Source organism: Sus scrofa, chromosome 15 (genome assembly GCF_000003025.6).
Source record: "Sus scrofa isolate TJ Tabasco breed Duroc chromosome 15, Sscrofa11.1, whole genome shotgun sequence".
NCBI classification, from domain to species: domain Eukaryota; kingdom Metazoa; phylum Chordata; class Mammalia; order Artiodactyla; family Suidae; genus Sus; species Sus scrofa.
Genome location: NC_010457.5, coordinates 128,892,460 through 129,036,638, shown reverse-complemented (window position 1 = coordinate 129,036,638; position 144,179 = coordinate 128,892,460). Strand labels below are relative to the sequence as shown.

Genomic DNA, 144,179 nt, shown 5'->3' with positions numbered 1-144,179 from the left:
TGTACACACCCGCCTTATCAGTTTCTCACAGAAACTGACTGACCACAGCGGTCAGACAGTGGTCAGACTCCATCGGTCCTTTCCCCTTGCTCGTCCAGCTTCTCCTCCAAAGATCCTTCCTACTTCTGCTTGCCCAGTAGCAAAGAATTACCTTCTAAAAGAAAATCCTTTTTCTGCTGGATTTTAAAATACTTGCAGATTTGAGCAATCTCAGCATTCTCCCAATTCCCACGGTCTTTCTACCCACAAGCCTCTCCCTGTCAAAGTCTGGATTTGCTTTTGTTGACACCAGGTTTCTGAACCTGAGTTTTAGCTTCTGCAAAGGGAAGAGGAAAGGGGGAAAAAATGGCCTCTTTATAGTCCCATCTATGATTTATGGAAACTCAAAGGTAGTTGGTCTATTTCCAAGCTTTCAAGAAAAAAAAAGATATTCACAGACCTGGATCAAGAGATTTTTTTTCATTCAGTCAAAGTTCACAGTAAGTCGTCCTTATTTCCCAGAACCTGGAAATGCTTCGGTGCTTATACAAAGTGGGTGTTAGCCAAACGGTGCCCTACTTTATTATGCATAGAATAACAGGATGGTGGTGTCCTCTCCTTTCAGGGACGAATGGCAGGGGGCCATGAGTACCTCAACAGGAATCTTCTGGGAGAGCTGACTTTGGGAACCCTCCAGTAGCCGGTGTGGATTCCCTATTTCTCATGCATTCTGCACCTCATATTTGGGTGTGCTCTGCTGGTCTCTGATATTCAAGTTACATGCTTCTTATAACTAGAGCAGCTTACACAATTATCACTTCTTTCTTTAACTATCTAAATCTGAAGCAACAAAATACGACTACGTTTCTTTCTTTGTTCTTCCAGTTCCTCTGAAGAGCATGTTGTAGCCTTATATTTAACGCTTCACATAAGAGACAATGGAACTACATTCCTATTTTAACCAACTTTCTCTTAGGACTTAAGAGTATTAATCAGGCAAAAAAAAAAATCAGAGTTCTCACAATTAATAAACAGTGACATTTTTCAAGTTTTGATGTTTTAATCTTTGCTATTCCATTTATTTATTTAACAGAATCATTTTATCATTTTTTTCTTTCATAGTTCCCCACACACACTCTTTTTTTTTTTCCTGTTATGAACACTTAACGTGAGCTCTATCCTCGTAATTGATTTTTAAGTGTAAAATACAGTATGATTACCTATAGGCAATGTTGTACATCCAATCTCTGGAACTTACTCGTGTTGCATAACTGAAATATATATGTTTATAGACATTGATTAGCAACACCTCAGTTTCTCCTCCACTCAGCCTCTGGAACCCACCATTCTGTTCTTTCCTTCTATGAATTTGATTATTGTAGATCAATCATATAAATGGAATCAGGCAGTATTTGTCCTTCTGCCACTGGCTTATTTTGCTTAATGTTCTCAGAGTTCATTCGTGTTGTCCCATATTGCAGAATGTCTTTCTTTTTAACGGCTGAATAATATTCCATTGTATGTATACACACATTTGCTTTGTCCACTAATTCATCAGTGGACAATTAGGTTGTTCCCAAATCTTGGCTATTGTGAAAAGTGTTATAATGAACCTAGGAGTGCCAGTATCACTTCAAGATCTTGATTTCAGTTATTTTGGAGAAAAACTCAAGAATGAGAATTTCTGGATCCTACAGCAATTCCATTTTTAAATTCTGGAGGAAACACTATATTGTTTTTCACAGTGGCTGTGCCATTTTTCATTCCCCCCAACAGTGTACTAGCACTACAATTTCTCCACATCAATTGTGTTTTATGTAACGACATAATATAAGACACGCTTATATCTAACTTTGATGGTTTAGTTTTCACTCTCAATTTTCTCTACCGGCTTGAATAATCATAGCACGTCTATTTCTTTTTGCAACACCTTATCAAATATTCTCAGAGCAGTTATAGAAGTGAAGCAGTTCTATAAAAGTACTTATAACGATAGTGAATGCTAAATTATGCAGTAGCTTAAACATATGAAATGTTTGATCTGGATTAATTGAAAAGGAAAGAGAATGAGCTAAGGAAGTGGTGGAAGTTGCTTGGAGAACACTTGACGGGATTAAGTAGGTGTTGCTTCTCATTTCCTCTGTGGCAGTTTGTTTAATTTTAATTAGGAAATTGACCAGAATAAAGCAATCACTGGAAAATATTTTCCTTGACCTAACATCATTAGCTGCATAATTTTTGACATGCTCTTTGGCCTTAAAGTTTTCTCGAAGACCTGTGTACCAACATGAAGTCCCAGAAGAAAAGGAGATAAAAAAGGGGGAAGAAAGAATATTTGAGCTCTGTGAGGGTAGGCTCAAGCTTGTTCATAATTTCACGCCTGCTTCTTACCCTGGTTCTCCTCCATGGTGAACACTGGGCTTCAGCATTACTACAGGAAAAAAAAAAAAAAAAAAAAGAACAAGTAAAACATAAAAAACTTCGGGCTTTTGAATTTTTTAATTTAACCTCTGTTTTTATAGAAACTCAGAAAGTGTTCCTGTTTCTTTCTTCTAAGTTACTTCTAAGGGTAGGAGTTCCTGTCGTGGCTCAGTGGTTAATGAATCCGACTAGCAACCACGAGGTTGCGGGTTCAATCCCTGGCCTTGCTCAGTGGGTTAAGGATCCAGCATTGCCGTGAGCTGTGGTGTAGGTTGCAGACGCAGCTCGAATCCTGCATTGCTGTGGCTCTGGCATAGGCTGGCAGCTGTGTCTCCAATTTGACCCCTAGCCTGGGAACCTCCATATGCCACAGGAGCGGCCCAAGAAATGGCAAAAAAAAAAAGACAAAAAGAAAAAAAGGTTACAGGGTAAACTGGTAAATGCCAATCCCATAATAATACATCTATGTTTTCAATTATAGACTATCCCAAGGCTCACCTGTATTTACTTAATGCTAAATGCCTAATAAGAATGTGAATATAGTTCTTTTCCAAGAACTTACTGGCCTGGGCCATGTACTCCTCATGGCAGATTCCTGGCTCCAGAGTGAACAAGCAGGTGCCATGGAGAAATGACCCAGCAGGAATTTTGAAATAAGGTTTTATGTAGTATGATTACATGTAACTTCAGGTATCTGGGAAAGCAATTTCTAGATTTAGACTGAGAAATCTTAGGATTCACTGCCATTCCCAGCCTGCCCATCAGAATCGTTTTCATCTGAATCCATCATGTGCATAGGTCTTATCCAAAACTGACAAGCTGTTTAAGCATCTGTACAAATTAAATCAAGATTCCAGCCTGGAATAATTTTCATACTAAAAGGGAATCTGCCGTTTGATTTAATCTAGATTTCAAAAGTATCAACCTAGTATAACATTTGTTCAAGGGAAAAATTTTTGGCTTAACAAGAAACACTAAAATCTTTTTTTTGGTTATCTTTTTGTCTTTTTAGGGTTGCAACCACGGCATATGGAGGTTCCCAGACTAGGGGTTAAATCAAAGCTGTTGCTGCCGGCCTACACCAGAACCATAGCAGTATCTGAGCCACGTCTGCAACCCACAGCACAGCTCAAGGCTCAATGCACTGAGCAAGGCCAGGGATTGAACCCACAACCTCATGGTTCCTAGTCAGATTTGTTAACCACTGAGCCACAACAAGAGCTCCAAAATACCTAAAATTTTAAGGCCCTTCTAGACTACCTGCTCTGTTCAGTTTGGGGGATCTATGATTATTTATGGGTTTTGTTAGGCTTAGTTGGTAATTCTTTGCACTGAGGTAATGCATTTTCATTGAATCACATAATTTTAACTGCTGGTGTTTTTTTTTTTTTAGTGTGAAGATTTTTGGAGGGAATATAAAAATAATTAAAACTTTTCACTTAGTTTTATATTTTTAAATAGATTCAAGTTACAAATGTGTGAGCTAAATTACGTGGAAGAATTCTAATGCATATATGTTGGTTTTGCCTGAGTAAATTAAAAAACCCAGTACGATTATTTAAAATTAATTAATTGCCAGATTATTTCAACCATGAAAGGAAATAATTTGTGAGTTTTCCAGAGAAAAAATTCACCCGCTAGACTCTGAATCTGTTAATTTAGACACTCAGTGATCCAGTGAACAATATCCAAATAGGTAAAAGTTTATCAAATTGACCCGATAATGACTTATTTAAAAAAATGACAGTTGGGAATTACTGTCGTGGTACAGCAGAAATGAATCCGACTAGGAACAATGAGATTGCAAGTTCGATCCGTGGCATTGCTCAGTGGGTTGAGGATCTGGCGTTGCCGTGAGCTGTGGTGTAGGTCGAGGACACGCTCGGATCTAGCGTTGCTGTGGCTGTGGTGTAGGCTGGCAGCTGTGTCTCCAATTTGGCCCCGAGCCTGGGAACCTCCATATGCCTAGGGTGTGGCCCTAAAAAGATAAAAAAAGCATGGCTGTTTATAATGACTTATTTAAAAAGTGACTGTTGAACTGCATCTTCATCACATAATATTCACTGTTCTCTGGTTGCAAAGTAGTTGGAATATTTGGCTTAATTTTAGAAAAGGTTAACTTGTTTTAAATTCTCGTCATAAGTTATACAGTGCTATATATCAATTATATCTCAATAAAACTGGAAGAAAAATAATAAATTCTTGTCCTAATTTATCACATCCCATGGAATGTTAAAATACATTCCTATTCCATTTATCCTTCTTTCCTTCTTCTCTTCTAGAAGAGCTTTTAGCCAGAAACTGGATGGAACTAGAGACTCTCACACTAAGTGAAGTAAGTCAGAAAGAGAAAGACAAATACCATATGATATCACTCATATCTGGAATCTAGCATACAACACAAATGAACCTTTCCACAGAAAAGAAACTCATGGACTTGGAGAACAGACTTGTGGTTTCCAAGGGGAAGGGGGAGGGAGCCGGATGGATTGGGAATCTGGGGTTAACAGATGCAAACTATTGCCTTTGGAATGCATAAGCAATGAGACCCTGCTGTATAGCACTGGGAACTATATCTGGTCACTTATGATGGAAGATGATGGAGGATAATGTGAGAACAAGAGTGTATATGTGTACGTGTGACTGGGTCACTTTGCTGTACAGTAGAAAATTGAAAGAACACTGTAAACCAACTATAATGGAAAAAATAAAAATCATTTAAAAAAATAACAAAGTAGAAAAATCAAAAGCAAACAAAACACAACACTGTCAACAATAGCCTGGGCTTCCTGAGCAATGCAATTTACTGCTCTGTATTTAAAAGCCCACATATGTGCTCTTTCAAAACCTTCCATTTGCACAACGTTAGATTTCAGATTGCTGTTAATCTCAGCATGGAATGCTGCACCCTGGTGTTGGGAGTCAGCACCTTCCTTGCTGATCCAGACCATCCTGACTCTGGCTGTGGCCGACAGACAACAAGGGACCTGGGCTTCCAGTCCTCACTCAGGTAAGTGACTTGCTTCTGTGCCTGCATTGACACGGATGCATATCTTTACATATAAAGGTATGTAATTAGATTTATAAGACATCCTTTACACACAATCCATTACACAGAAATTTATGTACAGTTCTATTCATTTGAGCCGAGATACAGCTGTGCAGCCACCATCACAATGAAAATCAAGAACAATTCCTTCACCCCCAAAAGTGCCCCAAGCCTCTGTTTCATAGCGCCCCTCTTTCCACCCCCACTCCCCAGCAACTACTGATCAATTTTCTATCCATATGGCTTTGTCTTTTTAGAGAGTCATAGAAATGGAATCGTATGTATATGTATCATGTGTACAGCCTTTTATTTCTGGCTTCTTTCATTTCTCCTAGTGTCTTTGGAAGGAATAATTCTGTATAGAGAAATAGAAATATAATATAGTTAGGACACATTCTATTTCTTAAGAAACGTTTTCACTAAGCAGGTGACCTTTTTATCATACAGATGACAGAATGAAAGAACTACCTAAAACAGAGCCAAAAAGTCATTCCAGTTTAAGTAGTTCTCATTACCTACAGCTAAAAGTTTTTCCTTGCATTGGCTAAAGTTCATTCTTTTTTTTTTAATTACTCAATGAATTTATTACATTAATAGTTGTACAATGATCATCACAATCCAGTTTTATAGGATTTCCATCCCACAACCCCAGTGCATCCCCCCACTCCCCGAACTGTCTCCTTTGGAGACCAACCATAAATTTTTCAAAGTCTGTGAGTCAGTATCTGTTCTGCAAAGAAGTTCATTCTGTCCTTTTTTCAGATTCCAATGTCAGTGAAAGCATTTGATGCTGGTGTCTCATTGTATGACTGACTTCACTTAGCATGATAATTTCTAGGTCCATCCATGTTGCTAAAAATGCCAGTATTTCATTCCTTTTAATGGCCGAGTAATATTCCATTGTGCATATGTAACATGTCTCTTTGATCCACTCCTCTGTCGATGGACCTTTAGGTTGTTTCTATGTCTTGGCTATTGAAAATAGTGCTGCAGTGAACATTGGAGTACATGTGTCTTTTCGAGTCATGGTTTTCTCTGGGTAGATGTCCAGGAGTGGGATAAAGTTCATTCTTATTAAAGCTTAGTTCACAAATTTCATAAGCTGCTCAGTCTCATGAACAAAATGGTCAACCTCACATATCTCTATAAATACTCAATATAAAACATTTAGTATATTGACACCTTCTTTTTTTAAAAAATAAATCATTTCACAAAATGCAATCAAATAAAAATACTACTAGAGTACTTTAAACACCTGTTTTAATCTCCCCCTTTTTCAATAGAAGGAAAGACACTTTCATTTAGTAATTGTTAAAACTAAAATTTCCATAGATTCCATACTTTTTGAGATCATAAAGCAAGCAGCTGTTACTTTCTAAAATAAAATTTGAATTCCTGACATCCTATGTGGCTTGCCATTTGCTTCCCTCTTTTAAGTGTGTGATGGAGAGAGTGCAAGCTCGAGATTAGAAAAATAAACACTTGAGTCTTCAAGTTTATTAGTAACTTTTTAAAAAACTTCTTGAAATTTTTAAATGCATTTTAAAAAATAAAATAGTGTAGTGAAACCTCACCCAACTTTAACAATGACCATTTTGTGACCAATCTTGTTTCATCTATTTTCCCCACACAATTCACAATTCCTTACCTTTCTTTTTTTTCTTTTTCTTTTTCTCTCTTTTTTTTTTTTTTTTTTTTTTTGTCTTTTTAGGGCCACACCCGCGGCATGTGGAAGTTCCCAGGCAGGCTAGGGGCTGAATCAGAACTGCAGCTGCCGGCCTACACCATAGCCACAGCAATGCCTGGTCCTTTACCCACTGAGCAGGGCCAGGGATCGAACCTGAGTCCTCATGGTTACTAGTTGGGCTCATTACCGCTGAGCCACGATGGTCATTCCCTTATCTTTTTTAGTGTCTCAGTTTTCTCATCAGTAAAAGGGAGGCTATAATACTTACTTCATGAAATTTTACACAAAGTAAATTCCAGCCTGTTAAATCCATGACTCCTGGCCCATTGCTGTATTCCATACATGGCTGTGTTTCTCTCTTTTCCTAATTGAATAAATATTCCCATTAGTCACATTGTTAGGATGCACTTATCTTTTCTAAGAACACTTATGTTAATCATCTTGAGATAATTCCTTTATTTTTCCACAAACTCATGTGTCAATATTAAATTAATGCATTCCTATAACTGAAGTAGGCAAAATAGAACATGAGATGAAAATTACCCATCAATCTGTCTATCCTCCTTCTGTCACTATTTCATATAACCTGATTTAAATGTCTGTTTTGCTGGCAATGTTTAAAATTTATTTATTTATGTATTTGTTGCTTTTTTAGGGCCGCGATTCGGCATATGGAGTTTCCCAGGCTAGGAGTCAAAGCGAAGTTACAGCTGCTGGCCTACACCACAGCCACGCAGGATCTGAGTGGTGTCTGTGACCTACACTGCAGCTCATGGCAATGCCAGATCCTTAACCTGCTGGGCGAGGCCTGGGATCAAACCCCCAACCTCATGGTTCCTAATGGATTTGTTTCCCCTGCGCCACGATGGGAACTCCTTTGTTAGTAAATACTTTTGATCTTTCTAGGGAGTTCACAAAAATATTGACTAGTAGAAAAAAAATTAAATTTGGCAGAAAAAAAAAATCAAGCTTCACCTTGTTTCCCCTGACTTTTAATCTTTCTATCTTTTCAACCAAGGGAAATCTAGACTTGAACTTTTCTAAAATCTTTCTTTGTAAATCTTCTTTTTTAGTGTCTGCCAACATCCTCAGAACAACTTTTGCAGAGGTTTTTCCTTGGAAAATTATTTTCAAACTCAGCTTCCACAGAAAGGACTAGTTCACCCAGGTACCAAAACAGACTAAGCAAAAAACACACAATCCAAAGGCATAAGAGAAGACAAAGTCTATTTCAATAAAATATTTCCCTGGACAAAAATATATTATGGCCAATCCCTGGTTTTAAAATGCAAACTTCTTCAAAATTGATTTTTGGTAGCAGTCTAATTAAATATGCTCCAATTAAACTTCTAAGTGCCAAGGCTATGGAGACATATTGATGAATAACCCAAATCTCCATCATAAACGATCATTCATCATTGACTATGCACTTATGATATCCCAGGAGCTCTTTAATGGAATGCTGTTTTAAAAGACTGAAATCTAAAAAAATAGAAACTACAACTTAAGTCAGCATTTTCACACAAAGACATTCGCCAGAGAGAGGATTGTATTGAAAATCCTAAGTAATTCTTCTGTTTTCTCAGCATTTCGCAAACTGTTATCCCCACATAGGATGTTTATTAACTTCCCAACTTAAAAATGTCATAATAGGGAGTTCCCATCGTGGCGCAGTGGTTAACGGATCTGACTAGGAACCATGAGGTTGCGGGTTCGGTCCCTGCCCTTGCTCAGTGGGTTAAGGATCTGGTGTTGCCGTGAGCTGTGGTGTTAGGTTGCAGACGAGACTTGGATCCCACGTTGCTGTGGCTCTGGCGTAGGCCGGTGGCTACAGCTCCGATTCAACTCCTAGCCTGGGAACCTCCATATGCCGTGGGAGCGGCCCAAGAAATAGCAAAAAGACAAAAAATTAAAAATTAAAAAAAAAATGTCATAATAGCTCTACCCAGTATTCTGTGACAATCTGTGTGGGGAAGAACCTGAAAGACAATGGATATGTGTCTGCAGGATGAATCGCTTTCTCTGGACTGATTACAACCTTATAAATCAACTCTGCTTCAATAAAACTTTTTTCAAAATGCCGTAAAGAGCTTAAAGAGAGGTTTCAAGCCCATCTTCCAAGAGTACTGAAAGTCTTGGGCACGAGTTTCGGGGATGGGGCAGGGAAGCCAGGGAAGGTCCATGAGAAAAGCCAGAAGAATCTTTTTACCTCATCTAGAAAAAGCTAATGAGTAATTTAGTAATAATCTTTAAATATACAGCTAGTTAGGCAAGCAGTGGTAACTAGAAAGTCTCTATCATTACTGGAAGCATAAAAATATATTATGGAATATAGATAATACAGAATAATTTCCTAGGGGAATCTTATTATTAAAATGTGATGATATTCCTAAGTCTAAAATAGAGGTGGGGGCAGTGGTTGGAGGGGGTGGGAGAACAACCACACGGCCTCTCAAGAGACGTTAATTTCTTTAAAAAAAATCATTTAGGGAGTTCCTGTCGTAGCTCAGCAGTAACAAACCCGACTAGTATTCATGAGGATGCAGGTTCAATTCCTGGCCTCACTCAGTGGGTTAAGGATCTGGCGTTGCCGTGAGCTATGGTGTAGGTCACAGACATGGCTCAGATCCCACGTTGCTGTGGCTATGGTGTAGGCCAGCGGCTACAGCTCCAATTCAACATCTAGCCTGGAAACTTCCATATGCCATGGGCAAGGCCCTAAAAAGAGCAATAGTAATAATAATAATCCTTTAGTTAGGTAAATGAAGTACTACTAGTTTCACAGCAAAGAGCCAACCATTGACAAATTTATTGTGTGTTACTATATCTCTCCATCTCTCTCTCTCTCTCTTTCACACACAAAACACACACACACACACACACACACACACCCTTCCATCATCCTACTTGCAAAGACGCTCTTTTGAATGGGGAACATTTGGGTGAACATCCATTTCTCCTTGATTAAGGGAGTTGACTGTAGGAACCCCTCCCATTCCTGAATCTCAGTGCCTTCCCCCTTCTCCTCCGTGGACGTTCTGGAGACTTCAGACATGAAAAGCAACTCTGCAGCTTTAGAAAAATATTTTTCTCACCTACCTGTTTGGTTCTCAGCGGGTAACAAAAGACAGATTAACAGGAGAGAAGTATACAAGTTTATTTACATTTCATGTGGCACAGAAGCCTTCATAAGGAAATGAAGACCCAGAGAAATAGTTAAACCTGTGTGTTTTTATCCTAGAATTATGAAGAGTGGATAGTCATGAAAAAATATGAGAGGACAAAAAGGATATGAACTAAAAATAGTAAACTGAGGGATCCTAAGCATGGCTCGTTCATTCGGGTCCCTCCCTGTGTCCCTTTGTCTTTGGAGCTAAGGATGTTCCTGTCCTCTGGATACAAGGAGGGCATCTCTCACATGAGGATCTTATGACCTGCTTCAGAGGAAGGTCAGGAAGTCCTTCCTGCACCTGCAGTGTCTCAGACTCCTTCGGTTAAAAATATTTTGTATGCCATCTATCTGGAAACAACCATAACTCAAAAAGATACATGCACTCCAATGTTCATAGCAGCGCTATTTACAATAGCCAAGACATGGAAGCAACTTAAATGTCCATTGACAGAGGAATGCATAAAGAAGATGTGGTGCATATGTACAATGGAATATTACTCAGCCATAAAAAATGAAATAGTGTCATTTTCAGCAACCTGGATGGACCTGGAGATTAATATACCAAGGGAAGTTAGTGAAAGACAAATATCATATGATATCGTGTATATGGAATCTTAAAAAAAGGAGACAAATGAACTTATTCGCAGAATAGAAGCAGACTCACGGACTTTGAAAACAAACTTATGGTTACCCAAGGGGACAGGTGGTGGGGAGTGGACTAGGGTTTTGGGATTGGCATCTGCACACTGTGGTACATGGGATGACTGGCCCAAGGGGAGCTGCTATATAGCACAGCAAACTCTATCCCATATTCTGTGATAAACTATTTGGGAAAAGAAGCCGAAAAAATATGGAGTGTTTCCATATAAAATTGAACCATTTTTGTACAGCAGAAATGATCAGAACATTGTAAATCAACTACACGTTGATAAAACTTTAAAAAATGAAAAAAATTTAGTATATAAAGATGCAGGTGGCATGTCCTGAACCCCATCAGCACCAAGTTTGGGAAGTACACATGAAAAAGGAAAGGGAGTGACCAGTGGCGCAGAGGGCCCCTTTGGTGTCGTGAAAATCACAGCTGCTGTGCTGCCCTCTTTCTCGTCCTCACTGGGCACACAGAGGGATCCGCTCTAGCTCTCTGGCAGGATGCCAATGCACTCAGCCCCTCTAGGACCAGCCAGATGGGCCCTGATTACACACTCCATTAGGTTATCTAGCTAGGATAACTGGTGCTTTCTTCAACCCTAAATTAAATAAAAAATTAGAATCAAGAAATTAGTTCTTACTTGTAACCCCCAAGGGCTTAGTAAGGGAAGAGCACTCTAAACAGAAAGATTACCTCACAACAAGTAGAACAGTGATGCTGTTTCTTTAAAGTGCAAGAAACGGGGATGCATTCAAGTTTGGGACAGCCTCACATATATCAAAACTGAAAATTTCCAGACGTATTTAAATCAGGTAGTATCTGCCAGCCCAGATAGCTCAGATGAGTGTTTTTACCATTCATTCAAACCTGTGATGGGTGTGGTTGGTCAGCCTTGGGCTTCATTATTTCATTAGCTGTTTTAGAGTCTTAACACAAATAGCAGATGAAGTTGGAAGCCAGATTTTCAATATCAAACAAAAGAACTACTACTTATATGGATTTTTATTGAGTTTGGGTCCTGATCCTTCAGACAATTTTTTTTCTTACTTTTTAATTTTCAGGGAGATGGCCTCAACACAGTTACCTTCAGGGGAATAAGACTAAGGGATTGAACTTGAAAAAGGAGAAGAGTGATGTTTGAAATTTAAACACATTTCAATAAGTTGTTTTTAAGAATATTAAAATAAGAAAGGCTTACTTCCATCAAAGCAATGGAAGACTAGATATCAAAACTCCTTACACTATGAAATACCTAAATGTTTTCGATATAAATTTAACTTCTTATAAAGAAGATTAAACAGCTGCGGCCAACACCCCAGCTACAGCAACACCAGATCCGAGCCATATCTCTGAGCTATTCCGCAGCTTGCAGCAACGCTGGATCTTCGACCTACTAAGCGGGAGCAGATCGAACCTATATCCTCACATAGACAACAGCGAGTCTTTAACCTGCTGAACCACAACAGGAACTCCATTGTGCGGGTCTTCAAGGCTTTGTTCAAAGATAAATTCTCTCGAATTTCAGAACAGACACACCAGGATTCAACACACTCAAACAAAACAAACACGAAAAGAATCATTTTTATGGGCATCTAGTTTTTATTTGATTAGGAAATTGGGACAACATTATGTGATATTTTAAGAACACAAAAGGGAAAAAGAAGAGAAAAGAAAACCATGCATGTGGATGGAGGGAAATGGAAGATGCAGCTGAACGGCAGTGAGTTGGATGTACTGATCACCATGAAATCAAACATTAGGAATTATGATTTCGTTCAGCTGAGTTTACGGATTTGCATAATGACTCTGGTGCTGGGCTGCATACACACTTTTTCCCATTAGATGTTTCATATTAGTTTGGAAATTTTTCAGTTGGAAAGACTTGAGGTATCCAAGAAAGCCAGGAAGACAGTCCAGGACCACAGAGTTGGAACAGGGATTGGGGCGGAGAGAACAGGAAGAACAGAAAGAAGGGAAGTCTTACCAACAGAATGGGTACCAGCAGCACCTGCAGACCAGCTGCCTAGCAACAGCACTGCTTCTTGCAACAGCTTTTCTGCTGGCAGCAGCTCTTCTGTTGGCAACAGCCCTTCCCACAGCCACAGCCACACGAGTTGCAGCTGCAGGTGCGGCGGTAGCAGCAGACCACGGGGGTGCTGCAGCAGCCCCCACAGCAGCCACAGCAGCAGGGGCAGCAGCCGGAGCAGCAGCCCACCCGGTAGCATCTGCAGCTGGTACAGCTGTTGCAGCTGCCACAGCCACCACTGCAGCCACCACAGCCACCGCAGCCACTGCTGCAGCCGCCACAGCCGCCGCTGCAGCCACCGCAACCACCACAACTTCCACAGCCACAGCAGCCCATGGTGTCGTTAGAGAGGACTCAGGAGAGGTGAGGAGGAGACTCAGGAAGTGAGGGTGTCTGATGTCGCCTCCTGCTGGGCAGGCCCTTATATACCATCTTGAAAAGGATAGTGATGGAGTGACCCAGGACACATGACAGCAGCTACTTCCTCATCGTTGCCACTGCAGTGTTTACTGCAGTGTTCAAATAGGGTTGCGTAGGGTTATTCCTCGTTTACATTCTTAAAGACTATATTTGATCCCATACATTTGCTAATTTTAGCTTTTCTCCTGAACGTTATTTTAGAAACAAACCAGGAGATCCTAACATGTTGGAGGGGAATCTTCATTTTCATAGAAACACAGTTGAAGCTTTGAGGTTTTGGATTAAGAAGGCCCTGGATTGCTGGCAGCTCCTATTCCATTTCTCCTCTATGTGTTTGTTTGTTTGTTTTCCAAATAGCCAGTTGAAATCACCCTGCTTTCACAGACACTTCAAGATGCAGACCAGTAAATATAAATGTACTAATTGAACATCAAGCCATTCTCTTTCAAAATGTTCCCACTTGTTACTAGTATGTATCTTCCATCTCATTAAGTTGGCCATTTTAATTCTTGTGAAGTTACATGTTCACAGCTATATTCTCAAAAACTGTTTTCAAATGAAATGGCCTTCTTTTTTTTTTTTTAAACCTCAAAACCTGTCTATTAAAAGTCTCCATCCAATGCCCTCCTCTTTCAATCTATGCTCACATCCACACCCCTGGTTTCAATTTCCACATGGATATGTCTGGATTCCTTCTTGAATATGCATGTCCAGCTTAGAATTTTCTCCAGACTCCAAATTCATATGCAGCCAACTCATACTTCATCTTCTCCTTGCAGAGATCTCAGAGGCACCTCCAGTGTCACTTGCCCCAGACTCAGTCCTAATCTTCCCTGTCCATTCAATCACCCCAGCAAAAAAAAAAAGGTAAATTTCCCCACTGTTCCGCCCCATCAAGTTGGAAATCCACTTTTTTTTAAAGTCATTGGTGGAGAAACAAATCAAACTAGTATTCATAAGGATGCGAGTTCAATCCCTGGCCTCACTCAGTGAGTTGGGGAACCTGCATTGCCATGAGCTGTGGTGTAGGTCACAGACGCAGCTTGGATCCCTCATTGCTGAGGCTGTGGCTGTGGCCAGCAGCTGCAGCTCTGATGCAGCCCCTGGCCTGTGAACTTCCATATGCCATGGGTGCAGCCATAAAAAGAAAAAAAAAGTCATCTTTGAATCCTGCCTTTCTCTTATCCTATATCCAGTCTTTCACCAAATTCTGTTGGTTCTGGGAGTTCCTGTTGTGGTGCAGTGGGTTAAGAACCCAACTGCAGCAGCTCAGGTTGCTGCAGAGGTGAGGGTTTGATCCCCCACCCAGTGCAGTGGGTTAAAGGATCTGGTATTGCCACAGTTGTGGTGTAGGTCTGATTCAATCCCTGGCCCAGGAACATCCATTTGCTGCATGTGTGGTCATTAAAAAAAAAAAAAATTCTCTGTATTCTGCCTCTTTAAAAACCCCTCACACCAATTCACCCACCTCTGCTCCACTGCACCCCTTCCCCGGTTAAGCACCCCCTGAACAGCTGAAATGCTCTTTAGTCCACATACCAAGGAATGTTTTGGGATCATGGATGATACCAACTTAGGGCTATCACAGCACTTCCTCTCACTCAAATTCCTGAAGAACAATCTTACCAGATCAGGAAAATGGGCTCTGAACAGCAAGTCTGGTCCACACGAAACCTGCGGGAAAAGTCAGCCAGCAAACACCGTCACCCAAATCTCTGAACTCTCAGTGATGGCCAGAGATGAACAGCCCGCCTGCACTCTCATTTTTCCTGCCTTATATTTTTACAGCTTTCATGTTTGTCACCAATCCCACCAGGATCCACAGCTACACGCTTCACCTCATAGCCACAGACTCCTTTCCCCCCACTTCCCTTGTTTCTCTCGCCTCGGTACCTGCTCTCCTCAGGGTACCCACCCTGCACTGGAATCATCTAATTCAGACTACTTAGCATGGGGTGTGGCTCTCAGACATCAACCAATGTCATATAATCAAATACAAAAATTAGCTCCTCATCCACAGCTAAACATACCAAGAACTACATCATCAAAATGCAGACTCTGCAGAGGATTTATTTCTGGTATTAAAACAGTCATTACAGCCCGGGTGTGAGAAGACAAACGACAATGTATGCTTCAAATGAAGACCTGGGGAGTAAGAGTTTTCAGCCTCTAGTTCTCCCTGGTACAAAGCACAGTCACAGCACCTGGCCTTGGCAGTGGACTTTGAATCTGTTTCCATTTTCATTTTCCTAGCACCCAATGACACTTTATTGTACTCTTTGAGGTCAGGGATGATACCTTAAACGTCATTGTTCTGACCCCCTTGGAAGCTCGCAGGTCACCTGGCATAGGGGCTTTAAAGATGGGTAGGGTCTGCGACACCCCCTATCACCGCCCCCCCACCGTAATGTTCCCTGAGCATCACCAGGTGATGAAGTCCACCCATTCCTGTTGGCAGCCTGGTTCCCAGAATACTTTCCTAGAACTCTTAGGCCTTTTCAAACGGCATTGGAATATAATTTTATAAAAGGATAAACAAAACTGAAAATGTAGTGAAGACAAACTATCAAAAGGGGAAGTAACTAAAATAGGAGGGCTTCTTCCATGTAAAACAAGCCAAATAGCAACAGGAAAATGGTCATGTGTCTTCCCTCTCCTGTCCTGAGAGGTAGTATATAAGGGCCTGGCCAGCAGAGGGCAGCATCACACCTTTCTCACCTCTTGAGTCTCCTCCTCACCTCTCCTGAGTCCTCTCTAACGACACCATGGGCTGCTGTGGCTGTGGAAGTTGTGGTGGCTGCGGAGGCTGCGGCGGTGGCTGTGGTGGCTACAGCGGTGGCTGCGGTGGCTGCAGTGGTGGCTGTGGTGGCTGCAACAGCTGCACCAGCTGCAGATGCTACCGGGTGGGCTGCTGCTCCGGCTGCTGCCCCTGCTGCTGTGGCTGCTGTGGGGGCTGCTGCAGCACCCCCGTGGTCTGCTGCTACCGCCGCACCTGCAGGTGCAACTCGTGTGGCTGTGGCTGTGGGAAGGGCTGTTGCCAGCAGAAGAGCTGTTGCCAGCAGAAGAGCTGCTGCAAGAAGCAGTGCTGCTGCTAGATGGGCCAGCCCAAACTCTGGGCAGTGCTGCAGGTAACTGTGCTGTAGGTAAGACTTTGCCCTTCCCTTTCTGTCTGCTCCTCTTTGACTTGTAAGTCACAAGCGTGACCAGATCCCTGTCTCCAGACCACTGGGATCTCATATTCCTGTGATCCTGCCTGCATTTAATAAACACCAACCAAAATAATAAATGCGCAATCTCTCTGTTCTTTCCTGTTCAGATCAAGTTGTCTACAAAATTGAGTCAAGAAAGTTGATGTTCTACATTCTTAAAATGCTTCTACCTTTGTGCTTGTGTCCTATTTATACCATTGCATTGGCGTCTCTGTAGACACAAAGCAACTGTTATTTCTTTGGGGGGGTGGGGGGCAGGCGGATGCTCTCCCATGGCATTTGGAAGTTCCTGGGCCAGGGATTGAAACCAAGTCACCACCGTGACCCAAGCTGCGGCAGTGGCAATCCTGGATCCTTAACCCATTGAGCCACAAAATAACTCCACAATAAATCACATTACATCAACCTCCAAGAGCCACTGCTTTTCTCTTTCCAGCCTCTAAACAGTCTTTCTATCAGGAAAAATGTGTTTTGATCCCAACAGATAAGGCAGATGTTGTATGTGTAAAGGCAGTAACGAATCAAAACCAAAATAAATTGTTGCCAGAGATGTGGATAGACGTGAATGATGATTAATCCATGTGGGCTTATCCAGAAATGAGGGACCTAAAGACACATCCTCAGTCTTAGCCCTTCGAGGTAATAAACTACACTCTTCTGAAATCTCTCCCTTGATAGAGTCTCAGGAGCAGAATTCTGATTGCGAGAATATTTGGACATGAGCTGTACCGTCATGTGGTCACTTTAGGCTCATCGTTTATGAGGGTCACTTTCCGTCTCCTATAGAGTGTCCTTCTACTGCACGTTGATCGTGATCACTGGGGCCTCTTTGCTGAGAATTACTCCAAAAGGCAACATAAATGGCGGCCTTGGGTCCCATGGATTCCTTTGCCCACAGACTCTGTGGTTCACACGAGCTGTCCATCCAGCCATCACCCTAAGCCTCTCTATCCTCCAGCTCAGATCTTCCAGAGCCAGATCACAAAGTTCATCTCTAGCCATGACCACCCCAGACGGCAAGATCAGCCTTCAGTTGTGACACAAGACTTAGCATCAGAATCCAGATAATCAACATGGGAAAGTTTCATATCACCCCCTTAGTATTCTCTGAAGGAGTCCACAGATGTGAAAATGTGTCCCCAAACACCCCTTCTGTTCATCTCCCATGGCTCTTCCAGGCCCTTTGCTGTGGATTCTAGCTTCTGGACCCATCCCAGTTGCTTTCACAACAGAAAAGGACATGGGGGACTCCCAGCAGGACTGAGCCTGAGGGAAGCTGAGCCCTTGTGACTGTCTTTCAAGAGAAGGACATTCTTACACCATCCCCGCAAGGACCACTTGGGGCGGTTTCTTGTCACTCTACGCAGAGCCTAACACAAGATAGATGCTTAAACAAGTCGAACACCCAGTGTTCACAGGTGACATTGATTTGTTTGAAAAGGACCTGGGTAGCAGGTAAACCACTGACGGTTACTGAATGTTATTTGCCAGGCATCCTGATGGTCTCATAGGGGGACGCCAGGACATCATTCCTTCAGTTTGGTGAATGACGATTTGATATAGAAAAGAAGATGAGAGTAAATCCATAAATGCTACTGAAAAGGAAAAAAAAAGAAAGCAAAGGGCACATTGCATTCAATATAGATCACCAAAAATATCCCATACATGAAGGACAAAGGATATGACAGTTCTATGTCCTGTTATTCTTTTGTTATGAGTTGACTGTGTCCCTCTAAAACTCCTAGGTCCCAGTACCTTGGAATGTGACTATATGTGGAGATAGATCTTAAAGAGGTAATCAAGTTAAAAGAAGGTCATTAAGGTGGGTCCTGAACAAATATGACTGGTGTCCTTTTAAAAAGAGGAGATTAGGACACAGATGTGCACAGAGGGAAGATCATGTGAGGACACAGTCAGAAGACTGCCATCTGCACGCCAAGGAGAAGGGCGGCAGAAGAAACCTAACTGGCTGGCATCTGGCTCTTGGGTTTCCGGCCAAGGAACCTGGACTTGCTCTTGGACTTGCAGCCTCCCTAATTGTGAGGAAATACATTCCTATTGTTTCAGCCACCGAGTCTGTGCCACTTTGTTATGGGAGCCCTTGAAAACAAATACACTCTTTTGGTCACACGTGATGAATGTCAACTGTACAAGTGTTCTTGTGAGTTCTGAGTTGGGGACCTAAAGAGATGCTGGGACTTCAGCGAGTCTGTGTGATGAATCACTCTTGATGTTTTTGGGGTTTTGTTGCTGTTGTTGTTTTGGCTGCACCCAGAGCACGAGGAAGTTCTGGGGCCAGGGGTGAAACCCACCGCACAGCAGTGATGCAAGCCATAGCAGTGACAATGGCAGATCTTTAACCTCTGGGCCACCAGGGGACTCTTGATGTTTAAATGAAAGAAACAGGCTGCTGTTGTATCCAGAGTGTGGCCCATGTAGGCAGCGTGGCTCCTGGCTTTCCTGGACACACTAGGCTCTCTCCTTCCCCTGAGCTTGGTCCACACTAATTCCCACCCCATGAAGCTACCACAAAATTCACAAGGAAATCAGACAGGCTCTGAACGTGTGATGGGAGCTGGAGAGTATGGGGTGTGCACACATCCTGCATCACGCCTGTGTTGGTGAATGGTTGTAGGTTCCTCTGTGATCCTACTGCAAATTTGGGTCTTCATTCGATTTTCTGAATAATTGGCATAAACGTGGTCCATGGGCCAGCCTGTGGGAAGTATACAGACAAGGCCTACAAGAATTTGAAAACCGAGTGAGAATACTATCAGACTGAAAGATGGAAAGACTTGCGGAGCTCAACGGAATGATAGAAATATTTTCTTTACACCCCACTTTGTCTTTTCAGTACTTAGTCCACCTGAGAAACTCACACCTGTGGCAAAGGGATAAGGAAACTTACTGCAAAAACAAGGATACTGACCTTCCCATCACAGCAACAACAGCCTCTGCCAGTCTCTGGCTCTGGTCCAAAATAGACCACACACGATGGAGAGAACACACACTGGAAAGTCCACAAGGACCAAGGAGACACAAGATGCAGTGCTGTGAAGTTATTCTGCATGTTTTCAAGAACTCTCTTCCCATCTATGATGGAAACACTCACAGCAAATATTACCCTTGGCCTTGGATTATAATTTTGTGTGTATGGTTCATCCCAGCCAAACACTCCGAGGCGGGATCTGCTCGGTCTGGCCCTAGTCGTGTCTTTGCATCCAGCAGGTTCTCAATGAACATTTGTCAACAGAAAGCAAATGCTTCTAAAATATTTAAATCCTTCTAGATACTAATCATGGTCTGAAGTCATAAAATATCATTTGTCTTTCAATTTGTATCTTCAAACCGAATGAGGGTGATTGACCATCAACTAAGAGTCTCTTCTAAGTAGGAAAAACATAGATCCTACTCATATAATGGTTTTCCCTTAGAAGGACTTCCACAGCCTGGCAAAGGGACACAGATTAGGTGATTTCTCAAAGCCCCTCTAGGCTTATGCGTCTAAAAAATGGAAATAAATAAACAAAAACATAAGTCATGATTTGAGTTATTCAGATCTGAATTCCAAAGAAACCCTAAGTCATGGAGTTCCCATCATGGCTCAGTGGTTAATCTAACCGGGAACCATGAGGTTATGGGTTCGATTCCTGGCCTTGCTCAGTGGGTTGGTTATCTGGTGTTGCCATGAGCTGTGGTGTAGGTTGCAGAGGCATCTCGGATCCCGTGTTGCTGTGGCTATGGCTGTGGCCGGCAGCTATGGCTCCGATTCGACCCCTAGCCTGGGAACCTCCATATGCCGCAGGAGCGGCCCAAGAAATGGCGAAAAAAGAAAAAAAAGAAAGAAAGAAACCCTAAGTCTTAACAATATACCCCCATCGACGTCAAAGTAATAGACAGAGAAAAGCAAACAGAAATCTTGAACAGAACCACTGAGGCCTAAGGCAGGTGCAAAAGAAGGAAGTCCCATGTCCTCCAAATGCCGAGTCATTTAGCAGAACCTGATGGCATTGATTTTTGTTATCGGGGAGAAGGAAAAGTTAAAATGATGATGGCAAATTTCTAAATGTGCACTGCTGGCTGAACTTATAGGGGGCAAAATGAGAGGGCCTGCATGGCAGGGGTGGAACTCTGCCCTTCAAACAAAGAGTAAAATGGCCCCCCAGGTAGAAATCTAAAGCACGTTAGCGCTCGCTGCAGCAGCACATGTACTAAAACGGGTATGATGCGGAGTTTAACGTGGTCCCTGCACAAGGATGACAAGCAAATTAGTGAAGTGTTCTATACTCTTTAAAACATTTAAAAACTAAAAAATAGGAGTGATGCGTTGAGTTAAGGATCCAGCTTTGTCACAGCTGTGGCACAATTTCAATCCCTAGCCTGAAAACTTCTACATGCTATGGGTGTGGCCAAAAAAATTTAAAGATAACAAATATAAAATAAAATGTTGTTTGGGAGTTCCCTTGTGGCACAGTGGGTTAAGGATCCACCATGATCACTGCAGCAGCTCAGGTTGCTGCTATGGCTTGGGTTCATCCCCAGCCCAGGAACTTCTGCATACCATGGGGGTGGCCCAAAAAAATTTTTAATAAAGCAAATCCAGTCACCCATATTTCCTTAGTAGATGTGTTTCTGAAAATGTGTTTGAACTGGTTCTTTGTGAGTACAACAGGATTGTTAATGAGTTAGAGGAAGTTGTCTATCTATACATGAAGCTGTCAGCTCAAAACAGAATTCAAATTGCAAATAGAGCCAAGCTTTCAATTATGTTTGGTCTGTTTGCATTGGTAACTGGAGTTCATGGACAGCAGAGTCAGGAAAGCTGATCTTATGGTCTTTCCTAGCTCCACTGTCACTGCCCTTCCATCAAGTGCCTTTTAAAATATTGGGATCTTCCAAGAGGTGGAATGTGGTCAAACCGTAATAAAGGCAAAGAGAAACTTTTACATGATTAACTTATTTTATTAGGAACTTTAGAAAATAGCTATTGACAAATAGGAATATGGGACAAAAAAGAGGCAAAGGTAACAGCACATAAGTGGAAAGGAAGTAATTATATCAAAAGGATTTGGGGAATCATGACCGTATCTGGTGGGGGCTCAGGGATGTCAGTACTTCTTTAAGAGCCAAGCTGTATTCCTATCTCTGTTTTGGAGGTTGGCTAATTGAATGGTCACTTTTCAGAGAGGAAAACTGAAAACACCCACAGAAGAAAAGACAGAAACCCAAATCCAGGATCAAAGTAACAGCCTCACCCAGAAGTTAAGTCGCAGAGCAGTAGATGACGTCAGGGAGGGCAGGTGAACGGAGGGGAGAAAGGTCTGGGGACAGAGACCAGGCTGGCCGCCTAGCAGCAGCACTGCTTCTTGCAGCAGCTATTCTGCTGGCAACAGCTCTTCTGCTGGCAACAGCCCTTCCCACAGCCACAACCACACGAGTTGCACCTGCAGGTGCGGCGGTAGCAGCAGACCACGGGGGTGCTGCAGCAGCCCCCACAGCAGCCACAGCAGCAGGGGCAGCAGCCGGAGCAGCAGCCCACCCGGTAGCATCTGCAGCTGGTGCAGCTGTTGCAGCCACCACAGCCACCACTGCAGCCACCACAGCCACTGCTGCAGCCACCACAGCCACCGCTGCAGCCACCGCAGCCACCACAACTTCCACAGCCACAGCAGCCCATGGTGTCGTTAGAGAGGACTCAGGAGAGGTGAGGAGGAGACTCAGGAGGTGAGGAGGTCTGATGCTTGTCTCTGCCAAGGGGTCCTTATATACTCCATCTGGGGGAGGGTATTGACCCAGGACTCAAGGCCACTTCCCTATTGCTGATGCAAATATCCACAGAAGAATCTCACATGGTTTTGTGCACTTCCTTAACGGAGCTTGCTCACTTAAAACTTTGCTAAATTTAGCTTTCCGTTGTCTTTTTTAAAGCCGTCTTTAAAATAGAACAGGAAACAACTATTAACCCCCTTTTCTTTTTCTGTGTTTGTGCAGGTCTGAGCTAATCAAAATTTCCCTTGGTGACTTTTATATCTCTCAGTGATGTCAGCCAGGAACAAAGATGGTTCGTTCCTACACTATGTATAACTATTTGCTAAGTGGTAAAACTTGGCTGGAAAGGGAGGAGAAAATGTTGAAAACTGAAAGGGAATGTACGATGCCGGGTCACACTATTTCATCCTCAGGTCTTTCCTCATCCTGTAACAGAGGTCAGGACTCTGATTCAGAGGAGAGATGAGCCTATGTTATCTGGGGTTGCTCCAGGGCATCCACTGCGTTGTGCCAGATGATAGAAGCACATCCTGAACAGAACATTCCCAAGTCACCTGCCAAATGCAAGGAGACTTCTGCTATCAACAGCCTGTTTAAAAAAAAAAAAAAAAAAAAAAAAAAAAGGGACAGGAGTTCCCATGGTGGCTCAGCGGTAAGGAGCCCAACTAAGATCCATTTGGATGCAGGTTTGCTCTCTGGCCTTGCTCAGTGGGTTAGGGATCTGGTGTTGCCAAGAGCTGTGGTGTAGGCCAGCAGGAAGCTACAGCTCCATTTCGACCCCTGGCCTAGGAACTTCTATATGACAAGGGTGTGACTATAAAAAAAAATAAATAAGACAGAATCAAAGGCATATGTCTAACAGTTGTGTGTAGTGCTGGGGTGGTCAGACCCCAGTCCCTGTGGAAGGCGAACTTGAAACAGTTCCTTGCACAGACCATCCTTTCTTGTTAGAGGTAAACAGTGGAGGCAATTGGCGGCACCTGCAGATCAGGATCTGTTGGCTTTTCTCAGCCCTTCAGGGTCACCCTGAGCCTGTCCAAGCAGCACACAGCTGAGGCAAGACCAGGAGACCCTCAGCCTTCTGCAGGACTCAGAGCTGGGGAAACTTGCAGTTCCCCTGGAATAATGTTATGATCTGAGTCTTTAACACCAGGCTCTCTTCAAGTTAGTTTTTAATTACTGCTAAAGAAGTCTTAAAAATGACTTCTATGTACTGAAAACATAAGACTAATCCATAAGAACATAATCGGGTTAGAAATGCATGTAAAGAAATTCAAACACGATGAGACAAGAACCAGAATAACCCTATACATTGACTTTTTAGAGGTATGGGGAAAAAGTTGATTCTGAGTGTATGTGAGAGAAGGAGAACGGGGAACACAAGGACAGGGACTCTGTCACATGAAAGGCCACCCCATAAGAGGTTCAGGAAAGACTGGAGCTAGAAAAATGTGAGGGGTGGTCAGGCAGCACCTGCTATAGGCCAATAGGTGGGACTTACAGGATGGGACTGGGGGAGGCATAGGAGGTAAGAGCAGTGAGAGCAGAGCCTGAGAACACAGGTAGAGTCCAAAGGTAGAAATCCTTGGGTACCACACTGAAGATGAATTGGAAATCAGTGGGAATGTTGCCAAGGCTGTTGCCCCAGAACCATACAGCTGTCCTTCCCTTGAATGGAAACGAATTGCTCTTATCTGGGTTTCAGGCTCACTTATCAAAGAAGGAAGCTGCCAAGAGAAAAACAAGAACTGGTTAGAACCAACTAAGCCCAAGATGGTGGAAGGCTTGATTTCCAATGGACCTTGAGGCTCATTATATGCTGACTATAATGTATTAGCTCACTAAGTGGCACAGCCACCTGTGCCATGACCATTGACAGCTGCCATGACAACAACCTATGCAAGAGCCTATGCAAGAACTGAAAAGGACCATACCTGTGTTCTCAGAGAAGTTGTGAATATTCCTCCCTCTCTACTGGATTCCCTCCCTTTTACCTCCGCCCTCCTATGTATACAGAGCCTCAGCCAGAATCGGTCTGAGAAGTTGATTTGCAAACTAAGTTCCCACTTCTCCATTCTTTGGTCATTAAGTAAAACTTATGCAGTTCCAGTCTCAGCATTGGTTTTTATTATGGGTTGTGCAAATCCAAGCAGCAAAAGAACACCCGAGCTGAGAGAAGGGGTTTCAGCCTGGGTTAGGACCTCAGCTCGGGTCCAAGCAACCAATTTGGTAACAGGAACTGGAACGCATGTTTCAAGAAGGTGACTGACAAAAGAACCTAGACTTGGGAAGATGAAACTGAAAATGGGGATGAGTTAAAAGGTGTTGGCCACTGTCTTGGCCCCAGAGAGTATGAATCTCAATAGGCAAAAGCCAGGGAAGTGAGTGGGAGAAAAAGTGTTAAGTTGGGCATAGAACGTTCCCCCCAAGAGAGCATCACCACAAGAAAGAAAGCATCCCTTTAAGAGTAGCAGTGTTTTACTAGATCTGCTATTTAGTCACTTAGTAAGTGATTGATAAATACTTGCTGAATGTGTCAGTCAATTGGTTGACTGATTAAATGAAGCCACCATTACATGTAAAGTCCTCCTGCCCCAACAACTATTGTTCTGGAAGTCCTCCATCGGTTCAGCTCCACTCCGTGGGGATGGACAATCTTAAACCCCAATCAGCAAGCCTGTACAATGGAGGTCATTGAAAACCATAGCGCAGTCACATGTGCCAACCATTAGCCAGCAGCATAAATTCCTACATCAAGCATGGCTCCCATGGATAAGCATGCCAGTTAAAAATAACTGGGTGTTGCTGACCTAAATATAGGAGACTGAGTATCATATCCATCAATTAACTTCCTGCTTACAGTCCTATTTCAAAAGATAAAACACTTGAGCAAAAGCAAACCAAAGCAACAAATATTTGTTGAACCCATGTTATGTGCCAATCAACCCGGGTGATAACACAGAAATGTACTTCTGAATAATTCCAAACTAATAAGAGAGATGAGTAAAAAAAATAACAATTGGATAAATTAGGAAGAAAGACTATTTAACTGATAGTCCAGTAAAAGAAGAGTGGACTCAAAGTATTGGCTAATTATGTTCCAAGTGAATACTGAGTTCCCAGAGTGCCACCCGACTTCCACTACGGCTTTGTGCAGGAGGCAGAGCTTGTGCTGGATCTTGAGGAAACTGGATGTGAATCGGTGAAGAGGAGGGAGGAGGAGTGGAAGATGCTGTCTGGGATCATCCTGCAGGAGATATCCCCCCCCCATCTCTGGGCGTGTGACCTGCTCCTTCTCTACCTTAGTTTCCTGTTGACAGTAATAATACCCTAACACCCAGACACCCTAAATCATAGGGTTATGGTGAAATGTAAATATGATAACACATATAAAACACTTAGAATAGAGCTTGGGACATAACAGGTGTTCAATAAATGTAAGCCATCATTAGTATTTCAAGGCAGGCTACAGATTGTCAGGGAACATACCAGAAGGAAAGCATCTTTGCATAGTGTAGAAAGTTTATTCAAGGGAATTAGTAGACATTTAAGCTGGAAATAAAAGTTGAGACTAGTTACGAATTTTGGAGCATGAAGACTTTGATTTTTTTTTCCCCTCTGGCGTGTCAAGTGTATAACTTGGTAAAAATGGTCTTTCAGGAAGATGGAGCTGCCAGCATTTCATTGGATAAATTAAAGATGAAAACTTGTGCCTCGATTGCCTCACAAGTTCAGGGGAACTTGGCCAGTGCTCTTAGTCCAAGGTCAAAGCGTTTTGTTAGAGACAAACACTCTATGTGAGAGGCCTTGGATCTCAGAGGAGAGCAGTGACAGGACCCAGTGTCTGGAGGAAGAGGAGACCTGAGTTAAACCCTTAGGAATGAAGACAGAGCCCACTCCCTGAAGGAGCACAGATTTCCTGCGTGGTCCTGCCAAGACCACGCCCCGCCAGCACATTCCAGCACAAAGAATGTGCTTTTCCCAACTGCAGAAAAAGTCAAATCCCTATTACAAGCACTTATTCCATAATGCTTAACCCTTTTTTTTTGGTTCTCTGTACCAACATGTTTGAGCTCTTAAATGTTCCGGATACAATTCTAAGTATTTTACATGTATCATTTGATTCAACTTTTGCAATAACCTTCCAAATTATATACTGTTAACACGCCCATTGCACAGATAAAGAAAAAGTAATATACTGGAATATTTAGTTGTCTAGGGTCCCAAAGAAATTTTAGAATCGGGAAACAAGCCCAGCAGCTGGATCTCAGCGCTGACCCTTTTAACCCCTAGGCAACCTTGCACTTCACTGCACTTCATGTCTTCAAAGTTCAAGGTCTAGATCAGGGATCAACAAACTAAAGCCCACGTTTGACCTGCCACCTGTTTTTGTAAATAAGGATTTAGTGGCATAAAGCCACTCATACATTTAAATGTTGTCTATATACCACATCTTCATCCATTCATCTGTCAATGGACACTTGGGTCGCTTCCAAAATAAGTCAGACAGAGAAAGACAAACACTATACGATATCACTTATATATGGAATCTAAAAGTTATAACGAACTGGAGAAAATAACGAAACTGAAGCATACTCACAGATAGAATAACCCAGTGGTTACTAATGGGGACAGGAAAGGGGAGGGGCAAAATAGGGGGAGGGGATTAGGAGGTACAAACTACTACATAAAAATAAGCTACAAAAATATATATGCAACACAGGGAACATAGCCAATATTTTTCAATAAGATGTAAATGAAGGCGTAACTTTTTAAAAATGTGATCACTGTATAGTATACCTGTAACATATATAATATCGTACAGAACTATACCTCAATAAAAACTAATTTTAAAAGTTAATGAGTAAGTAAAACCATCGTTCTACAGAGATAAACATGGCTCTACTTCCCATCTATTAAAGACTCTGGCAGGAGGGAAGATACAGGTGGTTTGCCAGAATCCAAAGCATTCTAGGTCCCATTTCCCATGGAGCAGATTTTCAATTATAACTGCAGTCACACCAAAAATATTTGGGGAAGGCCTCCACCATGAATACGCACCAGGTTCTAAAAGGCCACAAAGACAAGGTTCACTGCCAACCCCACACCTCCCCTGAAGACACAGGACTGGGTGTGAAGAAAGTGGGCTTTGGTGTCCAGAAGACTGGATTTGAATCCTGGGGCCACCATGCTATGTCCAAGAGACATCTTCTCAAAAGATTGATCTCCTAAAGTCAACAGTAAGAAAATAGTAGTACAACCCTTAAATTGTTAAGGACCAAATGATGGCACAGTCAGCCGCTGTTCTCATCACCATCTGGGTGGGTGACCAAGTGATCCATTTGTCCTGTCCCCACCACCTGTCCAAGTCAGATCACCCACCATCTGTCATTCACCCACATGTCCAAGCTGGAAGTGTCATTCCTGAGTTCTGCTCAAGTCCACTTGCTTAGTAATAAGTTCCCACTCTATTTTTAAACATTTCTTGCATCTCTCCACTGCACTGCTGTTCAAGCCCCTGTCATCAGAGCCCAGATCTGCCCTGGCAGATTCTTGGCTGTTTTTCTGCCTCTGGACTCATACTTTCTACAAAGTATGTCCAAGAGTTCTCACCATGTGGAGTTCAATGTCCAAACACCGGAGCTGGAGGGGGCTCTTTCCTGACCTGGAGTTTGCTCTCCTCTCCAGTTTCATCTCTCACCACGCTACCTGCTCACACTCCACTCTCCAGCCACTCTGAACCCGGCTATCCCCCCACTGGTCATGCTGCCTCTCACCTCTGCCCTTTGCACACATAGCTGCCTCTGCCTGAAATTGATCCCCCAGCCACGGCCCCTGACACACCCCCGCCCCAGCATGTCTTCATCCTTCCTGACGCAATCCAAGTGTCGCCACTTCCATGAGCCTTCGATGACCCTCTCTCCCCACCCAAAGCCCGGTTTAGGTACCTTGCTATATGTACATAGACCCGCACTGCTGGCAGCCATAGCACAGATCACATTACGTAGAATGTATCACTCTCTTGTGTGTCCCTATCAATAGACCATGAGCACCACAGGGCCAGGAGCCAATATTTCTCGTCTCTCACCCTGTGTCCAGCACAGTAAGAGCACAGTGAAACGAGATTCATTCTAGAGACTGAACAGACCTTGGATCAGGAAAAAATATATATACATATATAAATTTATATATATAATAAATATGATAAAATATATTTATATATTATATATAAAATATATATCTATAAAGAGATATACATACCTATATAAAAGATATATATCATATATAAAGATATGTAATCTTATATAAAAAGATATATATAAAGATATATCATATATATTGTATATGAGGATATATGTCATATATAATATACATCATATATGTGAATCACTATATTTCACATGTATCATATATGTGATTATATAGCATATATAAATATTTTATATATCAAGTGTAATGTATAAAAATTCATATGTATGAATATATTTTTATATAAATATTATATATAAATGCACACACATTTTTATGAAGAGCGTCTCTATCTATAATCTGCTGTTCATAAATAATAATAGTAAAATGGAAAATGTATTACCTGACCCTAAAGAAGCAAATGGAAGCTCAGCGAGAGATAACTTTCCTGGGGTAGAGGTGGGAGGCACTTAATGATGGGCTTTAAGCTGATGGATCAAGGGGCCTGAAAAACAAAAAAAATTAGCCAAAGTCCCCCCCACCCCACCCAGGGCCCCTCTCTCCCAGGTATGGACGGTAGAGGTACACCTCCTACACCATTCGTCATGGGACCCAGAATGAATTTCGCAAGTCCAAGGCCCCTTCGGGAAACTGGTAAGAGATTCATCTTCCTTCTGATGAGAAGCATGAGTAGACAGTCACATCCCATGGGTCATGAGTTGGTATGGGAGTTCCCGTCGTGACACAGCGTAAGTGAATCCGACTAGGAACCATGAGGTTGCAGGTTCGATCCTTGGCCTCCCTCAGTGGGTTAAGGATCTGGCATTGCCATCAGCTGTGGTGTAGGCTGCAGACATGGCTCGGATCTGATGTTGCTGTGGCTGTGGCATAGACCAGCAGCTACAGCTCCGATTGGACCCCTAGCCTGGGAACCTTCATAGGCCATGGGTGGGGCCCTAAAAAGAAAAAAAGAAAAGTTGAAATGAGTTGGTACAGTAGCCATCCACAGGGTAAGTACAGAGCAGCCCTTGCACAGCCCAGAAGCATCCCCAAGGATGGCGGAAAAGAAACTAGCTGGAAAGGCTCTCATCCTGGAAGTGGGATTCAAGGACAGCTTGGCATTGTGACAGTCAGATAGCAGCATGTGCATGCATGAACTTAGGGAGATAAAAAAGGGAAAAGAAGAAATGAATAAGGAAACAGGTCCAAACTTCTAGAATCAAGATGGTATAGAAAAAGGATTGTCAGGTTTGGTGTCAGAGAAACCTGGTATTAAATCAGGATTTAATTAGTTGGATCTCTTTGGATGAGTTTCTTTTTTTTTTGCTTTCTTTTTTTTTTTTTTTTTTTTTTTTAGGGCTACACCTGCAGTATATGGAAGTTCCCAGGCTAGGGGTCAAATTGGAGTTGTAGCTGCCAGCGTATATCACAGCCACAGCACCACGGGATCCAAGCCAGGTCTATGACCTACACCACAGCTCACAGCAATGACAGGTGCTTAATCCACTAAGCGAGGCCAAGGATCAAACCTGCATCCTCATGGATACTAGTCAGGTTCACAACCAGCTGAGCCAAAACAGGAACTCTCTGGGTGAGTTTCTTAATTGTTCTCCCCCTACGCAACCCGGCTGCCTCAGTCTCTTTACCTGTAAAATGGATTGAATACAACCCCCACAGAAAGGTTGGAACAGAAGTAGCCAAGTGTATAGAGAAGGGTCCAGGCGAGCTCACTCCATCCCTTCTTTTCTGAATGGACCTGGGAGCGGAGCAGCATGCAAATGAGAGGAGGAGAGGAGCCCCCTGTTGCACTGCTGGGGGACTGGGCTGGAAACTAGGGCTTGGTCGCTGTGGTGCAACCACTCCTGCCTAATGAGGCGAGGGAACCCACTCAGTCAGCAGCTGGGGAGTTTACCGCACAAAATCAAGAGAAAAACACAGCCATGGGAGGCAAGGCCAAGGACACCAGCAAGAACAAGAGCCTTGCAGGACCAACCATGGCATTCAAGCTCGCTGCCCTAGCCAGTGCCTCCCAGGCTCTTCAGAAACCACTGGGCACCAGAGCGTAGTGACCGCGCATGTCCTGCCTTCCTTTAGGGTCCATTTTTCATTGCTTAGATTTTGCAAAAGTTACAAAGACCCCCACCCACCACCCACCACCTATCCCCACCCTGGAAGATCCTTGGGTGAGTCTGAGTACAGACACCCCCGCAGATGACGTCATTAGAGATCAGCAGAAATGGGGGACTATGCATGTCTCTGATAAAAGGCTCCAGGAGCAGGGTCCCATCCCAGGGCCACCCCGGGATAGGGGGTGGGGATGCAGAAGCATGGGAGCCAGCATCGCACTTACGGCACAGGAGGTGAGGACACTAACAAAGAACTGACAAAACATGTGGCAAGTGAAGCAATTTCTTTGTGCATTAAGCCATTTTATTAAGCAATTTAAAAGAGCAAATACAGAGAAGACTGCACAGAGGCAGAAAGCTCCAAAATGACCCAAATTCATGCCTGAATATTTATAAAACGTTAAACAACACAGATGAACAAACTAGGGTTTGTTCATAAATTAGGGTTTTCAGCAATATTACGTTTTCGGCTTTGCCCAGCAATCTTATCATCGGTTCTCTGTCGCATATTTGTTTCATGTTGTTTCATGCAGTACTGTGCATTTGCAGTAAATTTGGCCAAGTGTGAGCAAAGAAAGATCTCAGAAGGACAAAGCATGAGGTACAGGAAGCACGAGAAGAAGAGCTGGTGACAGAGGCTTAGGAGGAAGAAGTGGACCAAAGCAGTGAAGCAGTCTTACCAGCAGGAGAATGGGTAGCCTCCCACAGCTCCAGGGCAGGGTAGGAACCAGACTCACCACCTAGCAGCAGCACTGCTTCTGGCAGCAGCTTTTCTGCTGGCAACAGCCCTTCCCACAGCCGCAACCACACGAGTTGCACCTGCAGGTGCGGCGGTAGCAGCAGACCACGGGGGTGCTGCAGCAGCCCCCACAGCAGCCACAGCAGCAGGGGCAGCAGCCAGAACAGCAGCCCACCCGGTAGCATCTGCAGCTGGTGCAGCTGTTGCAGCCACCACAGCCACCACTGCAGCCACCACAGCCACCACTGCAGCCACCACAGCCACCGCTGCAGCCACCGCAACCACCGCAGCCTCCGCAGCCACCACAACTTCCACAGCCACAGCAGCCCATGGTGTCGTTAGAGAGGACTCAGGAGAGGTGAGGAGGAGACTCAGGAGGTGAGGGAGGTGTGATGCCACCTTCTACTGGGCAGGCCCTTATATACCAACACTGGGGACAGGAGAGGGAAGACACATGACCACTTCCCTGTAATTGTTTATTTCAGTTTTCTGTTGGAAAACCTCAGCCTCCTCCTCCTGCTCATTTCCCTACTAGACATTTTTAGTCTCACCAAGTCATGTCTTTTCAGTCAAGCTAAATTTACCTTTGGAATATTTAGCAAAAGACCTATCCCTATTTTCAAATACGACCAGTCTTGGAATAGACGAACTGGGGGTACCCACCTGCCTGTTGATGTTTGCCTTTGCTCACTCATATTTCCCCAGGGGAATCATGTAGCCTTCATAGCTCTCCAGCAAAAATTCCTAGGGGTCCTTTCAGTGGGAGAAAGAGAATAAAGAACATTAAAAAAAGAAAGTAACTTTCAAAATCACTGTTGCCATCATTGGTCTGAATATCAACAAATCAAAGAGGCCACATATACAAAAACTATCAGATAGGTCTGCTTCTCTTGCCAGAGATAGGAGCCCTGAGTGCAAGCAGTGAACTCACTAAGCAAATGATAAAAAAATCACCCTCACTGGGGGATCCCAGAGTCTCCAGGTCCATCTTCAGGATCTCCGCATCCTCAGATTTCTGCCTTGTAATTAATTCTTCTTGTATGAGTCATGTTTGTACGTCCAGTCTTAATCATAGAGCAGGTGACAAGGCAGCAGAGAAGTAAGGTTTCAGAATTTCTAGGAAGACCCTCTGTTCCCCCAAAAGCCCCCCTCCTCAGACATCTGGCTGACTTCCACAGCATCAGCTCGGGACTCACATTAGATCCTTGGCTGCAGAAGGGCTATGTTGGCTTCTGCAGGTGTGTTTGGTAGAACACTAATTCCATAGGATGGTAAAGGCTACAGTACAAAAGATATTCAAACATGTTTAAAAAGTAATACATGTAAGCAAAGCTGGCTTTTTGACTGTAGAGCTTCTTAGAGCTTCAACTGGTCATGTGACTCGCAAAGGTGCAAACCTACTAGACCGTTGAGCCAACTTTCACTCAAGACAACACCGCTTTCCTTTACTCCAAAGGTGAGCGCTCCCAGTACTAACCCAAGTTCAGATCCTGATGGTGGATTTAGAAAAGCATCCTGATGGCAGAGAAGAGAAAGGGTGCAGCAGCGGTTCTCACACTGTTCAGTCTCAGGAGCCCTTCTGCAGTTAAAAACGCATGAAGGACCCCAAAGCATTGTTGTGTGCCTTGTATTTATTGCTATTTGTGTTAGAAATTAACACTAAGACATCTTTTAAAATATGCATTTATGAATTCATTTAAAAATAGCAAAGAGCTCCTGCTGTGGCTCAGTGGTAATGAACCTGACTAGCGTCCATGAGGATGCAGGTTGGATCCCTGGCCGTGCACAGTGGGTTAAGGATCTGGCATTGCCGTGAGCGGTGGTTTAGGGTCACAGACGCAGCTCAGATCTGGCATCGCTGTGGCTGTGGCGTAGACCAGCAACTGCAGCTCTGATTTGCCCCCTAGCCTGAATATTTCCATATACCTCGGGTGTGGCCCTAAAATGAAAAACAACAACAACCAAAAAAACCCCCAAAGTGTTCACATAAATAACACATTTGGGGGACAAATACATTTTCCAAAAAAGAAATATTCAGTGAGCCCAGTGACATTGTTTTACATTTTTGCACATCTCTTGTGTGTCTGATTTAATGTCCAGTTTAAAAGATGGCTTAGAGGAGTTCCCATATGGGGCAGTGGGTTAAGAATCCAACTACAGCAGCTCAAGTCACTGCAGAGGTGTGGGTTCCATCCCTGGCCTGCAGTGGGTTAAAGGATCCAGTGTTGCTACAGCTCAGTGTAGGTCACAGCAGCTGTTTGGATTCAAGCCCTGGCTCAGGAACTTCCATGTGCTGTGGGTGTGGCCATTAAGGGGGAAGAAAAAAAGGTGGCTTAGAGACAGTTGGATGTTCACATCCAAGGTTTGTGAACCTTCTCATCAGCATCCCAAACCTTGAAGATGGCATTTCTCCCACCTTCTGCTGGATCCAGGCTGCCTCCCCATCTTGCTGCTCTCTTCTATTTCTCCTCCCCTGGACAGAGACACTTGGAAAAAGTGTGGTCCCAAAACAAGCTCCCTCTAGATGACACTCCCTCACAATGCACGGGTAGTGGATCATCATGAGGTATCCTTCAATATCTTACAGTTTAAGCTGTCAATCATACCTTGGTAAAGCTGGGGAAACATACCATAAAGTAGGGGTTGAGTGGGAGGATCACGAATGAGGGAAAGATCAGTCAGCAAAGAAGGTGCAAGAGGATATACGGCCAATCTTTTAATATCCAGAACAAATAGGAGAAAACAAAATACTACCACAAATTTCACTATTGAATTACTGATAACTGGAGAGCACGTTATCCGTATTTAATATAGCTTTTGCTTTTTCTGACAATGAAAGCCACACACATGCATGGTAGACAAGTTGACAAGTACATAGAAAACAAAGAAAATACATATTCCACCTCCCATCACACTTTCCTGAAATAACTTCTGTTCCCTTTGTAATTATCTTCCAGAATTTTGTGTAGACACAGATGCATTGTTTTAAAAACAAAATTAGACATTATAGTGAATATCCTGGGTGTCATTGTTTTATTCACTTACTGTAATTCCTAAAAATCTTCACCCAAAACCCCCCAAACTATTTCACTCAAACCCCCAAACAACCACTTTACCTAAACCACTCGAATTCCAGTCCTTAATGGCCCCCAGGAGGCTAAATCCAGCACACGCTCTTTGGACAACTTTGATTTCCAAGACCTACACAGTTGACACATCTCTTTCTTGACACATTCCTACCGCTTGGCTTTGATTCCTTCGTTGAATACTGTAGACTTTATTACATGGATTTACCGCCTTTGAAAATATTATTTTTCTGAAGAAGACTTTCATCAGTCTCAAATGTTTTCAATGATCTTTTCCCAGCGTGGGATTTTTTTTTCTCTTTTGTGAGGAGGTGAGAGGAAGGTCTTCTGAGACTGATATGGATAATGAGGAGCTATAACTTTTTACCCACTGGAGTCTAGACCGGTACTACCACCAGAACTCAGTACTATTCTGAGCTGGCCACTGTGGCTGCCACTTACAACATGTGGCTATGGAGTACTGAAAATGTAACTAATGGGGCTGAAGGACCACATTTTTTACTTATATAATTTTGATTAATTTACTTTTAAATAGCCATGTATGGTGAGTGGCTTCCATGTAGGACAGCACAGCTCCAGAATCACAGCACCTTAAAAGGAGGCAGCACGGCTCATCCTTCTTTGTGAATTCATCAAAATTTAATAATCGTCTACCACATTCCCAACTCTGTGCAGCACTTGGAAAAAAAAGATGAATGAGAGGTGAAACTGGCCTTAAAGAGGCATAAAAAGCATATGAAAAAGGACACGGAAGCAAGGACAATAATGTAACATGAACAATCCTACAAGGAAAGGGACAAGTGGAAACCATACAGAGGTCAGATCAGTTAATTAAATTCCTAGCATCTCACATGTTTTCTGATAATACAGTCCGCTCTTCTCTAACACTTGTTTCGAAAACTCAAATTTGTTCCAAAGAGGACATTATGCTAAGTCAGTAAGCCAGACCCAGAATGCCAATTTTGCATGTTCTCACTTATAGGTAGAATCTTAAAAAGTCAAACTCTTAGAACCAGAGTAGAATGTTGGCTGCCCTGGGGCTGGAGGATTGGGAGAAACGGGCAGATGATGGTCAAAGGGCACAAAGTTGCTGTTATAACAGGAATAAGTTCTAGGGATCTAATTACACCGTGGTGACTCCCGTTTACAACAATGCATCAAATACTTGAACTCTGCTCCAGAGAGTGGCTCCTCACTGTGCACACACGCACACACTAACTATGTGAGGTGATGGATGTGTCAATTAACATCATTATGGTAAATCATTTCACAATAGAGACGTATCTCAAGGCATCGCATTGCACACCTTAAACAGATAAAATTTTCATTTTTTAATGGTACCTCAGTAAAGCTGGAAAAAAAATGGGTTCGAGAAGACTGATATGTTAGGGAATGATTTGAGCATAAAGCAAATTTTGTGTTTGCTGGTGTGGGATTCTGTGCACGAGACACACCAAGTAAATGCAGATAGCCTCACCCAGCTAACACACACACACACACACTTCAAACAACTGCCAGCTACCTGTGTGATGAGCTTCACTCATCACACCTGTAAGTACAAATTTCCCCCCATTTCACACATGCCCCTTTCACAGCTTGACAATAGCACAACTGCAACCTTTCTCAGGCCCACTTCCACAAGCAAACTCCAAGTCTCTTTCAAGGTAAAGTATCGCATTTATCATAGGACTTACATATTTTAAAACACATAACGTGTAAAATTGTGCATAATTTTTACTACATTTCTATTTTTTACCAAGTCATTGATGAAGTTTTGAGTGCTCTTTCCCAACTCCCTAACGCTGTCTGTTTTTGTTTTGTTTTTAGGGCTGCACCTGCAGGATAAAGAGGTTCCCAGGCTAGGAGTCGAATAAGAGCCATAGCTGCTGGCCTATGCCATGGCTGCAGCAACTCCAGATCCAAGCCACGTCTGCACCTCCACCACAGCTCACAGAAACACTGGATCCTTAACCCAATGAGTGAGGCCAGGGATCGAACCTGTGTCTGACACTAGTCAGATTGTTTCCGCTGAGCCACGACGGGAACTCCAACCCTGTGGTTTTATTGCCCAAGTCTGTAGAGTGCCACAATGTTTAAAAACTCCTGTGTTGTGTTATAGCTGCACTGACTGTTGGTATAGAAAATAACCTCAGCCCTAAGAGCATCTAGCATCTAGATCTTGGATTCTAAATACTTGCCTTTCACTGGTAAAAGAACCAGACTCCTTAGAGAAAAGGCTGATTCCAGATCTGGGGCTGGGCAAAGATGATAAAAGCTTTGAACACCTTGTGCCAAGACGATAATTGAGTCCTCAACAAATGATGGAGACTTTTGGTTTTTTTTTTCTTTTTAGGGCTGTACCAGCAGCATACGGAGGTTTCCAGGATAGGGGTCGAATCAGAGCTGCAGCTTCCGGCCTATGCCACAGCCACAGAAATACAAGATCTGAGCAGTGTCTGTGACCTACACCACAGCTCATGGCAATGCCCGATACTTAACCCACTGATCGAGGCCAGGGCTTAAACCCGCATCCCCATAAATACCAGTCAGGTTTGCTACCGTTGAGCAACTACGGGAACTCCTGGAGATAGTTTTAAAAACTACGGAAGCCAGCTTGCAGGTGTGGCCCCAGACAAAATCTTGTCCTGCTTGAGTATCAAAATAATGACAGCAACAGATTGTAACTCATCAAATAGATTGGGATCATTCTCTGCATTAACATGCCCTGATATAAAAGAATAAATGGGAGAATATGCACCCTCCACTTGACCAGATGAGGTTGAATTGCTCTGCAAAGTGGTCGTAGCAATTGACACTCCCACCCAACAGGGCATGAAAAGTCCAGTCATCAACACTCTTACCAATATTTGGTATCATCAGTCTTGAACATTTTGATAATCAGGTGGGTATACATTTTATACCCACCAGGTTGGGTACCACATTGTGGTTTTAATTTGCATGTTTCTAATTACAGTTATCACATGTCAAGTTTTACTCTCTGGGACTCCTCAGTTTATATCCTACTTCTATCTATCCATTTACCTATCTATCTATGTATCCATCTCTCCCATCCCTGCCCCCCCGCACCCTGTATATATGTTGGATTGGATCTTCTTTCCTCAGTCGACTGCTCATCCTCTCTGGAAATATCCTCACAGACACACCCAGAAATAATGTTTTACCAGATATCTGGATATGTGCCTTAGCCACTCAAGATGCTTACATCTTTTAGATATTGAGAATTCCTATTCAGAAACTAATAGAGTTCACTTGTTCTCTTTCTTTAATGTCCTTCAACAAAACTTAATAATTTTCTCCTTAAAGAACTGCATGTCATTAGATTTATTCACTGCTTTATGAGAATTTTTCCGGCTCTTTTGAAAGTGTTCTTTTTTAAATTACATTTTCTATTTGATGGGTAAGAAATTTCTTTGTTGCTGAATACTGATGTTTTTGAGTGTTTTTTTTTTTCTCTCCTTCGGGACTTCTTATCACTTCTAGTATGTTAATGTCAATTTCCCAAATGGAGACATATTATGAGGCATTTCCTAGGCTTCTTTGACTATGAAATCCATTTTTTTTTTTTTTTTTTGGTCTCTTTAGGACCGCACCCATGGCATATGGCGGTTCCCAGGCAAGGAGGTCTAATCAGAGCTACAGCTGCCGGCCTGCATCACAGCCACAGTAATGCCAGATCCAAGCCGCATCTGCGACCTACACCACAGCTCAATGCAACACCGGGTCCTTAACCCACTGAGGGAAGCCAGGATCGAACCTGAAACGTCATGGTTCCTAGTCCGATTCGTTTGCCACTGCGCCATAGTGGGAACTCCCTGAAATCCATTTTTAATAGTAAAGACTCTATACATCTAATCTGTTGCTTGGTAAGGGTGATTAGATAAGATGTCGAATAAAAGGCATCTAAGTAGACTAAAGGATGGAGACAGTTAGCCTCTGATCTCTTTCTTCTGCAGGCTGTTGCTGATCAGCAAGAGCAGAGGGAAAGCTGTCTGTCCTCAGCTTAGACCGTGCAGAAGAGTCCAGAGAAGTGCACTCACACAGGCAGACAAATTGGAAAAATACAGTGTTTCATTAAATATTTCAGTAGTTCTGATTTCCTGTTTAAGACAAGTGAATTTTACAAAAATTTTAAAAAATCAAGGTGTGTGCATCCGTGAGGTATTAACAAACAGGAAATAAGCGGCTGCCACAGAAACTGGTCCAAACAGCAACGAGGAAACAAATTGCACGTCATGTGTCAGGCCCCCAGATGGAGTATATAAGGGCCCCTTGGCAGAGGCAAGCATCAGACCTTCTCACCTCCTGAGTCTCCTCCTCACCTCTCCTGAGTCCTCTCTAACGACACCATGGGCTGCTGTGGCTGTGGAAGTTGTGGTGGCTGTGGAGGCTGCGGTGGTTGCGGTGGCTGCAGCGGTGGCTGCAGCGGTGGCTGCGGTGGCTGCAGTGGTGGCTGTGGTGGCTGCAACAGCTGCACCAGCTGCAGATGCTACCGAGTGGGCTGCTGTTCTGGCTGCTGCCCCTGCTGCTGTGGCTGCTGTGGGGGCTGCTGCAGCACCCCCGTGGTCTGCTGCTACCGCCGCACCTGCAGCTGCAACTCGTGTGGTTGTGGCTGTGGGAAGGGCTGTTGCCAGCAGAAGTGCTGTTGCCAGCAGAATAGCTGCTGCAAGAAGCAGTGCTGCTGCTAGGCGGCTGCGGCCTCCAGTTAAGTTGGCTGGGAGCAAGCTCATCTGTTGGGAAGGCTTTGCTCCAACTCTCCCCATCTCTCTCTGTGACCCGGAAGTCACTCGGGCACACTCAAGAGCAATCATTGGCTATTTTCTTCTCTGTCGTATCACAAACTGATCCTTTCAAAAGACCCTGCTACTGAGGTGAACAAGAACTATGAAAACAAGACAGCCCGGCTTCTGGAGATGGATTCACTTATTGAACAAACTGAAAATTGAATCACAGTCACTAACTTCTTTGCTTTTCGTAAATTCTTTCCCACAAGGTCAGTGCCTGCTCTTCTTTTCATGATGCCATTACATGGCATTTCGTCTGTTTCTTTCTGCCCAGCAGTTCTGTACTGCTGAAAATTAAATCATAAAGAGAAGAATGCATACATTGATGGCCAAAGATCTCTCTTTTTAACTCTATTTCTTGTCTTGCTATGAAAGGAACTTCTGTGGTCTCTAAATTCAGGCAAGATAAATAAAGAAACCCTTGTTGGGAAGAATCTCCCCAGTTGTCCATTCCTTTCTTTTACAATCACAGATGCATTAGGGGACGATCACAAGCTGGTCTCAGAGCAGCCTTATGAACCCAAGTTCCATTTCCTCGTCTCACTGTTTGTGACACTCATTTCTTTGCAGTCAGTGGAAATGTTATCACTCGTTCCGAAAATGCCTACCTCTCACCTTGCTTTGAAACCAGTTTGGGTTGTTGCCACTCCGGAGGAATAGCAGGTGTTTTACCCCAAATTTAGCCTATTCCCATCCCTGGAAAGGCTATTCTTAGGATGAACATAATACATTTCAAACCTTCCACCCAAAATGCTTATCACAGAGAGGGATGTTTGGACAAGGTCGTGACCAGGTCAGACAAGCAGGCATCTGGCTCTTAGGTATCGACGGCTCTGTGCCAGGCTGTGCTGAGATGGACTGGGAGCTGGGGGTACCCAGGAGCCATCAAAATTCACTGACCCCAGTTTAAGCCTACACCTGAAGATTTAGATCCCAACCTCTTTGTTCTTACTCTTCTTGGAAATGCTGAGAATGTTTTAATTTTGTATTTGCCACTTTCTGAGAGTAATTCTCTACCTCATTCTTATGAAAAGAACAAATAAGGAGGCAAAATGGATGTTGATCAAGGACCCCCCCACACACACACTATTTATGCACATAAATGGGCAGGATGATGAAGACTTACAAGGACTTGTGAAATCTCTGCGTGACATGGGGATAAGGATGACAAGGACTCTTAGCCAAGCCACAGTGAGAATACACCATGAGTACCTGACTGTCATGACAGAGGAAAAATCCTTGTGTGTAGCTAAGTGAATGCAAATCTAACATAGAGGAAAAGACATCTATAAAACTGAAGAATGCAATGTCTACACGTAGTAGGTTTAGACATTAGGAAAAATGAATCTATACTGACTTTGTGCCATATCCTACATTTTTAGAAACTTAAACATTTACCATGAGACAGGAGACATTCTAAACAATTCAGCACAAAGGATGACCTGTGTTTTTAGAAGACTCTAGGTATAGAAATCCATGCTTTCCGTGGTCCCCCGAACCTCTACCCCAGAACTTACCATTGTCCAGATGTACAACTCGAGGCTTCCTGCCTTCATGATTCCCCTCATCCACTGCACACTTAGAGGTAACACCTAGGAGTCTGCTCATCAAAAGTCTTTACAGACCTAAGGACAGTTTTGGTCTCTCTCTCTCCTTTTTAAATATCCCACAGCCTTAATTTCTTAGCCTCAGTAGAGTTAAAAACAGAACAGACAACCTCAAAGTGTAGCCTCCAGAGCCAGCAGCAATTGGTAACATTTGGGAACTCATTACAAATTCACATTCTCAAGGAGTCTGGGGTGTGGCCAGTAACCTGTGTTCTAACAAGTCCTCCAGGTGATTCTGAAATGTGCTCAAGTTTGAGATCTTTGGAATCTATCAATATCAAGGAAGGTTTTTTTTCCCATATAAATTTGGAATACCATCTCATAATAAGTTCCTAGTTAACTATTTCTATCTTTTTCCAGTGAAGATCTTTTTAATAGATAATCCTTATAGCATATGGCATATGGAGGCTCCCAGGCTAGGAGTCGAATCGGAGCTGTAGCCACTGGCCTACACCACAGCCACAGCAATGCCAGATCCAAGCCACATCTGCGACCTACACCGCAGTTCAGAGCAACACCGGATCCTTAACCTACTGAGCGAGGCCAGGGATCGAACCTGCGTCCTCATGGATACTACCAGTCAGATTCATTTCCACTGAGCCACAATGGGAACTCCAGATGAAGAGTTCTTAGACTTGACACCAAAAACACAAATGAAAGAAGAAAAAAATTCACAAATTGGACCTCATCGAATTTAAAAATGTTTGCTCTGTTACAGACCTTGTTGAGAGGAGGAACAGACAAGCTATAGACTTGGAGAAAATATTTATAAACCACATATCCAGCAAAGGACATGTATCTAGACTACAATAAAGAACTCTCAAAACTCCATAGTAAGAAAAAAAGCAACAAGTTAGAAAATGGTCAAAAGCCATGAATAGACAATTCACTGAAGAGGATATACAGATGACAATACACACATGGAAAGGTGTTCCACGTCATTAACCATTAGAAAAGTGCAAATTAAAACCATAGTGAGGAGTTCCCGTCGTGGCAAAGCGGAAATGAATCCAACTAGGAACCATGAGGTTACAGGTTCGATCCCTCGCCTCACTCAGTGGGTTAAGGATCCAGGTTACCGTGAGCTGTGGTGTGGATCACAGATGTGGCTGGGATCCAGTGTTGCTGTGGCTGTGGCGTTGGCTGGCAGCAACAGTTCTGATTAGACCTCTAGCCTGGGAACATCCATATGCAGTAGGTGTGGCCCTAAAAAAAGACAAAAGGCAAACAAATAAAACAAACAAAACAATAACAAAAAAAAAAAAAAAAAAAAAAAAAAAAAAAAAAAAAAAAACTCTTTAAAAAAAAAAAAAAATTAAAAAAAAAAAAAAAAAAAAAAAAAAAAAAAATTTAAAAAAATAAAACCGTAGTGAGATATCACTACATACCCAACAGCATGGCCAAAATAAAAAATAGTGACAACCCAAAGCTGGCAAGGATGCAAAGAAACTGAGTCACCCAAACACTGTTAGCAAGAAGGGAAAACGGTACAGCCCTTCTGGGAAAGTAGATGGCAGTGTCTTACAAAACCACATACATGTTTATACCGTACGATTCAGCAGTCGTACACTCAGACATCTATCCTGGTGAAATGGAAACTTAATGCTTGCCAAAAAACCTATACATAAGTGTTTATAGCAGCTTGATTCATAATAACCCCAAACTGGAAACGGCTCTGAAGTGCTTCAACAGGTGCAGAGTCAAACAAGCTTTGACTGCTCCATCCCCGGATTATCACAGACTGATACATGCAAAACTTGGATGATTTCAGTTGAAAGGATCCGAGGGGAAAAGGCCAGATCAAAAGGACACATACTGTATAATTCTGTTTATATAACATCCTTGAGATAACAAAAGTGCAGAGATGGAGAACAGAGGAGTGCTTATTAGTGGTTAGAGAGAAAGGAGGGGAGAGAGTGAATGTGACAATAACAGGGTGACGTGAGGGGTCCTGGTGATGGGACTGCTGTGTCTTCACTGCGGTGGTCACACACATCCACACATGCAATAAAATTGCATAGACATAAGTACACACATAGAAGTAAGGACACACAACTGAGTGCCCTGTAAAACTGGTGAAACCTCACACTGTCAAAGTAACATCAGTTTCTTGGCTGTGATTTTGCACTGTGGTTATGCAAGATGTTACTATTGGGGGAAACTGGGGAAATGGTGTGTGTAGGTCTTCTTTGCATTATTTCTTTTTTAATTGAAGTACAGTCCATCTATAATGTTGTCTTAGTTTCATATGTATAGCAAAGTAATTCAGTGATACGCATATATGTATCTTTTTTTTAGATTCTTTTCCCTTATAGGTTATTATAAAATATTGAAAATAGTTCCTGGGAGTGCCCCTTGTGGCTCAGAGGAAACAAATTTGACTATTATCCATGAGGATTTGATCCCTGGCCTTGCCCAGTGGATTAAGGATCTGGTGTTGCCGTGAGCTGTGGTGTAGGTCAAAGATGTGGCTTGGATCTGGTGCCACTGTGCCTGTGGTGTAGGCTGACAGCTACAGCTCTGATTCAACCCCTAGCCTGGGAACTTCCACATGCCACAGGCGGGGCCCTAAAAAAGCCAAAAAAAAAAAAAAAAAAAAAAAAAAGTTCCCTGTGCTATACAGTAAGTCCTTATTGGTTCTCTTTTTTTTTTTTTTTTTTTTTGGCATTGTCTGTTTTAAGGCTGGAGGTTCCCAGGCTAGGGATCCAAGCAGAGCTACAGCTGCTGGCATACGCCACAGCCACAGCAATGAGAGAGCTGAACCAGGTCTGAGACTTAAACTGCAGCTCACAGCAATTCCAGATCCTTAACCCACTGGGCAAAACCAGGAACTGAACCTGTGTCCTCATGGATACTAGTCAGGTTTGTTAACCTCTGAGCCATGACGGGACTCCCATGCTATCTATTTTATATTTAGTAGTGTGTATATGTTAGTCTCAAACTCCTAATTTACCTCCTTCTTTTCCCCTTTGGTAACTGTGAGTTTTTCTATGTCTGTCGGTCTCTTTCTGTTTTGTATATAAGTTCATTTGTATCATTTTTTAGATTCCACATATTTGTATTTCTCTGTTGCACTTATTTCACTTAGTATGATAATCTCTAGGTGTATCCATGTTTCTGCAAATGGCATTATTTCATTTTTTTTTTATGGCTGAGTGGTATCCCATTGTACGTAGGTACCGCATCTTCTTTATCCATTCATCTGCTGATGGACATTTAGGTTGCTTCCTTGTCTTGGCTATTGCAAATAGTGATGCCATGAACGCTGGGGTGCGTGCATCTTTTCAAATTATAGTTTTCTTATATTTCTTATAAGTGCCTGTAAATATACACCCATCTCCAAATAAAAAGTTTTAAAGCTAAGTAAAAATTAAGCTGCAAAGAACTTGTCTAGATCAATATGGCACCTGGGCTGACCGAGACCCCAAAGCCCTCCTTTCCAGCCCCTCTCTGGCAGCTCCCTTTTCTTGCTCTCAGCCTGATTGTCCTACCTTCACTATGTATACTTGGTGAATTTCTTCCTTCCTTCAAAAACCTCCAATTCTTTCTCCAGTACTATCAACCCCAGTACGAGCCACTGCCTCTTTACTGAAATCCCAATGCAACCTCTCCACTCTTCTCCATGCTTCACTCTTATCCCAACTAAATTCCATTTTCCCCATGGCAGCTGGGGTTTGGACCACACCACACTCGAGCTGACAATACACCAATGCTTCCCTTCACAGTCTGGGTTTGTTTTAACCCATTACCCAGCCCGCAAGGCTCTACAGGGTCTGACCCCTGCCCACCACCCCTGTGCATCAGCCTCACCCGCCAGCCACACCTGCCTTGCAACCATTTCTCAAACACATAAAGCGTGTGCCAACTTGCACACTTTTGCCCTAGCTGTTGTCTATGCCTGGGACAACGCTTTCCAAATCTTTGCACAAATGATTCCTGCTTAATTTTTCAGGTCTAAAATTAAATCTCATCTCCTTAGAGTGTTCCTTTCTGATCACTCGACCTGAAGTAGCCCTTAAATTGCCATGTTCTAAACACTGAATTTCTGCTTCTCCGTTGGCCCTTATGTATTGTTTCTTTCGATCTCTCCGTGACAGCGGAGTCCTGTCTGCCTGTCTACTCAGTGCTGTGTGCTGGTGCCTGCAACAGTGCCAGGCACACACATGGGAAACACCCACTTTAAAAAAAAAAAACAAGCTCTCCAGCTGTCCTCCCTCCCCCATCATTCACAGACTCAGTTACTCCCTAACCTGTGTGAACAGCTGCCTTTTACACGATCTTACTGGTTCATCAACACAACCACGCCTGCGCTTGTTTACAAGACCTTGAGCTTCTAGGGGGCTGGAGCGACGTGTTTTGGTTTTGAATTCCCAGGTCCTTTCACAGTAAAGGCATCAATTAATATTTGATGAATGGATGACTTCTCTCTCTTTCCAGAGGATAGCAGGTGGCCACATCACCAGGAATCCATTTAAAGCCATTTACAAGGCCAGTGACGAGGGGTACAGAGCAGTGTCGCACGTGAGGCATACGAGGGTCAGACACAGAAGAGCAGACCCTTCCCTGCTCACCGAAGTACGCAGTTCAGCAGCCGTGTCCTTAAGCGTCTGGCCAAAGACATTCTTCACAGAAAACTCGCAAAATAAAGGAGCAAAGCTGAAAACCAAAAGCACAATTGCGTCTGCTGGAAAGAGTTAAATTGGACTGCTTTTTAAAAAGGCGCATCATCTAAAACAGCAGGGAAAGGAAAGCCTGATAATAACCACAACAAAAAAATCCATTCAAAATCAAATCAGTGGTTTTCATAAGGGATGCCCAAGTGACATTTCTTCCTGGAGGTCACCAGAGCAGGTGATGGAAACTCAGAAAATCAAGTTATCCTAAAAGCGAACATTCCCCCCCCTACCAGCCCGTTTTTGTTTTGTTTTGTTTTGTTTTGTTTTTTTCTTGGCTGACCTATAGCATATGGTGTTCCCAGGCCAGGTATCAGATCCAAGCCACAGTTGTGGCAACACAGGATCCTTTTAACTCACTGTGCCGGCTGTCGATCGAACTTGCATCCCAGCACTTCAGAGACGCCACTGATCCCATTGTGTCACAGCAGGAACTCCCAATATTCCTTTTTTTAAAAAATCCATGCTAATGTAAGATCACACTGATGCCATTTAAAAACAAGACATTAAGGGAGTCCCCTGGTGGCCTAGCTGTTGAAGATTTGACATAGTCACTGCTATGGCTCAGGTTACTGCTATGGCTAGGGTTTGAGTCCTGGCCTGGAAACTTCTGCATACTGTGGACATAGCCCCAAATAAGTAATTAAATAAATTTTTAAAAGAAGACATTAAAATGATCTCCCAACTTTTTTTTTTTTTTTTTTTTTTTTTTTTTTGGTCTTTTTCCAGGGCTGCACCTGCAGCATATGGAGATTCCCAGGCTAGGGGTCTAATCGGAGCTGTAGCCACCGCCCTATGCCAGGGCCACAGCAATGCAGGATCCGAGCCACATCTGCACCTACACCACAGCTCACAGCAATGCCAGATCCTTAACCCACTGAGTGAGGACAGGGATCGAACCCGCAACCTCATGGTTCCTAGTCAGATTTATTAAACACTGAGTCACGACAGGAACTCCTGATCTCCCAATTTAATCTAGAGTTTTTGTGGTGGTGTTTTTCATTGCTTGTTACAAAAAAATGTAGTAATTGGATACAAGCAAAATTGAGCTGCCAAAAAAAAAAAAAAAAAAAAAAAATACGGGCCCAATAGTTGGAGAAGAAAAAGAAAACCTTTGAAATGAGAAACTTAAAATGTCTAATCTATGTGGATACTTGTTAACACTCTACATATAAGGGTCCCACCAGGTTTTCAACAGGCCAGAAACTCGGCTTCCAGAGAGAAGACTGACCCCAGCTACCTCCCACCAACCCCACACTTGCAAAACTTGCTGTACCAGCCCCACCTGCCCCGAGGGCAAGGCCTTTCCTCAGCTCAATCACCAGCCTCTTCATCCTGGGGTAGAAAGACCTGCCAGCAGCACCAAGGCAAGAACAAAGAGATACGCCCAATTCTCTGGGACTCAAGGTCTGCAAAACAGCTTTTGACTATTTTTCAAGGAGGGTGTTCATGGGTATTCTTTTCTCTTTGAGCTATATGTCACAGGATGGAGCAATGAATTAGAAACCAAGAACCACTAAAGGCAACATAAAAAAGGTGTCTGGGACACTCTGCTCCCCCACCAGGAGCCGGCAGGTAGGACCAGCATCTTCCTTAAGCCCTTTTCAACGAGAGCTGAGTGTTTTTGCCCAGAAATAACCAGCTCTATAATTGCTCCTAAGACTCTGAGAATCCAGCGGGAGAGGCTATAATTACCACTGGCAGCTCTACGAAGCCCATTAAACTTGAGGTCAGAAAAGAGCCTGAGTGTTTTAAGGTGGATCGGCTAGGATGGGTCGGGAGGATGTGGCAGATGGAAGACGTACACTGACTGGGGAGTTCGAACAGCTAATGGGAGGGAGAACATGAAGTAAGACCTTAAGAGCAAGAGACCAGTATTACTATTTGTCTTTTTCTTAGTTCAGGGATTGGTGCCTTGGAACAAACATTGATTAGGAAGGGGGGAAGTGGCATCATTTTGTCCATGTCACAGTATAGCTGTCCTCCTGTCGATAAGGCACTAAACCTAAAAAGCCCTTTCCTCTTTTGTAAACCCTGGGGCTCAAACTCTCCCAAGGGTCCCTCTAGGTGTTAAAGTCTTCAGTGAATTCAGTGATAACTCATATAATGACCCACGTTAACTAAAAAGTATTCCTTAGATATAGGCTTATTAAAGGAATTACTGGTTTATCCACAGAGGGCAGGAGTTATTTTTATTTGATCTCGATGGAAGATTTCATTTTTATTAACTCGATGTATACAACTAATGGGTGAAATTTACTTCTCACATTTATTTTCATGGATGAAGGGTTAAGCAGATAATGCTAGAATTATAAATTAATATAAGCATATAGACCCCAATTTTCTTCTTAAAAATTAGGCCACTTCTAGAAGAAATGTAGACTCTGAAGAAGTAAAACCTTGAGGAGACCCCCGCTGGCTCAGAGGGTTAAGAATCTGGCATTGTCACTGCCGTGACTCGGGTCACTGCTCTGGCACAGGTTCAACCCCTGGCCCAGGAACTTCCATATGCCACCAGCATAGCAACAACCAACCCATCCCCGCCCCCCAAAATATTAAAATTAAAAATTTCAAAGTAAAACTTGAAAGTAAAATCCACCACGATAATAATTAAGATACAATAATAGTCACCACATACGTACATCGTACATCGATCTAATTGAATTCTGATGGTAATCCAGAAAGATCAGTATCATGACATTTTACAAAGGGAAAAACTACTGTTGAGGGAAATTAAACGAGCTGCCAAAGGTGCAATGCTTTCTGAGGTGAGGAGCTGGAATTTGAACCCAGATTTGAAAGATTCTACAGCCCAAGTTCTTAATTACTGCACTGCCAACGCCAGCGGGGCCACAGAAACTCTGGGTTGCTGGGTAAACTAGGGCAGCAGGTGGGGTGGGGATGACCAGATGCCTCGGTATGTTTTAGCAGTAACTACAAGCACTGTTCATTCTCTCTGGATAAGGACAATCAATTTATTGGGAAATATTTGATGACAAATAAATTATTTCCTGATTTGCGCTGTATCCCTTTCAAAGCAGTAGAGAAACACAGAGAGCAGGTGTTTTCTAAGCTGGGGACAGAATGATTTTCCATTTGGACTTTGGCTAGTCCACTGCCAGCTGTATCTTCTCTTCCACCTTCCATGTCGCCTCAACCCACACACGATGCAGTAAGTCATCACATTTTCTCATCCCAGACACAGCCTGTCTGGTTTCCTTATCCCAGAATCTAAGGTAGTAGCATCTCAGATGAAATTTTAGAATACTCATCCATAAAGTGCTAAAACCTAATCGATTATGACTAGACTGCTCATCACATCACTTGAGCAAATGGATAATATTTGGTAAGTGGCTGATGGCAAAAGCCATTCCAGGAAGGGAAGCAGTGGAACCACCAGACACATCGTCATCAGGAAATGAGTCACAGGGACCCATTTCATCGCCCCTGGGAAATGAGTCAAAGGAATTCAATTTAGGATGATGTATGTATTTAGTTCACTTGTTTAACTGCTCAAAAAAAAAAAAAAAAAAAAAAAAAAAAAAAAAAAAAGAGAAGTGAGAGAGAGAGCGAGCCTCCCACTTGCTAGCATTGGTTTGGTGCTAGAGATTCAGATGAAGTCCCCGCAGTCTGGTTAGGGGAAGTTAAATAGCTGAATGACTTACCTATGCATACAGTTTTTATTTTACTTCGGCATCTTTAATTGAGGTATCATTCATGCACTATAAATTTCTGCTTTTTAAAGTGTATAACTCAACGGTTTTGAGTATATTCACAAAATTCACTATTTAATTTAGGATCATTTTTTATCACCGTCCCAAGAAGCACTTTACCCATTAGCAGTCATTTCTTATTCCTCCATTCCCACAAGCCCTGGAAAAATCACTATTCTACTTTTTGTCTCAATGGATTTGCCTATTTTGAACATTCCATGTAAGTGGAATCACAAGTATGTGGCTTTTTGTAGCTGGCTTATTTCACTTAGCAGGTTTTCAAGGCTCATCCATGTCACAGAATGAATCAGTACTTAAATTATTCCATTGTATGGTTGTGCTACATTTTATTTGTCCATTTACCAGTTGATGGGCATTTGGGTTGTTTCCATTTTTTGTCTATTATAAATAATGTTGCAATGAACGTTCAATGTACAAGCTTTTCTGTGGACATATGTTTTTATTTCCCTGGGGTATATACATCGAAGTGGAATTGCTGAGACATACGGTAACTTTACGTTGAACTTTTTGAAGAACTGCCAAACTGTTTTCCAAAGTAACTGTATCAAATGATATTTAAAATTAAATTCACACCAGCACTGTATGAGGGGTGCCATTTCTCTGCATTCTTCTTTTTTTTTTTTTTTTTTTTGCTTTTGCTTTTTAGGGCCGAACCCGCGGCACATGGAGGTTCCCAGCCTAGGGGTTGAATCAGAGCTACAGCTGCTGGCCTACACCACAGCCACAGCAACAGAGGATCCAAGCCGTGTCTGCGACCCACACCACAGCTCATGGCAACGCCAAATCCTTAACCCACTGAGTGAGGCCAGGGATTGAACCCTGAAACCTCGTGGTGCCTTGTTGGATCTGTTTGCAGTGTGCCACACGGGAACTCCCATTTCTCTGCATTCTTGCTAACACTTGTTAGTCTTTTTTATTATAGCCATCACAGTAGGTGTAAAGTGATATTTCACTGTAGTTTGCATATCCTTAATGACTAATGTATTGAACATTTTTTTTTAATGTTCTTACTGGCCATTTGCATATCTTCTTTGGAAAAATGTCAATCCAGATCCTTTGCACATTTTTTAGTTAGGTCATTTGCCTTTTTATTGTTTAGTTTAAAAAGTGCTCCAAACAGTTAAAACTACAAAAAGTAATGTATTACACATATCAGTTTGAAATATGTTTAAAACTCATATATAAGCATAATATTTTGTCTTACAATTTCAATATTTTATGAGTTGATATTTCAAAAAATTAAGTTCTATACAGTCATTAAAAAGGAAAACATACGTTTAAGAAGTGTTAAGAGCTCTACCAAGTCTTACACAGACAGTAAAAAACAGTGCCAAATAAGTTCAGATTTTATTACAGGAAAAAAATAATTTCTCTACTGCATATACTAAATAGGTGCTTTTTGTCACCTATTATGCTTCTCATTTGTATAGTGGCCACATGACTTTTTTCAATGATAAGGAAAATTACCAATGGTTGCTAGATATCCACCAATAATTGATGAGTCTTCATATAATCTGAACCACAAACTATTGTTCAAACTCAGTAACACTTTCTTTTCTAAAGATGCCAAGACAAATGTCATGTGTATTTATTATATTTCACGCCATTAAAATGTCTCTTCAGGGATGTGACAATTCCATTTCTAAGAAGATGGAACCATCTTTTTCTCATATAATTTTCAATCTTCTAATACCTATGATATTGCCCTATTTTGAAATCTTAGCCAAAATAATTTCAAAGTTTTAAAATGGTGGTTTTTTTTTTCCAATCACCTCAAATGGGTCTATTTTTTAAAATATATGTTTTAGTCTATATTTTTTTTTCCCCCCGCACCAGAGCATGTGGAAATTCCCAGGCCAGGGATAGAATCCACATCACAGTAGTAACCTGAGCCACAGCACTGACAATGCCAGGTTCTTAACCTGCTGAGCCACTAGGGAACTCCCTAAAAAATTCTTAATTACCCAAAATGGTTGAGTTTTTCTGCATTATAACTACTACCCAAGTCTTAGTTCCCAAGTAAGTCCAGACAAGCTATAAGGTAGGGGCTGCCCATTGAGGTGAACAGAGAGATCTCTAAATCAGCAAATGTCACTCCCATTTATCCAATGGCCTGAGCCAGATGTCTGGGAGTCATGTGATTATTCTCTTCCTCTTACTCCTAAAATTTACACCATCTCCCCATTATGGTGGTTCAAGTCACTATCATTTTTCACATAAATGACTAAAAACACAATCAGTTAAAATTTTGCACACTTTTTGGCTCAGATATATCCATTCCAGGGATTAAGTGATGGAACTGTGATTATGCAAAGATGCTGAAAGCATGGTTCCTGATTACAGAGAATGCAAACAACCTAAAGTTTCAACTAGATGGGCAAACTCTAGCCTGCAGATCTGGTTTTGTAGATTCACTGGAACAGGGTGGAGTCAACTCATTACGCATTGCTTAGGGCCACTCTGGCTCTACTCAGGACAGAGGCCATGTGGCTTGCAAAGTCTTAAATAACTACCTGACATTTAAAGAAAAAGCCTACAAATGCCTATTCTATAGGACTAGTGAAGAAATATATGGTCTGACCAAAAAGACATATAAATTACAGCCATTAAAAATGACTTCAGGAGTTCCCATCATGGCTCAGGGGTTAATGAATCTGACTAGGAACCAAGAGGTTGTAGGTTCGATCCCTGGCCTTGTTCAGTGGGTTAAGGATCCGGCGTTGCCATGAGCTGTGGTGTAGGCTGCAGATGTGGCTCGGATCCCGGGTTGCTGTGGCTGTGGCTGTGGCCAGCAGCTACAGCTCTGATTATTCCCCTAGCCTGGGAACCTCCATATGCCACAGATGCAGCCCTGGAAAAGGCAAAAAGCCAAAAAAAAAAAAAAAAAAAAAGACTTTATACACCATTTAAAAGGTACTTGTCATGTTAAAATTTAAATGTTGATGGAGTTCCTGATGTGGCATGGTAAGTTAAGGATCCAGTGATGTTTCTGTGGTGGCTCAGAAGGCTGCTGAGGCATGGGTTTGATCTCTGGCCAGGCACAGTGGGCTATGGATCTGGCGTTGCCACAGCTGTGGCGTAGGTTGCAGGTGCGGCCAAAAAAAGGAAGAAAAGAAATCAGATGATATAATACTTACATAAATTGTATACAATAAACCAGTTATAGTTTGGAAGAATTCTACACCAAAATTTTGATATTGGTGATCTGAGATCATTTTTTTCAGGTAACTCTCTTTTAAGTTTCCTTCAGTTGGGGGAAAATGAAGTTTTCTTCAGGATTACATTTTCTGCAAAAATGCCAGACAATGAACTGAAGGAACTGCTTTTAAAATGGTTAGGGTAGGAGTGCCCATTGTGGTGCAGTGGAAACAAATCCGACTAGTAACCATGAAGTTTCAGGTTCGATCCCTAGCCTCGCTCAGTGGGTTAAGGATAAGGATCCAGCAGTTGCCGTGAGCTGTGGTGTAGGTCACAAACCAGGCTCGGATCCCGTGTTGCTGTGGCTGTGGTGTAGGCCAACGGCTACAACTCCGATTCAGCCCCTGGCCTGGGAACCTCCATATGCCATGGGTGCGACCCTAAAAATCAAACAAATAAAAAAAATTAAAAAATAAATAAAATGGGTAGAGTATGAGAAAAACAACTTTAAACACCATTTCTTTAAAATCATCAGAGGAACCACTGGCCCCCTTCAGTTCCCTGGGCCATACCTTGGTCAAGATTCATGTACCCTCATCCTTAAAGCCACCACTCTTGAGCCAACCACTCCACGGTGGACTGGTGTGGTTCAACTGTCACCAAGAGCTCCCTCGGGAGTTCTGGGGGGGCTTCTGTTCCGTCCGCAGAGCCCTACCCTTTTCCCAGTGACGGGCTTCGTGGTGATGGTGAAACCTGTGCTCCTTGACACGACGCTTCACACAAATCTTCATCCGACAGCATCGCCCAATGCCTTTAGCTACGATGTGGTCAATTCTGGCCTATTTCTTTACTAATCCTTTTGAATATATAGCTTCACATTGATTCCTCATTCTTAAAAACATTTAAAACAGGACTTCCTTAGAAGGGAACTTAGTTCAAATGTGCTTTCACATTTTATTTTTTTGTCTTTGTCTTTTCAGGGCCGCACCTGCAGCATAGAGGTTCCGAGGCTAGGAGACCAATTGGAGCTGTAGCCATTGGCCTATGTCACAGGCACAGCAACACAGGATCTGAGCCACACCACTGAGAGAGGCTAGGGATAGAACCTACCTCATGATTGCTGGTCGGATTCGTTTCCACTGGGCCATGACGGGAATTCGCAAACAAAATGGACACAGCAATGCCAAATCCGAGCCGCATCTGTGACCTACACCATAGCTCATGGCAACACTGGATCCTTAACCCACTAAGGATGGAACCCGCATCCTCATGAATGCTAGTCGGATTTGTTTCCATTGCACCACTCCAGTGCTGCAATTTCCAAAAAAAAAAAAAATCCCATTTAGGATGTTAGACATCTTATCTAGAAAGCCTGGTAATCCCCTCCTTCTCTCTCTGAGGAAGTTACCCAAATATATTTAGTAACTGAAAAGAGCAATAAGGCTTGAAAGGAACTGTACTGTCCTAAATTTATAACTAATGTATTCTATAAATACTACAATATTATGTGATAACTTTATGAAAATTTAGTCTGAAATGCTATTTATAACCATAAACTTTTAAATGTTCAAAATTCAGATTCCACAAAATTTTATTCAGTTCCCTCATCCAAACTTTTCTCTTAACCTTAAAGGCTGCTGTGGAAGAGCACACTGCAGAGAGCTATCATCTGAAGACCAAACAGTCAAGAAACTTGCAGAACTGGTAAAAAGAGCAATTCAGACTCAAGAAGCCCATCATATTCCAAGGACAAAATAAAAATACACACCCACACCCAGATACTTTGTAGTGAAACTAATACTCGCCCCCACAGTCAGCCATTCCTATGTAGTGAAACAAGGTAGGGAGCTTATGAGCCTGAACAATGACCGGGTTCAACTAGTGGATGTGAATACATAATCCTTCTCTGAATTTAGGGGCAAAAAAAGTATGGAACACTAAAAGGAAATTTCTAGATTTGAAAGTCCATTGCAGATGAAGTTATTCAGCTTTAGTATTGTGAATTATGTTCAACCTAACAGCTATTATTCTGAAATGTCTGATTCTAATTTCCAAAGCTAGTTATTCCCTAAATACGTATTCCAAATGGCTGATGGGAATCATGATGTACCACTCAGAAAAGATCTCACTTTAAAGCTGGGGAACCAGAAGCTAAATTACCTCCCTGAATGCCAGTTAATGGCAGGACCTGAGATGAAACATAAAAAACCTGAGTCTGGGTCAGTACTTTTCAGAGCTCCAATTCTCAAGTTCAGTTTTTTTTTTAAAAAAAAACTAACATACAACTTAAGAAGAAAATAATAACTTTCCTCATTAAATAAGTGAGACTAAAATAAATAATAGTTTTCCTCCAGGGGAGAGGAGTGGCCAGTGCTGGTGGCAGTGGTGGAAATACAGCTTCTAAGGAAAGTAAATTTTCTTCTGGGATCTGATTATTAATGAAAATAATTTAGACAACAAAAATATATAGACTAATTCGGAAGGATACACAAAAAATAATAGTGACTACTACAAGGAAATAAGATAAGGATGTAAAGAACTAGATAGAGGTAGTTTGCTATTTGTCTTTCAAATTTCAATAGGTAGTAAAGTAACAAAAATCCAGTTATAAAAAATACTGTCTTAAAACCAAACTAGACCAATATGTATTTCAAGAAAAAATGTCATACTCTGGGGGAAGGGGGAGCCAATATTAGAAGTTCAGTAATAAACATGTGCTTTTTTTGGTAATTTAAAAAGCAAACAGGAGTTCCCGTCCAGGCGCAGTGGTTAATGAATCCGACTAGGAACCATGAGGTTGCAGGTTTGATCCCTGGCCTTGCTCAGTGGATTAACGATCCGGCGTTGCCGTGAGCTGTGGTGTAGGTTTCAGACATGGCTCTGGTGTAGGCCGGTAGCTGCAGCTCCAATTCAACCCCTAGCCTGGGAACCTCCATATGCCACGGGAGTGGCCCAAGAAATAGCAAAAAGACAAAAAAATAAAATAAAATAAAATAAAATAAAATAAATAAAAAGCAAACAAAAAAGAGTTAAGTTGCTGTTACGTTGTATGTATAACTAATGGAACAGAAAGTCAGGCTGGAAGGAAATGCACAAGCTGTTTGGCAAGAGTAATGTGCGTGACAAAAGGGGGAGAAAAAGTTGCTCCCGCAATGCTCCACACTATGCGACAATTAAAGAGGCTACTATTTTCAAATGGTACACAAATTCAGGAGTCTTTATTTTGAAACAATTCTTCCAACGATATTTCACAATGAACAAGAACTTAACCAAAAATTTATTTAGCATAAATTTAAGATGAAAATTGAAATCAACCTGTTTTTGTCCAATACCTAAATCCATCTTGGTCTTCATAAATCTTGGCATATTAACACATCTTCCAAGACATACCCTGCTGACTAAAAGGGGCTTGCTTTCTTTTTTTTTTTTTTTCCTTCAGATTTCAAATTCTCTTCTCACTATTTCCAGCCCTAAGTGCTAAGGTACTTTCTCTAGCAGCTATTAGGGCTGAGATTAATTTCTCATAAACTATTCCTGAAAGCAAGTCCTGTCCTTGACTAATGGTAAATACATGTTAAATTCTCTGGACCCTGATCTTGTGATAACTTTCAGTTATTACCTAAATATTTTCTAAGGCAAAAGTAACTACTTTTGAAGAAATAATGAACCATGTACTTGTGCCAAAATAGATTTTGCCAAATTAAAATTTACGTTCTCATTCTCGAAAATAAGGTACATTCTAAGTTAATATGGATAAGGAAAGGCACAATCTCAATGAGTAGTAAGTCTCAAACTGCACTTTCAGAAACTCTAAGGGTCACGGAAAATTAAGGTACCAACTGGATGTGAACTTCACACTCTTTCAATGAACTAATAGAATGCCTTCACAGTTCAATTAAAACGCACAGGCCTTTCCAAATATCCTATTTTGAGAGAGTCAATTTCAGGGATATTTTTCCTTCCTTAAATGGAAGAATTTCCTAATGGAAGCATAAGCTCATCATCAATCAGCAGGTGAGACTCAAAATTGAATGATGTCTACTTTATTGACTTAAGGGTCAGGAAGAATCAAGACTAACCTTCATATATGCCTAAGGATATTCTCATTGTATCACTGTTTTTAGCAGAAAAACTATATAAACAAATATTCTTCAAAAAGGGGCATCCATATATTGGTATCTTGGCTTCATTAGGAGATAATGAGTTAGAGCTGGATGTGGTAATATGGAAAGATAATCAAGTTAAAACAAAGAGAACCAAGTTTTATAAAACCATACATTTAAAATAAGGGAGGACAGTGAGAGGCATACACACACACACATACACACACACATATAAAGAGGTATATAAAATAAACGTTAACATTTCTGACAGCCTATACAAGAACACAAGAAACGGTATTTCCTTGGAATGTGGGAATCAAGTCACAGGAAGGCGACAAGCTTCTTCACTTTACATCCTTTGTACAATGCATAATTTTTAAACATCATAAACATGTACTATTTATGGTAACATATTAAAAACCTTTAAAGTCTTTAAAAAACCTGATTGTATCCATAGCATTCTATGAAACACTAACATCAAGTCACAATCCTTTGATGCCTTTTATTTAATGGTTGTTTAGTCAAAATTAGAAGGCTTCCTGGCGTATTTGCTTCCTCTGTCCCTCCACTTGAGACTGAGGGAAAATGTTGAGAATTTAGTTGAAGTTGTAACGCTCACTGTTTGCACTGTAACTTGGATAACATCTTCTCAAGATTTCAGAGAACAAATTAAAACATTACTCAATGGGCATTTAAATCACCACTTATATCCAGGATCACTTTTCCTTGTCCCAAAAGCCTGAATCACGGCACTCTGTTTTCATTAAATTCCACAGACCTGTGAGTTGGACAAGCACAGATTTCAAAAATATACTGATGTATACGCTGAATTCTTATCCACTGGCATAAAATAAGCAGAATACATAGAAGCAAGCAGGTCTGAAAAGAAATACATTTTTGGTGTAAGTCTTCACCAGAAAATGACAATATAAATTCAAATCCTCTAAGACCCCAAAACCAGAAGAGTTAAGAGGTGACATAAGAAACGCCCTTTTCTGGAGTTCCCGTCGTGGCGCAGTGGTTAAGGAATCAGACTAGGAACCATGAGGTTGCGGGTTTGGTCCCTGCCCTTGCTCAGTGGGTTAACGATCCGGCGTTGCTGTGAGCCGTGCAGTAGGTTGCAGACGCGGCTCGGATCCGAGTTGCTGTGGCTCTGGCGTAGGCCAGTGGCTACAGCTCTGATTCGACCCCTAGCCTGGGAACCTCCATACGCCGTGGGAGCGGCCCAAAGAAATAGCAAAAAGACAAAAAAAAAAAAAAAGGAAAAAAAAATAAAATAAAATAAAAAAAATAAAAGAAACGCCCTTTTCTGTCTACAAAGGCTATGTCAATTCAGAGGCCTTAAAATGCATCTGAATGCCCGAGGCTTCAAAAAACTGGTAGTGGTAGGCTAGTGGCCACCTTGAATGTGAATACTCTTCGAGCTGTACAAAATCCAAGTTTTCAAAACACTGCAAGGGTCAAACACAACACAACTGCAGAGAGAATTCAGAGTATTTGCCATGAATGTGCAACCTTTACATTCGCACAGTAACTCAACTTTTTAAAACCAGATTTCACAACACTTGCTTGGGTCTTTCCAGATTAAAAACCCTAGTGCCCAGGTACGCTTCTAGAAATAAACTAGTGTCCATATGCTTGCTAAATTAACATAAAACAGAAGGCTCTTCAAAGATCGGATATAATCACCAAACAATAAATTTAAGGAAGTGAGTTGTGGAATGACACATCAGGGCTGTGTTGGAGCTGGCACTCCAGCCAGCTCTCTAATTGCACGTTTAATGACATCAGATGGGTAGGTGAACTCAGCCATGGTGAGAGTATTTATACCACAAATGTCAATAAACACTAAAGAACAGCAGTTCCTCATGAGAGAAAAACACCCACCAGCACAGCACTGGATTACATCATGGTCATATATTCACCTGTTCAAATCTACCACATAAAAATTTTAGTGAAAGACATGTTTTAAAATATACAAAGAAAAATTTAACTAATGAAGACAAATTTAATACACTAGGTCAGTACAAACTTTAGTAACAACATCCCTATAAAAGTAAATTTTACTACTGTCAAGGGCACAAACTTTATCAAAGTTGGGATGTTTCACAAAATAGGAGTCATTGTGATACTTCAGATGTCTCCGGTTTAAAACCTGACCTGCTTATCACCCCATTAATTTATTTGTAGAGTTAAAATAAACTATTGATTTCATCAAATTATACATAGAACCCAAATTTAAAATGATTAGGTTTTATTGGGTATATATAGAATATAGAAAGTAACTCTTAGAATTTCCTAAGATTTAAAAAAAAATACCTACTTACACATAAATGTGACAGCACTTTAATCTGACAATAAAATATTTGCTCCCTAGGGCAAAAGCTCTGTTGTTAGCCTATGCTTTGCTTCTTTCACCCTTAAGTATGAGTCCACTTTAGGGACTATATGAGAGAACAAAAGAAAAGCATTTAGCAAGTTTCTGATACACTGAAAGAGCTTGTTAGGTCACACCCCATAAAGGCCGCCATTCATTTTATTTTGAAGTCATGACTTTTTAAAAAAATGTATCTTCATAAGGTCCCCTAGAGATTAGTTTTCTGATGTAAGTCTGAGACTGCAAGTGGAGGCCAAAAATGAGGCAAGCCACTCTGAACACGGAGTTCAGGACAGGAGGACAAACACAGGGACAAAGAGGCCCAAGAAGCAGAGCACAGGCGTGCCTGGGGACGGCAAAGTGTTTTGCAGTATTGCCAACAATAGCAACACAGCCAGCGCTTGTGGTGATTACGTATTGTAAACTACCTTTTATAAAGTCACTATGTCTTCAAAAGAATTTAAAAATATTTTGTTAAATAAGCAACAAGTGCTCTCTCTAAAGATGGACAAGGTATAAAAAGCTTGGGGGTGGGGGGAGCAGCAAACATCATCTTCCTTAAGAAGTAAACACATTCCTTTAGTTGTAGCTGACTACTTGGAGGGAAGCAGTGTTTGTTAATAAAATTCAGTTTTCATTTAAAAAAATTACACACACACTCACACACACACACAACAAAACTGAAATTCCTTATTACCTACAAACATAAAAGAAATAAGAAACTATTCTTCATTTTGAATTTTTCCTCAGCAAGTTTATTGATGGCACCCCCAAACCAATTATGCAATTTTAAAGTGGTCAGAATAGTAAATAACTCCAAAATAAACACCAATAACTACGAGTCAGGACTTGTAATATCCTTTTCAAAAAAAAGGAGATATTCACCACTTTTATCATTACTGAAATATATTCAAATAAAAATAGAAGAAAACTCAGAAAACGATGTTGTAAAAGTTTGCAATTTCAACAGAAATTTTGATTTTTCCCACCAAGCCAACAAAAACACTTAGAAGTTGAGGGCGTAGTACATTTACCCTACAACTAAACACTGTTGCTCCAGAAACACACAAATTTAAAGTATAGTGCAACGGTTCTCAGTGTGGTCTGAGGACCCTTGAGGGTCCCCCAAACCCAAGGTCAAAGCTATTTTCATAATACTACAATGTTGTATGTCTGTTCCATTCGTGGTTTCGCAAGTGCATGATGGAATTTTCCAGTGCCCACATGCCATGTCATATGAAAAGAATTGCAATGTGACAGTATGAGAATCCCACTGCTTCTATTAAGCCAGATATTAAAGAGATGCACAAAGGCAAAACAATGGTCTTCTGACTGTTTTTGGAAAACAGTTCTGTCATCAAAATGTATTTATGTTAACATGTAACGGGGCTTATTACTGTTATCTTTAAATGACATGTTTTTTAAATATCTCAGTGTTAATTTCTAATATAGCAAATTCTGACAGACACAAGCCACATACACAAAAGCTCTCTGGGGATCTTCAATAATTTAGAAGTCCTGAGACCAAAGTGTTTCAGAACTGCTGGTGGTACTGTGATATGAAAGCAGCCAATGAGTCTATGGCCATACCACCCTCAACACGCCTGATCTCATCTGAAAGCAGCCAGTTAGTTACCCTCTTCATTTTACTAACTTACAAGAACCGTACACCAAAGATGAGGTATGCTAGGAGCAGGGGCAACTCTCGAGTAAAGAAAGCACTGATAGGCTTTTCCAAATTTACAGAAGGAATCATTTTATGGAAGAAAATGATTACCTAATCTCTACTTTCACAAAAATGAGAATAAAAATATGACTTTAAAGTTACCAATAAAATTTGCCACCCTAAAAGAAAAGAACATTTTCTTTCCTGAGCAAACGCAGGAGAGATCTGATTCAACTAGAAAGTTGGGAAGCTTGTGTCTTCATCCTTGCCACCTCTGAGTATTTTCTCCTCAGTACTCAACACGAGTCTGACGGTCATATAAAACCAGAAGCAGCTATGAATGTGAAAGCCTAACTGAAGAGATAAATTCATATGAAAGCTGGCTCACTTCCTATACTAGACACCTCCATTTTACAAACACTCATTTAAAGTCAACGAGAGTTCCCACTCCATTACGAACCTCTATATTCACCCAGAAAAAATAGTCTTTGAAATTATTTTAATAAGTGTTTAATGTACTTATTTCTTAGATGGAAAGCCTGGTGGATTAACTGAGTAACGACCTACAATTGTATAGCACGACTTTGTACATGAGTTGATTGGGACCCAATACAATCTAAAGATAGGAATTCCAAGACATTTTGTGTATTCCCTCCATGAGAAGGGGGCTGGAGGGTGACTCCAAAAATGTAGAGACATTTCAAGTATACACCAACACACACCCAGACCTTTGCAGCATTCATTTAATTCTAAAAGAGGCATTCCGCTCCGAAAAGGGGCAGAGATTTCCCAGTCTCCTTGCTTATCATAGTTCAGATACCACACATTCAGCTAGATACACAATGGACAGCAATGTTTCAACAAGTCTAAAAATCTACACGGATTTTAATATAGTATGAAAACAACTCCTGTAGTCACCATTGGAAAAGGTATTCAACATGAATAAATAATATTTGAGGAAGCTGATGTTCACCTCTTTTAATACCAAAACTTAAAAACAATCTTAATCAGTATAAGAAAGCTTTTCAAACATGTATCACATATTTATATATGTAAGTTCACCTTTTCTTGTGACACAGAGTCACAGTAACAGACAATTAACAAAAGATGATGCAATGTAGTAATGTCCTCTAAGTGGGGCTGGCTGTCGCTACACTAACAGGTCTTCAACAGTGTTTGCTCTTAATGGTTTTTCCTGTCTCCTTCCTTTCAAGCCATCACTCCTGAACTGCTAGTATGCTATGGGCTGGGAAATATATTAATCAAAATCTCACATAAGAACAAACACATGAGCTCTAACATATAGATTTTGTGACTTATGTGGGCTACTCAAAGGCATTTTTTAAAAAACTATTACAGGTTTCTCAGTTGTGTTCTGTTTTGATTGAGATTGCTATATTATCACTGGATGAATGAGGCATTATATAAATATTTAAACAAATTCATTTGAATATTAACATAAAGATATAACTAAACATTAGTATCCTTGCCTTTTTAAACAAAGTTTTCTATAACTTCAAGGTAACACTGGGTTCCAGTTTCTTTCCCACTAGAAATGAACATAAACAAATGTCCTATTAATATCATTCTGTCCAAACAAAGGAAAAAAAAAAAAATGAGGTGCAATCATGTCACAGTTAATGCATGTCTGCTTCCAATACATTCAAAGACAATTTTTTTTAAAAAAATCAATAGTTAAAATAAGCCTTTTGCAGTCTGAGAATTCAAGATACTTAAAAAAATTTGTAAATACACATACATGCAAATTCTTTATATATACAAATTTTCACAAAATTAAGGAGTTGCAAAGAAATTAGAAGAATTATGGTGAATCTAACAAGCTACATTTAAATGCTTTACCACTGACATACTCCTGAATATAGCAGTCATAGTTTTAAATAAAATTTTCTACATGGCCTTTTTATAAAATTTTCTCTTTAGACATAAAAGTTAGTCACTAGAAGTCTTCTGAAATTTTAATTTAAGAATTCAAGATGTTCTCAATTCACTACTCATATTTAAGGCCACTTTGGTAAAGGCATTGCAGCAAGAACACAAAAACAATAGCATATTTTCTAATATTTATTTTTTTTCACCTGCAAACTGTAGCAAAACATGATCAGCTTTATTATGCAGACAGGTATCCCTCTACATTTTTAAAGATTTAGGCATGTATAAATAGAAGAGCTCTTTAGAAAGGAAAAATTCAAGAATGAATAAAACCTTCCAATTTTGACTTTGTAACTTTCCAGTAGCAATGGTTAAAGTGATTTTAGGTCATTCATTCCAAGATATATGACAGCACCTCAAAAGTGGCTGATCTATTTCCCCAGTAACATTTCTCACATAACAATGTGTTAAAGTTACAAATACTGATATGCACAAATAGCTAATTTCTAAGAAAAATATGTACAGTACTGCAGCATAATGAATGTGGTATCTGCAATAACTTAATATTAGCCAATTTTTAATATACATGATACGGCTACTTTTTTTTGCCAATTCACAGGTTAAAAGTTGTTACTGGAGCCCTCTGTTTTGCACATATTACCTGGTATTTAATACACAATGCAGGCTTTTTAAAGACTTCTCTTGTGTTTAAAGCTAAGATCAGTGAAACAAGACAACAGTGCAAGAGGCGGAGAGATGTACTGTGACCACGTAAAAGTTCGTTCCAGTAAAGTGTCTATATAAGGCTATAAGAAAGGATTGGTTGATGAGCTTCCTGTTGGAAATTGTCCTGTCGGTGCACCAGTCTAAAGGAAAACATAAGACAAATAAGCAGACAAATAAGAGTGGTGTGTCGGCAAAATACAAAAATATTACGTTATTTAATTAAATCATATTTAATCACATGTTACTTAGATTAGGAATTATTTTATAATTATTGGCAGTCATGTTTATTCATTATTGTTATTAGCAGCATACTGTAATAAAATTACAGGTATCACGCACTGTGCTGTGCCTTTTATATCCATGATTTCATATAAGTCTCATAACCGATTCTAAGAAGGGACTTGCCCTAAAAAGAAATTACATTTATGATTCAAACCAAATTTCTGACTCCAAGACCCACTGATCACATTGTTTACTAAATCTACAGCCTTGCAGAAAATACTATTTGGACAAGAAAGCAGGTGAGTTTCACAAATAAAATACCTTACTGTCAATGCTTTGCAATCAAATGAGTGCTTTCTTAAGTCAAAAAAGGGTTTGTGCACAATGGCTGCCTCAATTTGTACAAAGTTGTGACATCACATCGCTATAAGACCAAAGAGCATCTAGGAGGAATCACATCCTGATTTTCCCAAAGTGAAAACAATGCAACAACTTTTAAAGTGCTTAAAATTGCACCTCACTTACCATAAAAGGATTACTAGATACTCCAGCAGCTGCAACTTGACCAAAAGGAGTTACCACTGGCTTTGTTTGTCCAAATGCTGCAAAACCTGCACCTTATTAAAACAGAATCTCCAATTATAAACATACCTTTGAGAGACAATCTGGTGCTCATAAAGCTTCATAAAGAGAAAAATACCTACCAGAGCAACAATAAAAACATAAATTAATTAAAAATTAAAAAAAAAAACAAAACCAATGTTAGGAGTCCCCACTGTGGCACAGTGTGTTAAGAATCCAACTGTAGCAGCCTGGGTCGCTGCAGAGAAGCGGGTTCAATCCCCGGCCCTGTGTAGAGAGTTAAAGGATCTGGTGTTGCTGCAGCTGCAGTGAAGGTTGCAGCTGAGTCTCAGATTCATTCCCTGGCTGGGAACTTCCCTATGCCTTGGGTGTGGCCATAAATAAATAAATAATCAATCAATGTTACTATCACCTTGTTGAGTCTCACGTTCTTTCAACTACCAGTCAAATTTCCAATGATATGTCTTAAAGAGCTTACACTGACTCTCCAGAGTCAATGACAAACTCTAATTTGCCTCAACTATGTAAATTGCTGACAAAAGATCTGAGAGATGGATGAGCCTGTGACTTGAGAGGAACTGTGAAGACAATACAGTGTTTTCCATGTGACTATCACAGTATTCCTTAGGAAATATTTCACCTGTATGGCTCTGCCATGGATCATATCTCCAAATTTTTATCTAACCACTCTTTAAAAAAGAAAATATGTAATTGTAACTCAAGAATAATCTTCAAAACTAGGGACTTTAGACTTCGGCAAATCAGCGAAATGAGCAAAAACAACAACAAAAACTGGTCTCAAGTGAATCTTTCTGAAAACATGTAACAAACTCTAAACACAATACAGTTACCTATTTGGAAAATTAATCTATTTCACTCGCAAAAAAACAAAAACAAAAATGTATACAAGATGGAGCGGAAATAACAGTTCTCCAATGCAAAACAAGCAAAAACATTCTAGGTCTATAAAGCATCCTTCTAAAATCAAGAGGCATGCTACAATTCAGAAGTCAAATTAATAAGAAAGACCCTGGAGATTCTGAGAAAGAAGAAGTACTCTTTAGTCTCTGGTTTCTCCTAAATCTGTAATCTGGTTACAAAAACTTACAAAATCACTTAATTTTCTGAGGCCCAAATTACCAATGGCTTTTATATTTCAGCAGTCAACATTCAGTAGATAATGCTATCGCATTCTTTCGGTAAGTCTTTTGGTCCAAACACGTAACATTACGATATATAAGGATACCAAAAGCGGGCTTTCGGCTAGCCAAAGGTTGGATCTTACCATTGGGCTGTTGAGAAAAAGCCGTCTGCTGAGGGAAAGCTGCTTGGGCTGGGAAGGCAGGCTGCTGGAAGCTGCCGCTAAAGCTGGTGGGAAGACTGTAGGGAGCAGGAGTCCCAAACCCTGCAGGCATGCTCATTGATGCAGTGCCAAAGGTCGCTGCTGAGAGGAGGAAGGACAGCTTATCACTTACACACGAAAGAGTAGGTTTTGGTGCTCACACTCAACATTATAGGAATGGATACTTAGAGGAATAGATATTTACCCTAAAAATAATAAGATATATTTTAAATTCCAAAACTAACAAACTTAGTACTAAGTTTTAGTGCCACAGAGTTTAACATAATAAGCTATAAAATTCTGTTCTCCTGAAATCAATAACCAGAATGAAACTAATAAAGATACCGTTTGAAATCATAAGAAAGTTTCTCAAATTACATAAAGTTTGACTCTAAACAGTAGTCTACTTTTAAAGCCAACCACCATGCAATTCATATGTATACTAGTGCATACATTTTTGTTTTAAGTTTCGTTTTGCTATACACAATAACAGTCAAATATTTAATTGTATCTAGTGAATTGTCTGCTATAATGTAATTTAATATATGTATTCCTAGAAGAAATATTTAAAATCTCTGCAAAATAGCTCACGAAAATTAATAGGAGAAATAGGGTTGGAGGGAGGCCCTATGCAGCTTTGTAACCAAAGTCAAGAAAAGGGATTGGGAAGTGGTCCTAATAAAAACACTAACACAACTAAAATGAAAATATATGGACTCCCATTCCTTTTCTGGAAAGTAAATGAAGAGTGCTTTGGATAAGGAGTGTAAGGAAAGTTAGGATTGATGAGTAACAGAAATCAAGGCAAAGCACATAAAAATTAAAAAGAAAGTGAAATAAGCATTCTTAAAAGAGACAATGCAGGGGAATGACACTGTCCAAGGTGGTACTGCTCCACTGCCACATCTAGCCACTATTACTTGAACACAGAATAAAGGCATTCATTCACAGGCTGCGGAAATTCTTGTGTGAACCACAGCTACATATGTGGTTTACTGCCATCACTTCCTCATTTATGAATTACACATTCACATTAAATACATACAGGAGAAGAATATATTGCTTATTGCTAGTGAAGTTTCAAAACAGAACCTTCAACTATATGGTGTAGGAAAGTTCTCAGTGAACTAAGAGCCAATAATGTTGCTTTTAATACAGAATACCAGTAATTACATGTTGAAATATTTTCAGTATGATGCTATAAAAAACCATAATTCCCTGATTTAAAAAAAATACCAACTTGATTGCTGATTAAAGTCACAGAAATTAACACTAAAATTGCTACACAGAATTATCTTTCAATTAAAAAACCTAAAAATCATGTCATAGATGTTGCCCAAAGTTAATTCTCATAATGCTAAATTTAATAACTGTAATTTTCCTCAATGAACCTAATTAGACTATCAAATTTTAAATATTATATTTTATTACTGATAAGAAAAAAGGGGAAATAAGCCACTGGAAAGCAAGAGAATTAAAGAAGAATAAGCACACTGCAAGGGAAACAGGAGGGCTTCAGAACAGACATCAATGCACTGACATAACTTTGACAAATCACTTTTTAAGAAAGCACTAAAAAGCAAAAGTTAAGCAAAACCAAACTCCATGGAAGAATGTGGTAAAATGGTTTGGTACATCGAAAAGGTATATCATTCAAAGTATTATGAATTCAAACTTAAGAAAAATAATTGAAAAAGCTGTTAACATCTACTGTGACCATGGAGGTAAGCAATATGCTTTTCAATATTAAAACACAGATCACTACAAAGGATTTTCATGGAACTTTAAATGTAATGTATTCTCAATGCCACACATCCATGCCCACTCCATTTTAAAAACATGGAAAAAAAACTAATTCCACATGCAGGGATCCAGAACACTAGCAGAAGCTTCCACAAGCAGGTAGACAAATTGCCACACAAATCTAGGTATTAGTTGTGGCCACCTACCAAAATGAGCGTGAGGAAACACTTGAGAATGCATTGCTCCAGAAAGGCCTTATGGAAAGCCATAAAGAGACCAATGTCAATTAACTTATGAGTAACTACTGTCAAAATCAAAGTTAATTTGTTTCATTAAAAAGTTCTGAAATTAGAAAAACTGTTACAAAGTAAGTAGCATAAGAGTACATAATAAAAACACATCCACAAAGACTCTTTATTTCAACTACATTTATGATACTAATCTTTACATTGTTTGAAATAAAGGGAAGGTTAGAGTAATACCAGATAAACAAATATCATATGAAGAAACATTTATGAAATCCATCTTTTAAATAAATTGCTAACTTTTTTATGTGAAGATACAGCTATATCCATAAAAAGACATTCTAGGCCTCATCAGTTATACCCCAAAATGCCATTCATAGGATCATCTATAATGAGCTAGCATCTAAAAAGTCAAATCTCAGGGAAAACATCTGAATAATGTTCAACTGTTTTATTACAATTCCATACTTTAACTAGAAATACGTAAGGATAACTCAAGTGAACTAAAGAATATTACAAGGGGACAATTACTCAAGGCAGTTCATTAGAAAGGTGAGCAGCACATTCAGTTAAAATACGATGGCTAAAAAAGAGAAAGAAAAGGAAAAATACATCTCGTGCAGATCTTACCTGGCATTACTGAGGTCAGAAAGGTTATATACAAATAAATATAATTAGCAGAAAACAAATTTTAGGTTGTTAAGTACTAGAATCACTTTATGTCTGTTTATGTCCCACCTGGAATGGGACTGTTTCTAAAATCCACGTTCATGCACTTTAAATTAGTATCCTTAACCAAATGAATTTGGGGAAACAAGGCAGCTGAGGGATTAGAGGGGTTCTGAGTCTTGGTTCTGTCATTGTTGTGATTACAGGATATCATTTAACTTCTATAAGCCTCAGTTTCCTCATGTGCAAACAGGGGGTGGAAGGGCAGGGATAATAATATCCACTTTACAAAGCTGCTGTGATTAAAAGTGCTACAGAGTAAACCCAACATTTTTTTCCTTGTTAACCTAAAGAAATATTTTTTAGTGTGTCTATATTCAACAAAAGGTTGATTGAGGGGGCAGGGATATGGGATAGACAAGTTTGGCCACTTTGTTGTTTATCTCCTTTCTAAGGGCAAGTCAAAGGCTCTGAGAAATCCTGCATTAATACTGGTTAAACTGTGTCTAACTCAGCATTTACCATATGTATTTGGACACAGAACCTCTTTCCATGAAGTACTGGTAACATGTCAGGAGATAGATTTCACAAAATACACTGGCAAAAACTGACTTTTAGTTAACAGTGATGGTTAACCAACATCTGCAACAATGATGCCTAGTCCTGAGCTGCCATAAAAGTATTTTAGACTTGTTTTAACAGGCTTTTTGAGATATAATTCACATATCATACAATTTGTCCACTGTAGAATTCAGTGTTTTTTAAAAATACTTACCGAGTATACAACCATCATTCAGAATCTAATTTTAGGAGTTCCCATTATGGCTCAGCAGGTTAAGAACCCAACTAGTATCCATGAGGACATGGGTTTGATCCCTGGCCTCGCTCAGTGGGTTACTGATCCGGCACTGCCGTAAGCTGTGGTATAGGTCGTAGACGTCACTTGGATCCTGCAGTGCTGTTGCTGTGGCAGTTCCAATTCAACCCCTAGCCTAGGAAGTTCCAGATGCTGCACACATGGCCCTAAAACAAAACAAAAATAAATCTAATTTTAAGAGTTCTCTTGTGGTGTAGGGGGTTAAGGATCCAGCATTGCCGATGCAGCCACTGGGTTGCTGCTGTGGCACAGGTTCAACCCCTGTCCCAGAAACTTCCGTGTGCCGTGGGCGTGCCCAAAACAAACAAAAAAAATCAATCTAATTTTAGAACATTTTCATTCCCCTGTAACTAAAGGAAATTTCATACCCATCATCAGCTATGTCTCTCCATCTTGCGCCCCTCACTTTTTTGCCTCTATGGATTTGCCCATTCTTTTTTTTTTTTGTCTTTTGAGGGCCATACCCGTGGCATACGGAGGTTCCCAGGCTAGCGGTCGAATTGCAGCTGTAGCCACCAGCCTGCACCACAGCCACAGCAATGCGGGATCTGAGCTGCGTCTGCAACCCACACCAGAGCTCACAGCAACGCCAGACCCTTAACCCACGGGATCAAACCCGTACCCTCCTGGTTACTAGTCAAGTTCATTAACCACTGAGCCATGATGGGAACTCCTGGATTTGCCCATTCTTGATAGATCATGTAAATGGAATCATATATGGCATTCTTCCTTTATTTAGCCTAATTGTTTCCAAGGTTCATCCATGTTGTACCATGTATTAGTACATTATTACTTTTACTTCAAACTAATTCCACTGTATGACTATACCACATTTGGTCTAACCATTCATTAACAGATGAACATCTGCGTTGTTTCTGCTCTTTGACTATTAGGAATAATGCTGCTGTGAACATCTGTGTACAAGTTTTTGTGTGGATATATGTTTTCATTTACTTTCCAATGTGTGGAACCAGTGGTAATAGTGCTGCTTTAGAAGCATCAGGGGGTACCAGTCTTAGATTAGTCATTGCTATGTGGGACCCCTAAGCCAAATGCATCACCTAAGCGGATCCACCACCTAAGTAAAAAAACAAAAAGGCTTGGCTAGATGTTACAGTGATTCTTTCGGCTCTACATTCTACAAGTTTATCTCCTTGGGGGGAGGGGGGAATGACTTTAAAAAGTCATCCATTTACTCACTAAATGAATGTTAAAAAAATAAAGGCTACTCATTCAGAGGCAAAGGAGATTTAAGAGTTAAATTGAAAATTAAATTAACTCTTAATTAGATTTAAGGGATTGAAGGCTCTGGAAAAATAGAATGCTAAATATTATCGAATCCTAAAACAAAAAGTCTTAGGCCATATTGGCAACTCTACTGAAGGTTTCTACATAACACGGTAAAGGAAAGCCCCAAAGCTTTGCAAATGCAGAAAAAAAATTATTTAAAATGTGTATTTTAAGAATAAAATATATCAGTAAAACTTAAAATAGTTCACACAGAATTATTATGCAACGCCCTTTTTCAAAAACTACCTCAAATGGAACTTAACACTAACATAAATGAGAAGAAAAAATATTTCCTAAAGAATATTAATTTTGATGGTAAAAAACATTAGAAAAACCTAAGTATAGTGTATTTGTCAAGGTACTATTTATATTTCAGCTCGACAGAAACATGTTATGTGGTTAACTTTTAATTTGGCTTAGTCAATTCAATAACAACCTGGTAAAGATGATCAATGCGATAAATAAAAATGGTTTATTATGGAAAAAGTATTTTTTCTTGAAATAAAAATCTGTGGACAGAGTAGATTTACCTTTCAATACATTTTGCTTAGGCTAATGTTAAAATTACTCTATATCATCTGAACATAAAATGTACATTTTATACTATTTCATATCCCATGTAGAACCTTAACTTTAAAAGGACTTTCACATTCTAAATAAGCAAAAACAAAAACAAAAACAAAAGAAACACAAAGAAACAAAAGAAACACAACCAGTTTGGAAGTACAGTCATGAAAGGAAAATAACAGGAATGATTTACCAAGTACATACATTAATTCAAAGACCATACATGGTGATTTGCATCATCTAATTCTCAAAACATCTCTGCCAGAGAATATTCACATTCTACAGAAAAGTGCAACTGCAACAATAAGGTTCAGAGAAGTTACATCAACATAACCTTGGTTCAAGTATAATTTCAGTTTCCTTCCTCAGGCCATTATAATAGCTATAAACATCTCAAAATTATCTTGCAAATAATGTATCTTCCCATCACCTTTACTCTATTCATTAGAAAAATAATATACAAAAAGCATTTTCAGGATTACCTAGCAAGTAAATACTAAATCAGGATTTGAACACAAACCTGGCTATATGCAAAACACATGCACTTAACTTTTCTGAGCCTCAGTTCCTTCAGCTCTCAAAAAGTGATTAAAGCATTTATTTGATGAGAGTAAGTTAAGAAGGACTGAAATGACACAATACACAAAGCCCTGTGACATTTTACAAATTCATCCCAAGTCAAAATAATATGCTAAGAAATAAATACATTACATATATCATAAATAATGAATAGTATAAATACTGTCCAAAACACAATGGAAATTTGAAACATTGAAACAATCACAGATTAGGTAAATCTGAATTAAACCATTTTTTAAAAATCAAATCGTTGTGAAATTCACATACTTATTAAACATCCATTATGTGAGATATAGATAATTTATGACTAAAGACATTTTACATGAAAAGGAAAGTTATGGCTCAAACTCCTAATATCACGATTCTTAATCTTGCCAATGACAAAAAGATCTGTCAGTAATTACTAATTCTTTGACTTTATTTTTTAGCTACACTCATGGCATGCAGAAGTTCCCACACCAGGGACTGAACCCCTGCCACAGCAGTGACAACACCAGATCCTTAACCCACTGAGACACCAGAGAACTCCAATTACTAATTCTTTTTTTTTTTTTTTTTTGTCTTTTTGCCATTTCTAGGGCCGCTCCTACGGCATATGGAGGTTCCCAGGCTAGGGGTCGAATTAGAGCTGTAGCTGCCAACCTACACCAGAGCCATAGCAACGTGGGATCTGAGCTGTGCCTGTGATTTACACCACAGCTCACGGCAACGCCGGATCCTTAACCCACTGAGCGAGGCCAGGGATCGAACCCGCAACCTCATGGTTCCTAGTCAGATTCGCTAACCACTGAGCCACGATGGGAACTCCTCCAATTACTAATTCTTACTGGTGCCAATTTACAGTGATATCACAAGCACCTTACTCTCAAAATCTCACACCAACATATGCTATAATTGGAGCGAAAGGCCTTAGTTCTAAAATTATTGGGACAAAGACACAAAAACAAAACTGACAAATTCAGTTTAAAAGGTACTGAGCCATACCACATGCACTTGCACTCTCAAGGTACTGAAAAATAGCTCTGGTGTTCAGGGTAATAAGACAAAAATCAAAGAAGTACAATTCAAGAAATATGCAGCTGGCACACAGTATGAACCAAAAAGAAAAAAGGGAGGGATAAAGAGAATTTTTTTAAAAAATTATCAAAACATCCAAATATCATACTCCAAATTAAACCAGGTTTCCATGACCAAAAAAAATGTTCGCACTCTAAAAGAGATACGCATTAGAAAAAGACCTCATTGGAGTTCCCGTCATGGCACAGTGGAAACAAATCTGATTAGGAACCACGAGGTTGCGGGTTCAATCCTTGGCCTCGCTCAGTGGGATAAGGATCCGGTGTTGCCGTGAGCTGTGGTGTAGGACGCAAAGTGGCTCGGATCTTGCGTTGCTGTGGCGTGGTTCAGTGGCTACAGTGCTGATTTGACCCTCTAGCCTGGGAACCTCCATATGCCGTGGGTGCAGCCCTAAAAAGAACACAGGAAAAAAAAAAAAAAAAAACCAAAAAAAAAAAAAAACCTCATTAATATCTGATGTAACAAAGTCATCTATTCTTTGCAATTCCATGAAAAGGTAAAAAACAAAACAAGAAAACTTGTATCATTTTTTAAGACTGAGTAAACCAGTAATTGTGAAACCAGACGAACAAATACTTAAGAATTATAATGTTCAAGTGCCATCTCTGTCATAAATTGGCTGTGTGGCTTCAAGACTTTAACTCTCGGAGTTCCCGTCGTGGCGCAGTGGTTAACGAATCCGAGTAGGAACCATGAGGTTGCGGGTTTGGTCCCTGCCCTTGCTCAGTGGGTTAAGGATCTGGCGTTGCCGTGAGCTGTGGTGTAGGCTGCAGATGTGGTTGGGATCCAGCGTTGCAGTGGCCCTGGCGTAGGCTGGCGGCTACAGCTCCGATCCAGCCCCTAGCCTGGGAACCTCCATATGCCGTGGGAGCGGCCCAAAGAAATAGCAAAAAGACAAAAAAAAAAAAAAAAAAAAAAAAAACTTTAACTCTCATCTCCATGCATGGGTTTCCTAACCTAAAAAATGAAAGCTTTAACTGGGGAGTGGTGGGTGCTAAATAACTTCTAGGGTCCCTTTACAAATATTAAATTCAAGGGTTTTATAAACTTTCAGCTAGTAGATGTCTTCACGGACAAAATATTCCATCTACTTTACACTGACTTCAGTAAGAAAGGAACTTGACTTTCTGATGTTCTTCACATGGTGTCTTTGCAACATAAACCTTTCTCAAAGTTTACCATTCTATACTTTGTATTTCTTTCTTACCTGTTGCTCCTCTGGCATTGGTCTGAAATGGATTTGTAGAAGATGCCACAGAAGGACCAGCAGCAGCAACAAATGGATTTGTGGAAGGTGTAGCTTTGAAAAATATAAAATACACTATAAAATTCCGATATATTTGTATTCAATTATTTAAAGTATTTGCTCATATATTTATGAAGACAGAAAACTAGAGCTTTCTGATAATAAATTGTTGCTTTGTATTCTGGTAACCCTAAGAAATGCTATACAATATATATTTGGGCTCTATTTAAAAAGCAGTATATATACTAGAAACACATACCTCCAAATGGAGCAGGCACACTCGAAGAAGCAGGCTGTGTCTGTGCAGAAGCACCCACTGGCACTGTTCCAAAAACATTACTGAAAACAAATATTGAAAGAGTTCACGTTTCGATGGTGAAATTAAAAAAAAAGCAAGGGTAAGCTATCTACACCAATATATATATAGTACATCAATTAAATAAGAAATTTTAAAAACTTTTATTTTTTTTAAATAATAAAGCCATTATAAGCTAACATAAGTGGCATTTTTATAAGTAACTATTTTCTAAAACAAAAGAAACTTAATGAGAATCAGAGTAACACTGTTTGATATTTTTATAAATTTCTTTAATGGGTTACTTAACATAAGAACAATCTGTTATATATTGTTTGCGTTGAAGTATATGAAGAAAAACTGGCCTCACATAGTACCATAGTTGAACAATATAGGAGAATTTTAATATCTTAGTCAGATAACTGGGGTTATCTTCCTGGATATCATACCCAGAAACAACAGTGATAGTTTCTGAAAGGAAACTAGCTGCAATATGGAATTTAAACCTCTATCGATGAACTTTCATGTACTCTCTTAAAGTAACATCCACTAGTCTATCTTTTACTTGAAATGAATCTTTTACTGAACATACAACATTCGGAAAATACTGGATGCCAAATGTCAACACAACTCCTTACGCAAGATAAAAAAATGAGAATCATTAATATCACCATCCACCTCATCAGAAAAGCTATGGGGCGGGTGGGGTGAGTTCCTGTCATGGCTCAGTGGTAATGAATCCGATTAGCATCCTTGAGGATGAGGGTCTGATTCCTGGCCTCACTTAGTGGGTTAAGGACCCAGCACAGACGTGAGCCGTGGTGCAGGTTGCAGACGTGGCTCTCAGATCCCGACTTACTGTGGCTGTGGTGTAGGCCGGCCCCTAGCCTGGGAACTTCCATATGCTGTGAGTGTGGCCCTAAAAAGGGCAAAAAAAAAGAAAAAGAAAAGTAATGGGAAGCTTTAAGTTCATGGTGGCCAAAAATTTCCCCAAATTCTACTATTTGCTTGAGAGGGTGTTTTATCAGTTATTTTCCTTAAAGCGACAGACTTAGAGTTTCATTTTGAGAAAATGTCTACCAAATATCCACATCTGAATAACCACAGATTATTGTCTATCAATAATAATTATGTCATACTTCCAAGGAAAAATGCTGCCCCATAAAACAAGTGGCTGGTTTATTCACCAACTCAAACCACAACCTTAATATTCAATATGCAGAAGAACTACCTGATGTATACCTTACTGCAACACACAGGAAATTAAGAAGACATATTTAAGGGTCAAGACTTTCAAAAATTAAATTTCTTTATTGCTTCAGCAAGCACATTCATAATAAAAACTGCATCAAAAATATTCCTATGTAAAACTGAATGTGTAGTGATGAAAACATAATGACTGTTAGAGGACAACTTGCACAGCTTGGTACCACAGCCATAATCCATGCTAAGGCACCAACAAGTCTTACCTGCCATTGCTTTTGCACCATCAATACAGATGCCAATTACTGAAAACACAAACTTCTCAGAATTATCATGGATTTAGTTTAAATCTCACAGACCCCTTGAATAGGTCTTAGGTGCTTCAAAGAGTCCACGGATCACACTTTGTGGACCACTTATATAATACCAATAAATCATTTTGTTACATATATGTACACTATGTTTCCAGACTTTATGTGCATCTTGCTATTACACGTATCTAGAGTAGATAACACTAATAAAGTAAATATATATATATATATATATATATATAAATACTTTAAATTTTATTCTTTCCTTTTTTTCTTTTTAGGGCCACACTTGAGGCATATGGAGGTTCCTAGACTAGGGGTCTAATCCAAGCTACAGCTGCTGACCTGTGCCACAGCCACAGCAATGCGGGATCCGAGCCATGTCTGCGACCTACACCACAGCTCACGGCAATGCCAGATCCTTAACCCACTAAGCAAAGCCAGAGATCAACCCGCGACCTTATGGTTCCTAGATGGATTCATTTCTGCTGTGCTGCAAGGGGAACTCCCTCTAAATTTTATTCTTTAGACTCAATTTTTCCCATCTGCCATACAGAAAATTTATCACTGGAGAAGTAGCCCAAAAGCTAGTGTTAGAGAAGAGAGCCACTTCTCTCTGGGAAACATGCTAAAGGGAAAAAAAAAAAACTACTCAAATAACAAAAAGAAGAGACTATCTGCAGGGATGCAAGACTAAGAGATGGATAAGACACTGGAAGGCTAAGTCCCCTGTGCTTCTGGGCCTGCTTCCTTAACTCAAAAATGAAGAAGTCAAAACTGAAGAGTTGTTAAAGATCAAATGTTGTTAAAATCTGGTAGACTTTCTGCTGCCAAGAATTCCTTACACCAGATCTATCTGAACACAGTTAACAGATATAACAGATTTATAAATACCAATACGACAGAAGAGATACAGAATTGGTCTTGAATTCTGGTACAAACATCTCTAAAAATCCTTATTTACAACTGAGGCTACAACATGTTACTTTCAGTGTTTAGTCCTCATGACTGAAAACTGTACCTTAAAAGCAAATAATTTCATAAATGGATTTTCTGATGAGTACAATTAAATTTGTATATAACTGTCCATTTTGAAATGTGTACACACTCTTAATTACATTTTAGTGTCCAAGGTAAAAAAGTAACAAAACTTTTGATTTTATTTATAAAAAGATTAAATTATGGCAAACACTCAAGGATTATATTTTAATTAGAAAATTTAAACTCAGTTTCCTTAAACTTACGAAAATATTCAAGAATCTTTAAGCCCCAAATAGTCTTTACGTAACAAGATTATTATTCAGAGCTGAAAAAAAGCTTAAAAGATAAAACACAAAGTAGGAACACAGACTAAGACAAAGTACCTGCTAGCATTACTTGTGGAAGTATATGCGTTACTGGAGGTGGCTGCAGAGCTGAAAACGCTGTCTAGTTCGGCCAGGGCCGCATACTTGTCTGAAGATGCACTTGACTGACTGGGAACTGAAACCACAGAACCAACAGGAGCTTTACCTGTGGCCCCAAAGCCACTACCCTGATCACCACCTTTGAACAAATGAAAACAAATCATATCAAAAATCTTAACTTATGCTTTCAACTTATCAACAACATTTATGATGAAATTTGCAAATTAAAACTTTTTGGAGCTTAGCTAACAAATGGACATGGTTTTTGTGCCTTACACAGTAAATAATCTAGAAGCTGGACAAGACTAGTGCTATACATACGAATCTAATAACGACAAAAATACTGTTTCTGTAACAAAAACTAAGACCCAGTACCAATAACATGTCTAGATTATGCATAATGAAAAAAATTCTCAAAGTGCCACATTAATATCTGCAAGAGAGGGATAGCTCATTCAAATAAACATATAAATGCATAAAGTTCTGCAGTTATGTGAACAATCTATTAGTAATATCATTTTCCAGGGTGTTCATGAAAAAAAATTAGAGATAGTATTAAGAAGCAGCATTTCTAGAACACTGTGGTCAGGCGCTGCTCTAAATGACTTACATGCAATAAATAACACGTCTAAAACAACTCTTTAACTTCAACGCTAGTACTACTATCCTCATTTTGGAGGGCAGATGAGAAAATGGGCTCAGAGATCACGATGGAGAATCCAGCCTGAAAGCAGACCCCTGTTGTCCCCGCCACACTATGCATACACTGAGAGGCAAAATACTAGCCTCAAGACCAAAACTGGCTATAACAATACACTGCAAAGATGTTTTGCTTTGTTAATAAATACAAAACATTAATAAAAAATAGTTCAAAATGAATGTATCATATAAACCATCATATAATTCTCCAGTCAGTTTTATTAACAGGATTTAACCCTTTCTGGCCTCAAAAAAATAAAGCACGCTAGGACAAAATTAAATTTTTGTCAATTATTTTCTTTTATACTAGAAGTTTACAAATTAGTTTCTAGGCCTTCTGGTGTATAGTTATTTCAGATCCAAAATGTGCCATAGTTATGAGCATTTAGTGTAGACAAAATGTCTACACAACTAAGAAAAGCATATCATCGTATTTTAACAAATACAATCACAATTAAACAACTGTTTAATGTATAAAATTTGTATTCATTTGTTTAACGCTTGATACCTTGCCCAGCACTGAAGATATTATCTAAGTTAGCAAGCGCTGCATATTTGTCTGTAGTCTGTACACCAGCTTTGTTCGCTGAAACTTTACTAACAGCTGATGCTGTTTGATGACTCTGGGAAGTATTGAAGGTTCCAAAATCAGCACTGGAGGATTTGGGGAAGTTATCAAAATGAGCAAAATTAGCATTTACTGATCCAGCACTTCCACCTGTAATAGAATAGACAGAAAGCTTGAAATTGCTAGACTTTTCCCAATATTCCTTTCTAGATTATATATGATCATTTTTTACCCAAAATTAAGTGTTCTATAAGCAATCCTAAGCTCTTAAAATGGAAACTTGGCAAATGGTATTCAATTTTAATCTACTTGTGATTTATCATAATTTGCAAAACTAGATTTTTAAGGCCCTGGTTGAAACAAATCCCAGAGTAGAGATTAAAAATGTTTAAGATATACATTTTGATCCAAAATTTCTTTAAAGGTGGTCTTTGAGCTTTAGACTTACTTTATTTGAAGAGTTATAATTCCACATAATAATTTTAATATACACACAACACTACAAAGTCTTAGTAAAATTATTCCCTGATTTATAGTTCAAGGAAAAAATTACACCACACATTATATGAGTTATTTAAATACTACGTCAACTTTATCCTGATAAGATTCTAAAGACTGTTCCATATTTGACAGTCTTCACTAACATAAAGCCAGAATGACTAAGACCAGTATATATTCATTCCACGCTTTTGATGATTCATTTCTGATGTTGGTTCTTTATACTGAAACATTAGTTTCAGCAATCAAGATGATATATACACATAGTTATATGCTAAAGAGAGAGCAAAGCACACAGTATTTTAGAAACAGAATGATCACATGCTATTATTTTAAAAAGACCACAAACACTTTACATCAGTTTTTCAGACATTCAAAACAAATATGATAAAATTTCTTTCAAGAATTAAATTAGTTGTTCTCAATTAAAACTTAGTTGTTTTCAATTAAAACTAGTTACGTTTGTATTTAAAAGGTTGTGATCTGCTTAAAAGGAGATGGTGAACAAAGTAGATACTAAATTTTCAAAAGTTGTGTGAAAATTTTATTTGAAATTTATTAAAAAACTGAATTAACTCTTATATACTAAAAAACTGAATTATTAACTATTACATGCTATTACGTTCTCTAAATCTGAGTTTAGCAATAGTAAAGAGAGAGTAAAAATGAGAATTTATGAAGGATTATCGTTTAAAGAGGATTAACATTCTATAACTGAAAAACCTATGAAATACAGTATAAAACATATAAATTAACAAAATATGCCTACTTGACAACAGAACTTACTGTTGGTAGCCTGGAGAGGAAAAGCTGAAGTAAATTCACCAAAACTGCAGCTAGATGAAAGCATTCTAAATGCTGGACAGCCAGAAATTATGTAAATGGTGAAATTTAAAGAAAAAAAAAGAAATTGAAAGAAAAGCTTTAAGACAATACACAGAGTTAAAAGTTGAAAGAAAAGTAACTAGCAAAGATTTAAACAAGGGTTCAATGAGTTTCCGGAAACAGTACAGTTTATGAGAGAGTACTCAATGTTTAAAGACCAATTCCTGCACAGAGAACTATTTTCAAGTTTATTAAAGTGATTGTTAAATAATCTACTGGACTAATAATATTTACTTTCTGAAGCTTATTGCCCTGAAAATTCCTTACATTTTTAGATTAAGGAAGCAATCAATGCGCTTCCTTCATTCAGAGCCTAAATCATAATGTATTATGTGAACCTATAAAACTTTTAGTACTTTAATGTTCTGTGCATAAGAAATTTAAGGAAGATTCATGTGCAGGAAAGGGAGAACACATGTGAATTAGACAAATACCAGCACTCAGAAAAAAACAAATGAACAAAGAAAAATATAAAGATTTCAGGTTTCCCCAGAGCTTTGTAAGATAGAACTATTTTAAAACCAGATAATCATAGAATTTAAGTTTAGAGAAGTTTTCTAAAACTACATCTAAAGAGTTTTATTTTATTTTTTAAAGTAAACATTTAAACATAATGCTGGAGAAGCTCTACCTGTAGTTTGGGGCTGAAAAGAAGAGTGACTTGCTGTGGGGAAACCTCCAAAATTACTCGAACCACTAGACTGTCCAAATGCATCAAAGTTTGCAAAATCTGCATTTGCAGAATTCTGAGCTGTAAATGGCAATGAACAATATATGTTAATGAATATGAAATTACAAATGGAAATATGATAAATGAATTTAAGAATTTTATGGCAGTTTCTATGTCTCACAACTTTATTTAGAAATCAGACTGTAAATTCTACCAATGTTTATTTCACCCAATTTCACGCAGTTTAATAAAGGGTATCCAGAAATTTCCAAAATACTCTGTACAATGATAAATTTGTACACAATAGCCTTTGAGTGACCTCAGGAATAGCATTATCAAGTGATTCTATTAAATGAAATTGGGAGTTCCCATGGTGGCGCAACAGAAACGAATCCAACCAGAACCATGAGGTTGCCGGTTCGATCCCTGGCCTTGCTCAGTGGGTTGGGGATCTGGCATTGCCGTGAGCTGTGGTGTAGGTCGCAGATGTGGCTCGGATCTGGTGTTGCCATGGCTGTGGTGTAGGCCGGCAGCTACAGCTCCGATTAGACCCCTAGCCTGGGTTTTGAACCTCCATATGCCGCAGGTGCAGCCCTAAAAGAAAGACTAAATAAATAAATAAATAAATAAAGGAAACTGAAAGCACTAACTAAATACTTGAGTTATAATAAAGAAGACAGAGATGCAGGACGTAAGATACATTTGGGGAATTCATCTGAAATGGTGATGAGTGATTTATTAGATATGTGATCTAAAATAATGATGCAAAGACAGCTTAATTACATGAATGTTCTTTTTGGGTTGCTTTTAAGGTTTACAACTGTCACACCATAGCATATTTTAAAAAAAGAAAGAAAACTTGGGTGTATAACAAGGAGGACATGGTCACCGAACAAACTGAAGATACTCAAATTTTATTAGAAGCCTGCCATTTTATTATTTATTTTGCTTTTTTAGGGCTGCACTTGCAGCAGATGGAGGTTCCCAGACTAGAGACTAAATTGGAGCTGCAGCTGCTGGCCTACACCTCAGCCACAGCAATGAGGGATCCATGGCACGTTTGCAACCTACACCCCAGCTCACAGCAACACCAGATCTTTAATCCACTGAGCAAGGCCAGGGATCAAACCCGCATCCTCATGGACATTAGTTGGGTTTGTTACCACTGAGCCACAACTGGAATTCCAGCCTGCCATTTCAAACTTAAAAAATAATAAAACCTAGTAATAGTGTAAAGGTACCTCATGTCCAGCAAAAAAGGCCAACTGGCATTTCCCGATTGGCCACCAACCTAAGAGCAAAATTCTAGGCTTCCATAAACTTAAAATATGTAAGTAAAATAAAATAGTCAAAAGATTTTTTAAGGCCAAAACAGATGCTGGAGTAAAATTTTTATAAACTATAAGGTCAGATAAGAAGAAGAAGTGGCTGTATGCAGGTAAATTACTGCTCAGTAGTAACAAGAGCATGTCCAAAAGACTGAGAAAGGTTATACGTCATCAACAAAGTGAGTCAGCCACTCTGCAGGCCATTCTACTTCTAGATAGTTTTTGTAGAGAGATAATCCTGCAATGAGCATGACTGATCTAATAGATAAACAAACGTGTTTTTTATAATAATGAAAAAATTAGAAACTCAGATGGCCAGCAATGAGGGATCACCTAAATATACATGGAATATCATATGATGGAATATAATATAGCCATTTAAAAAAATCATGTAGAAGAATACTTAGTCCTATTGAAAAATCCTTATAGCAAAGTAAATAAGATAACTAGAGTAGTAAATTCCAGATATATTTTCATCTGTTAATTTCAATAAACACGTATTATATACACAGAAAATCTACTTTTTAGTTAAAATGAATTAGTGAGATTTCAGGTAGTAACATTTCCTTCTTTGTTTGCCTGAGTTCGCCAAGCTTTTTCAAGGACTATGTATTCTACTTGTAAACAAACCATAAGGCACTAAGCAAAAAAATTTTCCATTTACAAAGTAAAGCATTATTCTAAAAGGACAATCAGGGAAACATACAGGTTTCATGTAACTGCTGCTTTATACACATCTGAATGGGTATGAAATTAGGGGGAGAGGAGACCCCCTTTCACCATGTCTGTGCCCTTGAGTCTTTACACCTACCACTTCTGGTGTGTGAGTACTGCCCCAAGCATCACTGCTCACACTTTGTTCTTTAAAACGCACTATCCTAGCTCTCCAACACTATACAAAACATGCTTATCGGTTAACAAAAAATTAAAAATCTCCTTATTGGTAACAATATAAATTCTTTATTTTCTAGTCTCCCTGCAATATTTTGTCTATTTTTTACTTAACATAATAAATTCATTTTCTTTACAGGCAGAAATTTTACTTCCCCCAAAATAAACAATGGAAGAAGTACTAATAGATAAATAATAAATTTAAAAATTAATTTTTTTTTTTTTTTTTTTTTTGGTCTTTTGCCTTTTCTAGGGCTGCACCAGCAGCATGCGGAGGTTCCCAGGCTAGGGGTCTAATCAGAGCTGTAGCTGCCGGCCTACGCCAGAGATGCAGCAATGCAGGATCCAAACCATGTCTGTGACCTACACCACAGCTCACGGCTACTCCAGATCCTCAACCCCCTGAGCAAGGTGAGGGATAGAACCCAAACCTCATGGTTCCTAGTTGGATTTGTTAACCACTGAGTCATGATGGGAACCCCTAAAAACTGATTTCTTGAAAAACATTTTGAAAGAAATATCTATACCACTTTAAATAATAAGTAAATTTTAAACACAGTTACTATTTAGCATTGCTGAGCACTCCAGTAAGCAAGTACAGTTTAGTGAAAAGGGAATCCATTTAATAATCAGAGAACTCCATCTTAACTGTGTAACTGTAAACCCTTCGAGTCCCTCAGTGTTCTGGCTCTACCAGTGTCCTCACTAACAAAATGAGAAGATACACTAGATGGTCTCTACTTGCACATCCAACACAATGATTCTACAACGTGTGAACACAACGGGAATAAATTATTTAAGAGCTTTGAATTACTAAGCCACAGAGAAGAAAACTCTACCAAAAGACAAAATAAGTTTAAGATCCAAAAGATAATAGATAATACAACTATAAACCAAACAGAGAATATGGCATAGAAGTTCTCAAATTTAAAGTGGGTTATATTCCAAAAGGCAAGTTTCCAATTTTTTTGAACACTTCAGCTGTGCTTTTAATGAAATACATCCCTCTGTCCCTTGCAGAAATAGGAATTGGGTCCCTAAGCTAGTTTATGGCTTATAACCTGAAACCTACATGACTACGTAGTCTATAACAATAATGATGCATACACTGTATTTAAATTTTATTTAGAACATCATATGGGAAAAATTTACATTTAACATGCTTCGAACATCATCAGGGGAAAAAATAAGTTCAATGCAATCCATCTTTTTAAGTCAGGTCTATTTTCCAACCAAGGGACCAAATATATGAATCAAATACCTATTTATTATAGCAAGACAGGGTTTTTTAACATTTCCATCAGTTTTTACTTGTAGACACTGAACTACTCAGTTTTCAAAAACTGTTATGGTAACTTTTGAAATTTATAAGTTGTGGAGTGAAACTCTGATATATAGAACTTTGGAAATTAAACACTAATAAATTTAATAAACAATATTATCTGGAACCTCAAGCAATCTCTACACAAAGAAATCCAAACTAAAGAGAATGTTACAAAATAGATACTTTTTAAATAATTTTATTTCAAAAAGTATAAAGGAGTCAACTCAGTTTAGAATTTAAGGCATCAAGTTAATGAGCCTGAATCTTGCTGAGAGCTCTCTTTACTCTTTGGTGCAAAACAGATACTCAAGAGAAAGTTTAAAAAAAAAAAAAAAAAAGAGAGACCAGAGGATGGAAACTTAAAACCCTCATAATTCAGCTAACAATCACAGTGTTTCACCTATACAACATTTTAGATTATTTTAATCGATCCTAACATTTTTTAAAAAAGGACATTTTAGGAGTTCTCCTATGGCACAGCGGGTTAAGGATCTGGCATTGTCACAGTGGCAGCTTGGGTTGCTGCTGTGGCATGGGTTCAATCCCTTGCCTGGGAACTTCCACATGGCAAGGGTATGGCCAAAAAGAAAAAAGAAAGAAAAAAAAAAGGAGCACTTTACATTACGTAACAAGATTTCTTGCTTCTCTTAAAAGAAAATCAATATACTTAGTAATCCTGAGCCTCTATTTCCATACGGTAAATGGGATTATAGAACATCCCCCTTTGACTGGGGCAACACAGTTCCTCCCACAACGCATTCCGCTACTCATCTGTGCTAACTTGTTGGCAAGGAACTTGAGTTCGACGTCCCTGGTATAAGGTTTGTCAAAAGTTAATTATACTTTACATTTCATAGGTTTTTGGATATGTTTATTGACAGAATAATAATTATTACATTCTGTAGTAAATTATGTTTCTAAATGCATGCATGTTTCTGTAGATGACTTTCCTGAACACAATAATGACCCCACCATGACACACACATCCACACACACACCATTCCAGTCAGAATGTTCAAATGAAGAAGGGTTAAAGACTTCTGGCTTTTAAGCTATTAAGCTATCTGCAAAAGAACAGGTTTCTCTATAAACAATGAGAACCTGATTGGCATATCTGAATAACTGTCATTTACTCTTAAAGGTTCCATTTGTCACATCAATCTGTTCAGGAAAAAATTTTCACCATATATATTTTTAAATGACAATTTCAGGACAAGAACTCAGTTATTAATGACTCTATATATGTGAAAAATATATAGAAAGATAAAAATTCAAAGTGCTTGCAAAGGCTCTGGAAGAAGACATTTCAGACTGAACCATGATACTGATTTATACTTAAAACTACTTAAAGTAAAATGTAAAAGATGGCAACAACTACACTCGAAGGGAAAATAAATAAGTAATTTTATTAGCTTGTTCTTGAAATATCCACACATACTTTATTCTCCTGGGTCAAATGAAGTAATAAGAAATGAGTGATCTAAATAGTCATTTGCAAATACGAAAGAACTTTAGGCTAAAAAACTATAGAACGATAGGCTAAAAACAACAGATTGCCTATACTCTCAAGCAATCTGACCTAATTTACAAGGTTATTAAACTACTGCTTACAGACTCATCTGTTCTACTAATTCCACCATTTGTGGAAAAGAGACAAAATAATTAAGATCTATTATCTTCTATCGATCTGATAAAATCATAGGTTTTTTGTTTTGTTTTGGCCACACCCATGGCACACAGAAGTTCCTGGGCCAAGGATCAAACCTTAGCCACAGCAGTGATGATGCCAAATCCTTAACCGTTAGGACACCAGGGAACTCCATAGTTGTTTCTTTTTTAAATATTTTCTATAATTAATGACAATTATTTTCAAAAAGCATTTTAAGGGAGTTATTGAAAGTATGAGGGTAATCATGTTACAAAATTAGTCTATGGAGTTGCAGTGACTTGTCTATTTTTGGCCCATAAGACCACAAAGAAAAGTGTAACAGGAGTTCCCAACATGGCTCAGCAGAAATGAATCTGACTAGTATCCATGAGGACAAAGGTTCAATCCCTGGCCTCGATTAGTGGGTTAAGGATCTGGCATTGCCGTGAGCTGTAGTACAGGTCGCAGATGAGGCTCAGATCTGGTGTTGCTGTGGCTGTGGCTGTGGTGTAGGCCAGTGGCTACAGCTCCGATTCAATCCCTAGCCTGGGAACCTCCATATGCCACAGGTGTGGCCCTAAAAAGACAAAAAAAAAAAAAAAAAAAAAAAAAGAAAGAAAGAAAGAAAAAGAAAAGTGTAACATTAATTCCCTGACCTGTGAATATTCACAAATTGCTTTAAAGACGAAAACAAACAAATCAAATAAAACAAATAGAAAGGAAACATGAAATAGGTTGAGAATTTACAAAACAGCTCAGCAGTTTCTTATCCATCATTTCAAATTATATTCAATAAATCTAAAATTGAGATAAATGCAGAAAATTCATAAAATACACAAAGCTCACACTCTCTATTCATTTATTCTTCCAACTCCTGGCCACCATTCAAAAAGTAAGAGGTATAGGAACAGAGAGCTGAGGCTACTGTCTGCTCAGTGAGGAACTGGCTTCCCACCTGGAGGATGAAGGCAAAAGAGTCTCGTCAGTCTCTTTCTGGACTTGGGCTGCTCATCTGGTGAAAGAAGATGGAAGACCTACCAGAGCCCCAACAACTTACACTTCCTGATTTCTTACCCTTCTCAGTATAAGCTTTCCTGAACGAAATCTTCAACATAACGTCCTTTTTCAAAGCAAACACACACACACACACACAAATTACACCATAACTTCCTTCTGCAGCATACCCTTAGAAAATGCTTTTATTAGTACTTACAACAAAAAGTTCCTTTAATGCTGGACAGAAAGAAATGTGGCTGAAAAGCAGCTTTTCTACAATTTTCCAAACTACCTCAAACAGCACATTTTTGGGGTATATATATACATGATATACTTTATACTATTATTATCCAACTATAAGCCAGGACATCAAATTGAAAATAAAGAAAAAAAGGGATAGCATCATAATTTCACAAGTGAGTAAAAGAAGGTAAAATAAGTCCCAAAATACAAACAGGAAATCAATTCTGTAAGTACTGGATTCTGTTATGCTCATAAAAAAGTGAAATATATACATGCAAAAAATATAAAGCAAAGTTTCAAATTATCAAATAAAACTGCTTCAAAGTAACCAAAATTTTTATATTAGTATTCTACATTTGATTTAATGCATATTCAATAACTCACAAATGGAGATGAGTAAACTTTCTATGACATACGCATCCAAAATAGATTCCACACATAAATACAGTGTATGCTTCTAGACTGTTTACATGTATCTTCTAAAATAGACAATAAGGAACAAAATCACCGTTTGAGCTCAGCTCACTCTGAAGCCCATTTCTTTTCATTACATTATGCTGTTTCACTCTCTGTTAAGACTGTTACTGTTACAGTTGAAGAGGCACAAATGACTACATTTATACCACTTCACTAATCAATTTTTAAATATTACCCTACGTAACTCTGTAAGGCTTGTATGTTCATTAACAAAAGAAAACTCTGGAATTTCTAATTTCTAGTTAAGTTCATTAAATGCTTTGAAACTTACACTTTAAACCTGAGAATAAAAAAGGAGTTATATCTTCAGGAGCCAACCTGAAGATATTATTTCTCCAAAGATGGGATAATTTGAGCATTAATAAAGATAATAGCGACAATATATTTGAGATGCATCAAATGTTTAAATCTATGAATTCATAATAAAGCTAAAGAAAAATCAGGTCACCATTAAAAAATGCTAAGGTATCAACTCATTTGGCTATCTGATTGATTAGAATCAATCATATACTGATTTTCCTATACTAACTGTACCACCACTGGTTAACCAAAAAAAAAAAAAAAAAAAAGTTTTTGCTGTACCCATGAAATGCAAAAGTTCCCAGGCCAGGGTCTGAAACTGCGTCACATATATAACCAGAGCCACAGCAGTGATAATGTTGGATCCTCAACCTGCTGAGCTACAAGGGAACTTCTAATCAAAGTTTTTTAAAAGGAGTATTTCAGCTGATGAATGAAGGAATGACAACTTTAGAATATCACCACTTTGCCTGATGGATTCAGGCATAGTATCAACAACTGTCACCACAAAAAAAAAGGCAATCGATGTTATGTGTCTCTTAAGCTGTGAGTAGGAGCTTGCCCCTATACCATCTCCCCTTATTTAAAAAAAACCAAAAAGGAATCTGTAACTAATCAAGTCTCTACATTCACCTAGCAATTTACAGAAAATAGAGGGGAAGAAAGGAATCTGTTAAAGGGTCCCACAGTGGTGCAGTCAATACATTCAGACTGCTGAAAGCTACAGGACAAATAACCTGGTTTCTCCAATAAATGAATTACAGAGTAGAAAAAGGAATGGAGAAGGGACTTACACTGAGACCTATCTCAAAATCACAATGTGAAACCTTATTTAAAATCTGATTTAGGAGTTCTCTTGTGGTATAGCAGTTTAAGGATCTGGCATTGTCACAGTGGCTCAGGCCACTGCTGTGGTGCAGGTTTGATCCCTGGCCCAGGAACTTCCATATGCTACAGGTGTGGGGAAAAAAAAAACATACAAAAAACACAAAAACCAAACCAAACAAAAAGCCCAAATGAAACAAAAAAACCACATCAGATTTTAAAAAATTATGTGTATGTTTGAACTAAAAAATTGAAACCTATTGATTACTAGTATTAGTTACTGAGTAATAAAATACTTCCATGGTTGTCTGACAAAAATCCTTCTGTTTTATGTATATAAAAAATTTAAGGCTAAACTATAATATGTATAAAACTTGCTTCAAAATAACATGAGAGGAGGAAAGGAGTAGAATGCTACCTGAAACCAAATTAACCATGAGCAATGAGTGCTATGAAGTTTATATTATCCACTTTTGAATATTTACAATGTTTCATAATAAAAGGATAAAAAATACATCAAAAAATCTTTTCTCATTTTTCTTTGGAAAGAGGTCATGTCAACATCTGACATTAAATTAATCCATTTTGTGATTAAAAAGCACCAGAGTTAAATGATTACAAATTACACATCAACAGCTATAGGGGACCAAACATTCTCAACAGAACTTGCTTTTACTAATACTTGAAAGTTTAAAAATGAATGATGTCTCTTGGTGCTATATACACATCTCTGGCAAAAGCTGTGAGGAAAAACACTTACCTGCATGACTGTTGAAATGTGCAAAGTTAGCAAAATTGGCTGTAGCCGTTGACTGAGGTGCTGGAGCAGCAAAAATGTCTGAGCCAAGATCACTTAAAAGGTCAAACTGCTTCTTTTCCTGCTGCTGCCCTTGAGAGCGACCTACGACAGGGGACTATAAATCACATATTAACTATAAAGAGCTTCCAGTCAGATCTGCTTAATTTTTATAACACTTATTTCCAACTCACCAAGCTTAAGATACAGTTTAAATACTACATAATATTATATTTGTAGTTTTGAGTACTTCGATATTTTTTGAAAAGCACAAATTTTCAACATCTACTCTCAAATTATCCTGCAGTTTTAAGTATAGAGTCAAAAGCAATGAGATATAACAGTTGTTACAGCTCATGACACAAGACAGACTTCCTTCTAAGACAGTGAAAATAGAACAATTCATTGAGATGCTCTAGTATATGCATTATTAAAAAGGGTGGAATTTAATTCAAACAGTACGATGCCTCAGAAGCATTCTTGCACAGGACAGATGTTATAATGCCACACAGATTTGGCACAGCTCAGGTGACTGTCATGAAGTGCAGAAGCATAACTCGAGAAACCGATTTCTAAAACGACTTCAGTCTATTCAGTTTTTCAGACACCTGCATGCATTTCAATGATAACCATGCTTCATAATGAGGATGGGGGAAATTCTACTGCTTGAGAAATCCTTTCCTGTAAATGTATGTCACAGAGGCTGTACTGTTAACACTTGGAGGGTCACCACAGATTCATGGTTTACCATTATATGCTGTGTAATAGGTAGCTATAACAATGCTCCTGTACACCTTTACAAAGAAACTCGTATTTGCAATAGCAAATAGAGCAAAAACATACATAATCCAACCACTTCATCCAAAATACTTTAATGTCTTATAAACCATTAGAACAAAATGCTACTGGTATGTGCTATGTACTGTATTGCCATTTTCAAATTCTTGGTATTCTTCCTCAAGCTGAAGCCTCTACAAAGACTTAAAGACTACTCACCTGAGTAGGTGTGCCCTTATTTAAGTGCAGTGCTGGTGCTGAATCTCCTAAAAGAGACTTCAGTGGTTTGACCTCAGGTGTGCTGCTTGTGCTACTGGCAGAGGACCCTGAAATAGATGCATGAACTGATGCCACCACTTTGGCTTGTTCTGGTGGGACATACCTAAAACACATGAAAAGTTGAACAAGCAGTTAACTAAGAAAGATGTAGGGGATAGCAAGCTTAATGATAAGCTTAAAATGATAAACTTAATTCTAATTTTGTACAAGACTTTCAATATTAATCTTATTTTAAAACTTTCTTAGCACTGATAGCTTAACTGAAATATTCAGAAAAAGGGTAATAAAGACCAACCACAAAATGTTTCAATTATTTACTTGTAGTTTTTCTAAGACAATAAATACAATATATTAAACAACTGTTTTTAAAAAAAAAAAAAAGACAAAAAACCGAGGAGAGTTCCTGTTGTGGCTCAATCGGTCACGAACCCGATTAGTATCCGCGAGGATGTGGGTTTGATCTCTGGCCTCACTCAGTGGGCTAAGGATCTGTCATTGCCATGAGCTGTGGTGTAGATCACAGACACGGCTCAGATCCCGTGCTGCTGTGGCTATGGTGTAGGCCAGAAGCTGTAGCTCCTAATCAACCCCTAGCCTGGGAACTTCCATATGCCGCAGGTGTGGCCCTAAAAAGAAAGACTTTTAATCATGATGATAAATAGTTTATAACTCTAGTTTTTAAAAACTAAAGTATCATAAAATCACAAGTAACATTTGAAAACAGCAAAAGAAAGGAAAAACACTTATACTACAGTTAATGGACTAAAATATTAAGGCCTGTTATACACCTGTAAGAATAATATCAAAAACCCAATTTTTAAATGCACAGAAGCAATTCACCAAGAGAGATAGAGAAATGAAAATACTTATAATGAAGTAAAAATTATTTCATTTGACCTGAGGATAAACTTTACAAATTTTGTTGCTATCTATTAAAAGCACAGAAATATGTACACTCTGTGCCCCAGAAGTACCATTGCAAGTAACTTACCCTTAGGAAATAACTGTACAAGTGTACACAGATAAATGAACGTGTATGTTACCACAGAACTCTTTAAGATTTCAAGACACTGGGCAACAAACCAAAATCCGCCAGGAGAAAAATACTTAAAAGGATGATGCTAACGTCTGTACAATGCTACACAGCTATTCTGTCTTGACATGGTAGGATGCCTTACAGGTCTTTCAGGTTTGATTCCAGTTGTAAAAGGATTCATGAGATGAAGGGAGTAAAGGAAGGAAAGAGAGAACTATAGTGGCAAAATACTGGCAATGCTAATCTTCAGAGCTGGGATTATACGAGAGCCTCTGCTCTCTGTTTTTTGGGTTTTGTCTTATCTACCCTCCTCCCCAGCCTCCATGTCATGTAGGTGGGAGAAGTAGAAAAACTCTGTTCCAGAATCAGAGTTCAAATCTCAGCTGCACCACTCAATAGCTCTGAAAGCTAGGGCAAACTACTTCTCTCCATGCCTCCAATTTTCATCTAAAAAACTGAAGTTTGGTTGCTGTGAGGCATAAACAAGTTACCATTTATAAAGTACTTAGAATTGTTTTCTGGCACAGGTGTTGGCTATTATTAAATTATATAATAATCACAAACAATGAAACTGCTTTGTTTTTTCCAGGACATGGGAGAGATGAAAACAGGAAGTTTAGCACTTTCTCATAATTTGGCCTGTCAGTGATCAAGTCAATTTCTGAGTACAGCCAAGTCTTACTAAAGGATAAAACCAGATAATAGTCTTTGGCTCAAAGGCTTCCTTATAACTAAAAAAAGCTAGGCTTGTACAGCATAGGAAATGAGTTTGAAAATTAGTCAAAAGAACAATTTCAAAATCCTTCAGATGACAGCAACATTCTCAATGTTTTCAGCACAGTTGCCTATAGTGAGGATATTCAGGGATATTTAGTGCTTACGCCACGTTAAAAACCCACTGTCTGGTTACACATCATAGGTGTGTGGGGGCATGAATTTAAAATCACAGGTCCCAGCCCACCTGAATGCTGGTCACTCCCTTTCCCCACCCACCAACTGAGGTTTGTATTTGTACTGTTCTTGTTATTACTACCTGTTTCTCGGGACAGAAAAGATAACACCAATTATGATTATTTGAGGTTTAAAATTATTTGGTTATGGTCTGAATGAATAATTTTAATCACTATCATTATTATTACAACTACTGTGGGAGTGTTTCCTGGTTTTAATTCTATCAACTATTATTTTTACACACACTTTTCTCTTGCTAGTTAAAGCTAAAACTATTTGAAATCCCAGCTAAGTCCTATTCAAATTAACTCTGAGTTAATAAAAGTAAAATTGTTGAAAAAAAACAAAAAATTAAGCCAGGGCTATCAAAGACAGAGGTCTAGTATATTAGGAACTAAAATGACAATAATTATACATTTCATTTTGAGAGTCTCATTTACGGCACCATGTAATTTTAACTATCGCCCCACCTTCTAAGTTTTTTTTCTTTTTTGAACTAAAATCTTACTGGTATGTTTTCTTCTATATTCACACCTCATGTTTCTAGTAACACTGAATATACCAGCCCTGGCAAAAAGTAGTTTCCTCTAGGGAACAGTAAGAATACAAAGTTCATGGAACACACAAATCGGAGCCACTTCTAATATGCTTACCTAATGAAAGTAGAGCTCTCACTCATAAGACATAGTAAGGATTCCCTCAAACAAAACAGGCTCTTGAAGATATTATTCTCTGCGTTAAAATAAGCCATTTACTTCCTTATTATCTATTCTATTTGTGATTCACTTTTTCATCTTCATTACCCTCTAAGAGGGAAAAATATACTATTGGATACTGATAAACAACCAAAAATTCATCACCAATGAGTCTTAGTAAACTGACTTAAATTGTGCTCATACAGCTAAAAATGAAGAGCTCAAAGCAGGTGAACACTAGTAGTTCAACAAATATCTCCTGCTCTGCTTTAAAAGGCTTATCAGCCATATGTCCAATGTGTTTTAATTTCTTTTTAAAAATTTAACATTGGGAGTTCCCATCGTGGCGCACCAGAAATGAATCTGACTAGGAGCCATGAGGTTTTGGGTTCGATCCCTGGCCTCACCCAGTGGGTTACGGATCTGGCGTTGCTGTGAGCTGTGGTGTAGGTTGCAGATGCGGCTGGGATACTGAGTTGCTGTGGCTCTGGTGTAGGCCAGCAGCTGTAGCTCCATCTGGACCCCTAGCCTGGGAACCTTCATAAGCTAAGGGTGTGGCCCTAAAATGACAAAAAAGACCAAAAAAAAAATAATAATAATAACATCGGACAGATTAAAGTACAAACACAACCTCCTTCTTGACCAGGTAGTAAAATGATTTCTTGGGTGGGCAGTGAGGGATATCTTGAGCAAAGAATGACCACAATGAGCAATGAATTAAATAGACTGCTATACAAGTGCTTTCGCGTAATGCCTACTACATAAAAGATACCATAAAAAAAGATACTAAATACACACTTGCTAAGGAAAGGAAGATTTTGAGAAAGGAGGTTTTTTTTTAAGACTAAAATCTCTAGAGAAGCTAAAAGGGATAGACATGGTTTAGAAGGAAGAATCCCTAACTTCTCAAAAAGGGTAGATGGCCTGGTGATAAGAAACAGGCCTGTGTTGCTAGACACAGATGAGTGAAGATAAAGTAGAAGTAAAGGTTTTTGGAAACCAAATCTAATAAAAAGCCCAAGTGTAATGAGTATCTGCCTATATCCTTATGACCTACTTACCTATCTCCTTCCTTCCTTCCTTCCTCCTTCCTTCCTTCCAGTCATACTAATCTTGACCATAATGGATGTGATTTGGGGGTGCCTTTGCTCTAAACAGAAACTATTCACTCACCATCTTTTCTTTTCATATTTTTCTTGTAGGAATTCTTTCACTTTTTGTGGATCCCTGAAGTCTGGAATTGCTGAAGATCTATCATCAAATAATCCTAGCCAAATCTGTTTACAGACCTTTGGAAAGAATTAAAAGAACAAAAGTGTTAAATTCAACATCTTAATGATATGTTAAAGGAAAATTAAGACTCTTTCAAAAAGCTGACCTACTTAATTTTAATAATACAGCTTTCAATGAGGTCATTTATCACAATGAGCAAGAAGTAACACATGAAGGAACTAGGTTTATTTTAGTATGTTATAGTATACAGTAAAATCTTATCAAAAGCATCACAAAGAATAGCACTTCATAGGGAAACAAACAGTGAAATAGGATTTGCGGGGACCTGGGACTCTTTGGTCTTGGAATAATCACAAACTCTAAACCACTGGCAAAGTCATGTAACCTTAATGAACCTTAGTTTCCTCACCCCGTAAAACAGAGGTATTAGACCAGTAGCGAGTTCCTGGATCCTTCACAGATTTAGAAAAATCAAACAAAAGAACAAATAAAAAGTACCAGAATCATAAACAATTTTCTAGTATAACAATAACAAAAATACATGGCAGCTACAACTCTAGCTTTATAGTTGTCTATGCCTTTCCTCCTAAAGGCTAAAAAAATGAGAACCTGAGATATTTAACTTTTTAGTAAAATCGAAGAAGTAAAATGATGTGGAACTCAAGTAGGACAAGAAGCATAAAGAGAACTATAAAAAACTGATAAAGTGGGTTTCATCAAAATTAAAACCTGCTGCTCTTCAAAAAACTTAAAAGAAAAAATGAAAAGGCAAGCCACCAACTGACAAAAAAATAAAAGAACTTGAATTCTTAAAACTCAATTGTAAAAAAAGACTAAAAAGTAATATATATTCTTAAAGAATGGGCAGAAAATGTAAACAGATATTCACCAAAAATAAACAGATGACAAATAAGCACCTGAACATCATTAGTCATGTAGAAAATGCAAATCAAAACACTGAGACCCCACTACATAGACAGCCATGCATACCACTAAAATGGTCAAAAATAAAAAGACTGAACATATCATATGATGGTAAGAATGTGAAACAACTACAACTCCCAATAATGTAAAATGCAGAGTTATCAGGGGCCTTGAGGTTGAGGGATTCAGTGTTGTCACTGCTGTGGCCAAATAAATGAATACACACACACACATACATTTTAATGTAAAATGGTACAACCAGTTTGGAAAATAGCTGGAAGTTTCTTTTTTTCTCCTGCTTATTCTTTTTTTTTTTTTTTTTTTTTTTTGCCACCCTACAGCATGTGGAAGTTCCTAGGCCAGGCATTAGACACAAGCCACAGCAGTGACAACACTAGATCCTTAACCACTAAGCCACCAAGGAACTCCATCAATTTCTTAAAAGTTAAACATATACCTACCATAAGACCTAGCCAACCACTTCGAAGTATTTACTCAAAAATAAATAAATAAATAAAAGCACATGTCTATACTCAGATTTGTACACAAATGTTCACAGCACCTTTATTGACAATAACTACAAACTGGAAACAATCCAAATGTCCACTAATAGGTGAATGGATTATTTGGAATATCCAAGTAGGATGCTATTTAGCAATAAAAAGGAACAAAGTACTGATACAAGCAACTATGTGAATTACCTCAAGCTAATTACACTGATTGAGAGATGTCAGACGGCCCCCCCATACACAGTACACCTATACGTGATTCCATTAATTTAAAATTTTAGAAAATGTAAACATCTATAGTGATGGAAAACAGAGCAGGGGACATATTTTAAAAGATCACCAAAAAACCCTTGGGGGTGACAAAAATGCATGTTATCTTGTTACTGTGATGATGGTTTCACATATGTCAAAACTTATCAAATTGTACACTTTAAATATATACAAGTCGAAAGACAAATAAATAAATAAATATATACAAGTTACTATAATTAGTCCTCAAAAAAGCTATAAAAAAAAAGTCCACAAGTTTCCAAAATTACATTACTTTAAAGAATAACCAAGTGTAACACTGTGAAAAGAACACAGTATCTAACTTCAAAAGGCTGACAAAGATCTGAGAAATCAGAGAAGGAAAAAGCAGCATCCTCCTTACCTGCTCACTGAACTGAATAAGGGAACACAAGGACAGGAATAAAGGATTCACTCTTTTCTTCACCCATCATGTAACCCAAATATGGTTCAAAATAACATTTCTTATTGTTCCTTCCTACTCTAGGCTCAGTACAAATACTATAAAGTCATTAAGGCAGTACAGCTGACAAAAGCTGGGCCTAGGTGAAGGCACAATCTCATTATAAAAACATTTCACTGCCAAAGCCCAAGGAGTAGAGACACTCAGGAATGACAATGCAACTTACTGTCAGAAATACTATATAAACCCTGTAGAGGGCCAGCTTCTCCAATAAATGTTTAGCTACCTTAAAAAAAAAACAAACAAAAAACCCACATAAGACAGAAACTACAATTACTGATTCTTCCAAAATGTAAATCTGAAAGATTGTGTGGCTTTACAACTGTACAACTGCATTTCTTAAAGGGAGAACTGGAAGTTTCTAATTCCTTTATTTTAAAAATTCCCAAGGGACAAAACAAGAGGCATTTGCTCAAAGTTAAAGAATTATTAGCTGTAATCAACAGAATGTCACTTTATAACACTTAGTCTTTGCATTCCAAAACCCCTATTAATTTATAGTTTTTCAACTAAAAACAACTAATGAAAGGTAAATAATAAGTACACTAACAAAAAAGTGATGGGTAGAAGATGGATCATAAAGTTACTATCTTAATACTCAGGGTAATACAAAGCAAAGACGGAGTGCTTGATGGTAAATTTTATAGATATCTGACATTAGCAGCCTATAGAAGTCACTCAAAATTCTGTACTGTCTACAGATTGCTCTGTTCCTTCTCCCTGACAGGCCAAACTGCTAGGGAAAATCATTAAAACTAGTTCTTGGGTCCACTACAAATTCATGCTATCTCACTATCCAATGTTCCAGGTTGTTGTTAGTCAGCTCTTACTTCTGGCTATGCTACCCCGCAATGCTATTTTCTATACTGCTCAAAAATTCTAAGTATACCTTCCGTTCTTGGCAGTAAAATTCTTACTCAAGTGGATCCCTCCAATCTCCTGCTGGACTGGCAAAATCAGTGTCCCCTAAAATCCTGTGTAAATGCAAACTTTTTAGGAGTTACCAAAGACCTGTGAAATCAGAACCTCTGGAGGTGGTACCCAGCAATCTGTTTTAGCAAGCCCTTCAGGTGATTGTGAAATAGTCTAAAGTCTGAAAAACCAGTGCTTTAGTAAAATCTAGGCCAGCAGATGGAAACTGCCTTTCCATTTAAATACTATATATAGTTTTCAGCATTTCTCAAATATACTTAGCCACTAAACCTGTTACTGGGCAAGATACATTTAACAAAGACAGTATTCCAAAGATACATCTGGGAAAATGCCACGGTCTCTAATCTCTTTGTGATCCATTCACATTTTAGTCCCTGAAAAGCTGGCTTTTGCTCCCACCAATGTACTGAAATCGCTCTTTCAGGTTTGCAGATATGATGACAGCAAAGTATAAAGTTCTCTTTTTTCCCATGTTTGTTTTGTTTTCGGTTTTGTTTCTTTAGTAAAATAATAAACACCATCAACTGAAAAAGAATGGTTTTCCAGAGTTGAAGGAAAATGGAAAGATGAAAATGGGAATCAACAAAAAATGCAACAGCACTAAGGTATTATGATCATGAGTATTTAAAGTGAAACTAATCAAAGGAGCTCCTGTTGTGGCTTAGCAGTAATGAACCTGACTAGTATCCGTGAGGACTCGGTTTGACCCCTGACCTTGCTCAGTGGGTTAAGGATTTGGCATTGCCGTGAGCTGTGGTGTAGGCAGGCAGCTATAGCTCCAGCTTGACCCCTAGCCTGGGAACTTCCATATGCCCCGGATGCAGCCCTAAAAAGACATACATACATACATACATACATACATAAAGTGAAATTAATCAAAACAATTGTGTCTTCCTCCAGTATCATCTGGGTTTTTAGGTACAAAGTAAGTAGAGTGTTGACTTTAATCTGGTAAAATACAATAGGACTTAAAAAGGAGTGTTATAACAACAGACCATGAAATCAAAGCTAGTTTAAGAAAAATGAAAACATGATAAGGATAATGCAAGACCAAGAAATTTAGCATCAGAAGACTGGAGTCTTAATGGATGTTCCAAAACTGCTGCAGTTAGAAAGTAGAGGAACAAACTGGGAAGAGAGAAGCAGGAAAAGGAAAAGCAGAAATTAGAGGAACAAACCAGGTCAGAGAACAGGATGCTTAAACTTGAAATCTGAGAAGTATATACTTATTGATAAAGGATTACTGGAAATAAGAAGTCAAGGAATTCAGGAGGCTGAATTACCTACGGACATTGGGATGGCAGAAATGATTAACACTAATGGGAAAAAAAAAAGACATTGATTATGTAAAGTGCTAAACTCTATAATGGATGAGGGGGTGAAGACTGGTACAACTGCAACAAGACGACAGAACAAGTCATAAATTCTACTAACAAGAGGAACATGGGGCTGGGGTCTAGAAACATCACTGAGGAGCAAGAAGGATACCTAAAAGCCATCATCTGAAAAGGCTGCACACACAACAGAATTAGTTTTGATGATCTCTTTGGGGAGGTGAATAACCAGTTACATAGTAATAAAGGTATGGCGGTCATGAGCCTGGACTAGGGAACCAGACTGCCTTAGTTTGAATTTCAACTCTGTTTAGTAACAGACCCTGCTTCAATGGGAAGTTGGAAAGGTTAAATGAGTTAACATATGCTTCTCAGAATAGGTATACATAATGAACAAAAACTGTGGGTCCCTCTTCATTCCTGCTGCAGACAGAATCAAAGTGGTCTTAAGGGAACAGCCTCTCTCTCTCAGCTTCTATGGCTCATTATACCTCTCCCATGAAACTCACTAAAAACTGCCTTATATTAGAATTACTGAGCATGTGTCTTACTTTTGAATTCCAAACAATGCTTAAAATAATGGGTTGTGCCATATTACGTGTTTGGTAAAAAGACTGATGAACTCAAAACCAGACCTTACAGAGGAATTAAAAACAAACATATCAACCAACAATAAATTCATGAAATTGAAGAATAATCTTTTTCCTTATGTTAGTGTTAACTCACTTTAGAACTGCAACCGCAATAACCACTGACAGAATCTAAAATATTTTAAAGAATATTTATCAGTCAGCGTTGCCTTAGGAAACAGATTGCACACTCAACTTGGGTAATTTGGGAAGTTTAATAGAGACTGTTTAACTCACAGCAGGCTATAAGGAAATCGCAAGGGAGAATATGGGGTGCCAGAGTTAGAAACAGCAGGGCCTTCCACCACCCAATGGCAGTAAAGGTGGGAGGAAGAGGGAATGGCCAGCAACCTTAAAACAAAGAGGGCTACTAGATGGAAGCTTTGACTTCCAATGAAAGGAGGCTGCCAGGCTACAGAAATCCCACATGAAAGAAGTTAAGAGGAGTTCCCTGGTGACCGATTGGTTAAGGATTTGGCACTGTCACTACTGTGGCTCAGGTTAGAGTCCTGGGCCAGGAACTTCTATTTAATGCAGCTAAAAAAAAGTTAGGAAAGTAAATATCCTAACCTTTCCCTTCCTTTGATTTTGCTAACAATGTTCTCCATCAGCTGAACCCCACCAGAAGCCAGGAAGCAAGAGTCCATTTGAATATCCAGACAAACCAGGTGCCTGGAGAGAGAACAGGGTAAAAAACTAGAGCTAGAAGGGCTATCTAGCGCTAGAAAGCTATCCAGAACTGCACCTAATCAGAATAATAAATATAGGCAGTGCAAGCAATTTAACAAACTCAATTATGAACACCAAAAATAGGGAACATCCACACCAATTCTCAATCACTCACATATAAAAGGAATAGGAAGGAAACAGTGTTGCATCAGGCAAACAGATATGGGTAGAGATGACATGTTACAGTTTTGTTTGTGAACCAGACACATAAATGGGTATATGAGGGAATATCAGACTTATGGTACCAAATTCAATTTACTGAATTCTGGTCTGCTGTTGTCTTTCTTTAATTTAAGCACAAACTACCTTATAATGGCTTTCTTAGCATAAGAATCAAATTCTACATCACCACTAAAATTCCTGAGGACCCATGGGCTCTCCAAATTCATCTTACTTTCACTCTCTCCAACCACAGAGGCCCCTTCATGAAGTCCTTCCTGACCATCCAATCCAAAAGGGCAACATTCCCAAACCAAAACTCAGGTACACATTAACACAACATATTATTTATTTTAGTGGCCCTGTAAGGCAAAACTTTTAAATGTAAATTTCACATGGCAAGAATCTTCTGATTCGCCAATATCTGTATTCTCAGTGACTGCCCGACACAAAAAAACTATCTGGTGCATGAGTAAAAGCCACTTCCTAACAGACCTGAAATACACGTACGGCAGAAATTTTCTTTTTCCCCCCTTCTGTTCTATTTAAAATACACATGCTGACCTAGAACATTTAGCTCATCAACTTATGAAAAAGTAAATTCACTGACCCAAATTCTCATATAATATTTAGGCTAGCGGTTGGCAAATTACACCTTCTAGATTAAATCTGGCTGATGGCCTATGTTTATAGCTGAAGTTTCACTGGAACACAGCCATGTTCATTTGTTTATCTACTGTCTAGTGCTGCTTTGCTGGGCAATTGCAACAAAGAACGAATGATTCAAAAGCCTAACAATTACTATCTGTCCCTTTACAGAATAAGTTTGCCAACTCCTGACTTATCTACAAAGTGGAGTTACTATGATAGGATGAATCTAAGAACAGTAACGACTTAAACAGGGTAATAATTAAAAACCTGTTTTAGAGATATGTTATAAGTGCATGGGGAATGAACATAAAATGAAAGAAAAGAGATGAACACAAATGAAAGCTTTTCCCTGGAGAAAGAAAGAAATTTCTCAAAGTGAGGACTACCTAAGGGCCAGTTTCTTTTTTTTTTTTTTTTTTTTTTGTCTTTTTGCCATTTCTTGGGCCGCAGCCACAGCCACAGCACAGCAACGCGGGATCCTTAACCCACTGAGCAAGGCCAGGGACCGAACCTGCGACCTCATGGTTCCTAGTCGGATTCGTTAACCACTGCACCACGACGGGAACTCCCAGTTTCTTATAAAGACCCATTCACTTGAGCATAAAGGAGAAAAGTAACAGAGTTTAAGTTTTAAGGAAAAGTTAATAGGTATTTAACACTTGTTTTCCAAAATAACTGATAATTATGAAGAAACAGAAAAAATAAAAGAAGCATATATTTAGGACACTAGAGAGAAATTAAATGAAGTGGAAATAGCAATAAAACTTAACTGTGGGTGGTGAAGGAAACCAGCTCTAATACAGACACCTACGGTGAAGACTTACCAAGTCAGTATACACAACTCACAGCACACTCCCATGCTTTATTTCCTTTAATGTCTCTACTGTCAGACAGGACTGCATTCCAGGTAGGTTGTAAAGAACCAAAACCCAGCCACACTAGATTATATAAAACAGGTTTATGTGTGTACTATGGCTTAACACTTAAAAACTTTATGGGAACTTCGGTTGCAAACAGGAATCCATCTGGGACCCTAGGCAGTCTGATTACCTATTTCCTAAGCCCTGCCCCCTGCAAAAAGGTTATCACTTTTGCTTCTCATACTGTGTCTAATCCCCGATCCTGCTTATCTTAATACAATTTTTTGGTTGTTTACTTGTTAAGGTTGCACATGGCCCAACTACATACCGCCTTTCTGGTTAAGTTATTCATCTTTTTAGTCCAGCCTCCATGAACCTTAACACACTTTTGTAAAAGATGAAGGTCTGATTAGCTACTAGCCCCTGGGGGTTAGGCATCCAACTCCTGGTCCAATTTAGCTGTTTTCTGTGTGTGTGTGTGTGTGTCTGTGTGTGTGTGTGTTCGTTTTGTGGTTTTCCCAGGAAAGGGCGCTTTCCCCCTTTCTTCCTTCAGTAAAGAACATCGGCTTGTTAAGTACCCCTCACCTCCTAAACACATTTAATCATTAATATGCTTTGTATATTATAAAGACCCTTATAAATGTAAGATTCATTATATTAGCAAAAGTGACAGTGGTTTGGATAAAGATTATCAATTGCCCTAAGACAATTCTGTACCCTGTATGTGTAACAAAACAACTGATCTGACTTTTAATTTGGTATGTTGTCTTTTTTTTTTTTTTTTTTTGTCTTTTCTAGGGTCACACCCGCGGCATATGGAGGTTCCTAGGCTAGGGGTCTAATCAGAGCTGTAGACCGGCCTACACCACAGCCACAGCGACCTACACCACAGCTCATGGCTACGCCAGATCCTCAACCCACTGAGCAAGGCCAGGGATTGAACCCGCAACCTCATGGTTCCTAGTCAGATTCATTAACCACTGAGCCCTGTCGGGAACTCCCCAGGTATGTTATGTCTTTAACAAATGTCCATGTTTTAGCTAATTAAATGTATCAATTTTCACTTTTGTAATTTTTTTCCCATTGTTTTTAGCCTAAAAAGTCCTCATGCATTTAAATGCTAAATATGTGGTCAACTATTTTCTATTAATTTTTACAGTAATCACTCCTTTGTGTTTTTTGAACATTTACCCCCAAATGCATATATCCTTAAACACTATCATTTAGTTTTACCTGTTTTTTAGTTATGAAATAACCTGTTTTACAAAAAAGTTGCAACTGTAGTGAAAAGATGTCCCACATACTGTTTACTCAGAGTCTCTAAAATTAACATTTGCTTTACCAACCTCCAAAAAAAATTTTGGAACCATTTAATTTAGAGAGATGAACCTTTACCCCTCAATGTGTATCTCTAAAAAATAAGGACATTCTTTTCTATAACCATAACACAATTATCAAAATCAGGAAATTAACACTTTATACTATTATTATCTGATTCACAGACTAACCAATTATCTTAATAGCACCCTTTAAGGCAAATGGAAAAAGTTCTCCCGGTACAGCATCCATAACTGTCCTGCCACCTTAGTCTCTTCTAATTGGGAACAGTTTCTTAGTCTGTTTTGTCTTTAATGACCTTAACATCTTTGAAGAGTACAGGCTAGTTATTTTATAATATGTTCCCTAATTTAGGGTCCCTCATAATTAAATGTTATGCATTTCAGAAGGAATACCACATAAAAGTGATACTGCATCCTTCTCAGTGTATCATATCAAGAGGCACATGAAGGCAATTTGTTCCATTCCTGGTGATGTTAACTTTAATCATGTTAAAATGACATAGGTCATATTTCGCCATAGTAAAGTCACTATTTTTCCCTTTAAGATTAATAAGTATCTTGTAGGGAAATACTCTGAAACTATTTTCTATATTTTTATGGCTTCTAAATTTTAAATTTTTTCCAAAATTTATTTTGGCATACCATGTCACTAAAATGACCAATCCCTTCCACAACGTACTGCTGAACTTCATTTACTTTATAATAATTTCATGTACATATTTAATATACATAAAGATTATGGTATATCTCAGAATCTAGTCTACAGATCTGGGCCTATTCTTATACCAGTTTAAGACTGTGTTAATTAATCACTTCAAGTTTACCTTGTATAAACACAGAGATATACCTAGTATCTACTAGCTGATCTCATTTAACTCCTTATTTTACAAATTCTTCCCAGCTAGCTTTACTTCTTTGATCTTTGGATGAACTTAGGAACCATTCTCTAAAAAAAGGGGAGAAAATTCCCACCAACGTTTTGGTTCCATCCCTGGTCTTGTTCAGTGATTAAGGATCTGGCATTGCCACAAGCTGTGGCCAGGTTGCAGATGTGGCTCAGATCTGGTGTTGCAGTGGCTGTGGCACAGGCTGCACCTGCAGCTCCAATTTGACCCCTAGCCCAGGAACTTCCATATGTTGCAAGTGCAGCTGTAAAAATGGGGCGGGGGGGGAGTTTTATTTACTTGTCTTGATACAAAGAACTGTTTGTGGATTATCGATGGTTTAGGGATATCGTCAATACAGGGTACCTACCACCTCTAACATGAACACCACTCATCCATTGTTTGGCTCCATCTAAGGCTCAATGATAGTGACTGATTTGGACTGACACTCTATTGTCTGGTTGTCCTGGTGACTGAAGGCATGCATTTGCCAGGCAGCTGACTAAGGTTGGGAATGCAGCCCTTGGCAAAGGAATAGAGAGACTAAGGGGCCCAAATGCAAAACAAGTCTCTGAAGTAAACTTGATCTGTACCATACTCTACATAAATCAATCATAAGAAGAAACATTTAGTTTTTCTTTGAGTATTTGCAAATATACTGATGGTTCACAGGTTAATATAAAAAGAGAAAAGGAATATTTAGGCAAAGCTCTTCTAAGTAAAAATGACGTTTGCAAAAAAGGTATGTTTTAAGTAGGTTTCCAAAACAGAATATTTCACTGTCCAAAGGGAACATCTGAACATCAAGAATAACTGCAACTCACTGAAATAAATCAAGCAAATGATTTCACAATGGTGTGTGTGTGTGTGTGTGTGTGTGTGTGTGTGTGTGTGTAGACAGAGCCTAACTGGCCATTGTTGGAAGATGCTATGGAACTCATTTTGAAAACAGTTAAATGCTGAGGACCACAAATGGCTTTTATTTACTTGTATTTATGAGGAATAGTGTTAATGTACTTTTAACAATAAAATTATTGCATGTAATATAAGTAACTTTTAATTGTAAAAATAGCTATATTTTCTAAAGCAAAAAACTAGTGAAGAGAGTAGTACTGCTGTACATTTTTTTGCAAATTTCAGTAATATCTGTTTAAAAAGAAGACAGTTGATTTCTCATCAGCTTCTGCATTTTTATGTTATGTTGATTCTGAAAAACTCCACCCTGCATTCATGTGATTGGGAATAAATACAGCAAATCAAGTCTTAAAATTACTATTTGAAAATGTCTAATGTTACAGAACCCCTGTAAAGGTCTTAAGGAACCCCTCACAGGTCCCCAGACTTGGAAAATCACTAAGTTATTACCATTTTACAATCCCTACTAATGGCTGTCTGCACAGAGTATTAGACCCCCTTCCCCTCAAAACACATACAAACACAAAAATGTGTTTCTCCACAAAAGAACATATCCCCCAACCTATGAAACACTGAGTCTTCCGCCTTCCCTAAAATAAATGTGCATCTTAGGAAGCTACTAGACCCAACTATCAATGTACAGGTAACTGGGATAAGAGAGAATGAATGGAGATGACACTACATGGATGAATCAGCAAAGTTCTCAGTGGGAAACTACTGAACGAATGACTGTCTGGAGAAGGAAGAAGGGAGGGGAGAAAGAATATGAGGATATAACTCATATTGTAATTTACAGAATAAAAAGACCAACAGTTCCCTGGCAGCCTAGCAGTTAGGGATCTGACAATGTCACTGCTGTGGCTCAGATTCAATCCCTGACCTGGGAACTTCTGTGTGCCAAAAAAAAAAAAAAAAAAAAAAGACTTAAAAGGCAGCCAGAGCAGGTTCCACATCCAGTAATGTTGTATTAAAACCCAACTCCCAGCAAATAACAACTATAAACTCAGCACACATTATAAAAACTAGAAGAAACATAAGAGAGCATCTGCAAGTAAACACAAACTGTAAAGGAGTCAATACCTTTAAGAAATAAAGAGCACTAGGTATCCGGTCTTTTTTTAAGGATCATCATTTGAAAGTAAGCCTGTGGCAAGCAGAGTCACTAAAGCTCAGAGAGAAATCCACAAATCTTAAAGCTTAAGGATAGGGTTCACGACCGCAGCAACTGGAAAATGAAGGGTCTATCCAAGAGAGAAGGGCTGCAAAACGTGCACAACAACTTTGTCCAAATCTCTAGCTCACGCTTGGCTGAGGCATATGCAGGACTAAATCAAAGCAGTTCAGTTAAGGACTAAAAAACTAAGCAGAGATTTCAATTGGCATCCACCAGGAAAGCATTGTTTGCTAAAGTAAAAAGTGAAAAAAAAAAAAAAAAAAAAAAAAACCAAAAAGCAAAAAACAAAATAGATTCTGCCCAAGGAACTATTTCTGATCACTTGTAATGGAAATGATGGAGGATAAAGTGAAAAAAAAGAGTGTATATGTATGTGTAACTGGGTTACTTAGCTGTACAGCAGAAACTGACAGAACACTACATCAATTACAATAAAAAAATTTTTTTAATTAAAAAAAAACAATGATGCCTTTTGGACAAACAAAATATAATTCAGAGGCTCTACAACCTACCATTGGTTAATGCTCTAGATATAATCCAAAAAAAATCACTGAATAGACAAAGAAACAGGAGAAAATTAAAAAAAGTAAAGGCCATCAGGGAGACAGACCTGAGATGATAAAGACTTTGGAATTAGCTAATAATGATTTAAAGCAGCTAGTATCCCTACATTCAAGAGTATAAAAGAAAACACAATGAATAAAACTGTATGAAATCTCAGAAGGAAAACAGAAACCATTAAAAAAAAAGAACTAAAAGTGATTCCAGAGCTAGAAAAGATAGTATCAAATTAACTCCAAATAAAAAATTAAGAGTTTGGAGACAAAAGAACAGTCAGATAGGGATAAACAAAAATTTAATCTGATGACTGAAGGTTAGAGATGAAAAAAGTAGTTAAGGAGTTCCCACCGTGGTGCAGCAGATTAAGAATCTGGCAGTGTCTCTGCAGTAGCAGAGGTTTGATCCCCAGCCCAGCACAGTGGGCTAAGATCCCATGTTGCCGCAGCTGTGGCATAGGTCTAGCTGCAGCGCAGATTCTATTCCTGGCCCAGGAACATCCATATGCCACAGGTGCACAAAAAAAAAAAAAAAAAAAAAAAAAAAGTTAGTAAGCTTGACTATAAATTAACAGACATCTGAAGAGTGAAAAGATCAAGGGAAAAAAATTAAACAGAGCTGCAGCAACTTTGGGACAAAATGAAAAAGGCCAGAGAACATGCAGGTCAAATCTCAAGAGAGGTGAGGGAAGACAGAGGGGGGAATAAATGGTCAAAAATTTTCCCACTTGATGAAAGACAAATTTATAGATTCAAAAAGCTCAGCAAACCCCAAGAAAAATAAACACACAACACATAAATCACACAAAGCACATCACAGTCACTCTGTGGAAAACAAAGAGCTTCAAGATGACCTATCATAACAGAACAAACAACAACATAAATACCAAAAGAGCATTACCAAAGAGAGACATTGTAATAATGATATAATGACCCCTTATCACGAAAACATAATAATAATAATATGTTGGCTCCTAATAATATTTTCAAATACACAAAACAAACCAAGACATATTTAGAGGAAAATATACAAATCCACAATCAGCTGTTTAACTGCTCCATCAACAACTAATAAATTACCCAGACAAAAATCAGTAAAGCAGATCCACAAGATCTGAACAACACTGTAAATCACAAACCTACAAACCTATAATGACATTTATAGAACACTATACTCAACAACTTCAGAAAACACAATATTTTCAGGTATATATAGTATATTTACCATGATACGACTATGTGCTAAACCATAAAAAAGGTCTCGAAAAATAACAAGGGTTCAAAGTATAGAGAGAATGTTTACTATAAATAACAATTAGAAATCAACTACAGGGAGTTCCCATTGGCAGTGTCTCTGCAGGGCCAGGACACCAGTTCCACCCTGGCCCCACACAGTGGGTTAAGGATCCAGCATTGCTGCAGCTGCAGCATAGGTCACAACTGCAGCTTGGATCTGAACCCTGGCCTGGGAACTCCATATGCTGCAGGACAGCCAAAAAAAGGGCAGTGGGCAGGGAAGGAAGGAAGGGAAGGAGGAACAGAGGAAGGAAGAAATCAACTTCAGTATGAGACCTGGAAAAACCCCAAACATGTGGAAATCAAACAATTACTTCTATATAACTCATGGGTCAAAGAAGAAATCACAAGAGAAACCAGAAAATACTTTGAACTGAATGACAAAAAACAATGTATCAAAATTTGTGCAAAGCATAAAAAGTACAGCATAGAGAGAAATTTATTTCCTCAAAATGTTATTAGGAGAAAAAGCTCTGAAACCAGTAACTTTAGGTTTCATCTTCGCAAGCTAAGAAATGGCAAAGAACTCAGAGTAAATGGAAAGGAAAGGAAATAATAAAGAGCAAATTATAATCTATACATACTAAAAAATAAAGACTACAATTAATAACTTAACTGTCAATAAATATGACAACTTAGATAAATAGCCAAATTCCTTGAAAGAAACAATTCATCAAAACTGATAAAAATTAAAGCTTTCTAGGAAGATGTGGTATATATACGCAATGGAATACTACTCAGCCGTAAAAAAGAATGAAAGAATGCCATTTGCAGCAACATGGATGGAAACTACAGACGTTCATACTGAGTGAAGTAAGTCAGAAAGAGAAAGACAAATACCATATGATATCACTCATATCTGGTATCTAATATACAGCACAAATGAACCTTTCCACAAAAAGAAAATCATGGACTTGGAGAATAGACCAGTGGTTACCAGGGGGAGGGAGTGGGATGAATTGGAGCTTGGGGTTGGCAGCTGCAAACTGCTGCTTTTGGGGTGGACTGACAATGAGATCCTGCTGTGCAGCACTGAGAACTATGTCTAGATACTTACAACAGAGCATGACAGTGGGAGAAAAAAGTATGTATATATGTAGGTGTAACTGGGTCCCCATGCTCTACAGTGGGAAAAAAAAGTTGTGTTGGGGAAATAACAATTTAAAAAATTAAAAATAAATAAATAGTTTATAATTTTAAAAAATTAAAGCTTTTCAAAACTTCTAAAATGATATCATTCTCATGATTTGGGGACAGACAAAGATATCTTAACAGAGAGAAGAAAGCAATAATGGTAAAACTAAAAATGGACACATTTCATCAAAAAGACAAAACCTGCTTGTCCAAAACACACCAGTAAAAAGATAAATGAGTTTTACACACATAAAAGCACATTCCTAATTATTCTATTTATGAGTATGAGTAAAATATCAAAACAGTGGTTACCTCTGGAAATGGGAGGGCGTACACAGGAAGAGCTGTCAGGGAACTTTGGGGGAAGATGGTCGTTTTTATATCTTTATAGAACTTTGGGTTACCAAACTGGATATATTTATCAAAACTCTACCAAAGGTACACTAAGGTTTTTACATTCACGTAATGTAAATTATACCTCAAAAATTCTCAAAAAATATTGAATTCTAATTAATGAAAGATTTTAGGGATGACAGGAACTAAAGTTTGCAACTTACTTTGAAATGTAGAAAAATATAAGATTCGGAGTTCCCACTGCAGCACAGCAGAACCAAATCTGACAAGTATCCACGAGGATGCAGGTTCAATCCCTGGCTTTGCTCAGTGATCTGGTGCTACCATGAGCTGCGGTGTAGTTTGCAGATGTGGCTCAGATCCTGCGTTGCTGTGGCTGTAGTGTAGGCAGGCAGCTACAGCACTCATTTGACCTCTAGCCTGGGAACCTCCATATGCTGCAGGTTCAGCCCTAAAAAGCAAAAAAAAAGAAAGAAAAATATAAGATGGAGGGACAAATGGAGAGACAAATACAGAGACACACAGACATGTGCTAGTGCAAATACAGTACAATGTTTAATGTACTTGATATTTTAAAACTTTCATGTATATGTGAATTTCTCATAATAAAATGTTGGGAAGGGGTGGGAGGGAGAAGAGAGGCAAATACAGCCATTGTGTTGTGGCTTTGAGCAGCCTCTGGCAGGGACAAGATCTTGCTATGGCCATCCACAAGAGGGAGTTCTGAGAGATGAGGCAGCAGGTAGCCCAACCAGGGCCCCCCTCAAACAGAGCAGGTGCTGCCCTCAGACTAGCAGGAGACCCTGCTCACCCACAGTAAGACTTATAGCACCATGCTGCAGTTAGATGGCACAACACAGGACAAGTTCTGGTGCCAGAAATAATTGTTCACAGCCACTCCCCAGCACCACGGGCCAGTATGAGATCACCCTAGGGAACTAGAGCCCATGGTCCAGTAGAAAACTGACAAAAGCTAACACTGAAATCTTCAATTAGTCCTGCCTGACCTGGTCTTCGGCTACTCCTACCCAAGGCTCTCCTTGTCTGTGCAGGATGGCTTGAATTTCATGAAACAGAGTGAAGAAACCTTCAATGTCATCACTAATTCCCCAAAACACTATGTTTCTAGCTTCTTCTTACCAGCTCATAAAGCACCCCATATCCAGATGGCAGATTCTGTTGCCAAGATGAGTACCAGTCACTGTCCTAGCAACCAACCAGCATTCCTGCTCTGTACCAAGAGCCCAACATCCATTTTCAGGAGTCTGGTAGCAGCTGATGCTATGCTGGAGCAGTAAAAGAAACAGGTGAAAGACCCACTCAGAGGTGTACAAGGGGGAATTTGTACTCTGAGTCTGACTGCAACGCATGGAATTCACCTCACCTGCTATGTTTCCCAGGGACTTGAGCTAGCAGGGCCCCAGTTTACAAGTATCCATCCTCAGAGTAATCAACTGATCTGGGGCCCACACTGTCCTGGCACAAACCTGGCTCTTTTCCACAGCTAAAGCGCTACAGGTCCCATGAAGTCGCCTGGTCCCAGTTTGGCCTGTGTAGGCCAAACTCTGACCTATCACCTGGCCTCCAATCCTTTGTTAGAGTTTCAAAACTTGTATTAACCACTCATGTTAGCCTTACTTGCATCTCAATTTAAACAAACACTGATGAGAAATTTATGAAATAACAGGAAATTTGAACACTGGCTAGGTAATTAGATTACTCTAATTTTTATGGATGAGAAATTGTATGGAGTTTATACATATTTATTTATCTTTTTAGGGCCACACACGTGGCATATGGAGATTCTCCGATTCAAATCGGAGCTATAGCTGCTAGCTTACACCACAGCCATATAGCAACGCGGGATCTAAGCCACGTCTGCGACCAACACCACAGCTCACAGCAACGCCAGATCCTTAACCCATCGAGTGAGGCCAGGGATCGAACCTGCATCCTCGTGGATGCTCGTTAGATTTGTTTATGCTAAGCCACGACAGGAACTCCAAGAGTTTATATTTGTTAAAGTCCTTTTTTAGAGATAACATCTAGTTCATGAATTTACAGAGGAAACTGTATGTCTCATATCTGTTTCACATAATAAAAAGATATGAGTTTGCTATATTATTCTTCTTCTGTAGATATATATCTCTACAACCAAAAAAATGTAAAAAAAAAAAACCAAAAGTGTAATAATTTATATTTTTAATTAGATTCAAATGAGGTTTTTTTAAAAAAAGATAACACATTTAATGGCAAGAAAGAAACAAGAAAAGTTGAAAGATGAGAGGAAGCCAGAATAGCTAAAGCTAATAGTTAGAAAAAATAAATAAATATGACCTGGAATACCAATTCAACAAAAAGTTTGTAACTACTCTAAACATCTTCTACAATAGTCTGAGTTTTGAGTCATCATTCAAAAATATCCACATTACAGTATGTACAAAAAAGGTAACATTTCCTACTTTCTGTTAATTAGGATTACTAAATATTTCTCTGAAAGCCAACATCTAATATCAAATAATGCACTTTGAATATTTCAAAGACTACTTTTACTACTGATTTAAAAGAATTTTAAAGAATCCTGACACCTCACCTTTCTTTCGAAATGAGGCCAGACTTTAAAATGTATTTCTTCATAAATATGAAGACATTGAACAAATATCCTCTGAATAGCGTGTGCTTCAATATTTTAGCCAGATGGTTTTACACCTTAAATATCTCACTATGAAGCTACTCTCTCAAATAATTACGTATTTATAGTTAAAATTTTTTGAAATGTTAACATTATTACTGACTAAATTTTCATATTAATTTTTATCATCATTTTGACTGCAACTCTGCAAAATTTCTATGTGCGCTAAAAGAACTAATTTCAGTTCAAAGGACACCATTCTCTTACAAGACACTTTTTTTCCTTCCCTGAGCCTAGGAATCAATGAAAAAATATCCTTGCACTTAAAAGATATTTTACTTCTACATGATACATCAGTTTTCAAGATGCTTTTCACATACACTACCTTTAAATCAACCTCATGCAATAGGCAAGATAGATACTTCCCATGGAAGACAAAGGAAAATGAAGCTCAGGGAAAAGGAGCTTCCCCAAGGTAAGAAGGCTCATCAATTAGTCGTAGTGAAACTAGACCACAAACTGTTTTGAGTCTAGACTGGATGGAGCCTCTAGTTACGATACTGGTTTTCTCAAAAGGGTTCCACAGCCATCAGCAACAGAATTACATGGGGCTTCGGGCTGAAAATGCAGTCAGAGACTCCTGTGCCTCACCCCACATCTAGAGTCACAATCTCTGAGTAAAGGAATTTTTACCGAAAACAAATAAATACACACACACACTCTCACTGCTCTAGGTGTAATGAAAAAGTATGTTAGATTATGCCATGGAAATGTCTATAACATTTTGAGGGTAATAAAACCAATACAGAAGAAACAATGAAAGTGATAATGAAACAATGAAAGTGGCCCTTTACATGAACAGTTTGCCAATCTCTGCTACAGACAACAAGGTAATTGTAAACCCATCAGGCAACTGTAACTGTGTCACTTAATAATGACATTTAGTATGTTGTTACTAAAGAACTGCCAGATTTTACCAATATTATTTAAGCATAGCATATAGTAAAATACTCCAAGAGTTTAAATAATAACCTCAATATTAACGTAAATGATGCTACTGTATCCTAAGCAAACAAAAAATTCCCCCAATCATATCACTCTGAGCAAGAGGAAAAAATATGTATTAACTCTTCTCCTATAACTTCTACTATCTTAGATTTGAATCAATAAACATGTAAATATCTATATTATTCTACAAGAGATATGCCGGAACTTTCACAGGCTGCTGGAGCTCAAAGCATTCTAGCTTAAGAGACTACTGCTCTTTTACAGTTGTAAAAATTGAGGTTCAGATACACCCTGTCCAACATTCTCAACCCTCCAAGTCCAAATCTGATCCTTTCTGCAAAAGACCACTGCACTGCAAGTAATATTTAACAAGCCAAGCCCAAATTTTAGCAATTCCCCTACAGAAGTTGCAGTTTGAGTTAGACTGTTTAATTTTAATAAAAATTGAAAGAAATGAATACAATACTGAAACTACATGACAGTTCTATGCACTGATTCAAGATTGACTCAAAAGCTCATTGTTTTTTGGGAGTGCCCATTGTGGCTCAAACTGTAACATAACGAACTGTAACTAGTAACGAACCAGACCAGTAACCATGAGGATGTGGGTGCAATACCCGGCCTTGATCAGTAGGTTAAGGATCCAGCATAGCCATGAGCAAACAGAGCTTGGATCCAGCATTGCTGTGCCTATGGCATAGGCCAGCAGCCACAGCTCCGATTGGACTCCTAGCCCAGGAACGTCTATATGTTGTTAAGTGTGGCCCTAACAAGCAAAAAAAAAAAAAAAAAAAAAGGAAAAAGAAAAAAGCTCATTGTCTTTGCTCTGATAATGGCCTACTGGCTCTTCTGATACTGGCCTTCCACTTTAGAGAGCCCACTATTCTGTGCTGAGAATGACCATCACTTACCGTTTATAAGATAAGACAATTTAGGAAATCACCACTAGTGTCCTGCTTCACATCAGAATAGATTAAGTATAACATATCATAAAATGATACCTGAATATTCCAGCAAAACTGTCACAGCATGTGAATTTGGAATTTTAAATTTTTTAGATATAAAAATACTTTTCTTTGTGGCAGTGCTTGTTTCTGACTGTAAAATAGATCCAATATTTCCCAAAGACGCAATTTAAATGCCCAAAAGGCCAGAAAAGCTGTCTCATAAAATAAAACCTATTTAAATCCAAGTATAACTTCTTGAAAAATACTGTCTCCATAATCCCAAGCATCTATAACTCTAAAGTGAAGCCCTTTCTCACTCTTATACCAAAACAGAATTGAAAAAAGATGATCTGTATTGTCTCTCCCCCACCAAACCATCAGCTTTACATGAGAGCAGGAATCATGGCAGTACCCCTTACACCCAGGACACATTAGGTGATAAATAAATACCTCCTTCAAGAATGAAGAAGGAATAAATCGTGAATGTTAACTGGGAAAAGAGCACACTTTATCTTAAGGATTTCTTCTGGCCGTACCCAAAACATATGGAAGTTCCTGGGCCAGGGACCAAATCTGAGTGGCAGCTGCAACCTATGTCACACTGTGGCAATGCCAGATTCTTAACCCACCGAGCTGAGCTGGAATGCACCCACCCCATCGCAAAGACAAGCCTGGATCCTTAACCCACTGCACCACAGCCGGAACTCCAAAAAAGAATTTTTTTTAAAAGCTATAGTTTGGAGTTATTTCTCTAATCTAGCATAAAGATGATCAAATACTGTCAAGGCATGATTTATTTCCACATGTGTAGACTGCATGCCTGTCCACAGGCATCAGCAGTAACCCTTTCACTCTCAGTTCTAAAACATAATTAGGAAGATTAATTTACTACTAGAAAAGAAAAACTGTGTGGTACAAAATGGAATTACTTTACATTTTCCTTTTACTGAATTATCCATAGCGCTGTTTGCCAGCCTGCCTTCCATTAGGTTTGATAATCTGAAGTTAACCCAATAGTGGAATTCCTTTAAATAGAGGACAATGATTTACTCACAATATCACAATTAAGCCAGCAGCACTGCCTAATCACAACAAATAAACACGCCCCCCAGAATATTAAACCTCCATTGCAGTGGTAGAATATAAAGGACTTCTGCCTGTCAATATACTTTCTGATCTTTCAACTTTAACCCACTCATGCACAAGATGTGTGACAGTGCCTTTTAACCCAAACTTTACATGTTGACGATCCTTTCCAAACTACTGCAAGATAACCCACAGTGCAAATACGGCAACATTATTTGAAATGAAAAATAAAGATCTGTGTACTTTTCTTTCTCTATGCATGTTATGGTTAAGATTTAAATGTTTAAATAAACTAAACTGCTAATAAAGCACTTGTCTATACAGTTTTTTATCAAGTTATACCAGTTGTCCTATATTTCATAATATACTCCTCACCTATACATCTCTTAAATTTTTAAGAAAACTGATACTGCTAATATTGTAAGGAATCAAATACACCCAGTCTAATATTTTAATTCTAAGATGTTCTTAGGACACAGGAAAGTATGGTAACAAGTAATTAAACAGCTGGTATACTTTCTAGCAGTAAGAACCACTGCAAATTTCTTTTCTTTGTGCACTACGTTTGCTCTGCCTTCAATATTTTTCCCTCCAGCCTAAGTCCTAGCCACCCTCAAAAGCCAACAAATGTTTTGCCTCCCTGTGAGATCTTCCCAATCCTCTCCTTTCACCAACAGGTTAGGTCCCTCTTCCATATTACTTCTGAAACTTACCTTTTATTAATTACTCAATTTTTGTAGTGAAACTTATTCTTATCACTAATGACCTAACAGAGTTATAATTATCTGTTACCTATCTGTCACCCTCACAATACCACGAGCTCTATGTCAGCTAAGTCTATGTGACACGTCTGTAACTGCATCCAAGCACCCAGCACGGTGACTGTCACGGTGAGGACTTAAACGGCCTATCAACTTTCACGACTCTTTTTAGAATTTAGTATCCTTAAATCCATTCCGGTCCTCCAAGTTGTTTGCATTTTGTTTCTATTTGAAATAATTGGTTGTCTAAAATTTTTTAAATATTCTAGATTTATTTTGACACGAGTCTTAAAAGCTGTTTCCTCAAAAATCCTGTCATATGCAACAACATGGATAAACCCTAAGAACATTATGCTAAGTGAAATAAGCCAGTCACAGAAGACAAATACTATATGATTCCACTTAGATGAGTATCTACAATAGTCAACTCACAGAAGGAGAAAGTAGAACGTGGTTGCTACTCGATGTGTATAAAGTTCGGTTATGCAAGTTCTAGAAATCTGTTTACAACACTTTACCTAAGTTAACAATAATATACTGTACACTTAAAATTTTCTTAACAGAGTATATCTCATGTTAAGTGTACTTACCACAAATTAAGGGAAAAAAGGTCCTTCAATTGTATATTGGATCAGTCTCCACCTAACCTTATCTACTGACATGTTTGAATGTTTTTTACTTACTTTTCCAGTGGATTGTCTACTTTTCCAGTTTTATTACTCTGACTTTATCTATCATCATTAGATTTTTAATCTAAGAACAGATGATATTCTTTCATTTCTGGCTCCATTCTGATGTCCAAAATTTTGCATACAAGGCCAAAATTGGAAGAAAGTAATTTAAAGTTTGCACTGTTAGGCTAATCCCAAACTTTATACAAATATTTCACATTGACTTTTAATCCAAAAATACACTTCTACAATTACTGGCATTACACATCTTCTTTCCCTTCATCTTGCTTTAGATCTTCCTGCAATGTACCTACATCAGTCTGGAACTTGATTACTCAAAATAATTTATTGGCAAAATTTGGAAACTTCGAGTAGGTGCTCAATTTTCTAAATCACGTTTTAAAAAATACTTTATAATCCTAAATTTGTACTTCTTTATACTTTAGAACCAAATACACACATGCAACATAAGTATGCAAGCAAGTTAAGATATTACTGTTAAAGTGTTAGGAAGAAAAAGGCAGAGCATAAAATGCTTGCATACATCTCTGAGGGTGAAAAAGAAGACTGAAACTAATAAAATTTTTTTTTTTCTTTTTATGGCCACACTTGTGGTGTATGGAAGTTCCCGGGCTAGGGGCTGAATCAGAGCTGCAGCTGCAGGCCTACACCACAGGCACAACATCAGATCCAAGCCACATCTGTCACATCTGCGACCTACACTGCAGCCTGCAGCAATGCCAGATCCTTATCCCGCTGAACAAGGCCAGGGATCAAACCTGCATCCTCACAGACACCATGATCGGGTTCTTAAACTGCTGAGTGGCAACAGGAACCCCCAAACTAGTAAAATCTTAACACTTTACTTCTTTTCTGTCTCACTGCAAAAACATGAGGCTGCCATGGCACAACTAAAGAAATACTTCCTTTCTAGGAGGTGATAAAACCATCCTGTTAAATAATAACAGCTATTACTAGTCAATTGAGTTGATTGGCTCATCCTTGCCCCAAGATTAAAAAACATGCCAGCTTTCCTTGTTAATTTTATTATATACTTTTTAAAATAACAGACAACCACTTTTACTAATACCAAAACATAAAACTACAACAAGAAAGCAAACAAACAGAATGGAATTCCTGGAAGCGCACTACAGCAGAGTAAAAAGAAAAGGTTCCTCTGCAAATCTTTACTCCACTGGATTTCTTGTGACACTAGGCTGTCCCCCTCAGAACACTAGCTTCCTCGCTAATGAGCACCTGCTCAACACTGGACATCACATATACATCCAGAGTTAAACACATAATAAAAGGAAGGTGGGGACCTCAAGCGAAAGCTGATGTCAGCCTAACCTCAAAACAACCTAACAAAACTTTGCTACAGTACCACAAAGTTTAGTTCTCTTTCTCCCTCTCCTGTCTTTTAAAGCAATGACTAACAACTACGCCAATACTATATGTCCTCCATAAATGCCTTTTACATTCAATACTGACAAATTTTAAACCCAGGTTTCATCCCAGGCTTAAGGTAAAGTATTTACGTGGCAGACATTAATTCTGAATACATTATTAAGTGAGTACAGTCTAAAACATCTAAATACAGAATAAAAAAATAACTTTTTAGACAGTGAAAATTCACCATTCTAAACTTATTAAAATAACTGCCAACAAAAAAGTTGAAAATTATAAAAAACAAACAAAAAAAGCCACTTACTTCATTTCCATGTTTTTGAAGGAACTCAATTTCCTGTTGTGTGAATGTTGTCATAGAGATGGATTTCACCCTGTGTGGTGGATTTAACCCTCGCCTAAAAAAACAAAATATTTTACAGATTTAGTATTACATACCATAGTATTTTAAAAACTGCACATCAGTGCAAAACATTTTTAATTAACACACTTAAACCTGGAACAGTGTTTTCATTCCATAAACTAAGAGTATTTTAAAATTATTTTAAACTATGAATCCCCACAATAGGTATGTTGAAGTAAATTTGGTGAGACTTACCAAATAATATACAGATAAATTTGAGAAATGACCTAGTTAGAAGCACAAAGTAACTATAACACAAGGGCTTCTAGAAAATACAAATACTGGTATACTGCTTTAGCGGTATTTCTGATGGAAGGAGAATTTTACACGTATACACACACACGTATATATACATGATGGGCTCGTGGTAAAGAATTCACAAAGTTATTATTTAAATATTTTCGTATTTCCTAAGAAAGTGACAGTGATGTGTCAAGTATGGAGTTATACAAATATTGTAATCAAATACCTACTACCTTCGAGGCTGATTTTGAAAACTGAAAATTAACCCAAGGAACCTTGAAGTTATTAACTGATAAGAAAAAAGTTCCATTTCAACTTCAATTCAAAAAAGGGTTACTAATAAAGAATAATTTCAATCACTTCACAAGGCCAAAGTGTTCAAGAGGAAATTGTAGGGACATGAAGAGGTTCAAGACATACCTGAATAAGTACTTTTAAGGTACTTTACAACCTTGAAGCCTTTTCTGTATAAATGGCCTCAAGAGGATTTTAAGTTGCTTGATGTATCACACACAGGAAAAACTAAACAGAAATGCACTCAGAGAGTAAGAACTACTTACATTTTATCCAACTGTCACTAAATGGCCTACTCCACCCACAAGAGTAAGGGTTAAATAATCTATGCAAAGTAATGAGTAATCTATGTAAAGATTCATAAAATCAGTTTGGCATCATATCCTCCAGTAAAGACCTCACTTGAAATTGAAGGTCTAGAACAGATAGTTTATACTTCTGTAAAACTGCCATAGTTAACTTGCAATCATCCATGCTAATTTGATGAGAGTTAACAATGTATGTAAAATAACACATAAACCAAAAGTCTTTCAAAAAATATTCTGGAAACATTTTTGAATTAAATATGGTATGGAAAATTCTAGAAATAGAAAATATATTGTCAAAACAATAATACAGAATTAACAAAAGCGCCTCAATTCTCATATGTTGCTGCTTCTTTCTCTCCCTGCTATAAGAAATAAATGGCATACTTTTCAGATTATGCCTTGATTTATGACAAGATGCAACTTATCTGTTTCACATTTTGAAGTGGAGAAACGTTAAATTGGGTTCTGTTGTTTTTCCTTAAGTTTTAAACTAACAAATTATGTTCTTTCCAGCTCTTAATAAGTCATAAAACACAGAAATAAAGATAGCACAGTAGGAGAAACTGAACACAGCAATTTTACCCCAGTAAAAATTTCAAACTTAACTATGAAGACATAAACTACAGTATGAATTACTTTCAAGTACCTTTACAACTAGCAATCACAAATTAAGACTTTAAAGATGTCTTGTAAATTTTGAAACGTGCAAATTTAGGAAAGTCATTATTGTCCTTTAAAGCTGGATATTTTGCTTTCTAATTCATCCATACCATAAGCATAAAACTAATCTCATCATTTTCACCAAGCTTATAAATTTATGATATTTATTTTGTTCTGGCTTGTTCCAAACAACTTAAAGAGGAGTAATTTCATTGTTCTCTCAAACTCCTCTGCTCCTCCCTCGTAACTAGCAACTTTGTCTCTTCTTAGTCTCTAATACCTCCTCCTTGTTCCAGCCTCTACCCTTCCACTTCCCTTGCAATATGCTTTTAAAATGTAGAAAAGGCAAAGGAATAACTTTCTAATAAGTTTCAAATGACAAACACTGCTAGAAGGATATATGTTTTGGATAAGAAACTTTGGAACAATGAATCATACCCCTACACTTTGCAAATCATTAAATGAGGGAACCCCCTGACTCTTCTGAAGTTATATCATACAGATAAAATCTCATGAAAGCACTGCAGTGTACAGCTTATTCGCTCATACCTTCTTGAGGCCCTACTTTATTCCTAGGGTCCATATATGCATAAAGAAGATATTCTTATTATTTAAATAAGTGGACAAAATTTTGAACTTATGAAACAAACACAACCAGAACATACTCTTAACCAAATATGAAAGGACACTTTCCTACCTAACAAGAACATTTATTACAGACTATCTTCAAATGAGCTCCCTGAGCCCACTTAAAATAGGATTCAATTTATAAATGTAGTAGACACAATTTTGCAAGGGCATATTACATATGTAAACTAAGTAACTCCAAGGAAATTTTACATTTGTTCATGTTGGTCTGTCTAATTGCTCTTTTATACTCCATTAATTCTGGTAGATTACATTTTCAGTGCAAAAAGTTTTCCTGTTATAGCTTTCAAGGGTTTTGTACATGAATATTACAGATAGCTTGGTGGAAAGAAAAAAAAATTCAAGGCCAACTCTGATCTCTTAGGAAGAATGCAGACTGATGAGTCTGCAGTGAAAAATGTTTTTTTTTGGTCTTTTTAGGGATGCATCCCCAGCATATGGATGTTCCCAGGCTATGGGTCAAAATGGAGCTGTAGCCGCCTGCCTATGCCACAGCCACAGCCACAGCCACGTAGGATCCAAGCCACGTCTACGACCTATACTACAGCTCCCAGCAATGCCAGATCCTTAACCCATTGAGCAAGGCCAGGGATCGAACCCACGTCCTTATGGATGCTAGTCGGGTTTGTTAACCCCTGAGCCATGACATGAACTCCAAACTCACCATCCTGATTCAAGAACCTCATTCCTGCCAGCTGACCTACTAATAATCTCTTAGGAATCTATTCTAAAGAAGGAATCTGAAACTTAACTATGTACAAGATGTTCATCAAACATTACTCATAATAAAAAAATCATAAACACTTCATTACCAAAAAGGAAGTGGTTAAGTGACAATAAAACTGTATAACTGTATATATTTATGCTTATGTTTTAATTTTTTAAGACGAAAATTACATAGTATTCTCAAAACCCCATTAAAAATATCTGCAAAGAAGCAGTTCCTGTTATGGCTCAGCAGGTTAAGGACTCATCGTTGTCTCTGTGAGGATGTGGGTTTGAACCCTGGCCTTGCTCAGTGGGTTAAGGATCTGGCATTTCTGCAAGCTACAACGCAGGTCACAGATGCGGCTCGGATTTGGTGTGGTCATGCTGTGGCATAAGCCGGCAGCTGCAGCTCTAACTCGACCCCTAGCCTAAGAACTTGTATGTGCCTCAGGTGAAGCCATAAAAAGAAAAAAATGTCTGCAAAGAAAATAAACTAAATACCCCAAAGTGTTAACAGTCTGTGTCTATATATGATGGCACGGAATGATTTTTTTTTTCCTATTTATAATGTTCTATTCTCTTCAAGCTTTCTACAATGAATTTCTATTATTCTGTAATAAAAAAAATAGCAAGAAATATAGACAACTCAACTAAATAATAGTAGTCAAAAAATCTGTGGACTTGTAGTCCTGGCTTTATGGATGTCAAAGTCTATGCTGAAAATTACAGAAAAAAAACGAAAGAGAGAACAGTTTTCCTTTCTAAAGCTTTCTTTCAGTTTTTCTCAAAATCCTGGAAAACTTTCCTCCTAAATACACCTACCAGCATCAACAATTTACCTTTACTTCATTTCTCTAAATCAGACACTAATGACATTTGGGGCCAGAGAATTCTTTATTGTGACGGGACTGTCCTGTGCATTGTACAATGTAGAGCAGCATCCCTGGCCTCTACCCACTAAGTGCCAGTAGCATTCCCCAACCCAGTAAAGATCATGAAAAATGTTTCAAGATAATGCCAAATGTCCCCTGGGGGTAGGGTGGGGTAGCAGAGTCGAGAACCACTGCTCTAAATATACCAAATATATTAATTACCAAGTGAAAGAAAGAAGCAGAATTCTTTTAGGTCGCTATTGAGATATAAACTGTACCTAGGTTCAATCTTTATAAGAGATTCTACACATTCACCTCCACATAACCTCCAATGTAGGTCACAGATGCTGCTTGAATGTGGTGTGGCCATGGCTGTGGTTTTTAGGGCCACGCCTGCAGCACATGGAAGTTCCCGGGCCAGGGTTCAAATTCCAACTGCAGCTGCCGGCCTATGTCACAGCCGCACCAGATCCAAAAGCCATGTCTACGACCTACACCTCGGCTCATGGCAACACTGGATCCTTAACCCAGTGAGCAAGGCCAGGGATCGAACCCAAATTCTCATGGATAACTAGTCAGGTTCTTAACGCACTGAGCCACAACAGTAATTCGCTACAATAAAAGATTTTTACTTTCCCATAACTTTACCATTTCCAGAATAACAGAAACTAGAAATACTATCAAATTACAAATTATATAGTTTTAAATTTGTACATGCTAAAATTTAAATTAGAAAAGACTAACCAAAGTGCACCCCCAAAAATAACCAAGAATAAACTATATGATGTCAAGCACACTTACACAAATTGGTAGGTAAAATATAAGTTAGTAAGGCAGAAGGAAGTATTTATAAAGTAACTACACTGACGCTTTGCATATCCAATCTCATTAATCCATCCCAATTTACAAGAGTACGAAAAACTATTTATTCTGAAAAGATCCCTCTGCTAAAATCTGACACTCCATAGTAAATTATTCAAAAAGAAAAGATAAAAAAACACTTAATTGTTAATATTTCTAGAAAGTAAGGGGAATCTCTTAGGACTCCTCTTTGCTAAAGAAAAGACAAAAAATAAAAAACTGAGCTGAAACCAGAAGAGTGGTCCATGTTACACAAAAAAATTCAGTGTCGCTCAGAAGGCAAATACCCACAACAGCTAAGACAAGATTGAGAGACGTAGACCTGAGATATCCCTGTTAAACCTAAGGCCCTGGACGTAGAATTAAGTAGCTTCAGGTTAGTAGTCCCCATGGACCCCAGCAAAAGAATATGCAAATCCTCTCAAGAGAAATGCATTCCTAACTTATAATTTATGCTATCAGGATTTAGAACCATTAAGTTCAATACAATAAAAATCATCCTGTTATGGCTCAGCAGTAACAAACCCAACTAAGTACCCATGAGGATGTGAGTTTGATTCCTGGCCTTACTCAGTGTGTTACAGATCTGGTGTTGCCATGAGCTGTGGTGTAGGTTGCAGACGCAGCTTCGATCCCGTGTTGCTGTGACTGTGGCATAGGCGGCAGGCCAAATTCCAACTCCAGCCTGGAAACTTCATATGCCAGGTACAAATGCCCCCCCCCAAAAAAAGCAAAAAAAAAATCATCACACAACAACAAATCGCTGAGCCTGAGTCAGTAGAAACAACATCTCTCTTATACCACTTCTCCCCAAGATTTTAGCCATTGGCATTATCAAACACAAAATATAAGATAAACACAGCATATGGGAAATGTTTAACAAAAGATGGAACAACAGTGAACAGGAAATATGTAATTATCAGAACATGTAAACTTAAAAGTCAGAATTTTCACAGATTAAAAAAAAGTATAAATGTGGAAATTAAAAATTCATTAATAAATTCAATAAATAAAGGAGCAGATTAGACATAACAAAAGAGGGATTTGGTGACCTAGAAGATAGAAGCAATAACCCAGAAGGCAGCACAAGTGCAAAAGGAGACAGAAAAGACTTTCAGAAAAGGAAAGGAGGGGGCTATTAAAAAGTGTAATCAACATTTTTGATTTTGAGAGACAGAATTAAAAGGAGAGGCAACACTAGAAGAGCCAATGGCTGAGATTTTTAAGAGTCAATGAAAGTCATGTCTCTACAGATATAGGAAACATAGCTTAACAAAATCAGCAAAAATGAAATTCATACTAAGAAACATTTGGGTGAAACTTCAAAGATGACGAGAACACCTTTTTTTTTTTTTTCTTTTTGTCTTTTTGCTATTTCTTGGGCCGCTCCCGCGGCATATGGAGGTTCCCAGGCTAGGGGTCCGATCGGAGCTGTAGCCACCGGCCTATGCCAGAGCCACAGCAACGCAGGATCCGAGCCGCATCTGCAATCTACACCAAAGCTCACGGCAACGCCGGATCATTAACCCACTGAGCAAGGGCAGGGACCGAACCCGCAACCTTATGGTTCCCAGTCGGATTCGTTAACCACTGCGCCACGACGGGAACTCCGAAGAGAACATCTTAAAAGCAATATGAAAGAAAAGACAGAGGAAACAAAATCTGACTGAAAGACTTCTCAATGGAAAACAGAAAATAGCAGAATATTATCTTCAAGTAGGAAGAAAAAAGCAACAGTGTAAACCCCAGCAAAAAAAAAAAACTTTGAAGTGTAAAATCAAAATATTTTCAAGATAAGCAAAGATCAGAGTTTACCCCCAGGACAGCTTCACTAAATAAACATACAGTTGGCCCTCTGTGTCCGTGGGTTCCACATCCAGAGATTCAACCAACTAAAGATCAAAACTACTGGAGGAGAAAAATTCCAGCAAGTTCCAAAAAGCAAAATTTGAATTTGCCATATGCCCACAGCATTCACACTGTATTTACAAGGCATTCACATTGTATTAGGTATCATAAGCAATTAGAGATGGTTTAAAGTATACAGGAGGATGGGTGCAGGTTATACGCATCTTACATCAAGGACTTGAGCATCTTCAGATTTTGGTAAACACGAGGCATCCTGGAACGAATCCCCCATGTGTAACAAGGGATGACTGTATACTGCATATACTTTAAGAAGAAAAATAACCCCAAGAAGGTCCTGAGATGCAAAAAGGTGAGCAAAGAAACTGTGAAACACACTGGCAAATGTAAACAAATATCATCTGATTTCAAAGTGTCCTATTTATAGTAGAGGGGAGGGAGCAAATTTAACATTTTGCCACCAACAGCACTTCGTATTTTTAAAGACTTTGTATTATTAGGGGAAGGTTAAAATACTGATTAACTCTACAATATTAGGATGGAGAATAAAAGTTTCAGTGGTGACCATGAAATAACATGGAATTTATAGCCTTAAAACCAGTATAAAGGGGAAGTCAAATCAAAACAAAAACACTGACAATTTTTTTGTGTGTGTGTTTTCTAGGGCCAAACCCATGGCATATGGAAGTTCCCAGGCTAGGGGTCGAATTGGAGTTGTAGCTGCCAGCCACAGCAACTTGTGACCTACACCACAGCTCACGGCAATGCTGGATCCTCAACCCACTGAGCGAGGCCAGGGATCGAACCCACAACCTCATGGTTCCTAGTCAGATTCATTAACCACTGAGCCATGATGGGAACTCCGTCATTTTTTTAATTAAATTAAACATACACTTACCATATGACCTAACAATTCTACTCTTAGCTATTTACCCCAGTGAAATAAAAATCTGTATATAAATATCTGTATGAAACAACTGGGTTGGTTCACATGCATCAAAAACTGGACAACAACCCAAATGTCCCTCAAGTGAGATATGAGTAAATGCACAAGCAGTGAAATACTCTCAGTAATAAGGAGAAATGGACTATCAAAATATGTAACAATTAACATGGAATTTATCCTAAAGTTATACTGAGTGAAGAAGGCACTAAAACCTAAAAAGATTATACAGTCGTTAACCACTGCGCCACGACGGGAACTCCCTTTTCCATATGCTAACTGTGGTCGGAGTTACATGAATCTGTACACATGTTAAGACTCCTAGGGAGTTCCCGTCATGGCACAGCACAAACAAATCCAACTAGGAACCATGAGGTTGCGGGTTCAATCCCTGGCTTCGCTCAGTGGGTTGAGAATCCAGCGTTACCGTTAGGTGCAGTCTAAGTCGCAGACGCAGCTCAGATCTGGCGTTGCTATGGCTCTGACGTAGGCTGGCAGCAACAGTTCCGATTAGACCCCTAGAGCCTGGGAACCTCCAGATGCCAAGGGTGCAGCCCTAAAAAGACAAAACACACACACACACACAAGACTCATAGAACTACACAACAAAAAAGCTGGTTTTAATGTATGTCAACGTAAGAATCCATGTCACTACCTATCGCAGCCACTACTTTTACACAAATTAAATTTTCATTTGCAGACCATCTTCTCCATCTACCAAATCTGATCAGTTAAATGAATGAAATCCAAATTAATCAATACTGAATTATTTACTCATCTAGTTATTTTTAAGACATATTCTGGAAGCTGGAGCCACTTCCCCTTTTTTACTAAGTCTAGTCTAGCTGTATGTGAAGCCGGTGTTTATAAAACACTTTACTATAATGACATTAGTCATAACTACTGGATCAAAGTGTTAGGCAAGTAAACAACATCATTTTTATAGTTCCAATACTGAAGTACTACTCACTCTGGATCCTAAAATACACATTTTAAGTCTCTAGTGAAAAAAAATTAAATAATGACTCACTTAATAATAGTAGCACTGATATTTTGAAAGCATGTTTGCCAGTAAATTGGTTTCAAGAAGTTCCAAAGTCATCTACTGGTGGAGCCCAGTGTTTCTGCAGTGTAATTAAGTCATATGCAGATCCCCAGGAATTTTACTTGTAACGACCACCACCCAGGTATGACAGCAAACCAGATGGAGATGGTGTGACTCATTCCATATGTCCACCAGTGTGCTATTTTTTTTTAGGGCTGCAGTTGCGGCATGTTGGAGGTTCCCAGGCTAGGGATCTAATCAGAGCTACAACTGCCGGCCTACACCACAGCCACAGCACATGGGATCCGAGCTGGGTCTGTGACCTACACCACAGCTCACAACAATGCCAGATCCTTAACCCACTGAGCAAGGCCAGGGATCAAACCTGCAACCTCATGGTTACTAGTCAGATTTGTTTCCTCTGAGCCACAATGGGAACTCCCAGTGTGCTACCCTTAACTATGCCTCAAACAATCTTGCAAATAGTCAAATGTTCAACTCAAATAGCAATGTGTGCTGACGAATACGTAAGAGAGCTTATTTAGCTTATTTATTAATTGTTTTTCTCCTGCTGGGGAAAAAATGGTTAAAATGTTTTATTAGGCTGTGGAAATTTAGGTGGTTGTTAATGTTAGCATAAAGTAATAAAGCTAATTTGACACATAGATCTATCCCAATCTTAGCTATTTAGTAAAAATACTATGTATGAATGTTTCATATTATAAAAATTACACATTTAAGTTCTACAATGAATGGAAAATACCTTTAAGAGATTATCAAAAAATCTACAGACTTTTAATATCAAGATACTATCTGTATCAGATAGTCCAAAATATTAGTCTATCCAGAACCAAACTTTAAAATACTGAAAATACACACACACATCCCCACCCACCCCATAGTGCAAACCATAACTGTTATTTTGGGTTCCTATTTTTAAAAGCGAGAAATACTACACTGTAAGGTCCTTGTAACATTTAGGACAGCACCAAAAAAATAATACTTAGGTAACAATTTAAATCTAATTAAGGTACGCCAGTTAAAAGAGGACAAAATCCAAAAATGTCTGTCTTTACTACCTCCCTAAACCCCACTGAAATGATAGCAAAGGAATAAAAAGGCATTAACCCACAAAGAGGGGGTCAGGGAACAAGGAACGAACTCAAAGGCATACATACTACAGTTCTCTAATAACAAAATTCAGAGAATATATCGGCAGTGAACTGACTCTGCAGAATAAAGCAAACCAAAACAGAAACTCCTACAGAGGTGAGAGAAGCCAACTAGCAGGTGAGTCCCATCGGAGAGCCACTGAAAGATTTACAAAAGGAACCAAAACACAGGTTGGGGGGATTTTCATAGGGTCAAAAATAGTCAGATTCTCAGTTTCCCTACATCCAACAAGACTAGTCCTACCAAATCCTAGGCAGATGTCTGGAGGAAAATTTAATCTGGAGAGACTATAGCAAACAGACTCTGGGTTCAGGCATAGCTGAGGACTGCCACTGGGTCCTCTGATAAAAACCGGAGGCTTATCTGAACAATACATTCTATGTCCCTAGTCCTCTCCCTCAACTGGCTCCTAGAAGAATGGCAGCAAGGCTTTTTTTTTATTTCCCAAGAAGATGAGACAAAATTATCTCTAAACTAATAATAATTAAAAAAAGAAAGCAGGAGTTTCCAAACCAGCACCCCCCTCAAAAAAAGCCTAAGGCACTGAGCAAAACCTTTATGAAAATAATACTTCAATATAAGGTTCAGAACAGCAGGTACAAAAAATAAAAAGATCATATATACTCCCAAAGAGGGAATGGAAAATGGGGCACAGAGAATGAGTAATAAGAACAGCATTAAATTTCTCAACAGCAATACTGAAGGTTTAAAGACAATTAAACAATGTCTTAAAGATTCTAAGGGTAAAATAAACTATTTTCACCTTTGTGAATATAGACAAATCAATACTTTTAAAATGAGGGCAGAATAAGACATTTTTCAGCCATGGAGCTCTCAAAAATGACCTCCTATTAACATTTAATCAGGAAGCTAATGGAAATGTGGGGGTCCTGAAAAGAGAGGGTTCAACAAAAGTCAGGCATAAAGGGAATTTCCAGAATGAAGTAGAAGAAAGTCTTAGGATGACTGCTGCATAGCAGGCCTAGAGAGCAGCGTATCCAGATCAGAGGATGACCGAAGTACCCAGAAGTGGTTTTTTTTTTGTTTTGTTTTTTTTAAGGTACCTGATATATCTGATCATAATGGAAAAAGTTTTATAACTCAGCCAGAGGTAATTTATCTGGAGATGTATTAATGATACGTACCATAGAAAACAAAGCAAATGAAGAAAGCTGGACGATTAAAAGCTTCAGGGAGAAAGGGTTGTACAAGAAAGAAAACGTAGTAGTATTAAACTATATGACTTAGCTGGAAACAATATGCACATAATGCAATACAGAGAATGCTAAATAGTGATTAAACCAAAAACTGTGATATGATATTGAAGGAGTAGACGCAGAGTATAGGTGGACAGTGAGAGGAGTGTTAAAAGAGAGTCAAAGCCTCATCTTCCCTCTTGTACAGTAGAAAACTCAATAGATAAAAGCCAAAACTGAAAGATAAAAAAAAATAGCCGTGGGCATGTTAGAAATATTAAGGCAAATAGAGAAGAAGAAAACAGACATGAGTTCTGTCACCTCACCATCCACAGTAATCAGAAATGGAGGAAAGGAATAGGCAAGTGCTATTTGCTCATTTTAAGCCTTTGCCTTTTTAAACCATGAGCATGTGTTCTTTTGATAAAAGATAAAACTGAATTTTAAAATAAACATTTTTAAAAATGGAAAATAGGAGTTCCCTTGTGGCTCAGAGGGTTAAGGACCTGGTATTGTCACCGCTGTGGCTCCAGTTGGTGGGGTAGTGTGGGTTCAATCCTTGGCCCTGGAAATTCCACAGGCCAAGGGTGTGGCCAAAAAGAAAAAGAAATGGCTCCTCCACCTCACAAATTTAACATACACACACACACACACACACACACACACAGACACACACACAGGCTATTTTCTTTGATGAAAACACTCACCAAGAATTTTTAAAATTTCAAAAATATCAAGATTCTTCACTAGACACTAGCAATCTTTTTATAAAAGCACCTACTGAACACAACTGTTCCAAGTTAAAGGCACCAAATATCACTGAGTAATTAGGAGATAAAGGTTTGAGGAAAGAAATGAGGAACTTTCCACATCTTCCCACATCATTAGTTCTGCCAATTTTCATACCTCCCCCATCAAAAATCTCGCAAAATTTAACCAAAAAAAAAACCCAGAAGAACAAGAATTTTTAGAATCTGACACTACCTATATGTTTCTCTGTTACTTTCATATCTAGTCCTCTATCTCCCCCTACAGAATAAACCTATTACCTCTTCACATAAAGGCCTTAAAATTACCCAAAGATAGTGATCGCATGTACTGCTCCCTACCCTCACTCTAGTCAAATCTCCTTATCATCCTAATCAAATTCTTTATATCACGCTTCACTCTGTTAATTCATCTCTTAAAATAAGCAACTAGAATAAAAACAAAGTGCAATTATAACTTCCTTCCCTCTATCAAACAGATATGGTACCAATCCAAAAGGGACTATGTCTTACTCAGGAGTTTTTGGAAAAGTATGTTTTAACTTAAACAAAAACTCATTCCCCATATTTCAAGTAATTCAAATAAGGTTCCCACCCCTCCTATAAGTTAATGAATGTCATTCTAATCACCTCTAATCAGGTTTCTTCGGGCAAAAGCTCTCCTGTGGCACACTGAAACAATATCACAAGGAACCTGCTATTAAACAAAGTACACCAGGATGAATCATTTACTTTTTATACATAAGAGGAAACCGAGGTGCATATTCCTAAATGATCATCAATCTGACTATATGGATTGAGAAATAATCCATACTGAGTGGGGGGTGGGGGGAACAGGAAGAATAATGGCACTCGCCTTGAATATCTCCACAGGAGCTTCTCAAGCATGTGAGCATTGTGCACGTTGCACAGAAAACTCTGAAAATTGCCAGTCTGGGGATTTACTTATTTTCCAAAGAGTGTACTGAAATTAGATACAGGTGTATGTTTTGCGACTTACACCGCAACTGTAGCAGTATTGGATTCATAACCCACTGTGCAGGGCCAGGGATCAAACCTGCATCCCAGCACTCCAGAGATGCCATAGATCCTCTTGCACCACAGCCAAGAACTCCAGAGGTTTTTATTATTTTGGGGGGAGTGGGGAGTTGGGAGCTGTAGGAGAAAAAGATAGCTTTATTGCTTTGCCAGGCAAAGGGGGCCACAACAGGCTAATAATGCCTTAAATACTTGCCCTCCAGAGGTTTTTAAAAAATAATTTTCAAATTGATGCCCAGAGGTTAGGAAGCTCCTTAAAGGAATGTTTCAATTATCTTCATTTGTAATACAACTCACTAATATTTTAAATTTTAATATAAATTTAATCTAGATAAATTGTACAACTACTGCTTTGAAAATGACTAAAAGTCAAAGTGTTTACAATCACACTGGAGTTCCCATCGTGCCTCAGTGGTTAATGAACCCGACTAGGATCCATGAGGATGTGGGTTCCATCCCTGGCCTCGCTCAGTGGGTTAAGGATCCAGAATTGCCGTGAGCTGTGGTGTAGGTGGCAGACGAGGCTCAGATCCCACGTTGCTGTGGCTGTGGTGTAGGCACGCAGCTGTACCTCCGCTTGGCCCCCTAGCCTGGGAACTTCCATATGCTGCAGGTGCAGCCCTAAAAAGCAAGCCAAAAAAAAAAAAAAAAAAAAAAAAAAACCTGTTTACAACCACATTGAGCCAAATTTATCATAGACAAATGCGAGAAGAACAGAAACAAACGTGATATAAAAATGCCCTTGGTGGCAAGTTCAGTTCAAATGACCTCACCACCTCCTGTCATGTCCAAGAGTCTTCCCAGGACAGAAGGTGCTCACAGCACAACAGAAGAGTCTCTCTTAATCAATTTGTTGGATGAATCCATATTCATCCTTTCTGCTAAAAAATCTACAGCAAATGCCTATTGCTCAATGAAGTTTCATGCCAGAAGGCTCTCTCTCTTGCTCCTTCCAAATGAGTTTTATGGTTATCAAGAATTGTTTGATATAATACTAATATATTATATAAAAAATTTTAGTTTGTATAGTCTTTGGTAAATATATAGTTTAACTAAACAATGATAAATGAGTGAAAACTAAGTATTTTAGAGACTTAATTGAGTCATTATGAAAAGCTGTTACTTAACTGTGGACAAGAACTGTAGATTTAAACTGAAAAAAAAAAAAAAGAATTGTAAAAGATATAAACTGAAAAAAGATCTAGAACAATTCACTGCTCAGACTGCTTTAAAAGCAACTTAAAATTCTAAAAATCTTACATAACAACGTGAGTCTAAGTTATATTAAAATCTAACCAGCGGATATATTCAAAGTCCTAGCTCTGGCAAATTAACAATTCTATATTAAGATTTAAAAATCTAAGTGGTGTGTGTGTGTGCGCTTGTGTACCTTTTTCGTGACTGCTTGCTTCCACTGCCTTTGATAAGTCTAGCCACCATCAATTCTGAATGGAACTGCCTGAGATTAGCAGTTTCAATTATATTTACAGTTCAATTACAGCAAATATCAAAATGATTAATTCATGGCTGTACAGATGTGCCAAATTAAAAAAAAAACAGTATCAGAACCAGTATATAAGTTAAACTATATATTTACCAAAGTCTACATCAACCAAATCCCATTACAGTCACAATACACAACAGTAGTTTACAACTAAAATTCAAAACTAAGAACAGACATTTGAAGCTAAGTAAGGCTCTGATTTTAAAAAAAGGGGAGTTTCCGTCATGGCACAGTGGTTGACGAATCTGACTAGGAACCACGAGGTTGCAGGTTCAATCCCTGGCCTTGCTCAGTGGATTAAGGATCCGGCGTTGCCATGAGCTGTGGTGTAGGTTGCAGATGCGCCGGAACCCGCATTGCTGTGGCTCTGGCGCAGGCCAGCAGCTATTCGACCCCTAGCCTGGGAACCTCCATGTGTTGCAGGTGCGGCCATAGAAAAAGCAAAAAGACAAAAAAAAAAAAAAAAAAAAGACTTGGACTTCTCTTGTGGTGCAGTGGGTTAAGGAGCCCACCTTGTCACTGCAGTGGCTCAGGTGGCTGCTATGGTTCAATCCCTGCTCCAAGAATTTCCACATGCCAAAGGCACAGCCAAAAAAAAAAAAAAAAAAAAGCATGACATAGCTACAAAAAAAAAAAAGCATGATACATCCATAGATTGTCTTTTCAAAATCCAATAAAGTAAAATCCCCCATTTAAATCCCCCATATATAGAATTCACAATAATTTACAAATAAGCAGTAAGAGTGTAAGCTAATTTTACAATTTAAAGTTGTAGGGGGTTACTGCTTTCCTCTTATGATTGTTACTGGAATAATACCTGATACACAACAAGCGCTCAATAATTCTAACTAGGTAGTTACTAACATTATTTCTAATACTTTCATTGTTGTATCCCCAGTATATGTGCTACTGCCTGGACTTAAAAAATATTTGCTTTAAAAAAAAAAAAAACCATTTTTCATAATTAAAAAAGTATCATATAGTTTTGCCACTTACACAAATTTCAAATTATACTACATTGTCAAAATATGTCACTGAATGTAGCCATGTTAGAGTACTAAAAAAAGAGGAAAAGGAATTAACGATATGTCACTTCTTACTGTGACCTCACGTGGTACTGAATATTACAAGCAGAGCTCCAAAAAGGTATGTGATGGCAATCCATTCAAATGCTAATAACGGTATTAAAACAAATAAAATGCTTCTTTCCATTAGCCCAACTTTAACGTGAAATTTCTTCTAAGAAAGATTCACCACAAGACTCAGAATGCACACAAAATTAACAGAGTATAAGTTAATATCCAGCTACATTTATCCATCTGTGAAATTCCAAGTTTAAGTGCACTGTCCACATAAAATAGCTGGTATTTAAAGGGACAGGGTGTTTGTTGCTCAAATATTATTTTTTATTTTTATCCAAACTCTCCCTGAAAAGTTTACGACTCAGTTTTACAGGACAGCACAATTCTTTAACGTTTTTTTTCTTTTTTCTTACCTACTAGTTACCCTAATGTTAATCTTCATGAAATAAATAATTTGATCTAAGCTGAGTCTGTAAATCAACTGAAAATTCTTTAACATGAAGGCAATATTTTATCGTTGGCTGTAGTGGAGTGCCATTCGTAATACTAAATATTTCTGTAGATAGAACCAGAAATAGTAACAAATCAATCTGTTAGAACACCCTCCCGTTCTACCTCAGTGACAAATAGCTTAATGCATCTAAATCTAAAGTTTCACATGAGCATAATACAGGCACAGAGTATAGTCATCTTGGAAAAAGAAAAACAGGAAAGAAAAGATTAGCTCTGAGCCTAGTGATAATAATAACATAGGATACATGTTCAATTAATTTAAACAAAGATACTGCTAAATAAATAATAAAAGGCATGTGACTACCCTAAAATTTAAAATTTATGATAGTAGACACCACTGACTGTGTTAGCATTTTTTTAGGCACATCAAGGTTTCTGAAGGGCAGCTAGCATGCCTTATTTAGCATATGTACATCCACTGCTTAGCCCCACCCTCAAAAATAATATATGTTCAATAAATATTCAGTGAATTTTATCCTTTAATCCTCAGAACAACCTTAAGTTATATATCATCTTCTTATCACAAAAAAATAAAACGGAGGCTAAGGGGATGGATCCAGGCCAAGCTACACATAGCAGCCTTGCTTAATACTTTGCCCTAAGTCACAAAGCTAGTGGCAGTGTCAAAGTCTTCTCAAAATTCATATTCTGTCAATTAAACGATGACATCTAAATAGCAAAAGACATAATAATTGTTAAACTCAATAGCTATGTTATTATTCTTAAATTATTTTCCTGTATTATTGCTTTTTAAAGGAAAAAAACCTCAGAAATTACTGTTCCTTCAATATTTCTACAGAAGACATTTGATCTGGGATCCATTCTTTTCTTCGCAAGGATCCTAGATTTCTTATTTGGGAATCTATTTTCGGGTCCTTGCTTTTCCAGTAACATCATCATAGAACATGTCCAATGAGGGCACAGGTTCAAGGCAGCCATATGACCTAGGCTAGTCCAGAGTGAATCACAGAACTTCTGGAAAAGTTGCAACAATGATATAAATTAAGGCAGTATGTAACCCCAGGAGCTGGGGACCGCCTGCCATCTTTGGATGAGGGAAATCTAGGCAACATCATTTTATCAATGGATAAAGTTTTAGTTTAAAACAAACAATAAATTTCCCTCATATTTTTAAACCAACTTGAGTCAGGTTTTGAGTTACTTCTAAAGAATCCGAACCCACAAATTTTTATAAAGGTGCTTCTCACTTCAACACCTTTCATGCTGTGTTCCCTGCACAAGGAATGTCCTCTTCCCTCACTAATAATGCCCCTCCATCCATGTTACATCCCAGGCATCATATGAGACGTAAAACAAACAAAATCTCTAACACTGAAAACTAATCTACATGCAATACGTATGCGGTAAACTTTATCCTCTCATATGATGAGAAAATTCAATCTCAAAGAGACTGAATAACATTCTCAATACCACACAGCTTTTAAGTGGAGCCAAGATTCAAAACTAGGCTTCTCTAGCTCACAAGCACGTGTTCTTCTCAACTGCATGAAGCCCCTTGCCATATGGATCTTGTCTTTAAAGGACTTTGCTCAGGCATCAAATCTTCTGGGAAGCTTTCCTTATTTATTTACATATTCCAAGGATAGCTCATTCAAAGAAATGAAATATTACAATGTATCATAACTGTCTTTTCATACTTAGACTGCAAATTCCTTAAGGACAGTGAGATCCAAGTAGGACAAGTGCCTCCCACAGTGTATGACACAGGCCAAGTGAGCAATAAATATTTGTGGAATCACCACTAAACAGAGATATTGAGTCCTATCTATTACAGATTAAATTCCATTAAAGTAAACAATTGTCATTATACTGAGATATCTTTTTATATATAATGTTTCTGACGTGGAATCTAGGAAGAAATTTGTAAATATTTCTTGATATTATACATTTGCTGCAATAAATTAAATTTACACTGATAAAGCCCTAAACAGAAATGTCAGAAATCCAGAACAGTAAATACATACTTGCCTTTTTCAAACCAAATACTTTAAATGTATCAAAGGACCTTGTGTTTAGTAAAAAATAGGGAATACTTATGATGCACATAATAAAAGTCAAATATACTTAAAACGAATTGGACCACTGACTTAATTTTAGAAGCAAAGCTGCTTGACAACTAGGTCTTTCTAAATGAAAAGCATGAACCATTCTATCTCCTACATACCCCCAGCTCAAAGATTCTGTTGTAATTCAACAACATCACTAATTATCAACTTCTCAGAGTGCTTTTCTGACTCTACAATCTAAAAGCAGCCTCTCAGACAAGGTCTCTCCCATCATACTATTTTAGTGCATACTTACCCCTGACATTTTTCTCATTTAATTACTAATTATGTGTTACCATCTCTTCCAATAGAATGCAAGCACCAAGAGAATGCTTTTGCTGCGTTCATCAACACATCCCAAGGCTTCACAAAGAACCTAGTAAACCACCCAATAAATGTTTGTTGAAGAAATCATAGTTATGGAAGCCTAATAATGCCTCTCTGCCCCCGCCCCCCCCCAAAAAGCCTCTTTAAAAAAAAAAAAAAAAAAAAAGTCGTACACTACTGGGCAGTCCTTGCATTTTCCAAGAATGAGTTTCCTCATATGCTATATACTTTGTCTCAGCATTAATCTTACAAAGATTTTTCTTTGGGGGGAGGGGCACCAAACTACTTTATTTGAAAGAACGGTACAAGTGAAAGAACTTAAGAAGTTTGATAGAATAAATGACCACTTCGTCAATAAATGACTTTGGATACAAAATAATTAGTACATAAAAGCAACTTACTGTTCTAAAATCATAAGGAAACTCTCAAAAAAGAATCTTCAATCACAGCAAGAGGCTTATCAAAACTAAGTTTAATGAAGCAAAGAAGCACAAATAGAAACCATCCCAGTATTTCAAGACGGTAGTCTCCGTTTTTCCGAATGCTGTCTTTCCACCGCTCCCCATTTCTGAATACAGCCAAGACACTTGGTACTGACAGAAATCTTACAGATATCACCACCATACTTACAATGACACAGCTTCTAATCAATACCTTATTTCCATTAAAACTTTCCCCAAACTCCTGACTCTTTTTGGACCATAAAGCTAAAGCCCCACAACCTCACGTCTGCTTCCTCTGCCTCCCCCCCCCCCAATTAACCCTCTCTAACTTTTCCCCTGGGATTCACATCTCTGCCATCAAGACATTTTAATTTCGCTGCTACTCCTAAATGTCAGCTTTCTCGTAGTGATCTAGGTACTCTCGAGCCTAGAAGGAAAAGCCCAGACTAAGCGTCCCTGCTCTCTCCCACCCCAGCATCTTCCCCCCGCCCCCCACCGGCGCCCGGCAGGTGCCTCGCTCTCGACCGCCGCGCCCCGGCCGCCGGGAGGCGGGGCACACAAAGGACCCGCACGGCCCTCCCCAGGCTCCTCGCGTCTTTTCCCCGTAGCTTCGTGGGGTCAGCAGCCAAGAGCCGAGGCCCAAGGGAGGCGGCGCCGGCTCCAAGGGACTAGAGACCTTCACCCGGGGCGCCCCCTCCTGACCCCAGCCCCGCCCACGCCCCACCCACAAAGGCTGCCCCGGGCCTGGACCCCGGCCCACCGAAATCGAAAGCCCACCCACAGCCCAGCAGCCTGGGCCCACCGCATCTCGGCCCCCGGCCTCGACCCCCCGGCGCCGCGAGCCCGCGCCCCAACCGCCGCCCGGGGCCGGACCCCTGCAGGGCCCCTGGCCCGCCGCCCGCTCCCCACGCCCAGGGAAAGGCCCCCCGCCCGCCCCGCGGCCCCGCACTCACAGGCTGCCGGAGCAGGAGGTACAGACGAAGGAGCCGACCGTCATGTTCACGTAGGTGGGGCCGCGCTGGTCGCAGTCGAAGCACTTTCGGTTGTGCGGGAGGCCGGTCATGTCCCGCAGCATCTTCAGGTGCTTCTCCTCCTGCTTCCGCTTCGCGCTGGCCGCCATGGCCGCGGCGCCGAGGGAGGAGGCCGGCAGGGCCGGGAGCCGGGCGGCGCTGCGCCGGGGACCCGCGGTCCCACCGGCCGCCCTGGCCGCGGCCGCCGCCTTCCGTCAGCGCGCGCCGCCCGCGCCGGACCCGGCCGCCGCGGCTCGACTCGACTAAGCTGGGCGCGGCGCCGCGCGGACGCTGCGGAGCGCAGGCTGACGGACCACACCAACCGGCCCGGCCGGGACAACCGCCGCCGCAGCCGCCGCCGCCGCCGCCACCTTCCCGACTTCTCCTGAGGGGAAAAAGCGAGGCAGGGAGACGGCAAGAGGAAGGCCGCCCCGAGCGGCCCGAGGCCAAGTGTTGACCAGCGCCGCCTTCTGGCCAGGAGGAGTTACTGCGGCTGCGCTTACAGGGTTGAGCGCATTACGTAGGTTACCTTCCTCCCTTGCTTAAAGCTCTCTACCCGCTGCTTTGGGGATGATTCCAAGTTCCTCAACATGTGCCCTCAATAGCGCTCCATCCTCTATCCCAGCCCCCCTCTCTCACTTCATCCTGGTTTACTCAGCCACACTGGATTTCCACTTGTACCCCATATACAGCAAGCTCCCTCCTGACTCATGACCCTTGCCCTTGCTGTTCTCTCTACAGCAGGTTTTCTCAACCATGCCACTACTGACATTTTGGACTAGATCATTTTTTTGGTCTGTTCTATGCAGTGTAGGATACCTCGGCCTTTTCCCACTAGATGCCAGAACAACCTCCCCACGCCTCCGCCACTTGTGACCATCGAAAATGCCCCGATCTTGCTAGATGTAGATCTGTGGTAGAGGGAAATGAAATCAACCAGGCTGAGAACCACAGCTACACGTGGAAGGCCAGGTTGTCCATGCAGCCATGGCAGGCAACTTTCCGCAGCCCGATCAGCCTACTTAATACTGTAGCCCATGTTCCTGGAAAGCTGCTCTCAATGAAGTCGCTGTGTGGCGTTTTCTTCATATTTCCAGCGATTTGAAATCCTTCTTATTTAGCGTTTACTGTGTTTTATCTGGGATCTCCCTTTAGGCTCCAGATAGCCTGGATCCCAGAGTTTTCTTCACCACTCCACTCTCTGCCCCTCCCAGAGCTGGAGGCTAGGTACTCAGTATTTTTGGAATGAATGCATTAAGTATCTCAGTCAATCATCAAAAGATCCCTTTGAAGTAAGCATTATTGTTCTTTGCATTTTACAAAGCAGAAGCTCTGGGGGATTAAGTACATTTAGCCTAGGATACACATGGTTTATACTAGGACATACTTAGGGCATCCAGATAGTCTGACTGCAGGACTCAAATCTCTTAACCACTCCAAGAATCTGCAGCCAGCAGGATGTTCAAAAAATCATCCCTGCCCCTCATTTCCCAAAGTCACTCCACCAGTGAATGGAAAAGTGAAGGTTCCCTGGGGTTCCTGCTGTGGCTCAACAGGATCCAGGGCATCTCTTCAGAGCTGGGACACAGGTTCCACGCCCAGCCCTAACTGTGGGTTAAGGATCCCGCGTTGCCACGGCTGTGCCTCAACCGCAGCTGGGGCTCAGATCCGATCACTGCCCCTGGAACTCCATAAGCGGAAAGGCGGCCAAAAAAAGAAAAAAACAAAAACAAAAAAACACCCAGGTTTCCTAATTGCCAAGACCATTCTCCAGACGTTCCATGAAAGGAATTGGGTGAATCCACCAAGACTTCATATCGATACAATACTATTAATAGTAATTAACGGTTTTAATGTTGAAAGGATGGACAGATTTTGGATTGGCCAATGGATTGTTTTGCTTTGTTTAGGGCTGCACCTGTGGCATCTGGAGGTTTCCAGGCTAGGGGTCAAATTGGAACAGAAGCCACTGGCCTATGCCACAACCGCCGCAGCACCAGATCAGACCGGCGTCTGTGACCTACGCCACAGCTCCCAGCAATGCCAGATCCTTAACCCACTGAGTCAGACCAGGGATCGAACCTGCGTCCTCATGGATGCTTGCTAGTCAGATTCGTTTCCACTGAGCCAGGACGGGGACTCTCGGCCAACGGATTTTTTTTTTTTTTAACTTAACCGCAATACCATCAGCACACCTGAAAATTTAACAGTAATTCCTTAAAATCATCAAATATCCCATCAGAGTTCAGGTTTCCAATTATCCATGTTTTTAGAAGATTGTTACGGTTTGTTTGAATCCTCACCTTATAAATGGGTAATATGTCTCATAAATTCTCTTTTAGTCTGTGGTTATCCATCCTTCTCTTTCTTTCCTTGAAACTAATGTTTAGGAACTGGACCCTTGGTCATGCCGCTTCCCATAGCCTATGTCATTTAACACTTTGCTCTATCCTTTGTGTCTTAAAAATTTGTTGTTGGGGAGTTCCCATCATGGCTCAGCGGTAACAAACCCGACTAGTATCCATGAGGCCATGGGTTGGATCCCTGGCCCTGCTCAGTGAATTAAGGACCCAGCGTTGCCATGAGCTGTGGTGTATTATGTAGGTGGCAGACACCACTTGGATCTGGTATTGCATAGACTGGCAGCCGCAGCTCCAATTCCACCCCTAACCTGGGAATTTCTATATGCCTCAGGAGAGGCCCTAAAAAAGAAAAAGAAAAATGTTGTTGGACCTACTTCACTGGCATCCAGTTATTCTGGGGTTTTTTGGTGGCGCAATTTTGTTTGTCTTCTTCCATCAGGAGGCCCATCATCAGGTGGGGGGGTTCTTTTTTTTTAATGACATTGGCAGTCATTGATGATTAATGTCTAGAGTCATTAATTCATTAATGGTAATAGAATGGTGGTATTCTGTCATTCCTTCCTCATTTATCAGTTAAAAGGAAAATTTTCCTATAAAGAAAAACGTGCTCTCAGCTGCTCTTTGGCATAGTGCATGTCAAAAAATTGGGGGAATATTTGAGCCTTTTTGTTTGTTCACCAATTTTTAAAACCATGTATTGGTTCCCATTTGCTTTGTGGTGGTGCTCATTATATTCCACTGTCATCACAAACTCCAAAATTTTATTTTTTCATTTTTACTTTTTGGCTGCACCTGCAGGATGCAGAAGGCCAGGGAGCCAATCGGAAGTGCAGCTGAGACCTATGCCACATCTGTAGCAACACCAGATCCTTAACCCTTTGTGCCATGGCGGGACCTCCACAAACTCCAAAATTTTTAAATATATTTGATATATTTCATATAAGTGGTGCTCACATTGTCTCATCATTGGCTACGGGGAGCCTCTTAGAGTTAACTCCTGAATCTTTTTGTTTTTGGCCACATCCACGGCATGCAGAAAGAAGTTCCCAGATCAGGGATTGAACCCAAGCCACAGCCCGAGCTACAGCAGTGACAGTGCCAAACTCTTAACCACAGGCCACCAGGGCATTCCAACTCCTGAGTGTTTTTGACAAGACCCTTGAGTTAAGGTCAACTGGAGTGCCATTGCAGCAGGTCCCTAGCTGTTTAGAAGAAAAGAGTATGGAAATGTTCAATGCTGGACTGATTAAAACAGAAGGTTTACTTAGCAACCCCACTCTTGCTAAATATACACCCCGTGGTCTCTTATTCATCACCATCCAATACACTCAACCCACAGCCAATGGCTTACTTATTTGTTTCTATATTTGCATTGCTCACTTGTCGTTTGTATGTTTTCTGGTTGTTCATCTCTCCAAGGTCTGTTATCTGGTAAATGCCAAAATCAGAAGGTATGACTTCAGTGTCCTGTACAAACAGTTTAATAAGTGGTGTTGTATTATCGTGTTGCTGTTTCAAGAGTCAAGAGGCGGTATTTCCAGACTATTGTTCTGTAAGAAGGTGAAGTTCGGGTGAAGTCCAAATATTCTCTCCAAGTAAAGCTTGAAAGTCCATTCAGACCTGCCGAATGTTGGCTTTTTTATAACCCGTGTAATATCAAAATATGTTTCTGTCTACTTTCTCGCTCTTTTTTTTTTTTTTTTTTTTTTTTTTTGTCTTTTTAGGGCTGCACCCATGGCATTTGGAAGTTCTCAGGCCAGGAGTCAAATCGGAGCTGCAGCTGCCAGCCTACACCACAGCCACTGCAACATCAGATCTGAGCCATATCTGCCACCCACACCAGAGCTCATGGCAACATCAGATCCTTAACCTACTAAGAAGGGCCAGGGATCAAACCCACGTCCTCATGGATACTAGTCAGATTCATTACCACTGAGCCACAACAGGAACTCATTTTCACTTTTTCAAATCCCAAGAAGAGCTTGTCATGTGTCAAGCAAGACTACGCCTCTACCTTAGTTTTCTTAACCCTCACCCCAACTCAGAAAGAGGTCTTCTTATCCCCATTTAATATATGAGGAACCTGAGCCTCTGAAATGCTGGCTTGCTCAAGGCCACCCCAGAAATGAAACTGGGATTCAAACCCAGATCTGGCTGCAAGGTGTCAGCTTCTGCTTCCAGTGACTGAATACTGATCCACTCTATTGGGTTGGCAAGGCAGAAATTATCTTTAAAGAAGTTAGCTCTGCTGCCAGAGTGATGTTTCCAGGTATAAATATGATCCAAGTATCCTCTGTCTCCTCCCCCCAGCCTTTCGGAGATGTCCCATTGCTGGTAGAATGAAAGAGACCCTAGGAGACCCAAAAGCCCTGTGGTCACAGCCAAGTTTGTGTGCTAGATGCATTGCGAGTCCAACAAACCAAAACCCAAGAGTTCAGAGCAAAGAAAGATGTATTGTAAGAGCCAAACAAGGAGAATGGGTGGCTTATGTTCAAAAGACCCAAGCTCTTGATGGTTTTCAGGGAAAAGTTTCTGTAGGCAAAATTTGGGGGGAGGTTTGCAGGGTGTGTATCTGTTCTCTGCTTAGCTGGTGGGGAGGTTACAGGGCAGTTGTTCTAGGCATCTCCGTCATCGGCCTTCTCAATGCAACGGGTCTGGGGTCCAGTTTTTGTAGCTTTGATGGAACTGTACTCATTCTGAGAGCGAAAGCAGCAAGAAGAAATAGAACACTGATAGAAACAAGAGTGCAAGAAAAGCCTTAATCATACATTGGCTTTAATGAATCTAAAAAGAGATTTCTGAAAATTGCAGTAAAATGAAGGGGAGGAATCAGACCCGCCCCATAGCTGTACTATGGTCCCTTGAGTGCCTTTCCTTTGTTTCTGCATTTCCTTACTCCTGTAACGCATCACTGTTTGAACTTGCCTTTGGAACTCAGGAAGGTCTAGGAGGCTGGAATCTTTTTCCTTCAAACCAGAAATGTGCAACAAGAAAGGCGTTTGTGCCCAGGAGGGCCCCATTTCGGACCTGCCCAGGCAGAGGCCTTCCTGCTGCCCAGGCTGGTCTCCTGACCCTGCCCAGCTCTACTGTGCCCCATATGCCTCCGTCACCACCTTATGTCTCTGCCACTCTGCTCCAGCCCTACTTCCTCCTCAGTGTTTTATATTCTCTTCTCTCCCACCTCAGGGCCTTTGCACATGCCATCGATGCTTCCCAACAGTCTTCCCGGAGTTCCCAGTTAAGGATCTGGCATTGTCACTGCTGTGGCTCAGGTCACTACTGTGGGTTGGATTTGATCCCTGGCCCACGAACTTCCACATGCCTCAGGCACGGCCAAAAGAAAACCAACAAATGGAAAACCAAAACGGTCTTCCCTCTCCTTTTTCCTTTCTCATACCTCAAGTCAAGCTCCATTTTTCAAAGATCTTTCCATGTTCTGCCAAGTCAGACCCATCATACGTACTCATCATACCAGTTACATCTACTTGAGAGCATTCGATGCTGTGGCTGCCCTGTGATTTTCAGGTGAGGTTCCTGGTCCCCACTGCACCATGGGCTTCATCAGCAAGGGACCACACTGCGTTTGCTCACCACTGTTTCTCCAGCGCTTAGCATGGGGCCTAGCACTTAGAAGGGGCTCAACACATATCGGTTAAATGAATAAATAAACGCTGCAGTGGGGGAGCCAAAGAATAAAGCTTTCCTTTGTCTTAGGCAGCGAGTGCAGTGTTCTGTTTCTTTTTTCTTTTTTTTTTTTTAATGTTTTTTTCATTTCAATCAAAACATTTTTGATGACGCGGAAAAGTTCATGCTCTAAATTTTACAACATTTGGCTGTTGATAAGCATTTAGCATTCCTTATCTTGAGAGAATAATGTGTAAACAAAGTATCCTTGTTTTTCTCTTTCATAGAATAGATTCCCATATTTTTAAAATATCCACGTGGTAACAAAGCTATTGCTATTAGCTTTGAAATGTTTCTTTCTTGAAACATTTCACACATGCATTCTATCCCAATTTGATAGTACGGAGTACCATTTGGCTGCGATTTTCAGCAATCTCTCTTTAGATTCAATAAAACCAATGTATGATTAAGACTTTTCTTGCACTCCTTTTGATCAGTGTTTTGTTTCTTATTGTCTGCTTTGGCTCCCAGAATGAGTACAGTTCTGTCAAAGCTACGGCAGTTTTG

At 39.3% G+C, this 144,179-nt stretch overlaps 1 protein-coding gene and 2 long non-coding RNA genes across 14 annotated transcripts; 1 reads left to right on the top strand and 2 right to left on the bottom strand.

Moving 5' to 3' along the window:
- LOC110257056 lies at positions 22,602-24,496 on the top strand. Its single transcript, XR_002339230.1, has 2 exons — positions 22,602-22,673; positions 24,087-24,496. It is a non-coding gene; the product is annotated as an uncharacterized LOC110257056 (long non-coding RNA).
- On the bottom strand, positions 22,667-32,186 carry LOC106506389. Its single transcript, XR_002339229.1, has 3 exons — positions 32,099-32,186; positions 28,974-29,075; positions 22,667-22,935 (listed from the first exon to the last, which is right to left on the bottom strand). It is a non-coding gene; the product is annotated as an uncharacterized LOC106506389 (long non-coding RNA).
- AGFG1 (ArfGAP with FG repeats 1) lies at positions 55,857-137,833 on the bottom strand. Of its 12 annotated transcripts, none has more exons than XM_021075860.1 (15): positions 137,569-137,833; positions 117,960-118,053; positions 93,951-94,066; positions 90,036-90,198; positions 89,004-89,157; positions 80,173-80,292; positions 79,443-79,514; positions 78,099-78,308; positions 76,850-77,030; positions 73,936-74,015; positions 73,638-73,730; positions 67,333-67,380; positions 65,327-65,485; positions 63,985-64,076; positions 55,857-63,377 (listed from the first exon to the last, which is right to left on the bottom strand). In XM_021075860.1, the coding sequence occupies exons 1-15, from the start codon at positions 137,733-137,735 to the stop codon at positions 63,318-63,320; spliced, it is 1,809 nt and encodes a 602-aa protein (XP_020931519.1). In that variant the 5' UTR covers positions 137,736-137,833; the 3' UTR covers positions 55,857-63,317. The 12 variants fall into 12 exon arrangements, with proteins under 12 accessions (XP_020931519.1, XP_020931522.1, XP_020931521.1 ...); XM_021075863.1 differs by having other exon boundaries at positions 63,985-64,070; positions 137,569-137,825; XM_021075862.1 differs by having other exon boundaries at positions 65,327-65,482; positions 137,569-137,825.

Excerpts from the sequence above, each read along its gene's own strand:
- AGFG1 (XM_021075860.1), bottom strand. The coding sequence starts at position 137,735 with ATGGCGGCCAGCGCGAAGCGGAAGCAGGAGGAGAAGCACCTGAAGATG. Across the intron at positions 80,293-89,003 it reads ACATTTCAACAGTCATGCAG|CTCAGAATTCTGCAAATGCA; the intron begins GTAAGTGTTTTT and ends TGCCATTTACAG. Across the intron at positions 77,031-78,098 it reads TATCTTCAGTGCTGGGCAAG|GTGGTGATCAGGGTAGTGGC; the intron begins GTATCAAGCGTT and ends ATTTGTTCAAAG.